Below are 124,109 nucleotides of genomic sequence, written 5' to 3' on the forward strand. Positions count from 1 at the left end.
TTGCCTTTCAAATTCAGCTGGTGTCTCGTGACAAGTATGGAGTCTTTCCAGAAATCTTTTCATATACAGAAGGGCAATCTGATATTCAGCCTGGCTCAAGTGAATCCTGATTTAGATTCAGATGATATGTGATTTTCTTTCTTTCTTTTTTCTTTTTCTTAATGGCCATAGCTATGAACAAATGGACTACTACTGGATCTAGCTAAAGTCATGGAGACCCATAATCAGTGGTGGGATTCAGCCGGTTCGCACCTATTTGGGAGAACCGGTTGTTAACTTTCTAAGCAGTCCGGAGAACCGGTTGTTGGAAGAGATCATTTTGTTTTTTTCCACTTTACAGGGCTAATCCTGTAAGGAAGGCAGGAAGGAAGCATTCTGGTGTTGTTTCTAGCCTAATCTTTATTGCCCTACAGAAACTGCCTCTCTGATTAACCCTTATTACATTGTAACAGTAAGGTGAAGGGCCCATCAACGTGAGTGACACTGAGTTGACCACACCCACACAGTCACATGACCACTGAGCCACGCCTACCCAGCTGGTCATTAGGGCAGAGAACCGGTTGTTAAATTATTTGAATCCCACCCCTGCCCATAATCTCTGCAGATTAACCATTCTGTATGTGGAGATAGATTTATTTCCAAAATTCCAAGCAGGATAGATAGGCTCTCCCCTCTCTTGCGCGCTTACGTTTGGAATGAAAGATCCTAGGTTTTGTTGTAGCTATTCTTCAATACTCCATATACATTGCTGTTGAGGTTTCTCTTCCTTTTTTGAGGAGCTCTGGGTAATAACATTACAAAGCAGCCAGCTGGAGTTCTAGCAGCAGAAGAGAGATGCCAAATCCAACCAAGCATAGCTTAAAGCCTTAGTGGCAGTAATGCTGGAAACTGTAGGTCTGTAACACTAGAGAACTAGCCAAGTATTGTCTAGCAAAATTATTTCAGATGCTTATGGGGATTGCTGCATATTCTCCTGCTGTTGGATACTGTGTGGGCTGTTGCAGTGAATTTGCAGAATGGATAAAATTGCCTTGGATCCAGAATGACAGCTACTGCTATTGGTATATGGTTGTTTGAACTATCTCCTGCGTGAATTCCGGCTTTAATTGCCATGCATTGAAAACACGAGTATGAATTGGGAGAATTTTGTGACTGAATATTTGCACACATGGCTTTTGACTTATTTTTTTTTTGGTGCTCTGATTGACACTTGAGCAAAGGGGCTAGAAATCTTTCATTTTCGTTAGACACTAACAGTTCCAAGGGACAAAGCAGTGAAGTTATTGAGTGGGTCATTCTGGAGTTCTGGGATTTGCTGGGATTATTTCAATGCGACAAGCCTTTCCATTGGGGGAAAGCACACAATTTCTAGACTCTGCAACAGTAAAGGCATTGGTAGCTCATGAGCATATCATCCCCGCTGTAAAGATTTCGGAATGTGCTTCAACGATCAATCATCCGGGAGCTTCATTTTCTCTTTCCTTGGGATATTTTCAAACCAAGGGGGACAGACTATTTTTGTAAGAAAAAAAATATCTGAGTGGGATTCACACAAGACGTTGACAATACAGTCCTAGCAATTAGTTTTATGAACCATCTAGTTGACCATAAATCTCCTAAATTTTCCCTGTCTTCTGCTACTGGGAATCGGCAGAAACAGTAGCCATTATTTCCATAAATAGTTCACAGAAATATTTTTATGACTTACCTATTTTCTTTCTCCTTTGGGCCAAGAAAACAGACCTGAAAAACAGATTTTTCTTTTCAGCAAAGCTATGTTCTTCCTCCCTACAATGTTTTCTTTGGTTTACTGTTTTATTGAACTGTCATAGCTGTTGACTTCTTCACCTCTATTTAATACATTTTGCATTGCACTTTTTTTTTCTTTTATAGCATTTTGGTCCCCCCCTCTTTCTAATTATGATACAAATATTGCAAAAGCTAATAGTACACATTCTCTGTTCAAGAATTATGCACAGATCCATGCCAAAGCCCTACAATTTTGTCATAGGTTTCTCTATGAAATACAGGTAGTCCTCAATTTATGACCACAAATTGAGCCCAAAATTTATGTTGCTAAGTGAGAAATTTAAGTGAGTTTTGCCCCATTTTACCACTTTTCTCCCCACATTTGTTAAGTGAATCACTGCAGTTGTTAAGTTAGTAACATGGTTGTTAAGTGAATCCAGCTTCCGCTTTGACTTTGCTTGTCAGAAGGTTGCAAAAGGGGATCATGTGACCCAGGGACATTGCAATCGTCATAAATGTGAGTCGGATATCAAGCATCTGAATGTAAATCACATAACCATGGGGATGCTGCAGAACTCATAAGTGTGAAAAATGGTCATAAATCACTTTTTCAATGTTGTTGTAACTTTGAATGATTTCTAAGTGATCACTAAGCAAACTTTGTAAATCGAGGACTACCTGTAGATGGCTTGGTTGAATGATTGAGCCTAAAATTATAGGACTGCTGCACAGTACAATATATAATAGACATGCACAGCCAGCAGCCCAGGGCTGAATATGGCCCTTAATCTGGTTCCCCTAGTTCTTCCAAAAATGATTATCATGCTTTTGAATATGAAAAAAGGGATAATTCTTCATTCCCCCCCCCTTGTCAATAAGTTAAAGTTCTCATTTTTGTGGAATTTATGCCTTTGTAGCAAACCTCTACTATCAGGGCAATTTCAGAGTTCAATGTGTAACCAATGGTACAATTTTAAAAGTACTTACAAAGAAGTCCCATTGAATTCCATATAAAGTTCTTCAAAAGTACATAATATTAATTGCCACTTCTTCAGTGATAACCAGAGCATGAATGGGGCTATGTTGAAATAATCCCTTTTTCTGTTAGAGTGCTCAGAAATCCATTATATGTGATTAACCAGGGAAGCAATAGATAATTCTGCAGAATTGTAGGAGAATGTATTGGAAAGGTAATGACTTATTAAAAAAATGCTAAAGATATTGGTTGCATTTTCAAGAATTCAAAGATTTTCACTTATGTTAATGTTTTCAAGGATTTGGAATTTTTGACCTCAGGACATTGTTGAATTACAGCTTCTTCAGTCCCAGACTGCCTAGCTAATAGGTGTGTTGGAACTTATGGTTCAGTAAGGCACTGTCATTCATCCCTATTCTAATAGTAGACATATCAGATTTATAAAAATGCAGATGATCATTATATGACAGCCAGCGAATACTGAAGAATCCAAATTTCTCATTTTATTTAGTGGTGATTCGGATCAGAGATTTATCTAATTGCAATCAAAAAGTAGCTTTTGGACAGATCACAAAATTGCAAATGGAAGAAGGAATAGAAATTGGGGCTCAAAGAGAGTGGCCCATCTAAGGTCACCTAGTGAATTCATGGCAGAGTCAAGATTCCCCATTCATCTTACAATATAGTTACCGAAACAGTGTGCATATTACTCAACAAATGCACATTGTACTCTACCCAATTTTCCCCCCAAAACGGCTCTGTGGTTGAGAAAAAGTTTTGTGAGGGCTTGCAATAAGCGGTCATTAGATAATCCTTCCTTGCTGAGGGAGACTCTGTTTTCATTGCCAGCCTCCAAACCAGCTGCCTCATTGCAGTCTTGGCTTTCCAAAAATCTCCATGGAGGAACTCCACCCTCTTCTTCTGACTCTGCATTTGTGTCCCCATGCATTTGCCTCTTCTGCTGTTCCAATCTTCCCTTTCTCCAACTCAGACCCTCCCCTCAGTTGTGTTCTTTCACTTAGGTTGCATCATCTATCGGGAACTGAATGAGTGAGTCACTTCCACATGCAAAATCTCACATAAAAACCAATTTTCTCTCATGGAAAGCATCTGAGACGAAGATTGGATGGATATTTTTGCAGGCTGATTTGGAACATGTTCTCTTGGAAGCAATAGCTGCTGAGTTCAGGCTTAGATTGGAAAAAACTCTATCTGGTTTTTTTGTTTGATGGGCAGCGTTATTAATTGTTCAACAACATTAATATTTTCCATTCCCAACGCAAGCACTGCTATTTCTTATAATTCTTCAATGTGTAGCCAATGGTGCAAATCTTTAAAATATTTACAAAGAAGTACCACTATTATCCATATGATGTTCTTCCAGGTGAGGGAATATAGGATTTCTTCACCTTTAGCAGATCGTTGGTTGAGGGATCCTTGCTGCTTTCTGAATATGGTTGTTTTCTTGCAGATACTTCAATACCCAAACCAGGTAACATCATCAGCACTGATGATGATGCCTAGTTCGAGTATTGAAATGTCTACCAGAAAACAACCAAGCTCAAAGAGCACCAAGGACTTTTTCAACCCTGAGCTACATATATTCTCCTTTATTAGATCTTTGGTTCTCTGCTAAGTATATAGTAGCAAAGCTAAGTTTTCAGCAGACAACTAAGACATTTCATTACTATTAGTTTCATTAGGATAAGAAGACTTCATACAGTACAAGGCAACAACCATATTTTTGTCACTGCCATACACTTAGCAGATTATAGCTACTCCAGGCTAATATACAATAGTTCCAAGTTTTAAAAAAGAAATGTGCTGAAATACTTTTTCTTGGATAAATGACCCAGGGTAAATGGGTCAGACACCAAACATCTGGACCATTGCTGGAGACCGAAAAATTAAAGAAGTTTGCTTGTTTACTTTTAATGCAACCTATTAATATAGTTGCAGAGATATGATGAAGTAGGTCACCAAGATCTGAATTGAATTTTATGTGCCACAGATTTTTAAATTAGTTCATATAGTTGTTACGGAGAGTCAGGTTGGTGTAGTGGTTATGGAATCAGGGTAGAAACTGGGAAACCATGAGCTCTAGCCCCATTTTAGGCAAACAGTCAGCTGGGTGATCTTGGGCCAGTCACTTTTTCTCAGCTTTTGGAATGAGGTAATGGCAAACCACTTCTGCAAAACTTTGCCAAGAAAACTGAATATTGAACACAATTGAATGGATTTTTAAAAAATGTTGCAGCTTTAATTATCTCTACAAAACTTTGGAAAATGAAACATTTTAGATTTGATGTGAGCCACACTGGCAAATTAGAAAATGTGAACAGGATCTGTTTGAAAAGAACTGAACAATTTTTGCTTTAAACTGACCTGTGTGTCGTGGGTGATGTAGTACGACGGGGTACTACATTTTTTTACTTCCAAAGGTGTAATAAATTTAGTGTCTTCAACTTCGAAGAACTATTTGGAATAGAAGGCTGCCAATAAATGTATAACTGACATATTTGATCCCTTTTGATCATATTAACAAAACTTTTTCTGGAAGAGATTTAGATGTATGAACCTTCTTCACATTAAATAACTTAATCCGTCTCCAGTAAGATATCCCATAAATTATTTTGTGGGAATCTTTTTGTTTAGTTTTGTTTTGAATAACCACTGCAACTTTAATACATTCTTTGGGTTAAGTAATGGCCTTGGAAAGAAGTGCCAATTTTGAATTAGTCATTACAAGAAATGTAGACTACAATCAATCCACAGTAATAATATGTAAAACCAAAAGGTGCCAGCTTCTCATACATTGTTATTAATGATTAAAAATGTTCATCCAAACTTAATATTTTTTCAGATATTTTCATTCACTTTGAATGTAAGATAGAACTTTAGTGCGCATGTGTGTGTTTAAAACCACATATATTAATTCAAATTATTATGGAAGGGTATGCATTTACTCCTAGCCAAAGAGGGAAGGCGATGGAAGGGCTTTAATATCATAAAAGAAATATAACTTGTATTCTATCAGACAAATCTTTCTTTTTTAGCTCCAAAATTTGACTGACAATTTTATAAGAGGATGTGAATTTTAGTGTAATGATTCATGGATTTTGCCATTGGGGGGTTAATTTTTATTGCAACTTCTATTATACAAGCAAACTTGTTAAATTATGTGTTACATTCAAGATTATAAGACCGGACTCCTGTTTGTATAGCACAATTTCATTTTGCTCTTCCCTCTGAACCTCCACAATCACACTCACAAAGAAAGAGAAACTCACATATACACACACAACTCCCATATCTGCCCTGGGTGGTCCTCCAACCTTTTAGAGATCTGAGGGACAAGAGGAAGATAATTTAATATCCCCACCTCTAGAGAAACACAGCATGGGTTTAAAAATATCTTGAAACAGCTGCCTTGACTCTGGGTGGAAATTCACTATTGTGTTTGGTGTAATATAAAGTTTTCTGTGTGAAGGTTGCTACCAAAAAAGAGCATCTCTGAACGATGCCGCAAACTTGGATTACTGATTCAATGTATTGCCTTTCCAAGCTGTCCTGGGGAAAATACAGTAATGCAACATTCCACTAAGGAAAATTTCAGGCAAAAGAGAGCTGATAATTTGCTGACAAAGCACTTTAATTAGCTGTCCAAGCCAGAATGGTTTCCCAAGGCAAGTTTTTCTTTTTACGAAAAGCATAATAGTCAGTTACGACAAACAGAATCCAGGTTTCCAAATTATAATTCAAAAGCTGGGCTCTCTTTGCTGCAGAGCCTGTAATTACCTTGGTGCCTGCTGGTACTGTCATAGCAGAATCTGACCCCGTTTACATTACATTGGTCATTTTAAAAGAAATTTATGATATAATTGTTTTTAAAAAGCAAGCTTGAGAAAGGAAATGAAGGAAATGTATGGACTCGGTATATCATAACCTTGAAGAAAACAGATGAATTTCAGTGTAAGGAAATACTTTAAGTAGCAAAGGTAGCAAAATTATTTAATAAGAGCCCCCCAGCTTTCAATGACAGCAACTAGACACAGAACAACTACAGGTAGTCCTCGACCTATGGCCACAATTGAGCTCAAAATTTCCATTGTTAAGCAGAACACTTGTTTAATGAATTTAACCCCGTTTTACGACCTTTCTTGCCACAGTTAAGTTAGTAACTTGGTTGTTAAGTGAACAGCCATGTTACTAACTGGCTTCCCATTGATTTTGCGTGTCAGAAGATCACAAGAGATGTTCACATGACCCTAGGACAGTGTAACTGTCAGACATACATGCCAGTTGCCAAGCATCCAAATTTTAATCAAGCGACCAAGCGAATGCTGCAAAGGTCATAAGTGTGAAAAACGGTCATAAGTCACTTTTTTCAGTGTCATAACTTCGGACAGTCACCAAACAAATGGTTGTAAGTCAAGAATTACCAGTAGTTGCTCTGAACAGTGCAGGGAAAAATGAAACATACATATAGCCTGTTAAGTGGGGCCTAGATTAGCCTCACTGTAAGATGCCATCCTGTATGTATTCCAGTTCTCATTGGCTTGACTGGAACAAATCTGTTTTAGAGGTTTTATGCGGCACCGATCAAGGTCACATTTAACAAAAAGTACTTGCTCTCATTTATGAATTTCATACTCCCCCACTTGTAAAATCACTGTAAAAGATATACTGTTATAAATTGGTTGCACTTTTTTTTGATTAGCTCTACACTGCATTAGATCGTAGATTTTATTACTGTATTTTAAACTGTGCACAGAAGTATGAGAATGTATTCAATCAAAACACATTTACAACACACTCTACAAACAGCTAACCATAAACACACATACATGCAAAAAGAAGACTACCCACTCTCTTAATAGTTTAATTCTATCCTTGAGTTGTTGTTTCTCATGTTGGACAAAATCCTCAATTTATCTCCATGCGGGATAAATGTTTATTTCACTGAGTTTTTGGCTCCAATCCGGGCCTAATCATGGCACCTGCAGTTAGCATGGACAAAAATACCCAGTTGAAATGAAAATGCTATAAATAGTAGTTCTCACTCAAGATAATAAGTTGTGCTGATGCAGTGGTTTGTGTGCACGAATGGATGCTGAATTATTCAAAGCAGGAGAATACCTTGTGCAGTGATCATGCCTATTTATTGCACAAGACAATTAAATAATTAAGACGTTTTGTGCAAAATTCAATGAACAGCTCCAATGTTTTCATTCTCTGTTGCCTGCATGCATACCACATTAAAGCCTCGACCTGATCAGAAAACCAGGGAATGACTCTTTGAAACATAAATCAAGACAGCAACAGATCAAATTGATATGGCTAAATAGAAACAGCACTGCTACAAAATAATGAGTTTCACAGGTACTGTTTTGTTCTTGGGAGCTCAGTGAAATGCTTTATTGGCTACAGCAACTATTGACATTTAAGAGACTGACTTACAACGGTCTTCTGCAGCCAAATGTTTTACATTTGCCACTGTGTGATTCCTGTGCTAATCAGAGCCTTATTGTAGACCAAGACGGATTACGGAAATCTCTTCAGGTAGACAGACTTGCAAATCACAGTGATATGATGGATTGTGCCCTTAATTGCAAGAGACCGGGGTGGGGAGGGTGGAAAGAAATGTAATAAGGAATAAAAAAGAAAAAGCCTTGTTACTTTTTTTCTCTCTCCAAGATTTATTACATCTCGGAAAACAATGTTCTCTGTGAACAAAGGAAGGTGATTTCCCCCGCCCCCCCTCTGCAGTAGTTTTATCTAGAGACGTGGTGGCTCAGGGGCTAAGACAGCTGAGATTGTCGATCTTAATGGGCTACACCAGAAGCTGGCTATTTAGCACTGCAGACAGATGGAAGCGATGGTGGGATCAATGTGTTCATTTCCTACCTGTTTTCTGGTCATTGTGATTCTTGCTTTGCTTTGGATTGACACCTTGACTTGTGCCTTGTGAGCCCTCTTGTATTGCAGATTTAATTTTGCTTGGTGGGTTTATTTTGCTTGGAAACTTTCAAGTGCCTCGTGGACTCATTGGCCATTGCTCTGTGGACTAGCATTGGTCTGCTCATGGCTGGACTTAATTGTGACAGTTCTTGCAGGGTTTTTGGTGAAGGGAGTTGTGGGGAGGTATTAATAAACATACTAAACCACAGGTGTAGGTGTGTGTGTGTGTGTGTGTGTGTGTGCAGGGCGGCACACAGGCAAACTGCCCACAGAGTTTGCAGTTTGGAGTTTGATCCTGATGGGAGTCAAAGTTGATTCAACACTCCATTCTTCTGAGGTTGGTAAAATGAGGACCCAGATTGTTGGGGGCAATATACAAATAATGCTTCAACATTGTAAACTGCCCAGAGAGTGCTGTAAAATGTCATGGGGCAGTATATAAGCCTAAATGCTTATTGCATTTTGGGGTCTGTTCAAAGTGTTATAGGATCTAGGAGGAGGAAGGGGACATTTTCTTCCATTGTATTGGATGCAGCCCACCAACTCCATTCAATTAAACTATTTTTAAAAAACTGAGGTTGGTATCTACCTGAATGAATGACATCCGCAGGTAGTCCTCACTTAACAATGGCAATTGTAATCAGAATTACTCTTGCTAGGAAATGGAGTAGTAAAGTGCAATATTGTAATGCTCTCTACATGGGGCTCCCCTTGAGGTGCACTCGGAGGCTTCAGTTAGTCCAGAATGCAGGTGCGCGGGTGATAGAGGGAGCTACTGGCTACCTGTGGCCTTTCGAGTGCACTTTAAGGTTTTGGTCACTACCTTTAAAGCGCTCCATGGCTTAGGGCCTGGGTTCTTACGGGACCGCCTGCTGTTACCGCATGCCTCCCACCGACCCGTACGCTCTCACAGAGAGGGACTTCTTAGGGTGCCGTCCGCCAAGCAATGTCGGCTGGCGGCCCCCAGGGGAAGGTCCTTCTCTGTGGGGGCTCCCACACTCTGGAACGAGCTTCCCCCGGGTTTACGCCAAATACCTGACCTTCGGACCTTCCGCCGCGAACTGAAGACACATCTTTTCATTCACGCGGGGCTGTCTTAAATTTTATTGATTTTAAATTATCTATTATTAATTTTAATGGGGTTTTAGTTTTATATATTTTAAAGTTTTTTAGGCCAATTATAAAATAAGTTTTTTAATTTGTATTTTAAATTGTATATTGTATTGTTTGTTTTTATTTTTGGCTGTACACTGCCCTGAGTCCTTCGGGAGAAGGGCGGTATAAAAATCGAATAAATAAATAAATAAATAAATAAATATAAATAAATAAATATCATGTGATCATGCCACGACATCAATTCTGTCAGCTCCCGGTTACTGTCATGAGAGAATGATTGAAGCTTTTTACGAGAGAATGTCACATGACTGCACCTTTCAACTTCCTGGTGGCTTCCCCGTGGACTTTGCTTGGGGGTAAAGCTAACAAGGAAGCCAACAAATTGCAATCACGTGATTGTGGGATGCTATATGATGGTTGGAAATCCAGACTACTTACTGAGCACCTGGATCATGATCACATGACTGCAGGGAAACTGTGATAGACAGAATTTCGAGTACTGGTCGTAAGGACCACTCATCCAGGGCAGTGAATGGTCACTGAAAGAATGGTTGATCACCAAGGATCCAGGGGTGAAATCCAGCAGATTCTGACAGGTTCTGGAGAACCGGTAGTGGAAATTTTGAGCAGTTTGGAGAACTAGTAGCAGAAATTTTGAGTAATTCGGAGAATCGGCAAATACCACCTCTGGCTGGTGGGAATGGAGATTTTGTAATATTCTTCCCCCAGGAGTGGGGAGGAAATGGGGATTTTGCAGTATCCTTCCCCTGCCACACCCACCAAGCCACGTCCACCAGCCCATACCATGCCCACCAAGCCACGCCCACAGAACCGGTAGTAAAAAAATATGGATTTCACCACTGCAATGACCACCTGTATTCTGATTTGGAATTTGCTTTTCTATCCAAGAAAAACAGACATTTTCACTGTGATTCTTCAGTGGAATAAAGAATGAGAAGTCTTTGTTTCTTTAGATTTATGGGTACCCACCAGACTAAGGCACATTCTTAGATTTCAGAAGAGTATTGCAGTTGTGTGAGTCTGTTACAACAACCCAAAGTCTCAAAGGTTGTTTCCAGTTTATTGCAGCACGTGCCTGTAAGTGCAAGCCATCGCCTCACTTAGGAGCCTGATAAAGTGGACTGGAGCTCATAGAAACGTATGTTCAATTTCTTCATCTTTATGAATTTGTAACCTTTGTTGCATATTTTTCTTTATGAGGAGTTCAGTTCTCTCAGAAAACTGCTTTCACATCAATTTTTGCCTGAATAGAGCAAGGTTGATCCCCCTGGCTCAATACAACTTTTCTCTGTGCTGCCTCAAAACTCTGGAAATGTTTATTCCTGGTGTGCTCTTGTTTTTGTCTCTAAAGAGTTGTCATTTCACTGAAAATGGCCTTTCTTTGTGATCTTTCTCAAAAAACAAGGCGGCAACAGAGCATTTGCAGAAAGCAAGCCTTTTACCCTTTGAAGAATGCCAAAAAATAAAAATTTCTGAGCCACTGATGTATCTAATTGTCTGGGTCTGCTTTAATTCTTTTCTGTCTTACACAGCTGGAATAATTTTGATAAGCATTGAAATCAGGACAATTTTATTAATATGCAAGTCTGGTTTAAATCAGTGAGACCTGTTTCCAAATGAATTGGACTGAATGGAAGATTTTTTTAGCTGTTTTAATGCACCCGAGTCCCTATTTGCTGCATTGAAGTATCTTTTATTATTTATAGCACGATTTTCTTGGATAATTCATAGCAATTTATATCACACCTGAAATGTTGCTCATTAATGGGCTGATCTAGTCTACAGAGGTGTAATTTAGAACCTTAGCATTGACAGGAGTGTTCTTTTAAGGCCATATGTATACTGCTCTCTGGATTTGTTGGTTGCCAATTCCCACAGGGGCCAGCCATTATAATGACTCAGAATGATGGAACAGCATCTGGAAATACATAGGTTCCTTAACCATGCCATATGATACTCAGGTCTCTTTGAAGGAAATGTAATTGGATCTGAGAAGAATCCAACTAGATTTCAGAAGTATTCTATTAGGCTATAATGAGAGAATATGGATGATGATAGCAAACAGTTTGTGTAAATAATGTACCAGATATATTGTTCAGGAGTAGTCCATAATTTTTCTCCTGGTACCTGCAAAGTCAATAAAACAACAAAGATTAAGTTAAGTGAAACTAACTGGATGAAAATTGATTTTTTTCTAAATGTCAAATAATTGAATTAGTCCCTTCAGACTATTTCTTGTTCTGGGTTGCTATATTTGTCTTCTCTTACTTGGCCATGGTAGCTAAATGGAAAATCCCTTAAACCAAATTTTGAATTTGTCCCATCTATGAACATCTCAGAAACTCTTTATTGTTGGAATCGTTGGAAGAAAGGCTCTGGGATGGATGTAGTTCTAGGTCCAATCCAGCAGGATTATTCTTATGCTTTGATCAATGTGTTGGCACCCGTCCAGATCTGGCCTTAATGTGACTCTACTGGACAGGTGAAAGTATAAATGCATAAGCAAACAAGTAACAACAACAGAGTTGGAAGGGACCTTGGAGGCCTTCTAGTCCAACCCCCTGCCCAGGCAGGAAACCCTACATCATCTCAGACAGATGGTTATCCAACATTTTCTTAAAAATTTCCAGTGTTGGAGCATTCACAACTTCTGCAGGCAAGTCGTTCCACTTATTAATTGTTCTAACTGTCAGGAAATTTCTCCTCAGTTCTAAGTTGTTTCTTTTCTTGATCAGTTTCCACCCATTGCTTCTTGTTCTACCTTCAGGTGCTTTGGAGAACAGCCCGACTCCCACTTCTCTGTGACAGCCCCTGAGATATTGGAACACTGCTATCATGTCTCCCCTAGTCCTTCTTTTCATTAAACTAGACATACCCAGTTCCTGCAACCGTTCTTCATATGTTTTAGCCTCCAGTCCCCTAATCATCTTTGTTGCTCTTCTCTGCACTCTTTCTAGAGTCTCAACATGTTTTTACATCGTGGTGACCAAAACTGAATGCAGTATTCCAAGTGTGGCCTTACCAAGGCATTATAAAGTGGCACTAACACTTCACGTGATCTTGATTCTATCCCTCTGTTTATGCAGCCCAGAACTGTGTTGGCTTTTTTAGCAGCAGCTGCACACTGCTGGCTCATATCTAAATGGTTGTCCACTAGGACTCCAAGATCCCACTCGCAGGTACTACTATTGAGCATGGTACCACATATATGGTACCTGTGCATTTTGTTTTTTTTTTGCCAAAATGTAGAACCTTACATTTTCGCTGTTGAATTTCATTTTGTTAGATAGCGCCCAATGTTCAAGTCTGTCAAGATCTTTCTGTAATTTGAGCCTATCTTCTGGAGTGTTGGCTATTCCTGCCAGCTTGGTGTCATCTGCAAATTTGATGAGTTCCCCATCTATCCCCTCGTCCAAGTCATTGATGAAGATGTTGAAGAGTACTGGACCTAAAACAGAGCCTTGGGGTATTCCACTGCATACTTCCCTCCATGTGGATGTAGTTCTACTTTATCAAATGCTTTACTGAAGTCCAAGTAAATTATATCGACAGTATTCCTCTGGTCTACTAATTTTGTCACTTTGTCAAAGAATGCAATAAGATTAGTCTGGCATGATCTGTTTTTGACAAACCCATGTTGGCTTTTGGTCATTACTTTGTTTCTAGGTGTTCGGTGATTCGTTGCTTGATTATCTTTTCCAGAATCTTCCCCGGTATTGAGGTCAGGCTGATAGGTCTGTAGTTTCCTGGATCTGTTTTTTTCCCTTTTTTGAAGATGGGAACTACATCAGCTCTTTTCCAGTCCTCTGGCAGCTCCCCTGTGCTCCAGGATCTTTGAAAGATATAGTTCAGTGGTTCTGAGATCACGTCTGCCAGTTCCTTCAGAACCTTGGGGTGTAATTCATCCGGTCCTGGTGATTTGAACTCGTCTAGGGTAGACAAGTGTTCATTTTCTTCCCTATTTTAACTTGTGTTTCTAATCTGTTTTTTGTGGTGCTGTTTTTGATAGGTTGGATTGTTTTTTCCTTTTTTGTAAAGACAGATGCAAAAAATGAGTTAAGTAGATCTGTTTTCTCCCTGTTGCTTGTCACCTTGCCACTTTCTCCTAGCAATGGACCAATTGTTTCCTTGACTTTTTTCTTATTTTTTAACATGTTGGAAGAAGCTTTTTTGTTATTTTTTACTTTTGTCACAAGCTCATTGTGAGCCTTAGCTTTCCCCACTTCATCTTTATAGGCTTAGGCTATTTGCTGATATTCTGCCTTAGTTATTTGCCCCTCTTTCCACTTTTTATATCTGTCCTTTTTGTCTTTCAATTTGTCAGATAGTTCTTTATGCATCCATGCTGGTTTCTTTTGAGATCTATTATTTTTCTTCTTCATTGGTATTGTGCTAGACTGCGCTTTTATAATCTCACTTTTCAAAATTTCCCAAGCTTCTTGAGTTGTTTTCCCTCTGAGGATTCTCATCCATGGAATCCTTCTCAAGCTCTCTCTAATTATCTCTGTAGATAATCTCTGAGTTTTGTTAAATTTTGTTATGCTTATTTTCAAAGGTTGGTATGAGTGTCTCAATAAGGGGGGTGGGGGGCTTTTTATTATAAGTATCTTGAATTGTAAATCTCAACTATTAGAAACCAGGCACATTTCCTTGAATCTACTTAGGAGCTTGATGACTTAGTAGGCCTTTGCGTTTCTCATTATCACCTGGGATTGGGTGGGTGAGTTCATGACACATATTATCTGTTTCCGTTGTAGTTTTCAAATAATGATACCACCTTAGCTCTTTCTTTAGTATGCTACAGATGTGACTCCTTTATCCAAAAAACTATGTTATAGTTATTTTTAGTTTGTTCTGGCCCGGTTTTGTTTCCTTGTCTGTTAATATTACCCCTCTTACTTGTCTATTGGCCAGTAGAGTCATTTTAAAGTAATAATAAATAAAATCCAAGTATAAAGATACCATTTAAATGGTTGGAGTGAGAAGAAATGAATTCACTGAGAATCTATTGCCTATATACAGCAATGTCCTCATTTAATCAATCACTAATGCCCCTTTGGTATGTCCTATTTGATAAAACAAAGAATGTACTTTTGTGTTGAAGGTATGGTGAAAAGAGAAATGTAAAATGAAAAACTGAATTCACAAGTGAAAATTCATAACTTGATTACTGAAATATTGAGTCATAATTTCCATTTGATTAGTGCAGCAATATTTTTTTTAACAAACTATGTAATAAACAAGCACTAAAACAAACAAGCCCCATCTCTTTTCAATACAACCATCTTATTCACTTAGCTGACATGTCAATGGATCTCTGTGATCTCCCTACTGTGGTGTCAGTTGGGCCTGCTATTTTTCATTTTATCAAATGAAGTGCTTATCCAATTCAAAAGGTTTGCATTCCTCTCAGGAGGCTGAGATCAATTGCCCTGGCAGTGGCTCAGGACTGCCTTGAAAGAAAAAAAAAATGAACCAAAATATATTGGGAAAATCTTCAGGTTTGCTTTTTTTCAATCAATCCCCACAACAGACCAATAGTTAGTAACTGTAACGTATCAAGAAAAGCAAACAGGAAGTAGAGAAAAGAAAGTATTATAAGTGAAAAATCCATCACATCACTTCTACTATTTTGTAAATAAATGCTGCTTTCAGTCTAGATTTGGGTGATAAATAGGTGAAAAGCAGCATTCACGCTTGTAGTATAGAAACACCCAGTCCGTTTCAACTGCATCTACTTTAGGCAGTTGGCTCCAAAACTGTATCCTCGATCATGCTCCTTTAACTGGAGAGATAAGCCTGTTTTTTAGGTCTCTGCTCGAAACTGTGCGACTCTGAAGTGCTTCACTGCAGTTAGATGGGACCCTTCCAAATTCAGGAGCATGTCCAAAACCTCCAGGCCTCACATGCTGATCTCAGTGGAATGTTAAATTATTTAACCTGGGCTGCAAGTGATTACATTTAAAAAACGAATAGAGCTGAATATGTTTTGCAAACTAGTATAATTCAAACAAGCCCTATGTTCTTTCGACTCGGCAAGTAGTCAGGTGAATTGCATGCTAAATTTTAAGATCGATCTGTTGACACAGTTCTTTTTGGAGAGGTCATTACTCCCATCCTGTTAGAGAACTCTATACTGGCTGGTTGGGGAGGGGGAGTAACTTTGTGGCAGTAGAAGGGTTAATTCATTCCTCCCCCCCCCACCTCACTTTGCCAGTTTCAAATTACAATGAGAAGCCTCTTCTCTCCCAGCAGGATTGTGCTTACATTAGCTTTCAGATCTCTTGAAGGGAGCTGCTCTATTTTTGCCTGGTAGAGGTGAAAATCACTTTTAAGGAACTGCAAAAGATTGGATGGATATTGAGAAGGGGAGGGGTCCTTTTTTTTTTTTTTTTTTTTACATCACTGGGTGAATTCAGAGGAAGATGTTTTCAAGCCTGTGATGCATGTTTCAGATGGGCTGGACATTACAAATGTTAATAGGCTCAGCTGGGTGCTGAAAAAAAAAACACCAAAGGGAAATTACACCATCACCAAGCTGTAGTTGAAGACAGAAAGCTGGCATTTAGGAAAGGACAGCAAGGTGGAAAAAGAGTTATCTGGTTGGGGATTAGGAATCAGAGCATGAGGGGACTCTGCTGATTATGGCAGTTTGACAAGATGATCTGTTGTTTCATTCAAAACTATCTCCAAGTCTGATCATCTCAAGGTTTTGACTAGGAATGCCTGCATCAAATGATCAGCTTCTGGGAACCTGCTCCACCAGTGAAGGAGAATCAGTAACAGCAGTAGAAAACTGGACGTCTGAATTTCAGCTTTCATAGAACTGCAGGCAGCCGGCCACGGCCCATCATATTCAAGAAGTGGAAAAAGATGATCAAAATGAGGGGTGCGGTAATGGCAACGCTGACATGAGGCATAGGTAATTCATTGTTCATCGTTCATCTTTTTTTTATTTTAACCTTCTTTGGTCCTGGGAACACCAGACTTCGTACGAGACCAAAAAAAGGAAAATACAACATTATTTCAAAGTTATTTGCGCATTTTGTTTTGTTTTATTTTATTTTAAAATGGACCAAACTCTGTTCAAAGTTCTATTGAGCTTACTCTGGAATTATTGGCTTTTAATGGATTATGCTAAGGCGGGCATGGGGGACAACCATGTCCACTCCAGTTTTATTTATCGGAGATTGCGGAACCACGAGAGGCGAGAGATCCAAAGAGAAATTCTTTCCATCCTGGGTTTACCACATAGACCCAGGCCATTTTCAGCTGGAAAACAAGCTTCCTCAGCACCCCTCTTCATGCTAGATCTCTACAATGCAATGGCAAATGAACAGGATCCCGAAGAGTTGGAATATTTGGTGAGGGGATCATCCCCAAGTGGAGAGGGCAAAGGGCTACGGAAAGGCTACTTGGCGTCTCCAAATGGATACTCCCGAAGAATATACATATCACGGACAAGTTCACTGCCTACACAAAGTCCCACCTTAGCTAGCCTGCACGACACCAACTTTCTGAATGATGCAGATATGGTCATGAGCTTTGTCAATTTAGGTATGTTGCCAGTTTCATTTTGTTTTCCTTTGTTTGAAATCTGCTCTGGGATGGACAAAATAGGTGAGCAAGAGCCTTTACTTTTAAAGGCAAAAATTGGCCCCTGGAAGAGATACTACAACTACAAAATGGAATTGGGCAAATGGTAAACCAGCTATTAAGTAGGTAGCCCTGGATAGGGGGAGGTTTCTCTTACCTTTAATAAAAGTCAATTTCAATAACTTTTTCTTCTTTCACTGATGTAATTAAAATGATTACATTAGCCCAAGAATAATTTTTAAAAATTAGACCAAAAAAAAAATCATGCAAACATATTGGTATATGCTTTGCAAATCAGAACAAGATTATAGAAGATAACTAGTAACTGTCTGTACTTCAAGGATGATAGAATTAGACATTCGAACACCTGGGGGTGGGGGAAATGTTTCATATTTGACAAGTTTCTCACAGGTGATTCTTGTTTGCAAGAAGAATCACTTGGGGAGAGCGCTTGTGGAATTCGCGAACCTGCATGCAGAATTTGTGGCCTTTAAAGGATTTCAAATGTTTCAGGTATGGTGGCGTTTCCTTTCTGAAATTAAGTTTCCAAATCATGTGTTGTTGTCTCTTTGCTATTTTATATTTGCAATTTTTATTTTGGCAAAGATTCTATTCTGGATCACTGGGTTTTTATTTTATTTAGCTTTAAAAAAATCTTTCTCTTTCCCACATGCTTTTAAAAATGTGAAATTAAACTCTAGGATAGAAACTTTCTATTTATTTTAAACTACAATGATTTAGAGAGGAATAATTATTTCATAATGCAAGAAGGTGTGAAAAGTGGTAATATTATGGATGTTATCAAAATATTTCCGCACCTATGAATTATGAATTTCACATTGTAGAGAAAAATCCATAAACGGTGCTGGATTGAAAGTCTTTTCAACATTTTAACACATATTTGCCAAAGATTTCAATGAAAAGTAAACCGTCATATAAAGGAAGATTAATTCATCTCCTTCCTCCTTTCCTAGAAATATTTTCTATAAGAGCTTTAAACAGCAGCATGAAACTCTAAAATACCTTTAAATGACATGCTCCATTTAAGCTGGTTCTAATTATAGTAGGTTAGCACAATTTTTAGTTGATAATTATTTAGAAACAACATTCATCAGAAGTTTAGCAATCAGAAATAAAACAATATTTGCGAATAATAATTTAGGGCAAAAGTATTTTGAAAAGTACTTTTCAAAACTTAGTGAAAAGTATCCACAAATGCAGTGCGATTTAGGGGCACTGTATTTTTTTTAAAAAACAGAACAACTGCAAATATTCCCCTTTTCTCTTACCTTTACATTTGAAATTATTTAATGTGTTCTACAGCCACAACTAAATTGAAATGTCTATATAAAGAATTGGTCATATTGAATGCATACTTTGTATAAGCATTTTAATAAGAGATTTAAGGTACATTGACCCCTCATTTATCAGTTAGCTTTAATTCTTAAACTGTCTTCTATTGGTCTAAAAACAGATTCTGTAAATGCATTATTAAGCAGATGACTGCTATTTTTTCTCTTCAGATTGTGGTTGTTGGGCTTTTATAAACAAATAGGATTCCTGTTCATGTGCATTCAACATTATCTGTGATGACAATTCAATTTACTATAAGGTCATTCCCCTCCCCCAGACTACTAAGCTTTCATAAATTGTATTATTAGATAACAGTAGCTGTTGTGTTAAGAAACATCCCAGTGCATGGTCTATACTGAAACCTGATTTTTCTAACTCTTGAAATGTATAGATATCATTAAAATGAAAAGCTTGCGAAGATAAATCCTTATCTGGTTTATATGGCCTATTAAACTGATATTTAACCTTTCAAAGTAGATTAACGTTAGGTCACTTCTTGCTCTCTTTGTAGTTTGGCAGAATTTCAATGCATTAAGCACCCTCTTCATTAAGGCTAGATAAATAATTTTGGTGAAACTAAGAGAAATCTTAATGCAATTAAAGTGCATAAAATATCATGCCAAAGAGCAACCCTTCGTATTCTGTATCTGACAATCAATGACAATTATAATTAAAAGCACTACAAAGAAAAATGGTAATGATAAATGAATCTTTGGTCATATAGTGGAAATCGGTGGAGGTTTACACTATCCATCATCTGCAATCAAGTTGCTTTCTTCTGGAAGTAGTCCTGACTCTTAAAGTGGAGGGCCATTATCAAATTACAGTACATTAATCCCCCACGAGATGATAAAGAATTTACATAAATCATTGCATCTGCCAAACTCTAACGATTTAAAAACTTCTACACTAAAAATAACAAATGGGAGGTGTTAAGACCTAGAAATGCTGTTTGCTGGGAGCTTGAGGTAATAAAATTTCATCCTTGAGGGACATCTGAATTTAAGGCAGAAAAAAGAAAAATCCTCTGGGGGAAGAAAGATGGTTTCTGTCATAATAATTACGCTGGTGGAATAACTGCTGATAATGTTTGCTTGCTTTGCTAATAAAATTTAAAATGCCTGAGAGGGTATTAAAAATAGATCCACTGGTAAAAAAAGTAAAATGAAGTCATTTAAAGTTAAAGGTTTGGTTTGTTTTCAATATTCTCTTTCTTTTTCCTTCCAAAATGTGAAGCTGAAGCGTTTTGCCATTTTCTCCACCATTAGCATTCTATATAACCCCATCTTCTTTTCCTTTCCCACCGGCATTCTAATCTTGATGAAAAACATTACTGAGAGATAGTTCTTAGTGCCTTGCTTTTTCCCCCTGTCCTGCTCTGCTCATGTCCTCTTCCAAATTTTTTTGTTTCTGCCTTTTCCACCTGGTTCCCCCGTTCCCTAATTTGCAAAGTTTTACTTTTTAACTGTAGCTTTTAACTGGTTTTTATTTACTTTTAATGGTTGACAGTTGTAGTGGTTAATTGTGTTTTAATTGTGTACGCTGCCAAGAGCCACATGCGTGAGATGGGCAGCTATATAAATTCAACAGGTAAATAGATACTGTAGGTAGATAGGTAAACAGACAAACTGACTTAAATAGTAGGCATATATTTTTCATTTTTTTAAAAACAGATAGCCAGGTTATTCTAGAAAGATGGATACATGCATAACATTGTCTTGGCGGCTTTCATTCAACGGTGAATCAGAGCTTCAGAAAAAATTGGTCTGAAATGCTCCAGTCAACAGATATATAGAAATCCATCAGCAATTTGAACCAACCACAATATTTTCAAACACCTACTTTAATTTTAACAGGAACTTACATCAATTACTAATTCTCAGTGTTTTTTGTTTTTTGTTTTGCTTGATTGAAGGAAACGGAACTGTTTGACAAATCCTGTTTAGATAGACAGATTATTTGTTTAAGTATGTACTGGTGTATACTTGCTTTTTAACTTGAACTACAGAAGTGGCACACCAAGTCTCTGTTGTTGTTAGTAATCAGCTGTTATTGGATAGGAATATATTTTAATCTATGCTACTGAGACTATTCAAATCTGACTGAATTTATTATTAAAAGCAATCCTCTAGCTTCGCTAAGATTCAAGCTACCGGTACTTAGATAAACCTGAACTGAGATGTGGGTGGATGATGGGAGATTCAGATTTTTTTCCCCCGTGAAAAAGCAATGAAATAACATATGATTGTTCAATTATTTAGAGAATATAAGGATGACCAATTATTTATTTTCATTTAGTACATCAGCAAGAGAGTGGCATACTCAGTTTTGAAAGCAGTACACAGTTTTTCGCTTAAGCTTTAGTAATTTCAGCAGGACTCACACAGATCTCCAGCAACTATGAACAGTGTTGAAATAATTACAGGTTACCACACCACAAATGTTTAGTACATTATTCTGGCAGTTGATGTTAGCCTTTATAGAATGGAGTATGAAATAATTAAAAAATACAGACGTATTCCTTTTTGGTTAGCAAATCCAATAACATGGATGTACATTTTCCTTACAGAAATAGAACAGCTAAATCCATCTTGGTTTCATTTAAAGTGAGGGACATTTCCTAGGCCTTGCGGATCTAGTGACCACTTTTTAGAAGAACAGAGTATTTTTACTATCTAAATCCTTGATTTCCAGCAGGGCCCTTTGAGGGTCACAATGTACTTCTTGATAAACTTCTTACTATCCATGCAGCTTTCTGTGTTGCCTACTTTTATTTTATTTTATTTTAATTTTTAATAGTTCACTTTAAATGAAAGCATGAATGGGAAGCTATCACAAAGTAATAACTTTGAATATCACCCATACAGGTATTTCTATTATTGACTCTAGGGCCAGAGGTTTATAATACATTATTTATCAATATTTCAAAAGCAGTTATTTGCACTTTTTATCTCCTGGATTTGAAATAACCTCAACATCTATTTTTCTCAAAAAAAGACAGGAAAAAGAAACTAAACCCTGACATAAATGAGCAATAATCTGAGAGAATCTGATTGAAACTGATCATTAGGAGTGGATGTGAGGGGGACCTAAATGTGTTTTTGTGTGTGTGCATACATATAAAAAATTCACTGTTAATAATTTTGCCTCTGGGAGGTAGACAGATAAAACTCTGCTTGTTGTTTCCTTTCAAAGTTGCCTTTTCAGACTAAACACAGTCTTTGGGTGGGAAGCTGTGGGTTACATACTATACATACTTTACGAGGAAAACAAAACCTCATAGCAACCCTGGATAGCAATTAAAGTAATCTGAAATGATCCTTTGATTGATGCGACTTTTTGTTTCCTGGAGACCCTTGTGGTGCACAATATTCCCAAGCAGCACGGCTATTCCGAAATAAAGACTACTGTGACAGCCATCTCTGGCCTTTACGAACAAGAAGGCTGGCTGCTGGTTATTGCCTATTGTTGAAGGGAAAATAAAACATGAAAAATAGTTCTTCATTGTGGAGGTGTAATTTTCTTTCTTGCTCCCCTGGTGATTCTTCCAACTTCAAAGCCAGAAGTTGCAATACAAACTCTGAACTCTTTGAGCCTTAGGAAATGCTTGTCTGCATACAGCAACCATCATCATTATCATTGCGTCCCATGACTAGCATTAGAAAGAGGCATTGGTGGACTCCTGCAAAGGGTAAAGCCATGGTATGGCTCTCCTGTTGTGGTCTGGAACTTCTAGTCTTATATTTCCTTCTTTCTATTTCCTAGTCTCTCTTCTCCAAGGGTTTGAACTATAGCAAGAGTGAGGTGAGAGAAAAGCAAAGGAAAAGATAGAGGTAGTCCTTGACTTATGACCATGGCTGAGCCCAAAATTTCTGTTGCTAAGCAAGACAAGCTATTCAGTGATTTTTGCCCCATTTGATGACCTTTCTTGCCACGGTTGTTAAGCGAATCACTGAAGTTGTAAAGTTAGTTACACGGTTGTTAACTGAATCTGGCTTTTCAATTCACTTTGCTGAATTGAAAGTCGCAAAAAACAAAACAAAACACATGACCCTGGGACCCCACAACCATCAAAAATACATGCCAGTTGCTAAACATCTGAAAGTTTAGATCACAGGGATGCTGCAACGGTCGTAAGTGTGAAAAATAATCCTACGTCACTTTTTTCAGTGCCATTGTAACTCTGAATGGTCACTAAACAAATTGTTATAAGTGGAGGACTACCTACAGGACCCTCCAAAACCTTGATGTACTGTCACTGCTTTCAAACATCTGAAAGTGTGAGATTGCATGATTGGTATTTCTTGCTTGATGAAGATGAATGCATTTTTGAATCAACTTAAATTGTTCCAACCAAACTTAAAAACAGGAACACAATATATTCTAACCAAACCTGAATAGTGTCACCAGTTAAGACAATTATCAATTATGCAAAATGATACAAAAATTCAGAAAGAATCTGCGTTGTCTTGAGAAATGTTGTACTGAGGAATGATTGTTTATATAAAAAATAAACATAAACCATCTGTCCACAAATGAGTTCCAATTGTGTTCATCTGTCAGATATGCATAACTGTTAAAGTAATTTTTTGCAATGAGTTCAAGGGCAGAATTTATCCTTGCGGTCATTAACCACCCTGTTTCTTTTGTCTACCTGCTGGCATTCCAAGATTTTGGGGGGAGTGGAAGGAATATGTTGGGGAGAAATATGGGAGGTCTTGGCCTTGCAAAAAGTCCCCTTGTTTCTGAAAGACAACCAGCAATCGAAAAGAAATCAGGTGATGTGAAAGAAAGAAGCCAACACTCATGTCTAATGTCGTGGCTGATATGAACTCAGCCAATCGTAAATGTGGCCATTCTTCTATCACAAACTGTCTCACCCAAATTTCATTGAATGCTGTTTCTTTGTACTTTCATTCAGTGGTGGGCTGCAAATAATTTAACAACCAGTTCTGGGTGGGCATGGCTGCTAGGTGGGCATGCTGGGTGGGCGTGGCTGGGTGGGTGTCATGTGAATGAGTGGGCATGGCCTACTCTACATCACTCACATGGGTGGTGTCTGTATGGGATTGGCAGGGTTGGGGAGGGAATCCAGGGGTCTCCGGTGGGGGTGGGTGGGAGTAAAGAAAGACCCAAAGTGTGTGTGTGTGTGTGTGTGTGTGCAATCTTTCACAGGGGAAGCTGGAAGCTGGAATAGAGCAGGCTAGGCTGCGGGGAAGGCAGGCAAGCATGGCTGGACTGCGGGGAAGGCAGGCAAGCAGGCTAGGCTGTGGGGAAGCCAGCAGGAAAGGCAGGCAAACATGGTGGGGGCAATGTGGGAGGTAGTTAGGCAACAAGCAAAGGAAGACTCACCAGGCAGAGATCAGCTGGGCCGCATAGTCGAAGCAAGCGAGGGAACCAGAGAGCAGCAGCAGCTATGCCACGGGGATGACTCCAGCCATCACCCAAGGCAGGCAAGGCACGACAAGGAGTGAGTGGGAGGGGCAGGGAGGAAAGGGGCAGGGCCAGCCAGTGGTGGCATTTGCCGGTTCGGCGAACTGCACATAATCTTAACTATCGGTTCGCCCGGACCAGCAGCAGCCCACCTCTGCTTACATTGATGAGCAAATAAAACATTATTTCTCCATCTATGGAAACCAATGGTAGTCAACAACAATACAAGTGTTCAATTTATTCCTCCAAAATAATGTTAGCAATATATGGAAAATATGTCCCCAATTTTCCAGATCTGATGTGTTTGAAATATCATGGCTAGTAATTTTAAATTCATTTCTCCCCTCAAAAAGAAAAAAAACCTTAATCACATGACAAATCTTAATCAACATTTTAAATCCAATTACTGGTAATGTAGGAATGGTTTGGTGAGCTTAGACTAGTCAGCTAGTTACCTCTGGAAAGTATTGGAAAATCAAAGTTAGAAGTTAGTGATCATCCTTGTTTATATTTCCAATATTTAGACATATTTTCTTTAAAAATTGTGATTTATTTCATCCCTTCTTGATATATCTACAGAGCAGAACCAGGCACAGTTCCCAAAATATAGACAGAATATAATAACCGTTCAGGAAGACTGCTTATGTCTAACAAGTTTGAAATATTGAAATTGAAAAACCAGTTAAACTAATGATGTGTTGCGATGAGGATGGGGGTCCCAACATATTAATAATAGTCTTTTGTGTGAAGAAGCACTTATTTTGTCCATCCTGAATCTGCTAGAGATCAATTTTCTTGACTTACCAATTTTTCTTTTACCAGCAGTTATCTACTTACAACCATTTGTAAAAGCTTCAATTAGACCTGTAAATCATTCTTAAAGGAGAAAATTGAAAACAACTTGCATACAAAGAAGTACAGCTGAGAAATAACTGAACAGATAAACATAGGAATGTATCAAGTTAGGTATACTCTTATACCTTGGCAGCTAGGTGGTGCCTTCCAAATAGGTTGACCTATAATTCCTTTCATCTTAACCATGATGGACTGTGGTGATAGTAGCCATGATACAACATACCTGGAAGATATCATGTTAGGGAGGGTAGATTTTTTAAGCAATGGCTTTTCCAGTTTGGGAGAACCAGTTTGATGTAGTGGTTAAGGCACTAGACTAGATTCTAAGAGAGTATGGCTATCAGATCTAGATTGCAACAATCAAGAGAATCATGAGTTGGCAGCAAATAATCACATTTTGTCTTTATCGTCATCTAGTGGAGAAATTTGCAGGCCATGTTTGGTTGTTCCAATTGTCATTCATTTTTTAAAATGAATTAAGAAGTTTCAGGTTGGTTGGCACTTGAGATATATTTATATGGAGGTACTGCAGATGACACCTGGAAGCTGTTGTTAAGGTCTAGAATTTTTTTTTTTGCCAGACCTGTCAACTCATTTCAGAGTCTAACCTTTAGAACAAAAGCTACTGCTGATTGATTGTCTGTAGGGAATTACACTAGTTTTAAATATTTTCATTACCATCATTTTTGGAATTAAAATAATTACAACGCAACACAACTCTCATTTTTTCCCCTAACATCAAAGTTCCACATTCCTCAATGTTATAGAAGATCTGGATTTAAGACTTCATGGGTATTGATAAAGAATCAGTTTCAACTGACTGGCTTTCTTATTAGTATGAAAAGCATAATGCTTTATGCCTGCTAATGAAATCATTCAAGGTGGCAAACTAGAGAAGTAATGTCTTTTTAGTGTTGGCCTCATAGTTCAGTGATATCTTCAATGCAAACCTTAATTATGATGGCACAAATTCTTTCTGTGATTGCATTTGAAATGGGATAATGTGAAAGTAGAGTACATGTTGTTTGATCTATATTATTCCCTTCACATCTACAAGAAACTAGCTGATGGTGTATTGAGGAATCTAGTTCATCTGTAATAGTAAGCCAAGATTTTTAAAGAATAATTGAACAAAAGATAAAAGGTAAAGGCTCTGTTGAGTTGATGCCAATTTTTGATGAGTTCATAGATGCTTCTTTGTAGTCTTGTCAATAGTACTGCAGTGATTTGCCACTGAAGCTCCCAGATTTCCTGCTGGTCTCATGTATTAACATGTATTAAGCAGGATGAATCTTGCTTAGTGTCCCAAAATCAAATCAAGGCTAGTTAAACATTGCCCCTTTTATGGCCTTACTGAAATCACACAAGCAAATCCATTGCAGTTTAGGATTATATATGAATTAGGAAATAGAGTGATAATACTTATGTGGTTATCACTTACACTTTTTATAAGTTTAACTCTGACAAGCTTATCTCAGATCAGCCAATAAAGTTAATTTTCTAATTTTTAAAAATATATAATCCTTCTGTCTTCATTCATGTTAAGTGTTCTTCTCTCCTTCCCCTTTGTAAATTACAGTCTCACAAAGAGTTTTAGTAGGTTGTAGTAGCATCTGTCCTTAATTAGTGAGCTTGTGGAATTCTTATAATCACTAATTATTATTTGATCCTTAAGTACACAAAAAATTGGATTCAGATTTAGATAGTTTTAGGATTGAACTTAATGGAACACTCTAGTCATGACTAAAGTAAGATGGTTGTTTCACTGGCTTGCACCAGGAATCTACAACTTTTGAGAGCTGTTGCACATCAGGAGTTGGGAGAACCTGTTGTGAGCATTCTTTAAAAAATCAGAAGACACTCTCAGTTTACAGAATGCTAGTGATGTCATTCCTTCTGCAGGGCACCCTCTCAGTTTCTCAAATGTTTGTTTTCTACCAAAATTTATAGGGGCCATTTGGCACCCAGAGGCATTTTTAGAAAGATATATGAGATTTCTACTTAAGTGTTGCCTCACTCCAGCTATCTTCCCATCCCCCATCTTCTTACTAAAACAATTTAAAAAAGATATGAAAAGTATTGGAGCGAGTGCCCTACTAGAGTTCCATAGGCATATCCTTTCATTCCAGCCAGTGAAGCTGAGAGCAATAGCCTTTCCTATCCCAAGGCATGGATGTGCAGGGAGAACACAACGCAGCTATAATGTACTTGGCCATCAAGGACTTGCTCTTTGGAACCCACAGGTTAAGGGATGAGGGTTGCTGTGATGTACAAAGAGAAGCTGAGATCAGAAGAGATGGAAAAAGGGGGTCACTTTCAACAACGAAGGTCCTTGTTCAGAGTCCAATTTGTGAGAGCTACCTTGCCTTTCAAAGTTGATATTTGGTTCAGCAAAGCAGTGGGGTTCCCCGTTTGCTCATCTCTTGAAACAACAGTCCGTGCTGAAGAATTTGATAAACCACCAGCAGGCAAAATCAGCAGGCAGAGTGACAACTGTTTTGTTTGTTTTGGTGGAGTGTTGGTTATGGGGCCAAGTTTGGTTTTGGCTGATGATCAAAATCATTTCTGGGCAAAGCTGACACAAGAACCTTTCAGCCATAGCTGTGGTTGGCCCTCATGCCAAGTCAGAGGTTTCTTAAAATGTCACTGCTAGTCTTGTGTTTAACTTTGTAACCTTCCCAAATGTGTATGTAGGTTCATGTCTATCTGTGTGTCTTGGGTTTGTTTTTTCCCCTAATGTAAGTGGACGGTTGTATGGGCAATACATGTATAAATAAAAGGCATTGGCGCTTCCATCATTAGCAAGTAAAGCATTGCTTGGGGAAATCAGTATTGATCCAAATTTCTATCTTGATTTACATCTTTGGAAGCAAACTGTTTCTCTATACCATTTTCTTAAAGAGTAACTTTCAATAATTAGTCTCTTTGGGTTTTGGCAATCAATACTTTGCATTCATTAAAATCCTGATCCCATTTTAAATCTATTTTTATCTCCTGACCATCTGACTTCTACTGTTAATTTAGTTGCATTGTCTTCTGCCGTTCTTAAATGAGAGATTTTTTTAAAAAAGAAAATATTCATGGTGGAGAAAGTGAAAGTTAATAATAAGAATTACAGAGACTGAGGTCCTTGTCTTGAGGATTTCTTTAGCTTTGAACCTTGGGTTTTTCAGTGAAAAGTGAAATAGTCAATTAAGTGGTTTTCAATTTTGTTGTTGAAAAGGAGAAGTGCTTTCCTAGGGTGATAAAGGGGTTTCCTGTTTGTTTTGGAAGAAAGGTGCAATGGTTTCCAAAAGCATTAATCAAGAAATATAAATCACTCTGTAGTAAAATTATAATTCTTCTAAGGGGCATACATCTGGAATGAGAATTCTTGTTTTTTGTTAGGACAGGCTGTTGAGCTACATACCATACTCCTCTATTGCCTACTCAAGCTGGACAGCAGCGTTTCAAGGTTTCAGGAGCATAGCTATTGGCACTATGTACCTGTGCTGTTATATATCTGTGCTGCTGCTGATGTCACCATTGGTGATGGGCAGTTAGAACACTGATGGGCCCTTTTCAGTGGTGAAATTCATTTTTTTTACTACTGGTTCTGTGGGTGTGGCTTGATGGGTGTGATGTGGTTTGGTGGGTGTGGCTTAGTGGCAGGGGAAGGATGCTGCAACATGTCTATTCTCACCCCACTCCAGGGGAAGAATACTGCAAAATCCTCATTCCGTCCCCACTCCTGAAGGAAAGATATTGCAAAAATCTCCATTTCCACCCTGCACTTGGGCCAGCCAGAGGTGGTATTTGCCGGTTCTCTGAACTACTCCAAATTTCCGCTACCAGTTCTCCAGAACCTGTCAGAACCTGCTGGATTTCACCCTGGCCCTTTTCCTTCTCTGTCCTAAATGATGGGGTAGGTTCAGGTTTTCACTAACAAAAGTCAATTCACATTTCCAAATGTCTGGATCTTCAAGAAAACAAAACCAGAAAAACTAGAGAGGACAGGATACAGGAATCTTCTGTATATACAAACTGTTATATATACTGAGCTGAATGTAAAACTCCAAATTCAAGTAACCACAATGTATTCAATTTTATATCACAATGAGGATAAGATCTCTATTCTCTCAACACACATGCACATTCTTTTTTTTTTCTCTAAGAGTATTTTTCAGTATTTTATACTCTGAATGCTGAGGATATGCTATATATGGAATACTCCATCCAATACTGTATAAAAAGGCCACCTTTATTTGGTAGTTATAAAGATACATTTACATCAATGAAAGTGAGGCATCATTTCTCAGGAAGATATTCAGATGCTTGAGCTCAGAAGTGGGTTTCAGCAAGTTCTGACCATTTCTGGAGAACCAGTAGTGGAAATTTTGAGTAGGTCGGAGAACCGGTAGTAAAAATTCTGACTGGCCCTGCCCCCATCTATTCTCTGCCTCCCAAGTCCCAGCTGATCAGGAGGAAATGGGGATTTTGCAGTAACCTTCCCCTGCCATATGCACTAACCCACCAAGCCATGCCACGCCCACCAAGCCACACCCACAGAACCGGTTGTAAAAAAATTGAAACCCACCACTGCTTGAACTGTATACTTTTATAATGAGCTAGCTTTCCAACAACTCCCCAAATATTTATGGGAAAGTATTTCATTTCTTAAATAAAAAATTTCCCGTGCTTTTGCTTTTTATTATGTTTATACAATGTATAAATGAGGCAGTTCTCAAGAGGGCAAGGGTCGCGTCCATGTTGTATCTACCCAAAATAAACTGAAACCAAGTGAATGGGACATTCCTGGAACAATCACCAAACAGCATTAACCCTATAACTTCAAATATGGGTATTAGGATACTTAGGTATTCTCAAGATCAGAATCTTAAAAAGAATTAAACTAACTTCGTAGCCTCATGAAAAAAAAATGTCCTGTAAGGTTGTCTCATACTTATAGCTAGCTTTGCACTGCTGAGGATTTGGCTAATCAGGAAGATAGAAAAGGGCATCAGTTTTCACGAAATACTCTTGTCATGAGCCATCTATTTATTTTAATAGTATGCCATGAAGGTAGAGCAGTAATGCAGGACAAGGGTTATCTTCTGAGCCTGCAGTTTCACCAATTGCCATGTATAATATTAGTTTTAAGAATATAGGAGACATTTCCTCAACGTAAATCCTGCAAAACCCACTCCTATCATGTATACTAGAATGCATTCTTTTTCTCGATTACATCTTTTATACCCCAATCATCCAACTTATTTTCCCCATGAGAAACTACAACTGGTTCCCCACTTTCACAAGGTGAGGGAGATTGTGGTTCTCACTGTGGGCACCAATTCTATGGAAGTTTTGGCTTTTAAAACCTCCCAAAGTGGAGCATAGCATTTAATTAAAAATGCATAGAACTATAGATATTCTATTATTTCATTTGCTGCTGAATTACTATTATGGACTGCTGAGAATTTGCTGATTGTAGTAGGTATAGATCTGATGAATAAATAAAGAAAATGTGCCAGATTGTGAAAATACAAATAAATGGCCTTTGTGACCTTGAAAAAAATGAATTCTTGTTGCCCCCATATTTGGAACTCTCCATAGAAAGTGATTGTTGTTAACAATCTAAAGGAGACTAGAGTTCAGTTGACTGCAGTCTATTAATCTCAGTTCCCATTGATCCTACATAATATGCCCAAAGATGAGGAATTATATGAACTGCATCCCAACAGGAATTATAAATGCCCCATTCAAATAATTGCTTCCATTCTGTATCTAATTTGTTGGCAATAATGATATTTTTAGCCTCTTTTACAAATTGTAGCATAGAACAAGCTGCCCTGAGTCATCTTATAGGGAAGATGAGGGAAAATTAATTAATTAAATGATAGATAAATAGACAGACAGACAGATAGATAGATGGATGTACTCTACTGTATTCTGCTGACTGTTTATTTTATGTAGCCATGATTCAACTTAAATATTTCTGTCTCATTCTTTAGAATAAAAAGCCTGTTAATCAAGCATGAAATCCTTATCCCAAGCTTGTAGCAAAAAAGGCAGCATATAAAAGGAATAACGCATGGGGCTGGGGGTGGGGGAGAGGAAAATAAACAGCAGTTATCATGTTGAAGAGTATTTCTTCCAATAATGAGTTGGAACAAATTGGAAATCATTTAGAGATGACAGAAGCCCATCGGTAGCTGGTTGCAGCAAAGCTGATAGGTCTAATCATATTTAGCACTTACAATTTAGATTTATATGCCACTTCATAGTGCTTTACAGACCTCTCTAAGCAGTTTTACAGAGTAGGCATATTGCCCCCAACAATTTGGGTCCTCATATTATCTACCTCGGAAGGATGGAAGCCTGAGTCAACCTTCAGCCTGGTGGGATTTGAACTGCCAAATTGCAGGCAGCAGCAGTCAGCAGAAATAACCTGCAGTACAGCACTCTAACCACTGTGCCACCATGGTTCTTCGTGGCTTTTGGTTGCAAACTGGAAATAATGGGCTATAAGCTGGAGACCGAGACTATGATGATTTTAAAGACTAATTTTCAACGCAATTCACATCTGAGTCATAACTTGCACACTGTTTTGAATGGGTGTCAAAAGTTCCAGTGAGGAAATGTGTAAGTCAAAGCAGATTTTGGCTCTCAGAAGCTCAAAGGGCAGAGTTAGGAGTATAATTAGAACTGGTATTTCCAAAAAAGAATTTCACATTGTTAAAAACTGAATATTTCACAGCTTACATTGTATGTAGTCATTTTTCCAGGCAAAATTTTCAGGGAGCATCAGGAGCAGTTTACTAATCTCCAACCTCTTTGAATCATTTTCCTCTACCACTTTTTTAAATGGTTTCTTTTCATTGCACCCCATTTCCTGTCAACATAACTAAAGTCAAGTACAGCTGTGCCCCAAGCAATGTAATATAGCTTGATTTTCCTCTTGTTTTTCACTCTTAACTAGGCGGAACAATTTATTTGAACCTATGGACAATTATGGACTCACCTTATACTCCCACTAATCAGAACCTAGAGAAAAGGACTGCCTTTCTAACAGGATATGAAGCAAATGTGGAAAATTTGTCTTTCCAGTTTGAAACAGACCTCTTACTGTATTCTGTATTCTATACCTGTATGGTATTAATTTCCCAAAGTTTCCATGACTGAAAAGGTAGTGTTAGCTCAATTCTTTAGAGGACTTTCCATTTTGAAGGTGGAAAATAGGTCTTGTGGGCTACACGTCCCATACATCTGTGTGCATTTAGGACCTAAGAAACTAGCAGGAAATCAAAGGGCTTCTATTTAATTTGACATCCAATGCAAAATTAACTCAGGCCCCATAGCCAGAGAGCTGAACTCTGACTTCTGAAAAGGTCTAGCTACAAGATTCTAAATATGAGCCAACTAGCAAAGTTATTTGCTATTTTTAAGAAAATGTTGGATAACCATCTGTCTGAGATGGTGTAGGGTTTCCTGCCTGGGCAGGGGGTTGGACTAGAAGGCCTCCAAGGTCCCTTCCAACTCTGTTGTTGTTGTTGTTATTATTATTATTTCAAATTTCAACAAATAATAAAGTAAGAACATATAAAACTTGGGTCTATATCGGGGTGAAATTCAGCTGGTTCTATCCAGCTCGGGCAAACCAATGGTGGCAGTTGCGGGAGACTCCGCCCACCCACATGGACGTCATGATGTTGCTTTTTGGTGACATTTTAAGCCTCTGTGCATGCGCAGAAGGCTTTGTGCATGCACATTTGTGAACCGGTAGGGAAGGTAAGTGAATTTCATCCCTGGTCTGATTACAATATCCTTTCCCCATGTGATGCTTCTTGGTATTTTGAAGCATGATGACCTCCAAATTTCCCATCAAACTCATCTAGTGTACCCCCTTTTGGGGAGAGTGGACTGGTGTTCATTTTCATATAGGAGAGAATGAACGATAATCATGTAACTATTTAAATAAGGTTATTATTATTCTCTTGGTCCCTAGAAGTTTCACTTGGTGAATCATTTCACAGTCAAATTTTTACAGAGCTCTTTAAGACCATGCATTGTTAAACTGGTCTCTTAAACTAGTCAAGACCATAAAGTTAAAGCATTTCTAGTCATGTCTGCTGAGTGGCCCAGTGATGTTGAATGACTATTTGTATGTGCTACTGTAACTTCCCTTTAGGATCATGGTCAGTAACCTATCACCTGTGGGCTAGATGAGGTCTGTTACCTGAACTCATTGGGTTCATTGTTTCTACATAGAATATATTTGCACAGCCACGCAAGAGAGAAAGAGGGTGCGCTCATTCTCTCTTTAGGTAACCATATGGGTGACCAGTTCTCTGCCTAGCACTAACAAGAACATAGAATCATAGGGCTGGGAGGAGGAACCTCAGAGATTTTCTAGTCCAACCCCCTGCTTAAGGAAGAAGACCTTATACCATCCCGCACAAATGGTTGGCCAGTCTATTTTTGAAAACCTCCAGTGATGGAGCACTCACAACAACAGGAGGCAAAAAAGCAAGCTATAAGATGGTAAAATAGTGGCGGTGATGAAATGGCCTCTGGAAAATGTTACTGATCCTACAGTGACATTAGGGCGACAAACCAGGATTTGGAGGGGTTTACTTATTATATTTTTATCCTACCTTTATTATTTCATAAGTAACTCAAGTCAGTGAACATACCTAATTCTCCTTCCTCTTCCTATTTGCCTCATAAGAACAACACTGTGAGGTAGGTTGGGCTGACTAAGAGGGACTGGCCCATGGTTACCCAGCTGGCTTTCAGGCCTAAGATGAACTCCCAGTCTCCTGGTTTCTAGGCCAGTACCTTCATCACTGCACCATAACTGGCTTTCATCAAAAGTGATGGTTCCCTGCATCATTCTGAAATGGCCAATAAGCACAGTTTTGATCCCACCTACTGCTGGTCACATGACTTTGCCACTGCTGTACTGTATGGCAAAGCATTAACAGATTTTACACACCTGTGGGTTGCTTTGGGAAGCTGCTGGCTTTCGGGGAAAAAAGACAGCTTTATTATTGGTACACCTAAGGATAGCTCAAGATTGTCACTGAGGGTCTAGAGCACGGGTGTGAAACTTGCAGCGTCACGTTGACATCACGTGACATATCGTGACTTTTTTCCCTTTGCGGAGCTGGGATGGGTGTGGCCTGCATGTGACGCATCCGGCCAATGGGTTGCCAGTTTGACACCCCTGATCTAGAGACAAGTTGGAGGCGGGGTCATGAGGGCAGGAAAAAAGATGCTGCCAGGACATGTTTTGATGCAAGAGGGGAGAGGACCAGTTTAGTAGCAAGAATGAAGCTTTCTTTCAAAGATAGTTAACCAATGAGTGGCTACAAAGTTATGTTTGTTTTGACATCCACAACACTGGTTGGATTTGGAAAATATAAAGATTTATAAATAAAATGAATAGTACATGTTTACAAATACGGTTGTCAGAATTACTTTGTGGGCTGAAATGGTTTTCTTATTTTAAACACACACACACACACACACACACATTTTCATGAAAGAATGATCAGGAGAGATTCTTCTTTGGTCTCTGAATTTCTTTAGGTTTCCCCCCCCCTTTTAATGAATAAAGAAAGAAAGAAAAAAATCTACCCAGAATTGCTTGATAGTGAGATGGTTGGCATATAAATTTAATTAGTAAATAAAATGCAATAAAAAGTACATTAAAATAAAGGCAACACCAGCATAAGCTATTATCAGAAAATACTAAGAATAAGATAGTTTGTAAAAAACAAACAAACTTCATGATGCTCAGGGTGTAGATAAGTCTCTGTCAAAGATTATTTGAAAGAGGAAGCACATGCACACAGTTGGTTGGGTTTTAAGTAGCTGAACAAGCATACAATGAAGTTACATGAACTGAGAGTTCAAAGGGTCATTTTGCTTACCAGCTATTTATCTAACATGTCTTGGGGTATTTGAAAACAGTAGGAACTATTCTCTGTCTTTAAGTTCTTTGGAGAAGTATAAATTCTGACTAAGATGAAAAAAAAAATGTAAATGCTTTAGTAGCCCAATTTCTCAAAGGCATGCATGTAACAAAATACATTTACTTTTCAGCAGTAATAATCTTGGAAAGCAAACAGCTAAAACATTTAATATCCATATAAAAATATTATGGAAGTTTTTAAACCTCTTGAATGTAAAACAGCTTATGGTGGTTGATTTTACTAATAGGTCCTCTTAGTTTCATTTTAGCAACCAACTAATAATCATTTTAAAATACGGATTCAGCCGAGTTCTATATATGTTTATTTTGAAGAGTGTTCCAAGCAAAAGTTTTACTAGGGATGGAGACGTAGGAAGCTTTTTGGTTTACTCAGTTTCTTATTTTTCCATCGCTGTAGCCGCTAGAGCCTCCCAAGATTGCACAACTGTGGCATGCAGCCAGACATGAGCAGTGTAATTTCCTGCTGATATTTTGTGAGTAAACACACTGAAATGGTTGTGTCCAGCTGCAGGTAGCATTAAAACACCAAAGGAGCAAGAGAAAAAAGACAGACTAGGTTCCAAGATTCTGCTTCAATTCCTCCACTGATGTAATTATGATCTTGTCCTGCCTGTTTTGGCACTTGTCTGTTCAAATAATAAAAAGTTTTTGGTCAATGATCAGCTGCCCTCCCAGGACAGAATATTTTTCCAGTATTGTTAGGAATGCATGTGGTAGAGTGAAGAATCACTTGGTGGCATGCTACAAGAGTAGAGAGGACTACAACCTTGTCCGGTTGACCTAGATGTGGATTTTTGATAGTTGCAACTGTACCAAACAATAAAACTATGTCAAACTGACCTCAAGAGTTTTAAAGAATTGATATCTGAGGCCTTAAACTCACAATCTCATAATCATTGTCCAAAAGTCTGCAGTGGTGCTTTGGAGCAGGGGTCTCCAACCTTGGCAACTTTAAGCCTGGAGGACTTCAACTCCCAGAATTCCCCAGAGTGCTGTAAGCAACCTTCGCACACCTTCTTACAGAGGAAGGGTGACCAATGAAGGGAGAAGATAGCTTGCCAATCTCAGGTGGACACTTTAGGTCCTCCATTGAATTAGGAGAAAGGTAGGATTCAGAACCAAAGCAAAGTAGGACAGAGGGTGGCTGTGCATCAGGGTGCCATTGTGACTGGAACCACTGCTGTGGTCTGCCCACTTTGGTGATTGGAAGAAAGGAGGCTGCCTCAATGGATGAGGCTAGGGTGGCTATGTTCCTGCCCTGCGTCTGAGTGAGTGAAGGATCTGTCGGCCAACAGATAGAGCCGGTGTGTAATATTGTTATCAGCATCAAATACAGTTGATGAGTGGAGTTCTCTGGAGATATAGGGACCACTTTGAGGTTGGAATGGGATGTTGCCTTGATTTTTTTGCAATGGTTTTTTAAAAATAAATTTATATTTGGAGGCATCCTGGGTTATTCTATTTTCTCACTGCTGACTTTAATACCAGCATTCATAGCTATTAGAGGTGGAGACCTTTGGTTTACATTGTGCTTAACAAAATGCCCAATTGCTTTAAAAGCCTTTTGGTATTACTTTTAATGGATCATGCACTTATTTTTAAGCATTTTTTATCCCGCCTTTATTATTTTTTTTCTAAATAATTCAAGGTGTTTATTTGGAACCTAAAAATGTGATTAAACAGCAAACTCCATATCCTAAAACGATAATTCAAACACTGCTTCCCCGTCTATGTTCCTTCAGAGATTGTTGGATTCAAAGCAGGTATATGAGGACAGGTTTTTATTGTTTCTCCTAATCCTGTTAATTCAGTATAGTTCAAATTAACGTAAGTTAAATGTCTGACTTGGGGAAAGTTAGGAAATGGATGATTTCTATGTGCCGTGACTGATTTGCACTGCAAGTAACTGCAGTCAGTATGAAGGACATTGTGGCATTCAGGATCAGAGGATTAATAAAATAATTCTGATCTCAAATGGGATTCGGTCTGGTGGCCTGTAGTTCCTTTATTAGTTTGCAGATTATTGTAGTGTTATGGATAATACTCAGAGCTCCTACTTTTTGGAACTATCCATACTGAACGAAATAGATATCTCTCTGTTTCATTCCGATGAGTTCCTATTTTTAACCCTCTATAGAAGTTCACATTTTCTTCTGTATCCTTGGAGGATGCCTGAAGAACCAAGAGAGCAGGGAAGAGCCGGAGTTGGATAATGATAGAAGATAAAGATAGGAATGGGTACCATGACTCATGCCTCGGTCTGTTCCCAGTAACACAACAGGGAATTCCTGGAGCCTCTGCCCTTTGAGGGCATAAGAACTAGAGTCTTTCCCTTTATCTGTGACTTATCTATCACCTACCTCCTTTGATATTTCTAGCTTCTGCTTTCAATTATCAGCCAGCCCAAAGAGCACTTAGTAATTTCAAGACAAAACTCTTGGAACCTCTGACCTCTGCTTGTCAGATAACCTAAGTATTTAGTGAAAATACACCATCATTTCATTGGTTTGAAGCCGTAAACGTGTGCTTTGTTCTCTGTCAGCTTACAGTAACCTCCAGCACCTAGAAGTGATTGGTTTACTTTCCTGCTTCTGCAGGGGATGTAGAGACTTAAGTAAGCCGCACCAAGACCTTGTATCTCTCTTAATAGGAAGCAGTGACATTTGTGAAGTGTTATGTGTATGGATTAATTAGGCGTTGCTTTCACAATCCCAGATCCATTAATACCCAGGGTGTTAGCAACAGGGATTTAATTCTTGGCGAGAGAAAGAGTAGAGCCAGGATCCGGAGCAGAGTGGGTAGAATGTGTGTGTTTCTTTTTTTAATTTTAAAACTATATTATGTATTTTGCACCTCACAATGATCGGAAACCAAGCTTCTAATTTCCAGCAATTGTGGTCAGTGGTCAGTACTGGGAGCTGCAGAAAAGAGACTTTAGTGGCCCCAGATGGCTTGGGGACCTCAGGTTAACCACTCCTCCTATAAGTGAGTCACCAGTCCTGCCATTATGATGAGCAACAGATGCAGCAAGAATGATTTCTTCAAAACAATTCAGAGGGTTCGTGACTAATATTTTTGTCTAATGAGCATCCTGCTGTAGATAGAAGTAGCTATCCAAACAAGGTTTTCAATATGGTTTCATTTGCAGAGCAAATATAGCTGGGAATATGAATACTACCACATGAGAATGAAACAAGCATCCATGTAATATATTACAACTTCAGCCAAGGCCTGGCCAGCTTCGTTTCCTCAAATGCTGTCCAGTATCCAACCATTCATGCCAAGATCATCTGCTAGCAATTCCTGCTCATATAGAAAGATGAACCAATCCACTTTCATAATTCTTTTCTAACATGTGGAGATTTTCTTTTGCCCACAACTTTATTACTTTTAAATATATAGTCTATTTTTTGTTCTTTTTGCCAAATGATTTCCTTTCCGAGTTATTGCAGGCACTAACCCCTTTGACCTTGTGACTTTTGGCTTGTTGAATGTCTCCTATAGTTTAAATTAAAACCTGTAATGAATGTTGAATTAACACGGCATGGGTTTTTTTTAACCTTTTCATTTCATTTTATTTTCATAGTGGAAAGAGACAAGGATTTTTCTCACCAACGACGGCACTACAAAGAATTCCGATTTGATTTGACTCAGATCCCTCATGGAGAAGCAGTGACAGCAGCAGAATTTCGGATTTACAAGGATCGAAGTTACAGTCGATTTGAGAATGAAACAATTAAGATTAGCATTTATCAGATCATCAAGGAATATCCAAACAGGTCACTTTTCCTTCCAGTTGTACTTTAAATTAATTCTTCAGATTTAGGAACAAGAGGTTGTTTTCTTTCTGTTAAGGAATTAAACAGAAGTGAAAATCCAACAAAAGTGGCTTGGAAGTTAAAAAAAAAAACAATAGTTGAAGGTGATTTGAAAAGTTTTGCTTGAGCTGACTGATCAAGAAATAACTTGGTAGCCAGCTGAATTGTTGGCAGTATTCTTGCAGATTATACTACCAAATGTAGATTTTGGATTTTGTTTGGCTTTCCAGTGCTGTGATTTGTGATATTGTGTTTTTTAGGTAAAGGAGCATACATGATTTAAGTCTCTGCAAGGTTTACCATAATTGCTGCAGAGTATTTCATTGGCAAGCCCCCTTGGAATGTGCCACATGTTTCGTTGCACTGACTTGGGTGTTGCCATGTAACTGCTATGCTCTTTGTAACCCTTGAAGGACAACTAGCACTGCCAAGGAAGGGTTGGCTGGAAGCAGGAAAAAGTCCATGATGGACCTCGACTGAGAGTATTTCATTCAGTCAACAAGAGCTGTGGTTAGAATGCAGTATTGCTGGCTACTTTTGCTGACTGCTGGCTGCCAGCAATTTGGCAGTTTGATTCTCACCAGCTCAAAGTTGACTCAGCCTTCCATCCTTCCAGGGTTGGTAAAATGAGGACCCAGATTGTTGGGGGCAATAGGCTGACTCTTTAAACTGCTTAGAGAGGGCTGTAAAGCATTGTGAAGCAGTTAATAAGTCTAAGTGTTATTGCTATTCCCCAGGCACTCAGATTCTGGTCCTTGACCAAGGATGTCAGGTGTCGATGTCAGCCCAAACTTCTGACCAAAAGATACTCAGCATTTGCTTATCATATCAACCAAAACTGTCAAGGAGAGAAGCATGCTTCTGAAATTCTGAAACCACAAAATATTTGTATCATAATTTAAAAGGCTACAGTCCTTTTGCAGATTCCCCACTCCCCATCCCCTATGAACTCTGTCTAGAAAAAATAATTAAAGAGATAAAACACATGCCACTATATTCCTTGGATAATTTTTTTTTTTGGGTGGTATTTCTTTGCCTGGAAACTGTGTTTTGTCTTCCATTCTTATATCCTTCATTTTTAAATTTAGTATGTTGGATTTTGTGCATGCTCCTCTTGACATATTTCTATTAGGAAAAATGAAAAAGCTTTACATGGCATAATGTAATGTTTGGGAAGCAACCAATGAAAAATTTTGGAGAAGATTATCATGTAGGTGCATGGAAGCAACGGTAAATATGCATTTTCAAACAGCTGATGATGTTGATCTTATAACCATCTAGGTAGGCAAAAAACCAGTTAAGAGTAGACTGAAACAAAATGAAATATAGAAAGAAAATGCTAATTCAGTGCTCAGTCTCATATAGATAAGAACGGCCATTCTATCTCTAATGGATGTGAACCATTATCAGTATGAACATTGTTTCACTCTGAAACTCATAGCTCTGATTCTCCACCAAGAGTCCATGCCATAAAAATGTTTACCTTCTATATCAAAGATGCTTTAAGACAGGGGTCTCCAACCTTGGTCCCTTTAAGACTTGTGGCTTCAACTCCCAGAGTTCCTCAGCCAGCTTTGCTGGCTGAGGGACTCTGGGAGTTGAAGTCCACAAATCTTAAAGGGACCAAGGTTGGAGACTCCTGCTTTAAGATGAAGGAAAAAAATGGTTTTACCTGTGAATTTTCCTTTAAGATCTCTGAAGTAGAAAGAAGTCCATCCTATTCATTTAGCTATTGGTGATGTTTTCCTGTGAATTGTATACAGCCTTTGCCTATTTGTGTGTTAGGAATCCACTCTTTACACATGCAAGTACTTTCATTTGTCTTTTGGCAATATCTAGTCCTTGTTGGATGAGAGCTTTTTCCCTTCCTTCATATGGAAGAGCAAGAAAAAATCCCAGTATGAAATCAAATGGCAGGTTTTAGATTGGTGGCTGAGAATATCAGGTCATAAAGATGCTCATTTTTCAAGGAAAAAAATAGCTTCTGAATGGGGTAGAATTTAGTGCAGCAACTTGTAGGCATTTTATTTACTTACAGCTAGAGTAGATACGGTAATAACCATAGTAGCTATTTAAAGGGCTTATTTTGGCTAAGCACTTCCTATAAACAAAACACAAAAACACTTTTTTAAAATTGCCAGAGTAGGTTTACTATAGATGTAGATGGTCTACTTAGAATTTGAAGGGCCTTTTAGACTTTTCAGTGTGGTTTGTGGGTTGCTACATCACGTCATATTCTGGGCTTGCATGCATCTGACTCTCAGCTATTACTCACCTTTAATTATTGTCCCCCTCTCAATCATGTTGGTATCCTAGCTTTGGTTTTTGCTTGTTCCATGTGTTTGTGATGTAGAACTGGGTAGCTGCTAATGAGATATTCCCTTTCTCCACCTCAGGTGCTTTGTTGCATTTTCTCCACTTCAAAGAGTTTCTGCATGTTTTCTTTTTTTCTTTCTTTTTTTCATTTAGAGGTTTATGTCTGGGTGCAGGTGGTGTTAGAAACTTGCTTCTCCCTCACCCATTTTCTCTCATAAAGGTAAAGGTAAAGGTTCCCCTCGCACATACGTGCTAGTCGTTGCTGACTCTAGGGGGCGGTGCTCATCTCCGTTTCAAAGCCAAAGAGCCAGCGCTGTCCGAAGACGTCTCCGTGGTCATGTGGCCGGCATGACTTAACACCAAAGGCACACGGAACGCTGTTCTCATAGCAGTTGTCTATGAGAGACAACCCTGTCTCTCATAGAAACATCTAAATCTGTAGGGTAAAATTGCTCAAAAAATAGTAAACAGATAGTAAACATCACCCACAGGAAAGCTATTAAGTTCCCCTTACAAGCATCACAGGAGTCCTCGACTTACAACCACAATTGAGCAGAACATTTCCATTCCTAAAGCAAGACAGCTGTTAAGTGAGCCATGCCCTATTTTACTTTACACATCTTTGTCATGCCACCAACCGTAAAAACTAGCCAGAATTAATAACATTAAATGCAGCTGCTAGATTTTTAACAGCCCAGTTTACTTGTCCTCAGAAAAAGATGCTGTATAACTAACTGGTGACATGGCTAGAAAATAGAATTGATTGAATTGGGTTCATATTAGAAGCTCCTTTAAATTGAAGAAAATAGAGGCAGTTGGACTTTCTTGCTTTTCTTTGAAGCTGTTTCATTTCTCACCCAAGAAGCTTCTTCAGCTCTGACTGGATGGTGGGGAACGGGGGGGAGGGGATGGTGACCTTCCAGTCAGAGCTGAAAAAGCTTCTTGGATGAGAAGCAAAATGTCTTCAAAGAAAAACAAGGAAGTCCAATTGCCTCTTGAAAAAGCACCTTTGGGACAACCATTACCTGGATGACTGAGAATCTCCATAGGAAGAAAATATAGTTCTCAGCCATACGTAATGGTGTAGTCCAGACACAGAGCCAGGCCTCCAGTAGCATAATTCATTGCACATGTCCTTAAATCACAGTTCCTGATGCTTTTCATGTTGTGAGACCATTTAAAATTCTGAGAAAATACCAAAGACACACTCACACAATGTTTACTTTGGGGGACATAACAAATCACAATATCCAGTTACCATAGGTAATGGGATATGTGAGGTTCTTATTTTCCCTAAACCTGCAGGATGCCTTAAGTGGAAGTAATATCCACCTATCCAGCCTACGTATATCATTTTTCTGGGCAGGTGGACATACTTAGTTACCTTGTGGTAAGATGGGCAACCAATAAATTTTATAAATAAATACCTCCGAATGAAGCACTGAGCTGTAACCCTTTGTAATCTTTATTTTCTGAAAATGCCTTTGGGATGTATTGATTTGTCAATTTGAGACTTCTGTAATCCACTCCAATTTAATGATTATGGGTGATCTATGACAAAGCATGATATACAAACAATATAATTAAACTAAGTAAACCCCCGCTTCAAATGTCCACTCATAATTAATTAGAATCAAAGCATTGATGGAATAAAGTTTGAACTGCTTTGCAGAATGCCAAGGAGAAGGTGACGCATCTTAAGGACTATTATAGAAAACGCCTACCATGTGGCTCACACCTTGAGGAGGGGAGATCCTTAGAAAGTCTTCACAGGCATCTATATATCTGATATATAGAAGAACAATACTATATAGGGCTCTGCGGGTAATAATCTCTTTGAAATGGACCCAGAACCTTATTGTTAAAAATGCATTAATTTCAAAATGATTATTATTTTCCAACAGGCTAGGTACTACATTCTGGTCCAGTTGTAGTTTTTGAGTCATTTCCATAGACCAGTGATGGCTAACCTTTTCCAGACCAAGTGCCCAATGTGCGGGTGCCCCCTGCGCATGCCCCCTGACCCTCGCATGGCCCCTGTGCATGCCCCCACCCCTCTGCGCATATGCTCACAGCCCCCTGCATGAGCCCCGCGACCATGCATGTGTGCACATGCCCACCCCTCCGGCTGTGCATGCGCACTCGTCCCCTGCACATGGCCCGCTCCCCATGCATATGTGGCAGAGACCCGAAGACCAGCTGGCCAGTGGCAGGCACGCACGCATGTGCAGCAGAGCTGAACTGGGGCAACAGCTTGTGTGCCATCAGAGAGGGTGCTGCGTGCCACCTCTGGCACACATGCCATAGGTTTGCCATCACGGCCATAGACTATCCCACACAGAACATATTACAACAACCCAACTACATGATGATACATGCAATAAATTCCTTTTATTTGTTTTTCTTTACAATAGGTAATCAAGTGGAACATAAAAGAGGTAGAGAGACCAAGGGCAATACTTGTGGGTACCATGATGGGAACCCAGGGCTTAAAGGGGCATGCTCAGCAGTAGAACTAGCTCATGAGCCTGCTCATTCTGGTTAAAAAGTCTGGTTAAAAAGTCAGTGCTATGGCAATGTTTTGCTGATTAGATAAGACTCTGGTGATGCTGTATCATTGTCCAAAAAAGGGATACATCATTAATAGAAATACAAAAGGGAGATGGATTTGCAAAAAACAAAAACAAAACCATTCATGTGCAGAGATGCAAATTTAGAAAGATTCTATTTAAGTTGAACAAAATATGTGCTATCAGAGTAAGGGAGATTGTGCTGAGGGTCCTTTTTGTGTGCCTATTCTTTCAGCCATTCATGGTTGATGAATAACTTCAGCTCCTGCTTCGTTCTTCCTTAGCGTAGCTCTTTATCTTTACAAAGTTTAGTCTGGACAGCTGTTTAAATAGGAGGTGCTGTTAAAGACAGTATTGTAAAAGACAGTGCGTGGCTTAGCTTGCCTCCTCCATAAGGGAATGATCCAACTGACATGGAACATTTATTCTTCTAAACATCTACATAGTGTGTAAATTCAGGTCAGCCCTGATCAAAGCCTCTATCACCTCTGCAACTATCTTGGCCACTCTATCCACCCAACCCCACAAGTCTGGAAAAAGAAAATAGGATATTGGTTTGGACTGAGAACAGAGCGGTGGTTCCTAATACCGGCATGTCTGTTTTCAGCCTCTACCCGGAGTCTTTTTCTCCTAGTGGTTGGAAGGTTGAACAACTCATCTCTTGTACTCAAGCTGTCCAGTGAGGTTGCCAGAAGGAAAATTCACAGGTATCCAATTTTCCAATTTCATCATGTAAATGATTAGTTCAGTTAATCACTATAGAGGAGCAAATGCAAGAATTACATGCACAATTTACAGGACTAGTTTTGAAAAAATACTTGCTGCCCTGAACCATGAATAAAGGAAGCCAAGTTTAATTTAGCTGCAACAAGGGGTATACTATACGGCTCGGCTGTATTTATTTTTAGAGAACCAAGAGCTACATTTACTTTCTTAATCTATATGCAGTATATAGGACCTCCTGTGTTTTGAGTTGGGATATGAAGCCATGAATGAACTTTATGATGAGATTTGCTACATCTATGTTCCTCACCATAAGTAATTTTTAATGCAAATATTCCAGTAGGAAAAAATGGGTAAAATCATAACCTTGGACTTGGTTTCCAGAAAGAACTATGAACTACATACCCTGTTTCCCCTAAAATAAGACATCCCCTGATAATAAGCCCAATTGGGCTTTTGAGTGCATGCGCTAAAATAACACACACACCCCAAAATAAGTCCTCCCTGAAAATATTTAAATGCATGCGCAGCCGGTCCCCGCCATTTCCTCTGGTTAGGGTTAGGGAGATAGAGCTGGAAATCAGGTAAGATGGCAAGAGAAGCCCCGTCTTGTTCCACGTGACCCAAAATAATAAGACATCCCCCAAAATAAAGCCAAGCACTTATTTTGGGGTGCCCCTCGCATGCCCCTGACCCTCGCATGGCCCCTGTGCATGCCCCCACCCCTCTGCGCATATGCTCACAGCCCCTGCATGAGCCCGCGACCACGCATGTGCAGCAGAGCTGAACTGGGGCAACAGCTTGTGTGCCATCAGAGGGTGCTGCGTGCCACCTCTGGCGCACATGCCATAGGTTTGCCATAGCTGGTGATATTTTTAAGAGTTTTCCACATGTTTGCACATGTCCTTAAATCACAGTTCCTGACGCTTTTCATGTTGTGAAACCATTTAAAATTCTGAGAAAATACCAAAGACACACTCACACAATGTTTACTTTGGGGGACATAACAAATCACAATATCCAGTTACCATAGGTAATGGGATATGTGAAGTTCTTATTTTCCCTAAACCTGCAGGATGCCTTAAGTGGAAGTAATATCCACCTATCCAGCCTACGTGTATCATTTTTCTGGGCAGGTGGACATACTTAGTTACCTTGTGGTAAGATGGGCAACCAATAAATTTTATAAATAAATACCTCTGAATGAAGCACTGAGCTGTAACCCTTTGTAATCTTTATTTTCTGAAAATGCCTTTGGGATGTATTGATTTGTCAATTTGAGATTTCTGTAATCCACTCCAATTTAATGATTATGGGTGATCTATGACAAAGCATGATATACAAACAATATAATTAAACTAAGTAACCCCCCCCTTCAAATGTCCACTCATAATTAATTAGAATCAAAGCATTGATGGAATAAAGTTTGAACTGCTTTGCAGAATGCCAAGGAGAAGGTGATGCATCTTCAGGACTATTATAGAAAACGCCTACCATGTGGCTCACACCTTGAGGAGGGGAGATCCTTAGAAAGTCTTCACAGGCATCTATATATCTGATATATAGAAGAACAATAGTATATAGGGCTCTGCGGGTAATAATCTCTTTGAAATGGACCCAGAACCTTATTGTTAAAAATGCATTAATTTCAAAATGATTATTATTTTCCAACAGGCTAGGTACTACATTCTGGTCCAGTTGTAGTTTTTGAGTCATTTCCATAGACCAGTGATGGCTAACCTTTTCCAGACCAAGTGCCCAATGTGCGGGTGCCCCCTGCGCATGCCCCCTGACCCTCGCATGGCCCCTGTGCATGCCCCCACCCCGCTGCGCATATGCTCACAGCCCCCTGCATGAGCCCGCGACCACGCATGTGCAGCAGAGCTGAACTGGGCAACAGCTTGTGTGCCATCGGAGAGGGTGCTGCGTGCCACCTCTGGCACATATGCCATAGGTTTGCCATCACGGCCATAGACTATCCCACACAGAACATATTACAACAACCCAACTACATGATGATACATGCAATAAATTCCTTTTATTTGTTTTTCTTTACAATAGGTAATCAAGTGGAACATAAAAGAGGTAGAGAGACCAAGGGCAATACTTGTGGGTACCATGATGGGAACCCAGGGCTTAAAGGGGCATGCTCAGCAGTAGAACTAGCTCATGAGCCTGCTCATTCTGGTTAAAAAGTCTGGTTAAAAAGTCTGGTTAAAAAGTCTGGTTAAAAAGTCTGGTTAAAAAGTCTGGTTAAAAAGTCTGGTTAAAAAGTCTGGTTAAAAAGTCTGGTTAAAAAGTCTGGTTAAAAAGTCTGGTTAAAAAGTCTGGTTAAAAAGTCTGGTTAAAAAGTCTGGTTAAAAAGTCAGTGCTATGGCAATGTTTTGCTGATTAGATAAGACTCTGGTGATGCTGTATCATTGTCCAAAAAGGGATACATCATTAATAGAAATACAAAAGGGAGATGGATTTGCAAAAACAAAACCATTCATGTGCAGAGATGCAAATTTAGAAAGATTCTATTTAAGTTGAACAAAATATGTGCTATCAGAGTAAGGAGATTGTGCTGAGGGTCCTTTTGTGTGCCTATTCTTTCAGCCATTCATGGTTGATGAATAACTTCAGCTCCTGCTTCGTTCTTCCTTAGCGTAGCTCTTTATCTTTACAAAGTTTAGTCTGGACAGCTGTTCAAATAGGAGGTGCTGTTAAAGACAGTATTGTAAAGACAGTGCGTGGCTTAGCTTGCCTCCTCCATAAGGGAATGATCCAACTGACATGGAACATTTATTCTTCTAAACATCTACATAGTGTGTAAATTCAGGTCAGCCCTGATCAAAGCCTCTATCACCTCTGCAACTATCTTGGCCACTCTATCCACCCAACCCCACAAGTCTGGAAAAAGAAAATAGGATATTGGTTTGGACTGAGAACAGAGCGGTGGTTCCTAATACCGGCATGTCTGTTTTCAGCCTCTACCCGGAGTCTTTTTCTCCTAGTGGTTGGAAGGTTGAACAACTCATCTCTTGTACTCAAGCTGTCCAGTGAGGTTGCCAGAAGGAAAATTCACAGGTATCCAATTTTCCAATTTCATCATGTAAATGATTAGTTCAGTTAATCACTATAGAGGAGCAAATGCAAGAATTACATGCACAATTTACAGGAAAAAATACTTGCTGCCCTGAACCATGAATAAAGGAAGCCAAGTTTAATTTAGCTGCAACAAGGGGTATACTATACGGCTCGGCTGTATTTATTTTTAGAGAACCAAGAGCTACATTTACTTTCTTAATCTATATGCAGTATATAGGACCTCCTGTGTTTTGAGTTGGGATATGAAGCCATGAATGAACTTTATGATGAGATTTGCTACATCTATGTTCCTCACCATAAGTAATTTTTAATGCAAATATTCCAGTAGGAAAAAATGGGTAAAATCATAACCTTGGACTTGGTTTCCAGAAAGAACTATGAACTACATACCCTGTTTCCTAAAATAAGACATCCCCCAAAATAAAGCCAAGCACTTATTTTGGGGGTTCAAAAAAATATAAGACAGGGTCTTATTTTCTGGGAAACACAGTATCTAACATATTTGGAAAATACAGGTAATCCTCGATTTACAACTGTTTTCTTAGCAACTGTTCAAAGTTGCAAGGGCATTAAAACAAAAGTAACTTATGATCATTTTTCACACTTATGACCATAGCAGCATGCCCATGGTCATAAGCCCTGATTTACATTTGGATGCTTCAAATTGACTCACGTTCATGACGGTTGCAGTGTCCCGGGGTTATGTGATCACCTTTTGCAACCTTCTGACAAGCAAAGTCAATGGAGAAAGCAGATTCACTTAACAACCATGTTACTAATTTATTTACTGCAATGATTCACTTAGCAAATGTGGCAAGAAAAGTTGTAAAATGGGGCAAACTCACTTAATAAATTTCTCACTTTAGCAACTGTTCAAAGTTGCAAGGGCATTAAAAAAAAAGTAACTTATGATCATTTTTCACACTTATGACCATAGCAGCATGCCCATGGTCATAAGCCCTGATTTACATTTGGATGCTTCAAATTGACTCACGTTCATGACGGTTGCAGTGTCCCGGGGTTATGTGATACTTTGCATGCAACTCTTAGAATTTCTGTTACATCTGCAATACTTACATGGTCATAGAATTGAACTGTGGGAGATGAAATCACTTAGTATATCAAATCTATAGAAATAAAAAAATAAAAATTATAAAGGTTTGGGTTTATTAATGCCAACACAAAATTATTTTGGAGAAATTAATTTGAAGCGCTGAAATTTAATTAGTTTGTGGATCACTGCCTTTCATTTCCAACATGTGAAGTCATATGTATGTAGATTGTCTGCCTTGCTGTGCCATAGTCAGAATCAGTGTTTACTGGTAACGTTAATTCCAATGACATAAGTATTATGCATTTTTATTTCCTCTTTCTTTCTATACTAGGGATGCGGACCTGTTCCTATTAGATTCAAAACGAGCTCAAGCTCCTCATATTGGCTGGCTTGTGTTTGATATCACTGTGACCAGCAACCACTGGGTGATTGACCCACAGAATAATTTAGGGTTGCAACTCTGTGCAGAGATGCAAATTTAGAAAGATTCTATTTAAGTTGAACAAAATATGTGCTATCAGAGTAAGGGAGATTGTGCTGAGGGTCCTTTTTGTGTGCCTATTCTTTCAGCCATTCATGGTTGATGAATAACTTCAGCTCCTGCTTCGTTCTTCCTTAGCGTAGCTCTTTATCTTTACAAAGTTTAGTCTGGACAGCTGTTTAAATAGGAGGTGCTGTTAAAGACAGTATTGTAAAAGACAGTGCGTGGCTTAGCTTGCCTCCTCCATAAGGGAATGATCCAACTGACATGGAACATTTATTCTTCTAAACATCTACATAGTGTGTAAATTCAGGTCAGCCCTGATCAAAGCCTCTATCACCTCTGCAACTATCTTGGCCACTCTATCCACCCAACCCCACAAGTCTGGAAAAAGAAAATAGGATATTGGTTTGGACTGAGAACAGAGCGGTGGTTCCTAATACCGGCATGTCTGTTTTCAGCCTCTACCCGGAGTCTTTTTCTCCTAGTGGTTGGAAGGTTGAACAACTCATCTCTTGTACTCAAGCTGTCCAGTGAGGTTGCCAGAAGGAAAATTCACAGGTATCCAATTTTCCAATTTCATCATGTAAATGATTAGTTCAGTTAATCACTATAGAGGAGCAAATGCAAGAATTACATGCACAATTTACAGGAAAAAATACTTGCTGCCCTGAACCATGAATAAAGGAAGCCAAGTTTAATTTAGCTGCAACAAGGGGTATACTATACGGCTCGGCTGTATTTATTTTTAGAGAACCAAGAGCTACATTTACTTTTTTAATCTATATGCAGTATATAGGACCTCCTCTGTTTTGAGTTAGGATATGAAGCCATGAATGAACTTTATGATGAGATTTGCTACATCTATGTTCCTCACCATAAGTAATTTTTAATGCAAATATTCCAGTAGGAAAAAATGGGTAAAATCATAACCTTGGACTTGGTTTCCAGAAAGAACTATGAACTACATACCCTGTTTCCCCTAAAATAAGACATCCCCCAAAATAAAGCCAAGCACTTATTTCGGGGGTTCAAAAAAATATAAGACAGGGTCTTATTTTCTGGGAAACACAGTATCTAACATATTTGGAAAATACAGGTAATCCTCGATTTACAACTGTTTTCTTAGCAACTGTTCAAAGTTGCAAGGGCATTAAAAAAAAAGTAACTTATGATCATTTTTCACACTTATGACCATAGCAGCATGCCCATGGTCATAAGCCCTGATTTACATTTGGATGCTTCAAATTGACTCACGTTCATGACGGTTGCAGTGTCCCGGGGTTATGTGATACTTTGCATGCAACTCTTAGAATTTCTGTTACATCTGCAATACTTACATGGTCATAGAATTGAACTGTGGGAGATGAAATCACTTAGTATATCAAATCTATAGAAATAAAAAATAAATAAATAAATAAATAAATAAATAAATAAATAAATAAATAGTCAGGTTAGCTGAAGTAGAAAATTTCAGAATGGTCCTTTTGGAGAATTTAACGTGCATGCTAAGTTTAGGGGTTCCCAGCTTCCATGATTGCCAAGATGCTGCCTCATTTTATCATGGATGCCGGCATCCCGGTATAATCAGTTGATTCCATCACTGACTGTGGGGGGTGAGTTGTTGGCCCCCACGGGGAAGGTCCGCAATCTTGGCATCCTCCTGGATACACGGCTGTCGTTAGAAGACCATATGACGGCCGTCGCCAGAGGGGCTTTTTATCAGGTTCACCTGATACGCCAGTTGCGTCCCTTCCTGGACCGGGATGCTCTGTGCATGGTCACTCATGCCCTCGTCACTTCCTGTCTGGACTACTGCAACGCTCTCTACATGGGGCTCCCTTGAAGGGTACCCGGAGGCTTCAACTGGTCCAGAATGCAGCCGCATGGGTGATAGTGGGAGCGGCTTGAGGCTCCCATATAACACCTATCCTGTGCGGGCTGCACTGGCTTCCAGTTGTCTTCCGGGTGCAATTTAAGGTGTTAGTGACCATCTTTAAAGCGCTCCATGGCTTAGGACCAGGATACTTACGGGACCTCCTGCTGCCACCGGTGGCCTCCCATCGACCAGTGCGCTCCGATAGAGAGGGTCTCCTCAGGGTGCCGTCGGCCATACAATGTCGGCTGGCGACCCCCAGGGGGAGGGCCTTCTCTGTGGGGGCCCCAGCCCTCTGGAATGAACTACCTCCAATGTTGCGCCAACTCTCTGACCTCCGAGCCTTCCGACGTGAGCTGAAGACTCTTTTATTTCAGCGAGCAGGACTGGCCTAATAGTTTTTAATAGTTTTAATTAGTTTTTAATGGGTTTTAGCAAATTTTTACATTTTGGCCAATTTAAAATTAGTTTTTTAAAATTGCTCTTAACTTTTTTATTATTGCTTTTACTTGGCTGTAAACCGCCCTGAGTCCTTCGGGAGAAGGGCGGTATAAAAGTTGAAATAATAAATAAATAAATAAATAAATCATTGGCTTGACACATGTGGGCTTTGATCAGAGATGTCCAACTTCGCAACTTTAAGACCAGTGGACTTCAACTCCCAGAATTCCCCAGCCAGCCATTCTGAGGAATTCTGGGAATTGAAGTCTACAAGTTTTAAAGTTGCCAAAGATGGACACCCCTGGCTATGGTAGTGCTATGGGTAGAAGGAATCATAGCACATAGATAGTGCTATGGGCAGAAGGAAGAGAATCCAGATTTATGGAGAGAGTCATTTATTTCATTAACATGGGCAGACCACTTGTGTTGTGCTACTGATGGAAGGAAGGTGTTAAATTTCCCTGGTTTTTAGCATCAGGGAAATACTTGGTTTTACTCAAGCATTCAGTATTGAGAGACATTGGTCCTCCCAAAATTGTCTAGTATTGTATTACGGCTATTGCTCTTTAATCTTTTAAGCGATCATTTATTTTTATTTTATGTGAGCGTTTTATCCTCTGTGATTTATGGATTAAAGCAGATCCTGAGATCTGTAGGATAATAAGTAGGTGTAAATGTTTAAGAAAAATGAATAGATAATCTTTGAACAAATTTTCTATTAGTGATTAAAATAACATAAGAAATGCAGAACCAGATTCTACTGAGATACTGCATATCTAATGTATGCAGAATTAAATAGTGCTGATTTTCACAAGCATGTCCTCAGGCTCCATACAATGTAATCTGCACCTTTGTTTGTCATACTAGTATAATTCTGATTAACTTGCAATGTGTCAGCAACAAAACCCAGGAACTATTTCTCTTAGCTTTAGTGCTTCCAACACCCTAGACCTTCTTTTATTTAGTTGATTATGAGGCTGGATTGAATCCTCTTGTTGAATTAAAATATGTTCCTTTTGGATTTTAATTGGGTCTGTGATTTTTAATTTTAAAACAGATAAAAGGGATAAAAAGATTGTTTGAAATTGCAGTATATTGGAAAAGATGTAGAAAATAAAACTAGAGTATGAAAAACATACCTGCTCATCATAGTTTTGCATTTCCTTCTTGGTGAAAACAAAAAAAAAAAGTCAACATAATATTGAAATCCATTATTTTTCCTTTGAAAATGGAATTTGGTATCAGAGTCATCATTTCTGCATGAAATATGGCTGATTTTCTGCTAAAAACACATTTTATATTGAATTGTAGGTCTAAAGAGCAACATAACACATACGGAGTCTGTCAACATATAACTTATTGTTTCCCTAGGGCTGTGCTAAATTAAGAAAGGATCATGCTTTTTCTAATTCTCTTTTCTAAATGTCTGCATATATCTTTGTAGTGGTCCACTGGGTTCTGTTATAGTGTACATTTTAGGCTAGAGGGAGTTGTGATTTTACAGGAGAAACCATCACTTCCAACTGATACAGAAGGTGAGAGGTCAGCTGATGAATGGAAGTGTTAAAATATATGCAGATGTAGAAACCATCTGAAAAAGCCTCTTTTATTATTTTTTCCTTGTGTAGCTTTTGATATAGCCCCATTGTTTTAGCACCCATGCTGCAATGTATGATTTAAAAAGAAAAAGAAATAAATCTGATTTTTATGTTACATTTTCTATGTTTCCATCTCATCCTAAATTGTAGGTTAAACACATTCAAATGTTAGATTAATTTGTAACAGTTAATAATGGATTTATTTCTTCTAATATCTGTAGGCACCAGATTTAATTTGTATAGCCAGGGCCCAAAGAAAATTAGACTGTGAGAAATGTACACATTTTTCTAAAAACACATTTTATATTGAATTGTAGGTCTAAAGAGCAACATAACACATACGGAGTCTGTCAACATATAACTTATTGTTTCCCTAGGGCTGTGCTAAATTAAGAAAGGATCATGCTTTTTCTAATTCTCTTTTCTAAATGTCTGCATATATCTTTGTAGTGGTCCACTGGGTTCTGTTATAGTGTACATTTTAGGCTAGAGGGAGTTGTGATTTTACAGGAGAAACCATCACTTCCAACTGATACAGAAGGTGAGAGGTCAGCTGATGAATGGAAGTGTTAAAATATATGCAGATGTAGAAACCATCTGAAAAAGCCTCTTTTATTATTTTTTCCTTGTGTAGCTTTTGATATAGCCCCATTGTTTTAGCACCCATGCTGCAATGTATGATTTAAAAAGAAAAAGAAATAAATCTGATTTTTATGTTACATTTTCTATGTTTCCATCTCATCCTAAATTGTAGGTTAAACACATTCAAATGTTAGATTAATTTGTAACAGTTAATAATGGATTTATTTCTTCTAATATCTGTAGGCACCAGATTTAATTTGTATAGCCAGGGCCCAAAGAAAATTAGACTGTGAGAAATGTACACATTTTTCTAAAAGGAGGCAAGGAATAGACTGGAACCTGATTATGAGCTTGATAGTGGTTGAGGAAATAGGCTTTCTCTATTATTTTCTTATAAAAATAATATGAAAAAAGTGAGGTTCTACATTTAGGCCAAAAAAACAAAATGCACAGGTACCGGATATGTGGTACCTTGCTCAATAGTAGTAACTGTGAGTCTTGGAGTCCTAGTGGACAACCATTTAGATATGAGCCATCAGTGTGCAGCAGCTGCCAAAAAAGCCAACACAGTTCTGGGCTGCATAAACAGAGGGATAGAATCAAGATCACGTGTTAATACCACTTTATAATGCCTTGGTAAGGCCACACTTGGAATATTGCATTCAGTTTTGGTTGCCACAATGTAAAAAAGATGCTGAGACTCTAGAAAGAGTGCAGAGAAGAGCAACAAAGATGATTAGGGGACTGGAGGTTAAAACATATGAAGAACGGTTGCAAGAATTCGGTATGCCTAGTTTAATGAAAAGAAGGACTAGGGGAGACATGATAGCAGTGTTCCAATATCTCAGAGGTTGCCACAAAGAAGAGGGAGTCAAACTATTCTCCAAAGCACCTGAGGGTAGAACAAGAAGCAATGGGTGGAAACTAATCAAGGAGAGATGCAACTTAGAACTAAGGAGAAATTTCCAATTAATCAGTGGAACAACTTGCCTACAGAAGTTGTAAATGCTCCAACACTGGATTTTTTTAAGAAAATGTCGGATAACCATTTGTCTGAAATGGTGTAGGGTTTCCTGCCTAAGGGGGTTGGACTAGAAGACCTCCAAAGTCCCTTCCAACTCTGTTATTATTATTGTTATTATAAATCACTACTGTCTGGTTTTTATAATGAGAATCTGACATGCATCGGTATGATTTTCCTGGGTGTGAAAGCAATTCTATCTGTCTGTCTGTCTGTCTGTCTGTCTGTCTGTCTGTCTGTCTGTCTATCTATCTATCTATCTATCTATCTATCTATCTATCTATCTATCTATCTATCTATCTATCGCCCATCTCACCACAAAGATGCTATGGGTAGATACGAAAGGTAGGGCATTTATTGGGAAAATGGGATTTGGAAGAAGGAGTAATTCTTCCTAGAGATCCAGTCTGAATTCTCCTTCTCTTGGTCCATCCCCCCCATTAATCCTTCACCTTAAAACAAACAATAAAAGAAAAACTACATCTAATTATAGATTATTAGCGTGCCAGATCAGATTTGGCTCTGAGTTTCAAAGTACATGAACTGTATCTATGGCATAAGCATTTAAGATTGTCTGGATGGTCATTTCTCACAAGTGACTTATGGTATCTTCTATCCGTGTTTCCCCCCAAAAAAGACTGTCTTATATTTTTTTGAACCCTGAATTAAGCGCTTGGCCTTATTACCATGCACTCAAAAGCCCGGTTGGCCTTATTATCAGGGGATGTCTTATTTTGGGGGAAACAGGGTACATTCTTCCAATTTCTATCTGTCAAAGTAACATCCATGAGGACAGACTTTATATCACTTCAGTGATGGCTAAGTGATGAAAATAGTATACTGTAAGTCACTAGGGGGAAAATAGCTAAAATTGTATCAGTTTCCCCAGGGAATGCTCTTACTATGAGATTTTAGTTTTCCCTTTGGCCTCTCACCCTGTAGTGATTTACGTAAAAGGCACCACCTTAAGACATTTGTGGATTGTTAAATCTGACAGCTGTGGCTTGTTGTTTGTTTTATTTGGCTTACAGCTTTCTATTTCTGCATACTGTATTGTCCCTACTAATAATTAATCTTAGGTACTTAAAAAAAACAACTACCAGTGTGTGTATTCTTCCATTTTGAGTCTATTTACCATAGCCGACCAAGTTGGCATTCTATCTTTCTCATTTATTATATTTAGCAATGGGGGATAGTAGAGGACAGGAAGGCCTGGAGGAAAGTTGTCCATGGAACCGCAATGGGTCGGACATGACTTCGCAACTAACAACAACAACAACAATACACATAGCAAATTATTCTCCATCCCTGTCAAATATATTTCTGACTCTCTATAGGCCGTCCTCATTTAGCAACCACTCATTCAGTTTGAACTTGCAACCAAGCTGAAAAAGTGATACTTCGAACAATCTTCAAAATTCTGGCTATCGCAGCATCCCCACAATCACGTGATTAGCCCAGATTTCCAGTTCCTGTGGTCATGCGATTGCAATTTGCAGCCTTCTCTCTGCCAGCTTCCCAGAAGCAAAGTCAATAGGGAAGTCAGCTGGTAGTTGGAAATTTGTAAGTATGTGCTTAACAACTCATGGTGATTCACTTAATGACAATAACTGGGACTGCTGGAATTACCATTGTTAAGCAGCATAGCATCTACTTCACAACGTCATCACTTAGCAATGGAAATTCCAATCCTAAGTACTTTTTTAAAGCAAGAACTACTTATATATGAAATCATGTTTAAACATTCAGAGATGTAGTCCAAAACATTCTTAATATAGAGGCCAGAATACAAATACTGTAGTCCATATAAGAACTAATTATGGGGATATGAGACCTAACTTGATATCATACACCAGAAAGTTTAGTGTGTTTGGTAAAAGACCACACTGAGATAGAACACTTCTAATACAGAAGGCAGCAACATTTCAACTTTGAAAAGACGTCTATCTGTTTCAAAGAGTTGTACCTCTTTTTTTTCTGTGACCCAAAATAATTATGAAGGGATCATATTTATTCCCTGTGCCGTCATATCTTTATGATTATTACAATGAAGTCCAGTTGGAATCAAAAGAAACCTTACAACACTTCATTCATAGTGGAAGTATATTGTATTGAAAAGTTGGTTCTAGTATTTCAAGAGTACATTTTGTGACACGATTGCATCGTTTTTACGTTTTGAACAATATATCCTGCTGTACTGAAGGAATGTGTACAGTAAAACATTCTGAAATGTTCATAAATCTTTCAGAAGGATTACATTACATAGCTTTTGAAATATCATTGTCAACATGTACGGATAAAACCGCAAAACAACTCTGTCACATTAATGTAATGTAATTCTGGCTTCAGAGAGGAAAAATACCTATTTTTTTAAAATAGTTTTTTTGGCAATAGTTATGATTAGCTTTTCTTTTTTTCTTTTAATCCAAAGTGAATTAATTCTCAGTATGGGTTCATGTGTGAGACTTTGAGGCAGGCATAGAAATGAAGTATGGTTTCACGCAGTTCTCATTTCATATGGAAATTTGGGCTATGCAAAGGTATAAAGGTACAATGTCCAATCCATACAATCTGTCCCTCCACCCACTTTGGGTGGACAAGTGGCCCTTTATATTTTACTCTATTTACTTAGGCACGTGGATGTCTGTATATTTGGAAATAAATCCCAACAGCTGTAGATGAAAGTAAATTCAGACTTATATAACTTGGAGTGATAAACCTTTACAGCGAAACTACTACAGTATTTAAACTAGAATTATTCCATTGATCTCAAAGTCCTCCAAAATCTTCCCACTCCTCCTTCCCACTCATCTACATTTTTACACAGTGCTAACAATAATAATACAATTACATATACATCGTTTTAATCTTCCAACTTCTAACCTTAACGTGCTCATTATAATTATATTATTTTATGTATCAATATGTATAATACTTTCCCCCCAATTTGTACTTATCCCCCACAAACAGTACTATTCTCTCTTTATAATTTTTTATTGCTTTCTTTAAAAATATATTTCAACATCCATTACATTTCTTCATACAATCTGTTTGTTGATTCCTGTTAAGTCACCAATATATTAATATTTTAAATATTGGTCAAATTCCACCATATTTCCAATATCTCAGTTTTCTATAAAGACCAATAAAACCATTTATCAATAAAATTTAATCGGTCCTGGGATTATATCTCTGAGTCCCCTGAATTTATAGTCTTTAAATGCTATAAATTCTATTATATTTTTGCACACTGTTAATCATAATAATACAATTACTTATACATAGTTTTTATCTTCCAACTTCTAACCTTAATATGCTCATAACATATTATTTTATGTATCGATATGTATAATACTTTCCCCCCAACTTGTACTTATCCCCCACAAACAGTACTATTCTCTCTTTATAATTTTTTATTGCTTTCTTTAAAAATATATTTCAACATCCATTACATTTCTTCATACAATCTGTTTGTTGATTCCTGTTAAGTCACCAATATATTAATACTTTAAGTATTACTCAACTTCCATCATATTTCCAATATCTCAGTTTTCTATAAAGACCAATAAAACCATTTATCAATAAAATTTAATCGGTCCTGGGATTATATCTCTGAGTCCCCTGAATTTATAGTCTTTAAATGCTATAAATTCTATTATATTTTTGCACACTGTGCCTAATGCCTAATGCCTAATCACAATCTTCCACCTCCTAATCTTAGTATATTTATGGTTATAATAAATTCTATTATATATCTATATATATGTTACTATTTCCCTAGTTTATACTTTTTATTTGTTTCTGTTAGTTTTTAATACAATCACAGTATTGCAAGATATTCTGTCTCTATCCGTCATCTCTCAGCCTTTTTAGAATTTCATCATTTTTTGACTTTTTGGTGATTCTTTTATATTTTACTCTATTTACTTAGGCACGTGGATGTCTGTATATTTGGAAATAAATCCCAACAGCTGTAGATGAAAGTAAATTCAGACTTATATAACTTGGAGTGATAAACCTTTACAGCGAAACTACTACAGTATTTAAACTAGAATTATTCCATTGATCTCAAAGTCCTCCAAAATCTTCCCACTCCTCCTTCCCACTCATCTACATTTTTTTAGCTTTTACTATCTGGAGAGCTTTTCAGTCATGGGAAACCATACTAGCTCCTGTTCTTCTGGACTCCATTTCAAGTATGCAAGAAGTAACCTTTTTTTTTTTTTGTATATGTTTTATTTACGGGTTTCCTTTAACAGCCAACATATTTTGTGGACAGTGTAATGACTGGGTCAATACATTTTTTACACAGTGCTAACAATAATAATACAATTACATATACATAGTTTTTATCTTCCAACTTCTAACCTTAACATGCTGATTATAATTATAATATATTCTTTTATGTATCAATATGTATAATACTTTCCCCCCAATTTGTACTTATCCCCCCCACAAACAGTACTGTTCTCTCTTTATAATTCTTTATCGCTTTCTCAAAAAATATATTTCAACATCCATTACATTTCTTCATATAATGTATTTGTTGACCCCTGTTAAGTCCCCAATATTTTAATATTTTAAATATTGGTCAAATTCCACCATATTTCCAATATCTCCATTTTCTACAAACACCAATAAAACTATTTATTAATAAAATTTAATCAGTCCTGGGATTATATCTCTGAGTCCCCTGAATTTGAAGTCTTTAAAAGCTATAAATTCCATTATATGTTTTGCTCACTGTTAATCATAATAATACATTTAAATATGCCTAATCACAATCTTCCACCTGCTAACCTTAGTATATATATGGTTATAATAAATTCTATTATATATCTATATATATGTTACTATTTCCCCAGTTTATACTTTCTATTTGTTTCTATTAGTTTTAATACAATCACATTATTACAAGATATTACAGTATGTCTCTATCCGTCATCTCTCAGCCTTTTTAGAATGTCATCATTTATTGACTTTTTGGTGATTCCTTTATATTTCTCTTTTGGGATCCTATATTTCTTTCTAATATTTTTATATAGAGTGAATGTTCTCTCTGCCTTACCCTTTATCTCCTTCTGCTGCATCATTTGGATGCTCATCCATAACCCTTTCATTATTTTTGGGAAGTCTTCTTTTTTCCCCTCTGTGCTAATATAAGCTCTTAAGGAATTATCTATTTGATTCTTAGATTTTATTGTTATTGTCTTTTTATTGTTTTTGTTTTTGTGTAGCTTATTTTGATTTGTCTCCTCCACCACTCCTTCTGATTTCTCATCTATCTTCTGACTGTTTTGTTCCTCTTCTCCTACCAATTGTTGAGGGTCTTCTATACTCACTTCTTTATCTTTAGACAATCCCATCATCTCATTATGATTCTTTGTCACACTTTCATAAAAACTTTTAGCTAATCATTAACATTTCTTCATAGAACTCTATTGTCTCCTGCTGAGTCATTTTGTACCAAATTAATATATTACAAATTACTCAATATATCTCTAATATTCCAGTGTCCCAATATCTAAAAACTTCCAAAAATAAAACAATTATTAATATTTTTTTCAATCCCAGAATTATTCCTCCAAATCCCCTAGCTTTCTAGTCCTTAAAAGCTATAAATATATACTTTATAGTCTTTATAGTTTCTAACTTATACCTTCCCAATTTTCCAAATTTTAGTGTCTTATTTGTCTTTTCTTCTTTCTCTCTCCCTCAACCCCGCTTTTCTTCTTTTGCCTTGTAGGATGATCTATCAAATGATTTTAGTGAATCAAATCCAGCTTAACCCACCAGGTTTCCTCAAATCTTTCAAATCTACCTTTCAATGAACAGTTCAATAATGTTTTGGTATTTATGTTCAGTTGCTTTAAGAATCTTCAAACAGCTCAATAGATATTTCCAAGCCTCCAAATCGTCTTCTAAGATAAAGTCAAGGTCAAATAGCCTTCCAGGTGTTGTTTATTTTCCCTCCTTTCACCACTTTCAGTCAAATTTCCACCGTTGCAGTAATCTTCTTCCTCCAATAGATGGCTCCCCCGCTCCCAATTCCAGCATTCAATAGAGTGTAAAAGTTAAAACAGCTGACTGTCAGCTATTCGGGATGGGGGGGTGAAAATAGAGTTTAGAAAAGCAATTTCTCCCAATAATCACGTTTCACTTTTTCCAGGTTTTCTGTGTTTTAAAACAACCTTTAAATATTTCTTTTGTGTCTGAGTCTTTAATTTTTAGTATTTCTCTTTAATTTTTAGTCTTTAATCCTCCATAAATCCAATAGCTGTTTTCTTACTATTTGGAGATTGTTTTTAAAATTTTTAACTTGGGTTAAATCTTTGGGGTAAAAGTTGGAAGTTATCTCACCCAGGTTCACTGCTCTGTCCACACATCGCTCCACCACAAGATCTTAGTGTTCCGGTTGTCACAGTTTGTGACGGACCAAGATGTCCGTCGTCCCTGCTGCTATTTGGGAGAGCTCTTTTTGGATCAATGAGGAAATTGCCGTTTCTTTACCACCCCTCCAGGGCAGATTAACCCCATATGGTCTCCCGGCAAACAGTTGCTGGCTGCATTTCATGGAGCCCGGCTGAGCTCCACTATTTTCCAGCTGTTCCTGCCAAGACGTCAACCGAAAGTCTCAAGAAGTAACCATTTTTGTTGTGCTAATTCTTTGTAATGGAGAATCCCAACCATATATACAGATGGTTGCAGTGTTCCTGTCCTAAATTCAGGACCTATTGGTGAAGAGTGCTTTAATTTGGGTTCTTGTACGAAACAGGGGCTCAGATTCTCAGCCATAAGTAGTCTCTTCCAACTGAGGAATACACTTTAAAAAGTGGACTAATAAATCACAATAACATGTGTATTGATCAGACTATGTAAAGTGAGATTGGAATCCCTACAATAGTTATGTCCAAGGACTTGCTCTTGGTTAGAAGGAAATTGAACTTTCTGAATATCAGTCTCCTAATCACAAATGCTTCTGAATGAAACCCTGGATTCAAAGATATTTGGTATGCAAGAGTCTATCCTTTGGAACAGGGGTCACCAATCTTTTGGACCTCAGGGACCACTAAATTCATCATTTTAAATCCTGCGGACCACTAATATGATTTTTTTAAAAAAAAAGATAAATAGTATTTAGTGCAATATAAAAAAATGCAAATAATTTTTCTGCGGGCCACCAAAAATTTATCACGGACCACCAGTGGTCCCTCGACCACCGGTTGGTGACCACTGCTTTGGAACACAAGAAGAACTCTCTCTCGGGCACATGGTACTAGTTGCCCAGCTCTTTGGAAAATGCTCTTAATCAATAAGTAAAGGCTTCAGTTATGAAATAGCCAACTTTGGAGAAGTTTTGAGATCTTTGGAATAATTCTGAATTAAATTCTTCAGTAGTTTTGCTGTAAGATTTATAATTCTAAGTTGTGTGATTCTGAATGTACTCTCAACTACAGCAGGGGTGGGCTCTTTTATGACCTGTGGATTTCAACTCCCAGAATTCCTGAACCAGCCATGCTTAGTTGTGAAGTCCACAGGTCGTAAAGGGGCCATAGTTGCCCCCCCCCATCTGTAGTTATACTCTGGTTTCTCTTTAGATTGTTTAAATCTTTCACCTTTAGATCATATCTACAGTTGTCGGGATTTCTTCCCACATTCATAGAAATGTACACTCAAAATTAAAATTGGATATAACTGTAAAGCAAGAAATTTTTTAAAAAATCTCTGACTACCTTGGCTTTTCAAAAGACCAAGTAAACACAAGATAGAGAGCCACATAAATTGCTTTATGGCTGTTTAAGAGTACCTCTACGTATCTCAAGGATTTATATAAACTATTACTTGTCGGATCTTTGTTGTTATCTTATTACTAACCTGGTATTATTTTAAAGGGCGTTTGCATTACATTAAAGGCTTTATATTCCTTGTTTTTGCTTATCGCACAATATATACATTAATACATTTAGAGTACTTAACATTGTTAATATATTTACTCTATTTTCTAAGAACTCTTTTGGGAAAATGTTGATTTTTTTAAAATAGCAGTGTTAGACAACCCCTCATCTGTGGCTTCCTAGAACTCAAAATTGTTTTACTAATAAGAATGCCACTGAGTAATCACAGTGTTCTTTTCTACTGGTTTGCTGTATGGAAAAGTGTACAAATTATGACTTTTTAAAACTGAACCTGCACCAAAAGAAAACAAAAATGGAGGGAAGGAGCCAAAAATGAATGCAATTATTCAGTGTCAGAGCATCTAGCACACAGTCCCACACCAACCTTTATCTTCCATCCTTTGCAGAATTTCCCTTGTTCCCTCAAATTAACAATTGTCTGAATATGTGCTCGGTTATTCTGCTCCTAAGTTTAATTTTCATTTTTTTAAAAAAATCCTTTCCCAGTTATCTGTCATTAGATACATCTTAACCCAATTTAAAGTGCTACATCTGAATAAACACACTGTAAAAGTGTTTATATACTGAAGTGGGTCAATTCAAGGTATGGTATTTGGCTGAGACTTCTAATCTCTCCCTGTCTCGCTGCGAAAGGACTGCCAGGAAAGAGCTGAATTAATGCATTTGTTACACTGGAAGTAGAATGGAAACTGCTTTAACCGCAAATCAAACTGCCGCTTCTTTCATTGATGCCCATGATAGATGTTTCTCTCAAAAATGCAAGCCCTGGCAAAGAGCCACCGTAAGTCTGCCTTTAAAAGGAGAAAGCGTTGGGCTAACTTGAGTAAGGCTTGCTCCTAGGACTGTTATTAAGTTCTTTCTGTAGTGAGAACAAAACAAAACAAAACAACAGAATAACAGAACAAAATAACAGAATAATAGAATAATAGAGTTGGAAGGGACCTTGGAGGTCTTCTAGTCCAACCTCCTGCTCAAGCAGGAAACCCTATACCATGTCAAACAAATGGTTGTCTGATCTCTTCTTAAAAACCTCCAGTGTTGGAGCACTCACAATTTCTGGAGGCACATTGTTCCACTGATAAACTGTTCTCACTGTCGGGAAATTTCTCCTTAGTTTTAGGTTGGTTCTCTCCTTGATTATGTTCCATCCATTGCTTCTTATCTTGCCTTCAGGTGCTTTGGAGAATAGCTTGTGCCTCTTCTTTGTGGTGGTTCCTTAGATACTGAAACACTGCTATCATGTCACCCCTAGTTCTTCTTTTCATTAAACTAGACATGCCCAATTAAGAACAAGCTTGAGAGCATGACATAGTTGAAAAGATATAGGCTTTTTCATCCAAAGTTGTTCTTTAGTTGATCCAACAATTGTTCAGAAGAATTCTACTGAGAGTTGCTGCTCCTAGAACTCAGTTCAGCATTTCTTTACTAACACACTACTATTTAAAGGCTGGGCCATGATAATTCTTCTCCCTGTACAGCTGCCTAGCTTCATATGGTACTGTCTCACTTTCTGAAGGTTCTGCATAATATTGGGAGACACACAATTCTTTAAGATGCCAAAATAAATTTTATTAAGAGCCTGGGGGTTGTTTATTCAACATTCAGATGGATACAACTTCAACGTCTACATTCGGACTTTCCCTTTTCAACTTTTTCTTTCTTTTTCCGCACTTCCACCCCTCCCCCTCTGCCCCACACACATGCCCGGGAGGGGAGTCTCTAATCTGACAAAGTGACTATTCAGTCTCAACTAAACAAATATAATAAAGAAATACGCAGATCCCTCGAGATTAAAATCAGAGTCGATCATGTCATATTTCACCCTCGATTATATATTATTCCTTGAAAGACTGAAGCCTCAGCTGTACCTGAACTTCAGAGTCCTGACAAAAAAATGAGTAATGCCTGGGAAATATTTATGTCTTGAAATGTAAACATATACACACTACCTCCATTTCTTATTTCTCTTGTGGGCAATTTGGGCATACAGGATTCTCAATTTATTTTTCCCAGTTTGTAAAAACAGGATGATCTGAGCTTTTTGCTCAGCTAACGCCTTTGTCACCATTATGTGGAACTATAGCAGAAACATTACATATTTCTGGTACTGTAATAGCCACAAAATATGCTATTCTATAGACCCATACCTTATCTAGAATATTATTCACCTGTTATATGAATTTTGTTTAATGGTAACTTATTTCATATCTCTTTCTTTTGTAGGTCGTAGTATCAGTGTGAAAGCAGCTGGTCTCATAGGCAGGCATGGTCCTCAGTCAAAGCAACCATTCATGGTTGCCTTCTTTAAAGCAAGTGAAGTCCTTTTTCGATCTGTCCGAGCTGCCAACCCTAAGAAAAAAAATCAGAATCGCAGCAAGTCCAGCAACTCACAAAATACTTCAAGAATGTCAGGTGTTGCAGGTAAGAGTGACAAGGTACCCTGTTTTATGGAACACTGTCCTATTTAAGAGGCAATCAGAGTAATTTTCTTCGGAGAGGCTCTAATTCTAGGTGATTAGCTCAGAGTTGGTTTAATTAATAGTTCAGACGCCTAGCATCAACTGATCTCATCTTTGTGGACCAAGTTACATTTCCCATCTATGTTATTCCAATTCATCCGGTAGAATTGAACATATGATAAAAATTTAAGTATTGCATTATGTAACAAAAGTCGCCCACATCCTTCTTGATTTCTGCATATATTGTTTGTATGTGTTGGCTCTTCAATAGATTGGATGACTGGCATGCAGCAGAAAAAAATTCGTAAGAAATTTAATTTAATTTCTGGCAGCTGCCATGATTAAATACCCCTCCATGAAAACAAATGATTTTTTCCAAAAAGAAAGCTAGAGTGTCAGGAGAATTTCTGTCCTAGCTTTCTCTATGGTGTTTTTATTTCTGGGAACTAGGACTTCATTTATCTGCAGGACAACACACACTGTAACTTTTTACCTGCAATAACATAGGCCCCATCCTAAATCACCTTTCTGGTGAGGCTTTCATTGCAGAAGTTATTTTTGAAAGAATGTACCTAGGTGGCATCTTCCCGCGATGCCTTAAGGCACACAATTCAGGTAAAATGCATAGACATGTTCTAGCAGCATATCTTACATATATTTCTCAAATGGCTTGAATACTTTAGGGCTTTCTGATTGCTTCTGGAAAAATTCTAGACATGTTAGTAAAAGTTGGGTATTTAAAAATCCCACTGATTTATGTTGAAGAGATGGAAAAATGACTTATTTTATACAGTAGGTAACAATGTTTCAAGGTCACGTTTCTCATTCTTCGTATTTATGTTCTACCTTTCCTCAAGTGGCAAACATAAAAGATTTTCTTAATTTTATATTTGCAATAAACAGCACCATGGGATGCTTTGGGGTGAAACAGAGAGCCTGGTCCAAAGTCACTCAGTAAGCTGCATGTTTGAGCATGGAAATCTCCAGTCCAATGAACACTACATCACGTCAGGTCTCTGCAGAGGAGAAACACTGTGTCTGGTGTTTATTTTCAAAGAAAAGAACATACACAAGAATTTCAAATATCCTGTTTAGTTAATGATACTGGCATATATGAGAAGTTTATATGAGAGTCATTCTTGTAGATAACATTAGTTCACAAAAAAATAAGAAAGGATAAGCTGTTTGTTTAGTGATGGCACCACATAATTGGTGGCTCCATGTCAGTAGGATCAATGCTGACATAGTGTCCAGCCCTCTCAGATATAAAAACCATACTCATTTCTATTATATGGAGACACAAACATCCTTACCACAGCTTGTATGCCATCAATATTACTAATGCTGTAATAGAACATACACCACTATAAGTCCATTAGGAAACATCTGACAAATACGTTCTAATCACACATTCCATCATACAGTACACAATATTCAACAACCATTGTCCTAAGAGCATCTTCCAGGTGAAGTCTAAATCATGAGGGGTCAAGGGGTCCTTGAGTGGCTCAGGCTGTAAGATAGCCTGTTATTAAAACACAGCTGCCTGCAATTACTGCAGGTTCTAGTCCCACCAGGCCCAAGGTTGACTCAGCCTTCCATCCTTTATAAGATAGGTAAAATGAGGACCCAGATTGTTGGGGGGGCAATAAGTTGACTTTGTAAATATACAAATAGAATGAGACTATTGCCTTACACACTGTAAGCCGCCCTGAGTCTTCGGAGAAGGGCGGGATATAAATGTAAATTTAAAAAAAAATGTACAGATCATAGCCATACCTTCAGGTGATGGGGGATGGACATATTGCTCAGAGGTAGACTGTACTGCTTAAATATAAAAAAAACCCACATCAGATTTTAAACAAATCAGTAGAATTTCATTAGAGGCTAGAAGCAGACATTATATTAGTTACTCTCTTGTGGCTGCTAGTCTATTTCTCTTCTCTTGTAATATCCTACAAAGGATAACAGCTAACAATGCCATGCTTCTTTCCAAATTGCATTGTTGCCAGAATTGCAGCCAATTTCATTACATAACCGCACCTTTCTCCAGATTTCTTCAGTAATAAATGAAGCACAAATCACATCTGTATTGAAATGGTATAATTCAATGTAATTTCCGCCCAGTGTGTGTTCATGATGGAAGCCCAACAGTATAATCATTATTAAATCTGTGCATATTTTGTTGATATTATATTTAAACTTGTCTTTTTTTTATTAACCCTCTTTTCTCCTGGTCAATCTCAAATAGGCTTTGCTTGTCTATGGGTATTTTGACAAGTTTCAAATTAGATTTCTTTCTCTTCCCCTCAAAGAGTACCCCCCTCCCTCTTTCTGCTCCATAAAGATTTATGTAAAGGGCTGGAGGGCAGTTGCCAACTCCAGTTTTTAAATTATTTGGGGACAAACTTTATTCATCCGTAATATCCCATGGTTTTGATTCCTAGCAGATTCCTAAGCAAATGCAGCACTGAAGGCCCAGTCAGTGAAATTGGAACTTTCACACCAGATCCTATAAAGTAAATGTCACCCTAGCCATTTACATGAAATGTAATATAATGTCCCACACTTCCCTCATCTGAAATGTAGAAAGGCAAGGAGGAGTATGGATTTCAGTTTAGTAATTTGGCATTCAGAATAACCCTGCAGTCTAAATGCATTTCATTTTTTCTTGAGATGGAATACTAGCTCTATATTAAGTATGCTGGAATCTGTATTTTTTTTTTCACAGCTAGACAACACTCATTTCTTTTCAAATTGTATTTAGTCTTTTTGGGACTGTGGAGAAATACAAAGTGATATGTTGGGCCATTTCAGGAAACTTTTATTGGGGGGAGGAGAGAATGCCTAAAGGATTTGTGGGGAGACCGGGGTTTTTGAAGACCTTCTGGATAAGCAGTGTGTGTAGAACAATGTTATTTCACTGCTATCAATATAATTCAGTTTTTCCAAAAAGAATAGAATAGAATAGAATAGAATTTTTATTGGCCAAGCGTGATTGGACACACAAGGAATTTGTCTTGGTGCATATGCTCTCAGTGTACATAAAAAAAAAAAAGATACGTTCATCAAGGTACAACATTTACAACACAATTGATGGTCAATATATCAATAAAAATCATAAGGATTGCCAGCAACAAGTTATAGTCATACAGTCAAAGTGAAATCAAGTGAAATTATTGAAAAATGGCCACTCATTAAATGCTGAAAATATGCACCATTCTACACTCTATAGAACATGTTTCTCAATCTTGGGCACTTTAAGATGTGCAGACTTCAATTCCCAGAATTCCTCAGCCAGCAAAGTTGAAGTCCACTCATCTTAAAGTAGCTAAAATGGAGAATCGTTGCTAGAATGTTTATATCATCTGCACCAGCTATAATTCCTATGAAAGGACCAGGAAAGGAATGGGTGGGATTGGTATGACGTAGTAGATACCCCCCCTCACAGAGAGGGACTCCTCAGGGTGCCGTCGGCGCGACAGTGTCGTCTGGCGGCGCCCAGGGGAAGGGCCTTCTCTGTGGGGGCTCCCGCCCTCTGGAACGAACTCCCCCCAGGACTTCGTCAACTTCCGGACCTCCGAACCTTTCGCCGCGAGCTTAAAACTTACTTATTTATCTGCGCTGGACTGGGTTAGTTTTTTTAAGTTATGGGTTTTTAATGGGTTTTATCTCCAAATTTTAATTGTGGCCAATTTAATAAGTTTTTTAATTGTATTTTAATTGTATTTATAGTGTATTGTGTATTTTTACTTGGCTGTGAACCGCCCTGAGTCCTTCGGGAGAAGGGCGGTATACAAATTTAAATAATAAATAAATAAATAAATAAATAAATAGATCATAGATCCAATCCAAAAGTTGTTCAAAAGAAACCAGACAGGACAATACTCTTATGAATCAATTCCAGCACTGAGCAGAATGGCACAAAGCATGCTTTACACAAGACAGTAACATCTCCTGAAGGAATGAGTGAATGTTTAAAACCTGAACAAATAACATAGGCTTAATGAATGCTTACAATAAGCAATTGTGCTATGTGCTTTCTCTCCCCACCCCTTGCAGATTATAACACAAGTGAACAGAAGCAGGCCTGCAGAAAACATGAACTCTACGTGAGCTTTCGAGACCTTGGGTGGCAGGTAGAGATGATATTCCATTTTCTGTTCTCCTCCTTTTCCTTCTCTTCATCTATAAATCTACCCTTTGGCTCAGGCAAGTTTATGCAAAGAGCAGGAAAAGATAAGAAGGAGGAAGAAAAGTAAGAGAAAACTAACGATGTCTAGTTCGTATTTCCTTCCTGTCTTTTTACCTCATATACTTACCGTACACACCTCATTCTCACTACACGTTATGGTTCTCCTGACAAATCCAGTTCTCATTTCGAAAGACCAAATGATAATCTGGGGATTATCATACAGTTTAGACATTATCATGTTAAAAGAGGACAAGAGACTTTCTGCTCTTTGGGTGCTGAGTCTGTAGCTTACTCTGTGCTCCACAGCAATTGAGCAATACTTAGCTTTCATAGGCACAGGGCGTTCATCACATTATTTATCTGCTTACATTTCATATTTCTAAACCACCCATCTCCCTCAAAGAGGAGCTCTGGGCGGTATTTTTGTCCTTGTTCAGTCGCTAAATCGTGTCTGACTCTTTGTGACCCCATGAATCACAGCCCACCCTGTCCACCGATTCCTGGAGTTTTCCCAAATTCATGTTCATTATCTAACCATCTCATCCTCTGCCATCTCCTTCTCCTTTTGCCTTCAGTCTACAATGCCATATAATTGATAAATAAAGCAACGTGTGAAAATTAACATTAAAATTAGATTAGGATTAAATTTGTTAAAATTATAAACTAATGACAATTAAACATCAAAAGGATAAAAATCCTAAAATGTCTATTTAACATTGGTTATTACAAGGCGGGGGGATTGGGTTTTGCACTCTTATAGATCTAGCCATCCTCATGGTTGTATGGTCCTCTGTGCCCCTTACGGATGGCCACAAAGCCAAGATTTATTATGCTACTTGGCTTATAGCGATGGGCGAGTCCAGACTGCTTAACATACTCAGGTTTATGGTTTGAATTATCTTTAAGCCAAACAATTGAAGTTTGTAGTTTGAAGTTAGTAACAAACTACAGTAAAAACGTTTCCTAACATACTGAAATTTAACATATGAGGTCAACTACTGACTCTTAACTATTGCCGAATGTGTACCTTAACACTGAAACAGTTCTGACTGGGCTGGGCTGATCTTGAAAAAGCAAAACAGGTTCAGATCTGGTTGGATGGGGAGCCATCTGAAATTATGAAGGCTTTAAGCTAGGCTGGGATATTGACTAAATACCCCAGATGAAGGCAATGAAAAGTCACTTTCTTACTATTGCCAAGAAAACCACATGGACAGATGGCTGAGAGATTTCACATATATGCATATGACATATGTACATATTACATATGTCAGGTCTTGCACAGTAGCTCTTCTTGAGGATACAGTCCTGAAAATTATAGGTCTGAAAGTATGTGGAATTTCAACTTTCAGGCATTTTTCAGGTATTTTTTTTTTTTTAACCAAAACTGAGGGATGACTGAGATGGAAAATTTGCATTTAAACATTTCATTTTTATTTTATAGGATTGGATTATAGCTCCAGAGGGTTATGCTGCATTTTATTGTGACGGAGAATGTTCATTTCCTCTCAATGCTCACATGAATGCCACAAATCATGCCATAGTACAGACACTGGTATGTTTTCATCTGTTTTTATAAATAATAAACATATAATATTTAGAAATATTTTATAAATAATAAATACAAATATTTATTTATCAGTCAATCAGTCAACAGATTCAGTGGAGCTTCATTTTCAGGCAATTTAAATATCTATTTGGTCCTATTTTTAAAATGTTTTTTTCTTCCTCAGGGAGCTTTAAAGAAAAAGAAGTAATATGGCATGCTGTGCTAACATTTCATTTCAAACAGAAACCAAGAACAGTGTTGTATTTCTGAAAGACCACCTGTAAGCAGTGATGCTTTGGGAAGCTCCTATGGATTTTACAATTGTATTTTTATACTTTCCACTTTTTCCCCCTATAATATTTTAGGACCAAGCTACTCCAGACTCCATTTTCTTTATCCTGCACAGTCTTTGGATAGATTCTCCCTTTAGCTATGGGAAAAAAATGTTTTTCTGAGGGAGAAGGTCAGTTTAGAAATACAAATATAAAAAAAATAAAATAAGTAAATTATTCCTCCTTCTCCTCCTTTAAATCAACCCATTACCAGAGGCTTGGGAGGGGAGAGAGGGACAGGAAGTATGCAGCTGCAGCCAGTCAGTGGTGAGGAAGAGGAATTGCCTTCTGCACCTGATACAAGAATACATAGGGTCAGAGATGGGTTTCAGCAGGTTCTGACCAGTTCTGGAAAACCGGTAGCAGGAATTTTGAGTAGTTCAGAGAACCAGTAGTAAAAATTCTCACTGGCCCCGCCCACATTTATTCTCTGCCTCCTGAGTCCCAGCTGATTGGGAGGAAATGGGGATTCTCCATAAAATCTCCATTCCCTCCACAATCCAGGGGAAATCCCCATTTCCTCCCGATCAGCTGGGACTCAGGAGGCAGAGAATAGATGGGGGTGGGGCCAGTCAGAATTTTTACTATTTACGGTTCTCCAAACTACTCAAAATTTCTGCTACCGGTTCTCCAGAACTGGCTGAACCTGCTGAAACCCACCTCTGGAGGGAGGGAGGGAGAGAGAGAGAGAGAGAGAGAGAAGACATGGCTGGCAGGGGAATTCTGGGAATTGTTGTCAACATGTCTTAAAGTTGCCAAGGTTGGATACCCCTGCTCTAAACCTTCAAGCAGCCACAGGGCAAACTTTGGGGTTCATTGATATTCTTATTAAAAGCAGGATATACTTTTCACTGCAAAGTATTAAAATCAGAAACATTTTAACAATATGACTGTGACTCTCCCAGTAAAACAACAACAACAACAACAAAAACCCAGTGTGTGTTATTGCTCATTATAGGAGTCATTACAACAGATTGTTGAATGAGTAAAATGATTGTATCTTGTTGTCTTTGACTTTCAGGTCCATCTGATGTTTCCTGATCATGTCCCAAAGCCTTGTTGTGCTCCAACCAAACTGAATGCTATCTCTGTCCTCTATTTTGATGACAGTTCCAATGTTATTTTGAAAAAGTACAGGAACATGGTGGTACGATCGTGCGGCTGCCACTAGGATTCAATTGCAAAACAGAGTGTCATAAAGTGGAAATTATACAGTTATTTTTGCATGTTTCTTTTTTGATGGTAGAGGAATTGGAGTGACCATTTCACAATATTTCTCCCAGAAGAAGATCAGTTCATTCCGACAGTATCCTGGAGCGGAAGTTCTTCCTATATGGAGTCCGTCACACCACCAACTGGACTGCAACCAGGCACTTGCCACCCCCCTCCCCATCCTCTAGGTACGGCTTCGTTTGTAAGCATCTGGGGAAGGAAATGTGGCTGTCACAAAGAGCAAGAAAATCATAACTAACATTAAGATAAACCTCTCCAAAGGGGATTTATTTAGGGAGATAAGAAAATTAAAAGACAAAAAAAAAGATAGAAAAAATTCTAGCTGTATAATGTTGAGTAAGGCCAAGAATTTCCTTTTTGTTTTTTTAATGGAGAAAATAAGGATATTAGGTAACTTAATCCCACTGATGTCACATCTCTTTTCGTGTACAGTATAATGTACATAGTAGCTTTTATTTATTTAAAGGTATATCCTTTCTTTTATATGAATGTCGTTTCAAATGCTTTATTATATAGGTTTATATATAAGTAGTAGAACATTGAAGGCAAATTTTTGGTACCCGTACTGAGATTTATTTCATTTTATAAAATAAAGCTTTTGTATACTCTCTTTCCACTCTCCCTCCCTCACCTCCTTCCTCTCAAGGTAAAAAATCCAGAACTCCTGTGACTATTTTATATTGTTAAAGGAAATTGAATACATTTGGCTACATTGTGCCAATGAAAACTTTGGTGGGCTATTTATTTAGAGTAAGCACTGAGAACATTTTTTTAAAAATGCTTAGCTAAACACAATTTTCCTTTTAGAAGTTCTGCCCCATTAGGTAAAGTAAGTTGAACTGTGTTTAAATAAACAAATGGTAGCTAAATGCAGTGGGCTGAAAGATTGCGCACAATTGTTGGGGCTATTTTCCCTAGAATAATAGTGTAACCGTAGGAACCATAATCTCCTTCCCTTTGCTTGTGGGTTGCAGCCCTTCCTGGAGGCATGAAACTTTGGGCATTCTGCCAGTTGCCCGTGCCCAAAATTTAGGTCTGACTTTGTGCGATGGGAGAGGGAGGGGGGGAAATAGAGTACAACCTTTTTACCTCAGGTAGATGTGATTGGTCCATCATCTCTAACACGTCTGCAAAATGTGTGGTTCTTAGTATATGAACCAGCCTCCTCTCTAAGCCACAGATCATGAGACAGAAATGCATTCAATTTCCACTGGGCATTATGGAATTTAAGCAAACATTCCGTTAATCTATTCCATGAACATTACTACTCTATCCATATCTTCTCAGAAGTAAGTCCCATAGAGTTCCAGGGGATCTGCTGCTGGATAGAGCTGAGCTTGGTTGAAAACAGACGGCACAGTTACTTGGACTTACACTGTATTTCTCTCCTTTAAGCAATATTTAATAAGACCAGGGGTCCTCAAACTTGACAGCTTTAAGACTTGTGGACTTCAACTCCCAGCTATGCTGGCTGAAGAATTCTGGGAGTTGAAGTCCACAAGTCTTAAAGATGCCAAGTTTGAAGACCTCTGAATAAGACTGTTATGGTATAAGGGAAGCATAGAATAATGGGCTCAGCTGTTTATCACATTTAATAAGATTCCGATGGTATGGAATAGGGAAATACAGAATAATGTGCTCAGGTGTTATGCACACTTTAGAGAAATGAATTTATCTCTTTTTTAACAGGGTTAAAACCTTGATATAGATTCTTAATTTTGTTACCTTAAATCCGTTGAAATACTCTTGTGCTGTAGAGAGACATAAGGCATGTATTGCCTTTGACTCTGTTTTGACTCTGCCCATGAAGTTGCCAAAAGCAGAGTTTGATGTGAGGACACTTTTATCCTAATTTATCACAGTTTTAATTAAACTGTAGTGCACATATTCCTGCGGTACATGTAGCCACTCAATGTCATCTCGAACCCCAAGATGAGTGGCTTATAAATTTGATAAGTAAGTAAATAAATCCCTACTGGTATCTCCTCCAAATTGCTGTTTTGTCAGCCCTCCCAAATAAATTAGATAGGAAACTAGACTAGATTCTACTCTATTGTAAGTCTACTTTAACAGAATCTTGCAAGTCTGACAGTATAAACTTTCCACTGCCCCTTTTAATTGCTTGATCCATTAGAACTGGTCCTTCCTAAGTTTCTTTCTCAGACCATTAAGCCACTGGAGGCTCCTGCCTCTCTTAACTAATTGTTTCCTAGGCAGCGTCTCTTCCCCTCTTATGTCATTTACACATCCCATTACATGCTTTAAGAAATGGTTAAAAATAATTTGGGAATTGTTTAGAAAGAAAACGAATTTGTTTAGGACTTAAATAGAAGATTATGGTATTTGGAGCTGAATTTATGTTAAATAAAGGTTGAAGTGTATTTGGGGGGGTACATTAAATAATATATTTTGGAATAAAGGTGTACCATTTTAAGTACATGAAATGGAAGATTATATTATGTCCTGTTGAAATACAAGTCTATATTTTATAACCTAATAAACCTGAAATACTAGCTGGTTTGCTGTGCCTTTTCTCTTGGATTACATTATCTTGATTTAGAAGTATTGTGCTCACTCAAAACAGCCCTTTATAGGACTTCCGGGTGGCTCCGCTGCGCTAAATGGCGGGCAATCTCAGTCCGCCCGTTCTTTGTGATTCTGTGAGAGCTGTTTAGACAGCGTTAATCTGCTGTCAACAGCTCGTAAATCTCTACCCTCGGGCAAGGAGGGGGATGATGAGCATTTGAGCTGAAGTTGAGCCCCCAAGAAAAGCCCCAGAATGATTTCTGGTGGTTTGATGGGAACGCTCCTTCTATAGCTCAAAAAAAGCTCCAGAATCCAGAACGCCTCTGCAAAAGCAGAGCAAAACGCAGCGTCCATCTCCGTGACTGAAGAGGATTATTGATAAATTGTCAACACGGAAAGAGCCGAAAGCAGGAGGGCTGGCATTTGTTTGTAAGATGATTTTAACTCCCTGACAGAGAAGTTATTTGTATTTAAGAGTGGAGATGAAGAAAGATGGCGTTTTGTGTTTTGAAAGTGAAAGCTAAGGAAATGCTGATTACAATTGCTGGCGTGGAACCTTTAAGAAGAAAATAACAAGATTTTTTTTTTAAATGGAATTCTTTTTTTAAAAATCTATTCTTTTTTTTTATTATCTTTTTCTTACAGTGTTTAAGAAGAAAAATTTATTGGTTTTTTTTTTCTTTTTATTCCCCCCCCCCTTTTTTTTTTCTTCTTCTTGATATTACTTAGTTTAAAAATGGCTTTTAAGCAAAGAGATTTAACCACTTCTAAAATATTGGAAATTTCTTCACTTCAGGTACGGAAATTGAGAGAGGATATTAAAGAAAGTCTAAGGAATTTTTTACAGGAGCTTATGGAGGCTCATCTTTCAGAAATAGATCAAAAATTTAATGAAATGGAGAAAGAAATACTGGATTTTAAAGATTTGGTGGAAGAGCAGAGTAGGAGATGAAAAATTAAAGGAATCAATTACCCCATTATTGTTATCTAGTACACAGACAGAAGAAAGACTGAATGAATTTAACCAAATTAATTCAGATTTGCAAAGGAAAATAGATGAAGTTCAAATTAATTTGAATTTAGAAAATAAAATAGATGATATTCAGGTTAAGGCTGATAAGGCAGAGGAAGAAAGGGTTATATTACAATATAAATTAATGGAATATGCTATAAGGGTGAGAGGAATAAGAGAGTGTAAGGAAGAAAATTTGAAAGAGATTTTTATTCAGGCCTTTGCTCAGATAGAGGGAGTGGAACCAGAAGATTTTGAAGTTAATATTGAAAAAATTTATCGTGTTAATTCTTGGTGGGCAAGGCAGAAGTGTCTACCGAGAGATGTGGTTATTTATTTTACAAATAAGAGGATTAGGTATGGAATTTTGCGAGCATTTTATAAAAATAAATTTCAAATATTAGGACAAGATATAATAATGATGAAGGAAATTCCTCCTAAAATGTTAAGAAAGAGAAAAGAATTTGCCTTTCTGGTGGATGAGCTTAAGAAACATCAGATATATTTTAGATGGGAGGTTCCAGCTGGTTTAACACTGAATTATAAAGGAAGAAAGTATTTTCTCAACACAATTTGTAAAGCACGAGATTTTTATACTAATGTATTAAAGATTGGGAATTCTTTGTTAACAGATGTTAAGTTGAATGGTGAATAGATGGTCGAAAATGTGTAAGATAGAAGAAGGGGAGGGAGAATGTTTAACTTTATTATATATGATTATGGTTAATTTTTGTAAATGATTTATTGTGGATATAAATGTGTAATTTTAGGGGTACTATTTGATATATTTAAGGTATAAAGGAATAGGAAGATGGAATATTGTTTAATTTTGGAGGATAGATAGTAAAATTTAGGAATTTGGATTAAATATTATATTTAAGAGATGGATGTAATGTTAATTAGAATGTAATTGTTATAATAGATATATTTTGGATAAGTTATAGGTGTAATTTTAATAATGTTATTTGATATAAGTAAGGTAAAGTGAAGATTTTAACTACTACAATTGATACTTTGGATATTTGTAATATTATTTGTTGTATATATAAATGTTAAAGATGTGAAAAGATGGACTATTGCTTACCCTTGAAGGTTGGACAGAAAAATTAAAGAAACTAAGTTGGAAATATGAACTATTTTTGAGAGACTGCTTAGGGAAGAAAGACATTTTAGAAGAACCCTTGGTGAATATTGGAAGATGGAACGTTGTTTTGATATTGATTGATGAAGGTTGGATATTAAAAACTATGTACTTTATTCAAGAATAAACACTAACTCAATCGGAAACTTCTGAGAACTCTAGGAGTGGAATGGTCTGATATATAATGGATTGGAAGAAAAGTATCTTCTTTGTCTTTGGAAGGGGAGTGGAGGTTTTAAGGAATGACTATGGATTATGATTTGTGCTAGATTTTAATTCTTGTTGTTAGTTTTATACCCTGTATTCAGTTCTCGGAAGTCCTGGGGGGAGGGAGGAGGGGGAGGGGGGGGGGAGGGGGCAGAAAATGGATTGATAGTTAATGTACAAAGATGATTGAAGATGTATAATTAATGTAAGATCGGACCTGCCTGGCTACTACTTTAGAATGATGGGAAAGAAGGAAGTAGAAGAGAGAAGGAGGAAAGAGAAGAGGAGGAGGAGGAAAGGAAGGAAGAGGGGAAGAGGGAGAAGAAAGGAGTAGGGAGGAAAGAGGAGAGGATGTAGATAAGAGAGGGGGAGGATGGTTATGGAAAGTAGAAGAAGGTAGAGAAGGAGAGTAAAAGGAAAAGGAAGGGGGTGGTGACCGGGCAGATCCGATTAATTGTATATGATGGTACATTAAATATGTTATTGGATATGTTATTGGATAAGAATGTCAAAATAAAACTTTTTTGAACAAAAAAAAAAAACCAGCCCTTTATTAAAAATACAGAGCTGTAGCCTAAGATCTGCTTTCTGTTGTAAAAGGAGATTGCATTGAAGAAAGCTTGCTCAGAAAGAATACAGATAGGTTATATACCTGCATGCACTGAAGTTTAGCTTAAGACACACACACACTCCACAAAAATTGACAGTTCTAACCAATTATAACAAAGGTTAAACAAGAAAAGAGGAAGAGAGAACACTCCTTTGGTGTACTGCTACCATTGTTCCATTGCAAAGGAGAGAACATTGGCACAGATATTTTTACATGCTCCACTGTTGGGAGTGGAGTTGCATGCTGCATGTGTCCAAGCATGCTTCTTACAGCAATTGATAAAACATGCTTCATGGGTCTTTCCATTTTGACAAAAAAATTGCTTCTTACAGTAATTGATAAAACATGCTTCAGGGGTCTTTCCATTTTGACAAAAAAAATTAATCATGTAAAAAAAAACACCATGTTGCAAGTCAATGCCTAAGATCAGTGCACCCAATCTAGTTTTAATTAGTTTAAAGTTTCCAACAACTTCTCATTAACCACTGGAGCTACTTAGTACATTCCCCAAAGACATGTAGTGAATTAAGGGCAAGCATGTAGCACTATTTCGAAGCTAATTGTTTTTAAGGGGTAACTCCCAATTGACTTGAGTCGGTTTAGACTGCCAGCTTATCTGGGGAAAGAGAGACCTTCGACATGACCTGAGTTTAACTCATAAAATCATCTATTACAATGTCCTTCCTGTCGAAGACTACTTCAGCTTCAATTGCAACAATACAGGAGCACACAATAGATTTAAGCTTAATGTTAACCGCTCCAATCTTGATTGCAGAAAATATGACTTCAGTAACAGAGTTGTTAATGCTTGGAATAAACTACCTGACTCTGTGGTCTCTTCCCAAAATCCCCAAAGCTTCAACCAAAAACTGTCTACTATTGACCTCACCCCATTTCTAAGAGGTCTATAAGGGGCGTGCATAAGAGCACAAGCGTGCCTACCGTTCCTGTCCTATTGTTTCCTTTTGTTATATCCAATTAATATAGTTATTACATACTCATACTTATATATATGCTTATATATTGTATAGTTATTACATGCTTATGCTTATATATACTGTGTGATAAAAATAAATAAATAAATAATAAATAAATAAATAAACCATTAGGAAAGTATTGGATACAAAGGAAGGGGAAGAGAAGAGAAGAGAAGAGAAGAGAAGAGAAGACAAGAGAAGACAAGAGAAGACAAGAGTGGAGAAGAGTGGAGAGGGGAGAATATATGATTTTACAGTTTTGTACAACCCATAATTACTGCAACATTGGACTTGGAAAGATGGCATATTTTTCCAGGATCTTAAGTAGAGGAAACATCCAGTTCAGAATTTCCTATTCCCCAAAATCCTGGATATCTTTTAGTATTCTCCTCAGCTCTTAGATTACATTTCTTAGTATGTAAGGGATAAAAAGATTTCCTATTTTTTAATTCTTAGGTTTCTTGGATAAATTGCTAAAATAGGCAAGCGCTAGTCAGTAAAATAATCTTGAAACATTTTTCATAGATGAAAGATAACACCAGAATGGACCATTTCATCTATAAAATTCTACCCTAAGAAGCAGAATTAAATGTCAGGATTTCCCCCCCCCCTTTCCTGCTTTTATCTCCCTCTGCTTCTGCAGAGTCATTATTTCTTGAAATTCACAGAATATATCATGCATTTGGAGAACAACATATGGAAGCTGATAAACTCACAACAAGGGTGATATAAATAATAGTGCAAGCCTCTCTAGAGTTTAGCAATGGAGACATGAACATCTGTCTCCAGCTGTGCGGCTATTTCTGAATTACATAGATCAAGCCAGGTTGGACAGAAATGGTAATTATTTTTGTTACTGACTGGAAGATCAAAGGTTAGTCTCAGAAAGTAAGGACAAGGAGACTGGTATCCTGGTATCTAATGGAAAGATTTATACAGTATGTAATTTAATGTACGGTTTTCACATGAACCTCATGCTAATGTATATAAACGACAGCGAAAACAAACACTTTGATACAAGATTAATTATCACTGATGAAAAGTACATTTTTGACTCTCTCGATAATCCTCAGCAGCTGTAATATTCCAATATTACCCTTGCAAAGAATCTAGTTATAGAAAGACTCTCTTGTTCTGGCTGTATCATTGAACAAATTATTTCATTCCAAAAATAAAATGAATAAATCTGTTTTGCTGAAATTGGCAGTTGGGACACACACACCATTTCTGTATGATGATCTCCTGCACCTTTTAATGCAAGAGCTGGTATTCTGTAGGGATAATTAATCCCTTTTTCTAATAAACCTCAGCATCAGTAGAAGAGAGGTAGAGTTCAGTTGTTTTCTGAACCAACCGGGATTCGATCAAATGCTTCCTTTGTATTGTCAGACACTTGTGTTTTGTTTTTTTAAAAAAAATAGCATTAAGGGTCTTTAATATGAGATTAAAGCACATTGGGGAAACAACGTGAAATAATATCATAAAAGAGGAATCATAATACTAATGATTTAGGTGCTGAAATACAAGACAAAATATTCAGGCCCTCTCCTGCTCCCAAAAATTAATTTAATTTAATTTAATTTAATTTAATTTAATTTAATTTAATTTAATTTAATTTAATTTAATTTAATTAAACTTTTATACCGCCCTTCTCCCGAAGGACTCAGGGCGGTGTACAGCCTGCATTAAAACAATTTATATACACACTAAAATAACAATTAAAAAACTTATTCCATAAAGGCCGAAATTAAAACCGTCCAAATTGACCATATAAAATACCCAATAAAATACAATTAAAATTTAAAATTTAGGAATTAAAAAATTTAGCAATTAAAAAATCAGGCCAGTCCCGCCTGAATGAATAAATAAGTTTTCAGTTCCCGGCGAAAGGTCCGAAGGTCAGGTAATTGGCGTAAACTGGGGGGAAGTTCGTTCCAGAAAGTAGGTGCTCCCACAGAGAAGGCCCTTCCCCTGGGGGCCGCCAGCCAACACTGCCTGGCGGACGGCACCCTGAGAAGACCCTCTCTGTGAGAGCGCACGGGTCGGTGGGAGGCTTGTGGTAAAATGAGAGTAAACTTACTCTCATTTTAATGTCTAGTCAATGAAATCGCAGGCAAGGCTGATAATGTGTCCAGTGCTATCCACAGAAATAAAGGAAGAAGGGTTTTTCTTGGGAATTCTGATTTTTATGTAGTCTGCTTTGCTGTTTATTAGTGCTGGTAAGGTATTTTTCCTTTATATGTGAAGAAGTCTATTAATGAGTCTTGCCTGCATAAATTAATGGATTGGCAGGTTAGTGGAGAATCCAGGGGAAAAGAACAAAACAACTCAGTGCTGAATAAATCCTGCTTCACAATCCAAGCATCCTCATCTTATTCCATAGGTGGCCAAACAACTCGGATAGACAAATACTCACTTTGTTTGATTTTGTGACAACTCTCATTGACGTACCAACCTGCTGCTCTTTTGAGCTTGGATTCACTTTATTATATATGAAGTAGATCCCACTGATAAAATTGAACAGAATTGCAATATTGGAAAAAGTGTACTCTTTCCAAAACAAAGAAAAAGAACACATGGCTGTTATCACTCTGCTCAAAGTGTTTCAGTTTTGGAGCATCTTTTGCTGGATATGAATTATTAAGTTATGCGGATGCACCAAGTGCAGAATCCAATTAATCTACCAACAAAGTTTATTTTTCCATTCCCTGTAACTATGTGAAAACGTCAAGTTTTGAAATATTTTTCTTCATGCAGCTGTCAAGGGGGGGTCTGTTAACGAAGACTATCATTATTCAGGAATGTTTACGGTCACTGGCCTTTAAGGAAGGTTCCTCAAAGGGCAGGATGTGAATGGTTTTGGGGGAAAGAAAACACAACTCACTCATTTGCACAGGAAGATCCCCCCCCAAATTTACAGTTAAGAAGTTTCTGGATTTTATCTATTTATGCTTTAACCAGTAGTACTAGCTAGTCACTGATTTTTATACTTAATATATTCTATCAGATTAAAGCATTTGAAACTGAAATTTGTTTCCAGATTTGTTTTGATTTTCTTCTAAGTTTTCTTACTTTATGAAATATGCTTAGCAGAATAGAATAGAATAGAATAGAATAGAATAGAATTTTTTATTGGCCAAGTGTGATTGGACACATAAGGAATTTGTCGTGACACATATGTTCTCAGTGTACATAATATACATTAGACCTTTTCTACGAGGTGAACTAAGGCATCCAGCTAAATATGTTTGACATTTCTTGTTGACCTAGTCATATATGTTCCTTGAAGCAGCAAAAGGAGCACTGTTGTCTGTCTTTTAACATTATTTCAAAATAATTCAAAATTTACACAGGAAAAACACATCTTCCTTCATTGCCTAGCTGAGGTATTGCTTCAAAATGGATTCCGCACCCCCCCCCCAGGTTTTGTTCTGCCTGCTGACATATCTTATTTATGATGATGATTATGAATAGTGAAGATCTTTGTCTATTTTCCTTGTTCTGCAGACTTCACCATCACAGAACTCCTGTAATATCTCTCTCTATCCCATTTCAGCTTCTGTGTCATAATTTGAAGCCTCCTCAGGCAGCAAACAACATATGAAAACCAATTTAACTACATGTTAGAGGTTGAATCAAGATCTAATCATTCTCTGAACAGCCCCACTAAAATGAATGGGTGTTTACTTACCATATATGCAGTGGTGAAATTAATTTTTTTTTTAACTATTGGTTTTGTGGGCGTGGCTTGGTGGGCATGGTGTGGTGTGGATTGGTGGGCATGACAGTGGAAAAATATTGCAAAATCTCCATTCCCACCCCACTCTGGGGCCAGCCAGAGGTGGTATTTGCCGGTTCTCAAAAATTTCCACTACCAGTTCTCCAGAACCTGTCAGAACCTGCTGGGTTTCACCCCTGCATACATGCTACTGATTTCAGTGATCCCATTTTAAGCGTGACTAAATTTTGACCTCAACAATAACAATATAGCATCAACAATGGCACAAACAATATCAGAGGGTGAGTATAATAAAATACAAGCAAATCTTTTTAATCTTTGCTTATATATAGCCTATGTGTTGTATCATTAAGTGTTAAATTTGTACCCTATGATTATCATTAAAGTGTTGTAAGTGTTGTACCTTGATGAAGCTATCTTTTCTTTTCTGTACACTGAGAGTGTTAAATTCGGGCAATAACGAGGCAGGAGACCAGATGAATAACAACAGCTCTTTAGTTTATAGTGAACCCAGCAACCAACAACAGAAAAACCCCTCTTTATATACAGTTCAGTCGGAGGCAGCGGCCAATCAGCAACGTGCTATTTCCCGCTCTAATTTCCCTCCAAAACTCTTAAAGATACATTACACTCCTTCCCTCCCAGAAAACATTTTACCCCTATTTGCATCAAATTAGCATCTTATTTCTCTACGTAGTCACGCAAGTAGACTAGGCGTCTCCTAACTCTTTCGGACCTGCGCAATTCATTCTCGGGGAGTGAGTCAAGCTGGCCGGAGGGACTGTTTGTTCCTCTCAGCTCCTCCTCTAGGCCATCCGGCCCTGGATTATTTGCAGAATCGTTCCTGCTTTCTTCAGGAGGGACCGGTTGGTGTCGCTGGACCTCATCGAACTCAGATAAGTCCCGCGTTTGCCCCGGGTTTGAGTTAGCTGTGGATTCAAACATTGGATAGTCAGGGCCTGTTTCTGGATTTTTGGTTGTTCTTTTCCTTAATTGGTCTATGTGGCGCTTCCAAACCCGGCCATCCTCTTGCACCCAACCAATTACAGTTCTTATTGTAATGTCCTTGTAAGAAGCCCGAGCCACCTCCTTGGAAGTGACTGGACCAGAGTCCAAAGAGTCAATTAGCAGGACGGTGTGCCCGGAGTGGGGTCTTCGATAGTCTCTGGTAATGGGCATCTGCTCAAAGCGTCTGCATGCCCTAACTCTTTCGGACCTGCGCAATTCATTCTCTGGGAGTGAGTCGAGCTGGCCGGAGGGACTGTTTGTTCCTCTCAGCTCCTCCTCTAGGCCATCCGGCCCTGGATTATTGCAGAATCGTCCTGCTTTCTTCAGGAGGGACCGGTTGGTGTCGCTGGACCTCATCGAACTCAGATAAGTCCCGCGTTTGCCCCGGGTTTGAGTCAGCTGTGGATTCAAACATTGGATAGTCAGGGCCTGTTTCTGGATTTTTGGTTGTTCTTTTCTTAATTGGTCTATGTGGCGCTTCCAAACCCGGCCATCCTCTATCTCTACCAGATACGATTTGGGTCCGGTTGTTTCAAGGATTGTCCCTTTACCCAATTTGGGCCTTCTCCGTAATTGTGTGCCCATACTGGACTTCCACTGTCATTTCTCTTGTTTTACCGTTTGTCCCTTTGTACCCGTCTGGGGTGTAGTTTGGGTTTAACCGGTCTAATGGGCACCTAAGCTTCCTGCCCATCAGTAGCTCTGCTGGGCTGCGGCCAGTTGCTACACAGGGGGTTCTGTGTTGTACTGCTAGGAAGGTGTCATTTTTTAATTGCCAATCGCCTGGCCTGATTCTGGACAATGCTTCCTTTGCACTCCGAACGAAACGTTCTGCAAGGCCATTCGTCGCAGGGTGGAAAGGCGCCGAGAGGACATGCGGATGCCCTCTTCCGCCAAGTACCCTCAAACAGGGTCGCTGTGAATTGAGGGCCGTTGTCGGAAACTAGGTGTCGGGTAACCCGTGGGTTACAAATAGGCGCCAAGGACTGAGATTACGGCCTCGGCTGTCATGGATCTCATAAGAATGATTTCCAGCCATTTGGAATAGGCATCGACTACCACTAGGAATGTTTGCCCATGGAAGGGGCGGCAAAATCGATGTGGATCCTAGACCATGGGCCCTGGGGTCTCTCCCACTCGAGTTGGGGCCGTTGGTGGTAGTGGTCTGGACTCCTGGCAGGCTTGGCATTTTCCTACCCTGTCACTAATCTCCGTGTCCATCAAGGGCCACCACACATAGCTCCTTGCTAAACCCTTCATTCTCACGATCCCAGGGTGGCCCTCGTGCAGGAGTTCCAAAACTTTTTTCCGTAATTTCTCCGGGATCACCACTCTATCCCCCCAGAGCAAACACCCTCCTTGAGCCGACAACTCCCCGCGTTTCTTTACATATTCCTTAAACCGCTCGCCCGGTGCAGCGGGCCATCCTCTTTGCACCCAACCAATTACAGTTCTTATTGTAATGTCCTTGTAAGAAGCCCGAGCCACCTCCTTGGAAGTGACTGGACCAGAGTCCAAAGAGTCAATTAGCAGGACGGGTGTGCCCGGAGTGGGGTCTTCGATAGTCTCTGGTAATGGGCATCTGCTCAAAGCGTCCGCATGCCCTAACTCTTTTCCTGGCCGATGCAGCAATTTGTAAGAATATGCAGCCAGAAAGATAGTCCATCGGGTCAGTCTAGATGAAAGTGCCACGGGCGTTGGGCGGTCGCCTGCCAGCAGACCTAGTAGGGGTCTATGGTCTGTGACGATTTCGAAGTCACGGCCAAATACATATTCATGGAACTTCTTTACCCCGGAGACTATGGCCAAGGCTTCTCTATCTAGCTGACTATAGTTTCTTTCAGCCGATGACATTGTTCGGGAGTAAAATGCTATAGGGGCTTCTGTGCCATTTGGCAACCTGTGGCTGAGCACAGCCCCCACCCCGTAGGGAGATGCATCACAAACTAACACCAATGGCAGCGTGCCATTGTATTGAATCAGTAGGCTATCGCTAGACAGAAGGTTTTTTACTGCTTCGAATGCCCTAGCTTCCGCCTTTCCCCAAGACCACACAGCTGTCTTCGTTAGTAATTTGTGTAGCGGTTCGGCTATGGTCGCCTTATTTTTTAAAAATACCGCGTAAAAGTTGACCAGACCTAAGAATGCCTGTAACTCCGTTTTGTTTTGGGGAGCTGGGGCCTTCCTGATTGCCCTAACCTTGCTCTCAGTGGGGTGGATTCCTTCCTTGTCTATCCGATAGCCCAGGAATTCCACGGATCCTACCCCGATCTGGCATTTATTCAGTTTGACTTTGAGACCGGCGGACCGGAAAATGCCCAAAACTTTTCTCAGCCGTACCCCTAAGTCTTCTAGATTGTCGGCGGATACCAGTACGTCATCAAAGTACGGTACCACCCCGGGGAGTCCCTGCAATAGCCGCTCCATTAGGTTCTGAAATAACCCTGGAGCCACACTAACCCCAAACTGTAACCGGGTGCATTTAAAAGCACCCCTGTGCGTTACGATCGTTTGTGCTTCGGCTGTGTTGCTATCTACGGGTAACTGCTGATAGGCTTGGGCCAAATCTAGCTTGGCGAAGACCTGGCCTTGCCCCAAAGAGTGCAGTAAGTGTTGTACTAATGGGACGGGGTAGGCACTCTTCTGCAATGCTTTATTAAGCGTTGCCTTGTAGTCAGCACAAATCCGGACCGACCCGTCCGGTTTGATTGGGGTGACTATGGGTGTCTCCCACTTTGCATGGTCAACTGGCACTAGTATTCCCTGGCTTACTAGTTTGTCCAGCTCCCGGTCAATTTTGGGCTTTAGGGCGAACGGAACCCTCCTAGCCTTTAACCGGATAGGGGCAACCTGTGGGTCAAGGTTAAAGGAGATCGGGGTCCCCTCGTACTTGCCCAAACAGTCTTTGAAGACGTCACCGAACTCCTTCATTAGTTCGTCTTTTAGGTCGACGTCGTTTCGGAAGACTCCGGTCACTCCCATGCCCAATGCCCGGAACCAGTCCAGTCCCAACAAGCTCGGCAAGGTTCCGTCGACCACGGTGATGGGCAGGGTCTTGTTGTGCTGTCCATACTTGACTTGGACAGACGTTACCCCTCAGACGGGGATGCGATTTCCTTGGTAATCTTGTACCCTTAGTTTCTGTGGTTGCAGCTTGCGCTTCGTGATGGCTGGCAAGCGTTTCACGACAGTGTCCCAGGACATGATCGTGATCGATGAACCGGTGTCCACTTCCATTCGGCACGGCACCCCTTCAATGTGTGTTTTAGTAAAAATCTTTTTTTCAAGGCGCGTGGCTGCTTGGCCTACTCTCACGGCAGTCTGATTAAGCTTTGCGCCTTTTTGAATCGACCAATCACGGGCCGCCGCGTTCCGCGCTCTGATTGGTCGGTTTGAATTTTTGGCGGGAAGGTTGGGGCGCTCGACAGGCCTGCGCTATGTGCCCCTTCCTTTCGCACCGCCGACAAGTCGCATCCTTAAACTTGCAGTATTGTCGTTGGTGTTGTCCCCTGCAACTCGCGCATTCGCCCCGGTCTTCTTTCTCTGGCCTCCCGGTGTGGAAGACTTCTTCCTCTTCCTCGCCTTCCTCCTCGGCCTGGACTTCCTCATTGTGGACCGGGGTTGTTTTCACCCCAGTCCCTGGCGCGATCGGCGTTTGCAGGGTTTCTGCCACTTGGGTAGACATCTCATGAGCCCTGGCCTCGTCCAAGGTGACTGCCAGTGTTAGGTTGCTTCTGGACAGCAGCCGCCGTCGCAATCGGATGTCTCTGACCCCGCAAATGAGTTGGTCGAGTAATGCGTCTTCCAAGTCTCGATATTCGCAATGGTTGGTGGCTTTTCTCAGCGCTGCCATGTACACACGAATCGATTCGCCCTCTCGTTGCATCCGTTGCCGTAATTCAAACCTTTGAACGAATTTTGAGGGCGTCGGTGCGTAGTGAGCCCGAAGGGCGGTCTGCAGGGTTTGCCACGGTACCGACTGTACCGGCGTTGGCTCCGAAAGCGACTCTGCGGTGTCGAAAACTTCCGAACCGCAGTGGCTTAGGAAGTACGCTCTCTTCCTGTTGTCGGAGACCCCCTGGAGTTCGTTCGCTTCGAGGAAGCACTCGAAACGAGCCATGTATGACCCCCATTTTTCTTTAGCTGGGTCGAATGGCGCTGGCGGTGTGTAGCTAGACATCGCTGCTATCCGCCCTTATTTTGCTGGGTTCGCGTATTCCTGGTTAGCTTAGCTCTTTCCTGGCGCTCTTTTGCCTCGAAATCCCATCCTCGTCGCCAGTGTTAAATTCGGGCAATAACGAGGCAGGAGACCAGATGAGTAACAACAGCTCTTTAGTTTATAGTGAACCCAGCAACCAACAACAGAAAAACCCCTCTTTATATACAGTTCAGTCGGAGGCAGCGGCCAATCAGCAACGTGCTATTTCCCGCTCTAATTTCCCTCCAAAACTCTTAAAGATACATTACAGAGAGCATATTCACCAAGACAAATTCCTTGTGTGTCCAATCACACTTGGCCAATAAAAAATTCTATTCTATTCTATTCTATTCTATTCTATTCTATTCTATTCTATTCTATTCTATTCTATTCTATTCTATTCTATTCTATTCTATTCTATCTTTTTAATCTGAAGGCAACAACCAGTAACTTTGAATCAAAAGTCTACATGGCAGTCTTGAGGCTGTACAAAAACCTCCCATTGTTCAGTTACCACTAATTTTTGATAAGTTAATTCAACTTAGAGGGTTGGCTTTTTTTTTTGTGAAGTGGGAGCAAAGGGATGTTTGGAAAAACCCAAAAGGTTTGGAAAAATACAGTATTAGCCACGGACTCCAGTTGTTGCAGTCACTATCTGCTTTGACTTCATTTACTTCCATTTCTCCCATTTATATACACACATCCTACACACCCAACACACTTGTGTAGCTAGATCTTTTCAAAACACTGATCTTCCATCTATTTCAAGTAATGATTTGCACTCTCACAACTGAAGAGAAACCCAATGTTCATCTAGAATGCTTCATGGCTAGCAGAAGTAGAAAAACCTTTAAAAAAAATTGGTTATGTGCATTTATATATGTGGATCCGTGATGCTGAGCTCATATTGCGCTTCCTGGACCCAGATCAAACATGATTGGGTAATGTCTACTGATATTTCTGTTTATTGCCACATTGCCATGTGATGATGTCATTTTATGGTTCTTCCTTCTATGAGAAACCAATTCCAGGACCTTTTTTGAATCGAACAGACCCTTCCCCAACAGCACCAAAAAAGCTCATTGCAGATCTTTACAATTAATAAAGTCATGGAACTTTATTGATCCCATTCTCATCCTGGTCTCATGTTTTTATCCTGGGTAGATGGGCAGGCATTAAAAATTGTGGGATATTGTTCCCTCACAGGAAAAGAACAATCTCATTTATGATGCTAGGATATAAGCACAGACCCACCAAACTTTACATTCCAAAGCCTTCTCCCCATTTTTAAACAGTCTTCCTAATATGATTAAGTAGCAGCGAATAGCAAGAATTAGGGCTGCCATGCTGATTTTCTGTGTACATCCTTCCTTGTTTCCAAAATGATAAATGGATAAACGACATAAAGCAAGACTGGTGATGTGGATGATACATTGCCCTAGCAGTAAAGATTGAAACCCTGGAACCTAGAAGAGATTTGCAAAACTTACAGTTGTCTCTGTTTTCAGAGAAAACAACCCCTTTTTTCTCCCCTTGTAACTCTCATGGCTGTGGGGAAAGATTTGACAAACAGAGCCCCCGTTTATTTTTAATGCACGCTTAGAGTATCTTGGATTGCAAAGAAAACAAATGATGCGGGTTTTATATGAGGCACAGCTAGATGGTTTATGAGCACGATAAGAAAGGGGCAATTGTAATTTGTCAGGCGCGCAACCAGGGAAGGGAAACATAAGGCCAGAGAGTTTGCAGAAGGTAAAAGGGGACATGTTTAAATAATCATCTTTTGAAAGTTATGTTGATATACAAGGAACTGGGAGGAAACTAGGAACCAGTTCATGACTCCTAATGACAAATCAGACTCTAGGCCAAGCATGAAGTGTCATATACATCCCGGATGACCTAACAATGTATGGGCCTTCAAGTCCTTCTTTTAGTGACCCCAGAGCCTCCCATCATAAATATGGTGGGGAAAAATGTACACACAAAAATACAGAATGCAGTATAACAGAGTTGGAAGGGACCTTGGAGGTCTTCTAGTCCAACCCCCTGCTCAAGCAGGAGACCCTCTACCAGTTCAGACAAATAGCTGTCCAATCTCTTCTTAAAAACCTCCAGTGATGGAACAACCACAGATTTTGGAGACAAATCATTCCACTGATTTATTGTTGAATTAAATTAAATGAAATCAGTTGTTCCCCTTAAGTGTTGTAAAGGAAGCAAAAGAGAATTATTAAAGTGAAAAAGCGTCCCTAAATTTTCACTAAAAATGGAGGAAAAATCCCTATTTGCTTTACATTACCATCACATCTGCTGTGGCCCTTGTTTCCATATTCTTAAGTGTGAGCCTGTCCCAGAATCTAGAAAGATTTAGGTATGACAGAGTTAGTTAGGAAGAACTTGGGGGACTGCTTGTATAGGCCAATAGTGGAAGCAAATGTGAGAAAGAAACTCAGAAAGGACCCACTTTGATTTTGTTAATATAAGAGGGGGAAGAGAGACACAGACTTACAAGAGTCTGTTATTACCCTTTAGTAATATCCGTTTGATTCTGGACTCCGTGTGGCTTTGCCAATTAGGTCTTTGGCAGCGTGTCAAGGGAGATAAAGGTGGGTGGTTATCAGCCTTATCCCGAAGGACTCTTTACAACTATTTGGGACTCATCTGTGAATGAACAGAATTCACAGCTGTTGCAATAAAAAGGGTTTTTGGGACTATTTGTGTGTTTTACTGATTCAGGAAGCCTAGGTCAGAACAGTAGGCTTTGACTTATGACCAATTGCTTAAATTCAAATCTACGATGGACCTCTCCAGGGGTGCTTACAACCTGTTCCAAAGCCCTGATGGCACCCCCCTCCCCATGATCACATTACTGTGTCAGGGTTCTGACTGATGCCCTAATTAAATCATGAGCCTCACCCCAAGCTTCAAAATAAATCAAGTTACTTATTAGGAGCTTCATGTCAACACGGACCAAATAAAGCCAACTCTGACCTAACTTAATTTACATCCAGGCTCTGACCCTGTTTCCTCCCTCCCCCCAAGGTGTGTCATCAGTCACATTCTCCAACAAAGCAATTTTGTGGGTTGTAGAGATCATTTCCCTCCGACCACTGTAGGTTTCTGTGGAAATGACCTCCGCGTATCAGTTGGCATGTGCCTTGTTTTGACTGAGATACCAGCTCCTTGAGGCAGCTGTGAAGTTAGTTTTCCCATCACCTTTGCCTATGGCAATTCGAGAGCAGGCCAGGGATGTTGACAGACTGATTTCAAGCGCTCAGAAACCAGCATGCGGTTATGGCTATTTGCAGTATCCCACAATCATGTGACCGTGTGTGAAGACTATTTTGCTAAAAACCGGAATTTACTTCCAGTTTTCAGCAAAATCAGCCAATAATGAATCACAGCTTGGCTTAACAACCATACTGTTCGCTTAGCAACCGCTGCAAAAAAGATAATAAAATCAGCTTGGTCACAAAAATTACCTAAGTTATGACTGCCATGACTTAAGAGCATGAAGGGCATGCTCCATTACAGTTGTAAGTTGAGGACTCCCTGTGCAACATTTTGAATAGATGCCCCATAGAACCAAGCCTCTGAAATTTCCAAAACTAGGAACAAAACCGGCAAACCAAGCAGGTCTATGTACAGCCTTGGCCAATTCTGGTGTTGTGTCTTGTCCGCTCTCACAGCAGCCGGGGCCTTCTTATCTGCTCCCGAACACGGAGGAATGTATGCCTCCCGGCCCCAGTCCTGGCTCCATGCCCAGACAAGCTGAAGAGGAGGGGGCACCTCCCGGTCCCAGCCCTGGCTCCATGCCCAAGCAGGCTGCAGAGGAGGGAGCATCCCCCGGCCCCAGCCCTGGCTCCATGCCCAGGCAAACGGAGCAGCTAGACCCCTCCCCCTCCTCCACAGCATGTGAGCCTGAGGAAAGTTTATTTCCAACAGCTGCTGATTGGAGTGACCCTCGCATCAGAAGACTGGATAGGCGGAGGCAACAGAAGGAAGGGCCTTAATGAGTGCTGAGTCATGGAGCCACACCCCATGGCCTATATAAAGGATCTGCTTTCTGGCAGTCTCTGAGTCAGGCAAAGTTGAACTTATCTTGCTGAAGTCACTTTCTGGTCTCCTGCCTGCTCTGAGGACTTTGCTAGGACTTTGGGCAGAGCTGCAGAGGCAAGCCTGATTTGGATTTCCCTGACCCGGCCGTCAGCGGAGGAGTGGGACATGACATCTGGCCAAAATGGCTTTACAATGTCGCTCAGTGTCTTGCCATTTTGAGGGAGGCAATTTAGGAGAACTGCAGTGTAAGCCCTAAAATTGGTTTCTCATAGACTAACGAATAGGTAGTCTTCAACTTACAATCACAACCGAGTACAAAAAAAAATCTGTTGGTAAGCAAGACAGTGATTGAGTTTTGTCCCATTTTATGACTTTTGTTGCCACAGTTGTTAAATGACCCACTGCCGTTGTAAGGCTGTCCACATGGTTGTTAAGTGAATCTGGCTTCCCCATTGACTTTGCTTGTCAGAAGTTTGCAAAAGGTGGTCACATGACCCTGGGACACGGCAACACTTAGAAAGATGAACCAAGCACTCTAATTTTGTTCGTGCGACCATGGGGATGTTGCGGTGGTCATATGTGTGAAAAATGGTCATAAGTCACTTTTTTCAGTGCTATTGTAATGGTTACTAAATAAATGTTGTAAGTTGAGGAACAACTTCCTTTTCCCAAACTGCCCTTCCAATCTAGAAATTTTGGCTTCACCAGCACATCTTCTTTTAGGACTTCCCACCGGGCATCACTGCCTCTTACTCTTGCCCTTCCTCCAAAACGTTGGCACCTTTTCCCCAGCCTTCCAATGATTGTTCCTTCTTCTTTGTTCTGAGCATGAAAAGTTCCCTTTAGCAAGGGGATTCAGAGAAAAGTGCCATTCATCCCGCCACAGCAGAAGCTGGTGGGCCATGTGCTCCATCTCTTTGGAAAATGAAGAGAGTTCAAAGGAAATCTGAAAGAGGTGGCACAAGGCCCTCCTGTTCAAAGAGAAGGAAAACAGCCCAAATTTCCTAGACAAACATCCACCCTTGTGAAAACCTACAAGTATTTGGACTTTGGCCAAGATCTCTTTTGAACAGCGGCCCTGGGTGGAGTGTTTCTGTGAGAAACAATCCCACTGAGTGATGCCTCTGGTGGCAACATGTCAGTGATGCCATTTGTAATACCATCAGTTTTCCATGTGTGATCAAATTCCTTCTGTTTGCTTATCTGAATCTCGAAATGTTCCCTTCAGCTCTCAGGGGTCTCTCAAGCCAGAATCAAGTTTAGTATCATGCTATGTATTTCCTAAAACCCAAAGTTAAATACTGAAAAGTAAAAACTATTTATTTATTTATTTATTTATTTATTTATTTATTTATTTATTTATTTATTTATTTATTTATTTATTTATTTTCATCAAGCATGTATTTTATGACAGATATAAGTGTAAACATAATTATAAACACATGTAAAGGGTATGAATAAAAGAAAACATTAGGACAGGGACAGTAGGCATGCTGGTACGCTTATGCACGCCCCTTACACACCTCTTAGGAATGGGGTGAGGTCTACAGTATACAGTCTAAGGTAAAAGTTTTGGGGATTTGGGGAAGAAACCACAGAGTCAGGTAGTGTATTCCAGGCGTTGACAACTCTACGACTGCGACAACTCTGAAGTCGTATTTTCTGCAGTCTAGTTTGGATCGGTTTACCATGAGTTTGTATCTATTGTGTGCTCTTGTATTGTTTTGGCTGAAACTAAAGTATTCACTGGCTGGTAGGACATTGTAGCAGATGATTTTATGTACTATGCTTTGGTCAGACTGATGACTGCAAAGTTCTAAATTGTCTAAGCCCAAAATTTTGAGTCTGGTGGCATAAGATATTTTGTTACGAGCAGAGGAGTAGAGGACTCTTCTTGTGAAATATCTCTGGACTCATTTGATTGTATTAATGTCCAATATGCAGTGTGGGTTCCAGACAGATGAGCTATATTCAAGAGTTAGTCTGGCAAAAGTTTTGTGTGCCCTAGTTTGCAGTTCAATATTACCAGAGAAGAAACTACGCAAGATTAGGTTAACAACTCTTAATGCTTTTTTAGCAATGCTGTGACAGTGAGCTCTGGCACTTAATTCATTTGAGATGTGTACTTCAAGGTTTTTGACAGAATGAGGGTCATCTGTTAGGTCATATCCGTCCAGCTTGTATTTTGTGTTCTGATTTTTTTTGCCAATGTATAACTAGAAAGTTACACATTGTAACTTTCCAGTTACCAATGTGTAACTAGAAAGCACATTCTAGCTAGTAAATTCACAAAAAAAGGGGTGGCAATGGACACAAACAAAACAGGCTGAGAGTGGTTTCAGAGATGCATCCTGTAATCTTCCATTCATACATTCATTCTTAGACCCAGACCTCATTTAAATTTGAGATATTGTTATTTTGTTGATATTAATAGTTTTAGATACTATTATTTTGTTTTAATTTAAAATGTCATATTTAACATGATTTTAGTTTTTACATTATAATTTAATATCTTCTTGTGCCATATCCATCATTGGATGGTGGCGATCATGTTGGCAATCCAATGTGTTAATTTAATATCGGCTATATCCTGGAACTTTCTTATAGATTTTGGATAGATTATTTTGCAAATGTATTTTAATTTTTCTGAAATGTTATTTTGTTTCTCATCCGTACTGGTCTATGACTACAGTACACTGAATTGAAACCGACGCAGAACTGATCTGTACAGGTAGTCCTTGACTTACGACCATAATTGAGCCCAAAATTTCTGTTGCTCAGCAAGACAGTTAAATGAGTTTTTACAACCTTTCTTGCCTCAGCTGTTAAGTGAATTATTGCAATTGTTAAGTTAGTAACTTGATTGTTAAGTGGTTCTGGCTTTGCCATTGACTTTGCTTGTCAAAAGGTCACAAAAAGTGATCACGCGGCCCAGGAACATTGCAACTGTCAAAAATACAGGCCAGTTGTCAAATAGCCGAATTTTGACCACGTGACAATGGGGATGTTGCAACAGTCGTGCACAAAACAAATGGTTGTAAGTCGAGGACTACCTGAAATTCATTGGCCAGCTTCATGTTGACTTTGCTTCGCTTGCTAGTTTGCCTACATTACTTTTCTGTTAAAATGATAGGACAGGCTTGGTTCTTTTTTTGGCTTTGTTTTGTTTTTTCTTCTTTTTTTCTTTGCTTTTTTCCAACCCTCTTGGATCAAATGTCGAGAACGGCACTTAATAAATGTAGCAATTGCCTTTGAAAAGAAGCATTCCTGGGCCGGCTGACTGCTGACAAGCTTTCTCAGCTTCCGACTTCCAGTTCTTAAGAGGCAGCACTGAGTGTTCCCTTAAAAGCTACAAAGGCGGTGCTGACAGGCAGTGAAGAGGGCATTGCCAGGAAACCAACTCTAATTTCGTGGTATTAATTAGACCAAAAGGAAAATTAGTTCAAGTTCGGAGATTGCTTATTGCAATTTGTAAAAAAGCTCTCTGCCGCACAGATATGTAAAACAATGCCTCTGCCAGGCATTCAGTGGGAGACAAAGGTTCTTCAGTGGGCTAATTTTACGTCGGCGGCAAAGCTCAGTTTCAGTCTATTCTTGCTAGCTGCCCTCCCACTTGCCTTTCCTTCATCACCTCAGATCGAAAGATAGAAGGTTCCAGTTACAGCTTTTTGTTTCTGGCCCCTCAGATCTCGTTCTCTTCTTGAAATTATGCACTTTCCTTCATTGTGTGCCGTTCAAGGTTGGAGAGGCCTTCCTTTAAAGCAAGCCTTTGTGTTCCTCAAGTTGCTTCCTCTTTTTAGTAAATTTGATCAACTTTGGGCTGAAGGTTTCTCCGAACGGCAAATCACCACACACCTGCAGGAGAAACGGATATGTACTTTATCTGCCCTCAAAGCCCAGGATCAGATGGGCAGAAACATTCTCCTACTTTACCCCATCCACCCCACCTACCCCCTACTGCTTCTCACTCGGTTGGTTCAAAGAATTTGGTTGAGGATGTTTTCAGAGGATGGAATTCCAGGAAAAGTCTTGCAAGCACACTTAATATGAAAATGGGCAAAAGCTGCACAAGTAATGCTCGACTTACGACCGCAATTGAGCCCAAAATTTCTGTGGCTAAGCAAAACAGTTGCTAAGTGAGTTTTGTCCTATCTTATGACCTTTCTTGATACAGTTGTTAAGTGAATCACGGCAACTGTTAAGTTAGTAGCACGGTCGTTAAGTGAATCTGGCTTCCCCATCGACTTTGCTTGTCAGAAAGTCACAAAAGATGATCACGTGACCCCAGGACACTGTAACCGTCATAAATACTGTACCTGCCCTATCCAAATTTTGATCACATGAGCATGCAGGTGCTGCAATGGTCATGTGTGAAAAAGGTCGTAAGTCACTTTTTTCGATGCTGTTATAACTTTGAACGGTCACTAATGAATGGTCATAGGTCCAGGATTACCTGTATAGCTTAGGTCTCCATGGGGTCCCTCAGCATCCCTTTGATGCAGCCCCATCAAAATAGGTGGGCCTAAAAATCGGGTCTTTTATATATTTTGGGCAGGGGTGAAATCTACTTACCTTTCTTACCGGTGTTCAAAAGTGCACATGCTATGTGTGTGCGTCACATGCGCAAAAGGTAAAAAAACACATTACTTCCTGGTTAAAAGCAAGAAGTGACACCCGGGTGGGTGGGCGGAGCTTCGCTCTGCCATCACTACTGGATCGCCGAACCACCGGCTACAATTGCTACTGGATCACAAGATGCGGTCAGAACCGAGAGCATTTCACAGCTGATTTTGGGTGAATAACAGGGTGAATCCTGTCCTTCATAAATGATTTTTTTCTCTTCAGGAGAAATTCAGAAAAACTTTATTTTATTTTAATCAAATACTTGATAATGAATATTAAAAATTGGTTTGGCCTGTCTCAAAGTTGAATCAAGGTTCAAACAAAACAATACACAAGAAAATGTAACTTGACACAATCAAACCACAATGCCTTCCAGGCATTCAGCACCCATATAGAAGTGGACCAGCCTTATTCAGGTCCCTTCTCTTCAATGAACGTCTGCCGATAGCCTTGAATTCTTTAGATTTAAATATAACAGAATGATATGATTGCAAAAACTTTCACTTAGATATCAAATGTACGATTTAAGATGAGGGGTATTTCACAAGGCACTAATCCTTGTGAAAACAGACTTTGAAATAATAATACAAACTGAAAATGTACCCATGGAAGAGAGTAACTGTAGCTCAGGGTTGAATCCTACTCCTACCCTCAAAATGACACTGCACACCAGAACAACTAGACACAAGAACAGTTTTTCCCCGAACGCCATCATTCTGCTAAACAAATAATTCCCTCAACACTGTCAAAGTATTTATTAAATCTGCACTACTATTAATCTTCTCATCATTCCCATCACATATCTCCTTCCACTTATGACCGTATGACTGTTACTTTGTTGCTTGTATCCTTATGATTTATATTGATATTGTTTCCTGATTGCTTATTTGTACCCTATGACTATCATTAAGTGTTGTACCTTATGATTCTTCACGAATATATCTTTTCTTTTATGTACACTGAGAGCATATGCACCAAGACTAATTCTGTGTGTGTCCAATCACACTTGGCCAATAAAAAATTCTATTCTATTCTATTCTATTCTATTCTATTCTATTCTATTCTATTCTATTCTATTCTAACTGTAGGGTCCTTGGTGCTCTCTAAGTTTGGTGGTTTTTCAGATGTTTCATTACCCAACTGGATAATGTTGGCTGAGAGAGCACTAAGGCCCCACAAACCGAATATGACTCAACAGCATGGAATGGTTTTGAAAAAGGGAAATGCGATGTTAGGCTTCTTTGAGGAAGGGAAAATAGTGATTCACTTTATTTGGCATTCATCAGTTTTGGCACTATGTATTAAGAGCCAACCCATGTTCAGAAGAGGCAAGCAGAAATGATCTGGACTCTTGGAAGTTGAAGGCCATGGGGCACCTCAGCCTTAGGGAGGAAAGCCTGACATTGGGGAAAGAAATAAAATGTAATAACTTTCATTACATATTGGAAAGGATAGAAGACAGTCAGGTACAGCTATCATTCCACACTATAAGACCAAAGATGGGATTCAGCTGGTTCGGACCGGTCCGGGCAAACTGGTAGCAGCAACCTGTGGGTGGGCACCCACCCAGGTGGGCGCCCACCCACCGGAGCACAATCCCATCCTATATTGCTGTGTTTCTGATGCCGCACGCATGTGTGGATGGCACGCGTGAGCGAATTGCCCTGTTGTTTGACACTGCATGCATATGTGGACGGCGTGCACGAGCAAATTGCTGTATTTTGGGATGCCGCACGCATGTGTGGATGGCGCACGCTCACATTTCCGGTGCTGGGCGAATTGGCAGCTACAGTATGTGAAGCCCATCTCTGCATAAAACACACCGTACAGTATAGCAGATTTAAATTATAGGAAAGCAGGCATTATTTTTTTTAAGGCTTAGGAAAAAAGTGGAAGCAGTTAGACGGGCTATTTTTCACTTTTTCACTTTGGGAGGAGGCTAGATGGCTCTCTGTCTAGAACAAGGGTGTCCGATCTTGGCAACTTTAAGACTTGTGGACTTCAGCTCCCATAATTCTGGGTGTTGAAGTCCACAGATCTTGGACACTCCTGGTCTAGGGTTATTTGCTCTGAAGATTGGCATGGAGCAAGGGAATGGACTTAGTGGCTTAAATGACACCTTCCATCTCTAGTATTTTATCATTAAACAAAAACCTCCCATTTCCTCCCCCCTCCCATCACTGCGATGCATCCCATCGAGCAATAAATACTGTGTTCCTCATTCTTGCGGTGCCTCTGCTAGCAAAGCTTTATCAAAGGAATAAAATGAAAACAATTCACAGCAGCGTTAGAGGAAACAACCTATGAGATAGCCAGTTTGGTGTAGTGTTTAAGGCTGCAGGCTAAAAACTGGGACGGCATGAGTTCTAATCCTGCCTTAACCAGAAAACCAGCTGAGTGATGCTGGATCAGTCCCCCTCTCTCAGCCCTAGGAAGGAGTCAATGGCAAACTACTCTGAAAACCCTTGTAAGAAAATGCAAAGAATTAGTCATTAGAATCAAAATCTGACTTTTAGTCATGTACACACACAGTAGTATTTTGCATTCCTCTTTCCTGCTCCTAGCTTGCCCCTGGATGCAGTATATTGCTTCAAGGGTGGTGGGAGGCTGCATTTTTTTAGTCCTGCCATATAATCAAAGCAAAGGCAGTGCATTGATGTAAACAATCATTAAAAACCTCATTAGGTTGGTATTTGCCTTGGGCTTAGTCTTAAAGAGCTGTGCAAAAGGGACTTGCCTGCTTTTAGAATGGCCACTTGTCCTAATGTTCAAAGAGCGATTCCCCCTGAACTCAGTTTTAAAAAGCACAAAGATAACATAAGAAAAAATGGAAATCATCTACCAACAGTTAGAACCTGAACCACAGTCCATGCAAATGGACTAGTTACTTAGTGGCACTTCTTCTTTGCCATGGGGGAGATTGAATCAGAATCTGGGTCAAGAACTGAAGGGGCTTCTTGGATGAGAAGCAAAACGCTTTCCAGAGAAAAACCAAGAAAAACCAAGAAAGTTCAGTTGCCTTTTGAAAAGTCCCTTTGGGACAATCATAACGTGGATGATTGAGAATCTCCATAGACCTCGTGTTACAATATTATTATTTAAATTGTGGAATTTCTCAATGTGCATCAATATCTATAAATTAGCACATGGATCTTATGAAACACAGGAGAAGTTTTGGGTTTTTTCCCCCCAATAAAGTTAAGGTTTTTCTTTCCACCTAGGGGCTAGAAGTCAGGCATGTGAGTGGAAGATAGGCTGCTCTTTTCTTCTTTTTTTGGGTGAATATAGAGAGCCCTGTTTTTCTTAGGGGAAAGGAAGAGAGGCACAGCCAAGGAGGAAAATGAAGATGTGCTCCACAAAGTTTAAGAGGTTGGGGAAAACTGCTCTTGGAGAGAAGAGGGATTGAAGCTAAGCTATAAACAGATAGGTATATTTATATGTGGGCTTGTAACACTGTCCAAGTCACTATGATTTATTGAAATAGCAGAGTTTTGCTTCAGGCCCTGGTTAAAAAAAATTCTCTGTGTGTTTTCAAGTCAATATCAATTCCTGGTGGTTACCTGATCAAGCTCCTGCACTCCGGAAGCAGTTTGCCCTTGCCTTCTTCCTAAGCACTGAGAGCGTGTGTCTGGCCCAAGGCCACTCAGTTGGTTTTGTGTCTAAGCAGAGGTGGGTTTCAGCAGGTTCTGACCAGTTCTGGAGAACTGGTAGCAGAAATTTTGAGTAGTCCGGAGAACCGGTAGTAAAAATTCTGTCTGGCCCCGCCCCCATCTATTCTCTGCCTCCCAAGTCCCACCTGATTGGGACGAAATGGAGATTTTGCAGTAACCTTCCCCTGCCACGCCCCCCAACCACGCCCACAGAACCAGTAGTAAAAAATTTTGAAACCCACCACTGTGTCTAAGGTAGGACTTGAACTCACAGTCTCCTGGTTTCTAGCCTGGTGCTTGAAGCACTACACCAAACTGGCTCTTTCTGAGATAGAAAAACAAATTTGAATCCTGTTTTGGGGCAGCTGCATATGGTATTTATTTGGGGGTGCTATGGGGTTAGCAAAATTTGTGTGGTAGGCCAGACATGCCAACCTCTGACTTAAAAGCCACCTTGTTGGCTCTTCTGTTACATTGGAGGATGATAGATTAGACATTAATCCAGCCTCTTCCTCTAGAAAATCAAGGGGTTTTCTTGTTTTAGAATCTAGACCATCCCTTAAATTGTAGCATATAGGGTATATAACTGTAGAATAATTTGCTGGGCTGTTCCATCTCCTTTTAAAAAAAATGGGTACTAAAATTGCTAGCTCCAGTTCCTTTATCTATTTATAATTGTAAACAAAATGTGTTATTTTTAATTAACCACAGGAATTAATTAACTGCCGGGGCCTTCGCTGATATTAACAGATTGATTAAATCTTTGGTCTCTTCAACCATTACCAGTGGATAGGCATATGAAGGGCCTTTGGCTGTGGGTTGCCAATCCCTGCTTCATTTTTATTCCATTTGCTTCCTTAAGTGCTTTTCTCAAATCTTCAATGGCATACAGCTATCCAGCCACAGCCACATCTAGGCATTAAGATATTCTCCTGTAATACACCCAAAAGGGGCAATGTCTTTATTCTCTTGACTTAAGGCATAATGAAGATTCTTTCATAGTGATTTTTTTCTTGTGTTGAACAAACTATTTCTACAGCTTGTTTTGATCTATATATTAAAGGTTACATAGTAAACCTCCATGATTACACTTTGAGTAGCTGTTTGATCTCAAGTTGTCTATCTTTAAGTTAAACATTGACTCTCTAAACTTAGTTCCATTCATTATGTGCTGTTATTGTGGTACAGACAAGTCTTTAAGTCCTCTGGGGCAAAAGCAAATCTTCTTATGCTTAGGAAAAGACAATGGCGATTCACTATATTAAAATGGAAATCAACCTCTCTTTCTAAGTTTTGGGGCACTCTTGGTTTTTGAGTGGCATGCCAGAGCCACTGAAGAGATTATTCAAAGAAATCAAGCCAGGCTGATTACTTTAAATAACATTTATTTCATTTCATTCTATTAAATTATTTATGCCACCCATCCCCTCTATAAAATGACTTTAGGCGGCTTACAGATTGTAAAAAAATAAATAGAAAAGTAATTAAAATATTAAAACTATACTGAAACTAGAACTAAGAGATGGATAGTATATGAATGAGAACTTCTTACCCCATCAGTCATCTCCAGAAGTCAGTGCCCTCCTTGGACCAAGCCAACTGTCAAAGCCAAGTTTTAATATCCTTCCAGAAGGCAAAAGAATGGGAGTAGTTCTCACCTCCAGTGGTAGAGTGCGCCACAGTGGAAAAGGCTCCTCTCTTTGACCCTGTCCTCTGGTATTCCTTATCAGAGAGGATTCGTAGCAAACCTCTTCTTCTGGCGTGAGTGGGGCAGGCTAGTTCCATAGGGGCAGGAAGGCTCCTCAGATACCTTAGATATGATTATTCTTTAGTCTTCTTTTTATTACAATCCGGTAATAGTAACACCTTCCTGGATAAAGTTCTCTGAAGGCAGCATCTAAAGCTCCCCAAGATTTCATGCAGCCTACATTGCTAGTTGTACTGTTAGAGTTGGCTCTCTAAATAATATATTTAACTATATTATATCATATTTGCCCTTCACATGTATTTTTAATAAAAAAAATTATCCTAAATTTTATAAAGAATGCTATGTGTGCTTTTTGGTGTGTTGTAATTTTCTCACAAAATGTCTCAGGGATGGACAACATCAGTGTGATAAACATTCCTCACTGAACTGTTGTTTTCCTCATAGTCTTTCCATGGTCTTTGAATAAGTCAATTTTCCCATTCCTAAAAGCTCTGCTGTAGTTATTGCACATGCTTCTGGACAAAAAAGCTTAGCTTGGATTGAACGTGTCACTCTAACAGTAATTAGTTTCTGAGTTAAATAGCGTGAGCAATACGCTGCATTGTAATAACCCACCCGACTTCTTTGTGTAAATATTTATCATTAACTGTATGATGAATTCGCTTCTTGTCTTTGAGTGTTTTCATTAGAGCAGAGTCTGAAATGCCGACAGTTCGATGGCTTGGGTTTGTTTGCACAGCCTACCTGCACAGGAAATGTCTTACATGTAATGATTTCCTTCGTTCAGTGTATTTTAGTTAGCTGAAAATGTAGATGTTGTGATAAGGGGGCAGGAGTGTCTGTAGGAGGTCAATAATTAGTTTTGGAAATGTTTATAATTATGTCACCCGTTGAACTCAAGCTTGGCTTGTTAATGACTTAAAGTTGATCTGAGAGCATGGCTGAACTGCTCTATTAAAAACATGGTATTAGAAGAGCATCCCCCCCATCCCCGGATTCGCACAGGCAACCCATTTGAGTGAAATGCTCTACAATAGAAAACGGTTTCTAGAAAGGCAGCTATATTGGTTCCTTGAGGAAAAATATCATGAATAGTTTTAGTTTGAAGCCATAAAACTGATCAGTTAAAATATGATTCAAAATTTATTTCCTTCTTTGGAGTCTTCTAACCCAGGGGTGTCAAACTCGTGGCCCATGAGCTGGATGTGTCACGTGCTGGCCACGCCCACCTCATTTTAGCGAAGGGAAAAATGTCACGATACGTCACGTGATGACACCGTGATGATGCGTTTGACATCCCTGTTCTAATCTAATTCTATTTACTGAACCATTGATATAGGTTGGAACATTTCAAAAGTAGTAGGAGAGCTCAAATGGACAGACTTTTTGTCTTGAAAATACCTCTGCCTACATTTTCTGCATAAGATTATACTTGCTATTTACTACCCTGTTTCCTCAAAAATAAGACATCCCCTGATAATAAGCCCAATGGGGCTTTTGAGCGCATGCACTAAAATAAAAGTAAGCCCAAAAATAAGCCCCCCCCAAATAAGCCCTCCTTGAAAATATTTAAACGGATGTGCAGCTGGTCCCCGCCATTTCTTCTGGTTAGCGTTAGGAAGCTGGAAATCAGGTAAGATGACAAGAGGAACCCCTTCATACTCCAAAATAATAAGACATCCCTGAAAATAAGGCCAAGCGCTTATTTCGGGGTTCAAAAAAATATAAGACAGGGTCTTATTTTTGGGGAAACACGGTAGTATTTTAAATGCTGAATTTCACCTATGGAACAGGTCAGCGATGGGTTTCAAATTTTTTTTACTACCGGTTCTGTGGGCATGGCTTGGTGGGCATGGCATGGCTTGGTGGGTGTGGCAGGGGAAGGATACTGTAAAATCTCCATTCCCACCCCAATCCAGGGGAAGGTTACTGAAAAATCCCCATTTCCTCCCAATCAGCTGGAACTTCGGAGGCAGAGAATAGATTGGGGTGGGACCAGTCAGAATTTTTGCTACTGGTTCTCCAGAACTGGTCAGAACCTGCTGAAACCCACCTCTGGAACAGGTAGTACTGATTGTGGAGTGTGTACCCTCTAAAAGCATTATTCCACTAGATCAGACTGTTTTCCTGTTTCCCTTTATGGACTTTGGGAGCTTGAGTTAGCTCAGTTACTACAAGTATCTTATATTCCTGCCTTGATGCAATATTGTGTCAGAATTAGATAGTGGAAGTAAGGTTGTGCCATCTTTTCTACTTGTTGCTTATAGTTCATAGCTTATAAGACTAAAAGAAACCAAAACATGCAACTTTAAGTGCTGTCAATATATAGTTTAATGTGGGGAAGGGGAAGAGAAGAGAGAGTTACTAGGAATCTGAGTGACAGATGAAGGGGTGTGGGTGGGACATTGCTGGTGGGAGTGCTGAGTAGAAGAGGGGGAGAGACAGAGAAGCCAAGAGGCCTGAATCAACATTTTCAGAAATGTAATAAAGGAGCCCTGTTTTAATAACATGCAGGGCTTTGTTTATTTCTCAGAGCTTTGTCCACTCCTGACAGTCTCCATTTTGTTCCCAGGACAGCTTAGGAAAAAGTCTGAGGGGTACATTTGCCAAGGAATTAACATTTTCCCTTACTCTGAGTAAGCACCCTAAAGAAAGATGATTCAATGCATTGTGATTCTGGCTAACCGACGCAGAAGCTTGACTTTGGTTATTTGTTTTACCAATGGCTTTTGGTTAAGACATAATGTTCCACATTTCTTGTGTAACCTAAGACCAACAAGAGGCCCACTGCCCCTGTTTGGGACTGTAAATGGCTCTTCAGTTTTTGTGTCTGGGTATGCTAGAAATGAAGTTTACAGTCCAAGCCAATGGACTTCTAATCAGAAGTAAATTTTATGTAGTTCATGAATGCAAAGAATCATAATCATATACTCTTTTACAGATTAACAGAGTTGGAAGGGATTTTGGAGGTCATCTAGTCCATTTCCCTTCCCAAGCAAGAGACCGTACACCCTTTCTGACAAATGGCAGTCCAATCTCTTCTTGAAAGTCTCAAGTGAAGAATCTCCCACAACTTCTGATGGCAAGCTGTTCCAATGGTTGATTGTTCACACTGTCAGAAAATTTCTCCTTATTTCCAGGTTAAATCTCTTCTTGTTCAGTTTCCATCCATTATTCCTTGACTGGCCTTCAAATGCTTTGGAAAATAGTTTGACCCGCTCCTCTCTGTGGCAGCCCCTCAAATGTTGAAAGACTGCTATCATGTCTCCCTGGGTCCTTCTCTTCACTAGACTAGCCATGCCCAGTTCTTGTAACCGTTCTTCATATGTTTTAGTCTCCAGTCCCCTAATTATCCTGGTTGCTGTTTTCTGCACTTTTTCTAGAGTCTCAACATCTTTTTTATAGTGTGGTGACCAAAACAGGATGCAGTACTCTTGGTTTGGTCTTACTAAGGCTTTATAGAGTGGTATTAGTACTTGATCTTCTCCACATATTCTATCTTCTTCCTCTTCCTCTCCTCCTCCCCATTCTCTTCCTTCCACCCTCCTCCTCCTTTTTAAGAGAAACTATCACTTTTCCCATCCCATTACAGTCTTAACTGTTAAGGCTCTCTTTGCAAACAGCAACTTTCTTTGAGAACAGTTGCAAACCTTCTTTGTAAAGTTCACCATTGCAGCTAAGAACTGACCGGGATTCAAGGGAACCAGTAAGAGTCATCTCCTTTTCCTTTCTTTGGGGTAGGATAAAGCTATGCCACACTTGATATTCTCCCCATAGTTATAGAAAAGTTACACATGGAACTCTATGGATTATTTCCCTGAGAAATTATGTCTTTCTCACCTATACTATCACACAGTTCTGCCACCTTCCTCCCAGACTGATTTTTGAATGGGCTGTAGAAGAGCTGTCTTGGCATGGTAGGATGAGCCCAGCATCTCTTCTCCGATTGCTATGTTGCTTAGAAAGGCAACATAGTCAAAAATTAATTTCATATTTTTACTTCTGAATTATATATATATATATATATATATATATATATATATATATATATATATATATATATATATATATATATATATATATATATATATAAGTCTTTGGTTGTTCGGGTTTTCTCCCGTGTAAAATTGGAAGTGTCTTGGCGACGTTTCGACGAAGTCTCATTCGTCATCTTCAGGCTTCAGCTTCGTGCTTCTGGGAGCAATGTGTGATCGCAGCTGTTTCTTCCTTTTAACTGCTAGTGGGGGTTTGAACTGATTGGGTGGGAGCTTGGCTGTGCTCTGATTGGATGGGGTTTTTCTGTGCTCTGATTGGCTGGGGGTGTGTCCTGTGTTGGTGGGGGCTTGGTTGTGCTCAGTCTAGTCTGTGCTGCAGGGGGATTTGAGCTGGTGAGCTGCATAGCTGTTGTTTGGCTTTGTGGTCGTGCTACATCTTCATAGTGGGTGTCAGTCTGCTGCATGAATGGATTGGAGGGGTTTGAAATGGCTAATGTTGCAGCTGCGGTCTGGCTTCTGGTCCTTGGTCGTGCTTCATGATCAGTGTGGGTTTGGGTCTGCTTTCTGGGTGGATGTGCGGTGGTGACATCCTGTGTGGACCTTGTGAGTGTGGGTCTGGTGTCATTCCTCGTGTTAGGGACTCGTTTGTCAATAAGAGCGGGTTTCCAAATGGCTGGTAGGCGGGAGGTGTCATCTCGTTTGTTCATGCTGTGTGGGCGTATCTCTCTATCTCAATGGCTTCTCTGATTATTCTGTTGTTAAAGTGTTCAGTTTTGGCGATAGTTCTGGTCTTTTTAAAGTCAATATCATGTCCTGTGACTTTAAAGTGTTGGACCAGGGAAGAAGTTGGTTCCTCTTTTTTGAATGAGTTCTTGTGTTCTTCAATGCGTGCACTTATTCTTCTGTTGGTTTGTCCAATGTATGTGGTGGGGCAGGCGGTGCATGGGATTTCATATACTCCTTGATTTTCTAACTCAATTTTGTCTTTGGGGTTTCTTAGGATGGTGGATATTTTTCTGTTTGTGCAGAATGCTGTCTTGATGTTGTGTTTGTGGAGGATCTTGCTGATTCTGTCTGTGGTGCCTTTTATATATGGGAGGAGGGCTGTGCCGTTTTCTTGTTCTCTGTCTTGGATTTTAGTGGGGGGTTCTTATATATTTATTTGTTTTCTGAGGTTTTCACGGGTGTTTGTATGTAGGTCTTTGGTTGTTCGGGTTTTCTCCCGTGTAAAATTGGAAATGTCTTGGCAACGTTTCGACGAAGTCTCATTCGTCATCTTCAGGCTTCAGCTTCGTGCTTCGTGCTTCTGGGAGCAATCTCCCAGAAGCTCCCAGAAGCACGGCTGAAGCCTGAAGATGACGAATGAGACTTCTATACATACATATATATATATATATAGATAGATAGATAGATAGATAGATAGATAGATAGATAGATAGATAGATAGATATATCTAGATAGATATAGATAGATAGATATAGATATAGATATATATAAAATTCAGAAGTAAAAATACGAAATTTATTTAAAATAAATTAATTTGGCCTAGCACAACTGTCTGCAACTGACATCCAGAAATTAAGTGGATAAGAATGGGTCAAGAGCTTTATTTATCCTAAACCTAGGAGATTCCAAATAAAAGATTACAGCACATTAGCATGACATTTTCTAACATGAGTTCTTCAGCTCAATCCATTTCCCAAAGGTTAGTTTATTAAGAAGACAAGTAAGGAAAGGTTATTGCCTAGGATCTTCAAAATTATTTTCAGTCCTGATTCCTGGCTAAGGCTATGAATGTCTTCAATATTTAAAAATGTTTCTGTGTTTGTTAAAGCACATTCCCCCTCCCCCCCTATGAGTTTGGCTGTTCTCTAGGAGTATTAGAGAAGGCAATCTTTCTCTTCTCCATCAGCATCTGGTTGGGATAAGGGAAAGATTCTTTTTTTTTTTCAGGAGTGGTCTTAAATTCCAGGACTAAGTGCCTGAGAAAATTTGCCTTTTTTTCCTCCTCTCTGGACAGATTTCCATGGCTGTTTTTTACGAAAGGTATTTGGCCAGCAGGCATGTTGACTTTAATTTTCTCTGGCATGCTCAAGGCTTCAATTAGCTAGCATTAATTGATTGTATCTGCTTTTGTGTTTCTGCTGTTATCACTTGACTGAGTTCATTCTTTTAGTTCTGCTTGTATAAGCTGCACTGAACTTTGCTGGGGAAAGGCAGAACATTATATTTTGTTGAAGTAATGTGATAATGCCTGTCCTCCCCCTCCCCCCTCCGCCGTTTACAAACTAAAGGACATGACATCAAAGGAAAAAGAAATAGGAGGGAAAATAAAAAATTCAGTCACAACTTCTATTAGTTATACAAGGCTCATGAAATGCTTTCCCCCCCTCCCCTCAGAGACAAAATGAAGCCAGTATCCAGAGATGCTCCTTTATAGCTAATGCATAAGGTTGAGTTTATCACGAAAGGAGCAGCCTCACATTTCTCCTTGAATTTCAGTTGATAATAGAGACCAGACATCCTTTAGCTCAGCAATTGTAGGACAACTGATTATTGAAACAATATATTCGTTTTAGCAGGAATAGGAGTACCGTTTGTGGACTCCGGAAATCTGAAGGACACTCGATGTTAGTAAGGAGATAAAGAACACTCTCATTCTACCCCATTGTAGCTTTTTGGATACATGTAATCCACTTAGTCAGGAATGGTATAGCAAACTGTTCCAGGTGTTGATCTGTTTATAGCAAAGATGTATTCCTTGACCGTAGACAGGTAGACATTTTAAGGAAGTGAATTTTGGATAAAAGGTCTGTTTGGCAATAAAATAGAGTGCATTTGGATGTGTGATGAGATCCCATCTCTTCAGGCATTTAAGCAAAACTAGGAAATAATCTCTTAATTTATTATTATTATTTTTTAACAGTTGGCTTTTAAGATTTTTAGCCCTCTGTGAGCCACCCAGAATTTTTGGAATAAATGATGGAATAATTAAATAAATAAATACTGCATGGAATTACACTATAAGATGTCCTCAGTCCTTATGATTTAGTATCCTACAGTAAGTTTGGATGTTGGCCCAGGGACTGGGACTCAGTCCATGGCCTGTCTCAAAATAACTACTACCCTGTTGTCCCTCACCACTGTTGGCACACTTCCTTTCTCCTGTCAGAGCAATAAAGTCCGAGTAGAGTCAAACACAGATATTTCCGAGCATCTGGAAGCATGTATACATGTTTCAATCTCCCCTTTGGAGGCTGATCTAATCCCTTTTTTATAATATTCCTAGAGCCTTCGGAATTCCTTCCAAGGGATCACTGAATTTCAGCCCAAGTATATTTAGAAATTCAGCCTTAGAATCACTCCCATCATATTTATGTAGCCAAAAGATAGGCTACACATGATTTTTACAAGAGAAGGATAATGGATGCAGTGATTCTCAAATAGAGGTGCCCATCTAAAACATATAGATAGGGCCAGAAGAATTAATTTTTCTTCCAGATTTAGGAGATTTGGATTTGGTTTTTTCTTTCTTTTTAAAAGTCTATTTGCCATTTTTCAGAATAATTTTTTATGTGTTTCATGTGTTTCTAGAATGTCAAGAACCTCACCACTGATTTTCAACAATTATATTGTTAAATTTCAGAGAGGGAATGGAAAATAAGGAAGGGAGAGAAGAACATGCAGTTTTAATGCTGCAGATGGCTCATCCCTGATATAACATATCACTTTAGAAATCTAGAGAGGTGTAAATTTTTACATTAAGAATATATAGTGATATGGTTTATTTTGGATCATGGTCTTCATGAGGTTTCCCCCTCCCCCAATGGATATTGTACAACAGAGAATTAGCTCACATTAAAAATGCAATAAGATCTTTAAAAGACTGTCTAAAAGATGTTGCTTCTGAAACTTACATTATTACTTTCTTGTTATTTATTATTACTGCATTATTATATTGAAAGAATAGTTTTGTGGTACATTTGAAAAATAAGTTTCTTTTTTAACTTGTCAAAAGGATGGGATAATAGATATGTTTTATGACATTTGTTACCCACCGCTGGACAGATTCAATTATGACTTTTGGAGCCATAATCTTACAACTGCAGATATTTATTGCTACTGATTGGCATGCAAAAAAAAAAAAAGTTGGATATGATAATCATTTCTGTGACTTTTATGGACTGAACTCTGAGAAAAACTCCTCCAGGACAAATGCTTCTATTCAAACGCTGTATGCTTTTCAGAAGCAATATTTCAAATGTTATTTAAAAAAAATAATTACAACTCCCCTCCAAAGAAAATAAAACATTTTCCAGAGGAACAGAGTTGGCTACTGTAGTGCCAAGGAATTGTTCTACTGAAAAAATAAAATAATATATGTATGTACACACACACACACACACACACACACACACACACACACGTAAATTTTTAAGTTGGTGGGGATAATTCTACCTAACATGACTGATTGCACATAGTTGCAAACACATGCACATGTATAATGGCCATTCTCCATGAACAGAAAAAAAAATCTTTAGTATAATAATACGGTCATATTATGGTCATTTAGAATGACTGCATTTATCTTTAATTAAAGGCCACGGTGGCCCACGCAAAGTCCAAAGGGCCTTTCTCTGAACTGTATGTTGACATCCGATGAATCAGACAGGCCACCTGCTAGCTCCACTCTTGGCATTTGGGATGATTTGCATTCCTGTGGCCTGTGGCTCAGCAGGATGACTCTCGGCACTTTTGCTGTCCTTCAAACTGTTTAATATCATGGATCCCCGCCAGTCATGTAGGCTATCTCTTGGAGGCTCTTCAGGCCAAATAAGAAAAGCCGGTCACGTTTTGGTGACTAAAGGGCAGTCTTTTCCCTTACCTCCTCCTGCATTTGGACAGAAGGGAATTCTTTAGTAAAATGCTGGGTTGGGATGAAGGCAAATTCATTTTTGCCTAAGAGCATCAAAATGAGGCCGTTCCCCCCGCCCCCGCTATCTCTCAATCCCTAAAAAGAGTTACTAGTGGAAGCCCTAGTTATGATAAAGTCAAAATTACACTGAAAAGTAGCCTTTGTGCACTGCTCCAAACACAAGGCATCCAAGTTTAACATCTGTAATGAGCTATTTAAAAATTGTTTATAAATTCATTTCTATGTTTAAAAGGGGGTGAGATTTGTTTGAGTATAGCATGCAGGTCAGAGGTGAAATGTGAAATTTGTTACTACCGGTTCTGTGGGCGTGGCTTGGTGGGGGGAGTAATGTGACTGGGTGGGCGTGACCAACTTTTTATTTTTACTTTTAAAAGCATTTTTTCTACAACCTCTTTGGCCGAAGATGTTGTAAAAAAAATGCTTTTAAAAGCCCGGTGGTGATCAGGCAACTCAGCTGGGATCGCCAGAGGAAAAAAAGCTTTTAAAGGGTTCTGACGATTCCACCTGAGTTGCCTAATCGCCAGAACCTTTTAAAAACATTTTTTCTACAACCTCTTTGGCCAAAGAGCTCGTAGAAAACATGCTTTTAAAAGCCTCTGATGATCAGGCAACTCAGCTGGGATCGCCAGAAGAGCCTTTGAAACTTTTTTTTTTACAACTTCTTTGGCCGAAGAGGTTGTAGAAAAAATGCTTTTAAAGGGTTCTGATGATCTCAGCTGAGCCGCACGATCATCAGAGGCTTTTTTTTTACTTTTAAAAGCATTTTTTCAGCCGAAGAAAAAATGCTTTTAAAAGTTAAAAACCTCTGATGATCGCACAGCTCAGCAGGGGTGGGGGTGGGGGCAGAGATTTTTGCTACCGGTTCTCCGAACCACCCGCCGCCATCGCTACCAGATCGGGTGATCCAGTCCGAACCGGGAGCATTTCACCCCTGATGCAGGTGCAACAATGAAATCAGGTTTGTAAGAAATGGCCTTTTACACATTGGATCATCAAGCTATCTAGCTTATTACTTATCTATCACAGGTTTTTTTAAAGTAGGTGCATTCTAAATATGTGGGATTGCATTTCCAGACTCAACCATCAATCTGCTGCTCTCCAGGGGTGTTGGGACTATATAATTCCTAATGTGAAAGCTATACTGGTTAGGAATTCTGGTAGTATGTTCCCATCTCAACGGGTGGGATTGCAGAAGTGTAGTCCCTCCTAACTGTCAAACACTCTAGAGCAGGGATGTCAAACTTGCATCGTCACATTGTCATCACGTGACGTATCACAACTTTTCCCCCTTCGCTAAAACTGGGGTGGGTGTGGCCAGAGTGTGACGCATTCAGCCTGCAGGCCGTGAGTTTGACACCCCTGCTCTACATGATTTCATTGTAGGGTATTTCTCAGACCTACTAGAAATACTGGATTTGAGCCTGGGATGAATACATGCTCTTGAACTTGAGCAGAGACTCTGTGTTAAGTTTGGGACATTTGGCCTCAAGACTCCATTGATGCAGGTGCTGCTAATTTATTGCCTGAATGTTGGTCCAGAATGAACAAGCCTCCTTCCCCTCCCCTTTTCTTTTGGGAAAAGTGCAAAAAGTAAATCCATTGGACAAAATAGATGAGGGATTAGCTCAATTTAGTTCTGATCAGAAAAGAGGTCCACATAGAGATTAAAACTGCACAAAAAATGAAATCCCCTCTGTGTTCAGAATTTTTTTAATATGTGCAAATTTCCATTAGCAGACCAGTTTCTGTCTATAGATTTCTGGTGTTAGATTGGGGCAATTTTTGCAGATTCTCTGAATTCTAGGGATGAGTTAAGATGTATAATTCTTGGTAGGCTAACAATAACTTTATGGGAAGGAGCGATAGCTATCAGGATGCAACAAAGGTGAGTTGCGGTAGTTAGAATGGATCTGTAGTCAACTTATATTCTTGCTCTGTGTGCTTCTTTAATTAATTGCGAGAAATCCTCAGGATGGGCACAGCAGTGTCAATCTAGTCTATGTAAAAATGTATCTATGAATATATATGTGCCATCTACTCTATCCAACTTCTCATGATATCATTTTGGTAAAAGCCCAGGAAATTTGCAGTTGCTATTATATGGATTTTAACAAGTATTGTGTATTAACACAATCGGTCTCTTTTTCCATCAGTTTACAATTCCCAATATACCTCTACCACCAGCAGCCCTGCAACTTCTCCTAATGCTTGCTTTTTTTCTTTATGCAATTTCCTTTGCACTCCTTTTATTTAAACTCTAGCTGGCCTGCCTGAAACACATTTTTAACACACTGTCTCCATGAATATTCTGGGATTTATGCAACTTTCCTTAATGCTGCTTAATCCTCATGGTGCTGTATATAATCGAGACGATTCCTTGTACTGTAGAGAGCAGGAGGGCATCACTAATACAATTGGGAGAAAAAAAATGAGTGAAGCTTCTATAAAAAGAAAACATGTTTAAAGTGCTGTCAATTCAGCAAAAATTAAAAAAAACCAATATTACAGCTATAAGGCTGATTTCACGCCTCTATGGGGTCAGGCTGCCTCAAGATATTAGATTATTTTTTAGAACAATAACAAAAGGGAGATTTCTCAGCTCCTCTCCTTTATTTGGCTTCAGTAAAAGCAATAACTTAGAATGGAGTTAATTTGTGTTCTTTAAAGCCACGGGGATTTTGAATTTGTGGATTTCCCCCTTCTCTTGCTCTGCAGATATGAGATAGACTACGGATGAAAAAATGGAGAGAAGAACGTCAATCTGATTTTTTGCCTCCTCTTTTGAGGAACGGAGCAACGTGATTAATAACAGGAGACACTATGATCTACTGCTAAAATGCTTCCAGATGAAGTCATAACAGTCAGTGAGAAATGTTGGCTTGGAGTTGGGGGGTGAGGAAGGACAACTGGAATGCAAATATGCCCGGTTGCTCATCTAAGGGGCTGAAAAAGAGCCGGAATGGAGAGAGGCTCAAAGGAAGGAAACAGAGGTGTGGGAGAACTGAGGGAAATTTGGAGACTTTTTCCTACTTATAAAAATTCTGCACACCAGCTGGGCTTTCAAGTTCGATGCCAACCTAAGAGGTGTTTTCCTGCCTCCAAGTCTCCTGCAATTTTCCTTCAATTTCAATGGTATACTGTTACATAGCACAGAAGTCTATAACAGTTTGAGACAGGGCATTCTTTCTGGGTTCTGCAAATTTATCCGGGAGCATGCAAAAAGGGAGGCATGTCCCCAGAGCAATGTTTTGCTTTTCTAATGCCTTCATCCTCCCCTCTGTATTGACTGAGGTGGTGAATATTCATGGAAATCAGGAACAGAAATAGAAATGTGAGGTTTTTATCATTTGATCAAACTAACACAAACCAAGCCACCGATGTTATTTTAAATCATTTTCAGCACACAGTGTGCAACAGATTTTTGAACAATTTTAATACTTTCCCTATTTAATTTAGATAAGCAGGATCTGCTCCCAAGTATTAGATCTAGCACTACACATTTGACATAGCTTTAAAAATGAAGAATAAACCTACACCCAGGGAGTGAAGAGCCACCAATGGCTATTAGTTGTATACAATTTGTGTGCATTTTCCTCTAAATCTGTACATGCCTAGATTCAAAAGAAGTGCATTAAATATCACTTCTTGCACAATCATCTTTGCTTTTTATTCAGTCTTCTAGGGCAGTTCATGAATGTATCCCTTCATTTGCTATGTGAAAATTATGCCAGCCTTGGGCATAGGCCAAACTCCTCCATCAACTTCCTGATATGGCATCTATTTAATCCAGATCTTTGATTCTAACTATTCAAGATAATAAATAGCCAACTTCCAGATGTGCTATAGATACAGATTGGTAATGTGTACCACAATTCAACACTGAAGCAAATTTCATTGGGGTTGATAGGCTTCATTCTTAGAAAAATAACTTCAAGATTTTAACATAGTTTTTCTCTAGCCAACATGCCCTATTGTCCCTGGAATACCTTGTCCAGTTAATAAGGTATAAAATAAAGCCATTTTTTAAGCCACGACTTAAAATGACAGCATAGATGTTTTGTCAATAGACAGCATGAATGGGAACGTTAATTGCCTCAGTATGCAAATATTCATCTTAACATGGTACAGTTCAGTGGCGGGTTTCAAAATTTTTTACTACCGCTTCTATGGGCATGGCATGGCATGGCTTGGTGGGTGGGGCAGGGGAGAATACTGCAAAATCCCCATTTCCTCCTGATCAGCCGGGACTCGGGAGGCAGAGAATAGATGGCCGCGTGGCCAGTCAGAAGTAGTATTTACCGGTTCTCCAAACTACTTAAAATTTCCACTACCTGTTCTCCAGAACTGGTCAGAACCTGCTGAAACCCACCTCTGGTAAAGTTAACCAATATTGCTCAACACAAACTTTTTCTATTCAATCGTTTCTTTAGCTCTTGACTGAGGCCCTTTAAATCTACCTCCAAAATTCAGACAGGACCAGGAAGAGAAAATAGTCAGGACCACTGTGTTCATCCAATTATACCATGATTATCCCCCACGGTTCATAAATTTCCACTTCTGTGTCAGTCAAATGTACAATTTTCAAGCAGAAAATGGAGAACTGGAAAGGGGAGAAGCTTCTTACTTCCTTCACAATATTTGAACTTGGGGGCCTGATTAATATTAATTTGGGGAGTTTTGTGCCTGAACTATTTTTTTTTAAAGAATACAGTTAAACAGTGGAATTGGTTGTGATAAAAAAGACATGATGGTGTTTGCCTGGTGTGGTGGAAAGCTAAGGTCTAATGCTTGGAAGGGGGAAAAGCAAAGATGATAGCTATTCGTTCAGATTTGTTTCTTGACCACAGTAAAATATGTGGGTAAATCCCATTGAAATGAAAATTAAATTAGAGTTACGGTTAGGAGGTTCCCTTGGAATCAGGACCAAACATATATGTTATGGTTAGATTCTTGGAAATTTTCTAAGAAAAATTATGGTGACAGCTTTTTGTTTGGACTTATTTGTGAACCACAATAAAATGCATGAGAAAAAAAAACTTTGCAAATGAAATTTAAACTAGGGTGAGTTATTGGCATTAGTGCTAGTGTGTTAGGTCACCTTAGAGTTAGGGCCAAAAACTTATCTGAGTGACAGATTCTTAGAGATTCTCTAATGAAAGCAGAGGAGACAATTTTTCATTCAGGCTTGGAAAATACATGGGAAAATCTCAGTGACAGTGAAAATTAAAGTAGGGTTAGTGTTAGGATTGGCATTAGGTCTTCTTGGAGTTCTTTTCCTTGCAGAAATGGTTTTTCTCATGGAGGTTTCTACTAATGGAAACGGGGAAGAAGTTATTTTACTTAGCAATGTTCTGAGTTGCTTGAATGCGTCTCTGAGCATTCTGTTGAATGCTTGTTTTCTTTCTTGTCTTTCTCTTATTTTTCACCAAATGGAAATAAGAAGAGAACATGGGGCATAGATACCATAACAGTCACTGATCTTTCTTTTTTAGGAAGATTATGATTTGCTAAGCTACCATATATGTACTATAGATACCCTTGGCTCTCAGGAACTTGAAGTCTCAAGGTATTTTAGTTTGCTGTAGCCTCCACAGTTCACTCCATGCTATTGTTGCTTTGTTTCGAGATAGGTCATTTGGTGCGTTCCAGGAATTTTGGAGTGCATTTATTGCCATTGGCCATGCCAGAGGTGGCATTCAGCAGGTTCTGACCAGTTCTGAAGAACTGGTAGCAGAAATTTTCAGTAGTTCAGAGAACCAGTGTGAGAAGTGGAATTATTCCTGTAAAAAACATAGCCGAAGTAACACCATATTGTACTTCTATAACCTTGAATAACCTGCACTATTTTAGCAGCATAAGACATTTATGAGGGGAAGTTTTATGTCATACCTGTTTTATGGAAATAAACTAGAAAAATATCTCTGTACCCTTTACTCAGGACAAACTGATTCAAGCAAAAGCATTGTTTTTGTTTAAGGGGAGATAAGGGGAAGTATGGAATTTGGGGGACTTTCCAGAGGAAGAAGACGCAGCTGAATAAACCATTACATAAAATGTTATGTAATGTATGGAAAACAATGATGGGTGGGGGCGTTGTCATTGCCCAGTTGATTATTGATAAATACATGGTATTTAAACCATGTATTCGGAGCTGTCAGACATTCTCTCCCTTACAGAGAACCCTTTTGCAAAAGCTTTTTAATATATATATCTTTCGGGATATATATATTTATATTTTTATGTATGTCTGTTGTGACTCCGGCCCCCAAGCCTGTCCTCATGGAGGAGGATGACTCTCAGAGTGATGGGGAGGAGCCGAAAAGGCCTCCCTCTCCAGGACCCTCCTCCTCCCTGGCAATGCCTCAGGTTCCAGTTGCTGAAGATCAATCCTGGATTGACCCGAGGCAGTGACGAAAAGATAAGCGTGCGCAGCAAAGGAAGAGGTGTGGCAGGCCCAGAGATTGCTGAGTCACTGAGCCACACCCCACAGGGGATAAAAGCAGGTGGAGTTGCCATCTGGCCCTTGTGACGGACAAAAAGCTACCAAGTGTGAACTGCAGATCGGTTGTTTGGGAGTTAAAAGGCCTGGACTGTGCAAAGGATTTTTCTGTGAGCTCTTGGCAACGGATTTTGGACACGTGGGCTTCTGTCTCTGTAAGAGATAAGGAACTCGGAACTTGGCAGGCCTTTGCACTGTCGCTACCAAGTCTGTCATCCACTACAGAAAGTCAGGTCTTGTCGTGTCCCACTCCCCCTCCGACGGCCGGGTCTGGGAAGTCTGTATCAAGCGTGGCCACGAAGCCTCTGCAGCTTTCCCAAATTCCTGTCAGAGTTCTCAGGGCAGGCAGGAATCCAAGATGTGACTTCAGCAAACCAGATGAGACTTTGCTTGACTCAAATTGCGTGACTCAAGCTGGTCTTTTATATAGGCCATGGGATGTGGCTCCATGACTCAGCACTTATCCAGGCCTGTCCCTCCCTTCCTTTTGCTGACGTCGCCTCTCCATTCTCCGGAAGCGGGGATCTGTCCACTGTGACTTTCCGTCCTCCTAATCTGCTGCCGGCAATTCTAGCACGTGGCTGGCTTTGTGCTCACACGCTGTAGGAGGGAGGTTTGTTTGCTCATTCCTGACATTCTGTCCAGGCATGGTGTCAGGGCTGGGGGCTAGAGGCATGCCAGGCCGTTCCTCTTCATTATCAGACTCTGACTCAGATAGCAGGAGATGGGAGGGGCCCGGCTGAGGAGAGGAGGGTGGGTGAGGCACAACAGGTCTGTTGTAAATATAAAGGACTGAGGGACACGCGTCTCTGTGTCTTCTCTGTGAGGTGGGGAGGGGGACAGAACAATGTCTTTCTTCAATAAATCTGTTGTACACTTGTTCATGGTTTTCGTTGCTTTTTATGGGATTTACTTTTAGTCTGTTTCTGATAAACAGATCGCCCACCAGGGGCTTGGAGACTCCATCTGGAGGGGCGGTTTACCTGCGGACGGAGGTACCAGTGCTGATTTCAGTGTTCCGGGCAGGGAACCTTTTTTCTTCCAGGTGGATTGCTCTCTTTCTAACCTGTTGTGACAGAAGCCTGAACAACTGGGTAGGAAAGCCGGTGTCGTGTAAATAAACCTGCTTTACACTTGTTCATGGTTGCCATTATCTTTTTATGGGATTTACCATTATTGTATTTCTCACAACCGGTAAATACCACCTCTGACTTCCTGCCCCCCATCTATTCTCTGCCTCCCGAGTCCCAGCTGATCGAAGTAAATGGGGATTTTGTAGTAACCTTCCCCTGCTACACCCACCAAGCTACGCCCACCAAGCCATGCCATGCCATGCCATGCCACGCCCACCAAGCCATGCTCACAGAACAACTAGTAAAAAATTTTGAATCCCACCACTGGATCATGCTGCCTATGCTGGATAGTAGTTGAAGTTTTAAATACTGTGCTGGAAGACACCAGGAAAAAGGTGCAGTTCTAGGTGAAACAAACCCTCCGTTGAAATTTAATCAACATTAAATAATTTATTAAATAAATGAGATTCCTATCCTAAACATATACATTTAGTCTATAGTATGCATTTATAATAGGCTTATCCCACTTTCCTTCAGCAAAAATGATCCCCGAACAATGAGTGTAAAATTGCAAATAATCTGTGCATCGTTGCTGGTATTTTAACACAAGCCGCAGGATTTTGGTCCTGGGGCCAGCGTTATTTCAACACGGAGAGATCCTGCTGGACGGGTCTTTCAAAGTTTACTTCTCTGCAGGGAAGTTCCTTGTATCTTCTTTTCCAGGAGGTGGTTTCTTTTTTTATTAAATTGACTAAACGGTTCATCAAGTTGCTTCCCAAGCTTTTCTTTGTTATTCATTGATTCCCACTCACCCCCTTTCTTAGGATTACTGTTATGTCTGCAAGAAGCATGAGAAAAATGCTTTGGGACCTAACAGGGATCTTTGGCTCCAGTTTGGCTTGCAATCCCAGGAGATGGATTAGTCATGTGTTGTTTTAAAAACCATCCCTGCAGACAACATCCCTGTTGCTTCAGGCTTGCAAATATAAATTCTCATACCAGGCAATAACATACAGTACTTGGTTTCCAATTGAATTGAACAATTTCAGTCTGCAGATCTGCTGGGGAAAATGTCTTTACTTTTACCATGATGTATATACTGCTGAGGTTATGCTAGGTGATGTTAATGAAAGCTGAGAGCTTTTTAAAGTTTTTCCTGTGACTTAACATGTAATGCTAACTATGAATTTATTACATGTTAATAAAAAAAATATTCAACTAAACGTAATTGAAATAACCTTTGTAAACAGCATTGAATCCCTGTCCCAAAGGATTAGCAAAATATTTAGTGTGCAAGGGCTCAGTAATCCCAGTATGAAAAGATTAGAGTGGCTTTTATTAAGCTCTGTGTATCTAGTAACATTAAGTAAGCAAAAGCAATTCAGTAAGGTATCTTTAACACTAGTCTGGGGTGAAGGCAGAATCTTGAAAAAATGTAAGAAGAATTTCCTAGTTAGAATTGCAGTTCCTCTTAGCATTTGTCCCACTTAGTTGCAGGATCTGCTTGTTTTGAACTGTGCTTCCTTAATCCTTATAATTATGAGTTTGAATCTAATAAAGGAGAATATTTGTAGCTCAGAAGTGAAATAAAGAGTCTTTGGTGCTCTTGGAGCTTGGTTGTTTTCTGGCAGACATTTCATTACCCAAACTAGGAAACATCATCGTTTGAATCTTATGATGACTCTTTTTTCACACTTACAATCATTGCAGCATCCCCATGGTCACATGATCAAAATTGGCAATTGATTCGTATTTATGACGGTTGCAGTATCCTGGGTTCATGTGGTCACCTTTCGCAACCTCCTAGCAAGCAAAGTCAATCCACTTAACAACCGTGTTACTACCGCTGTGATTCACTTAACAACAGTGGCAGAAAAGGTCATAAAATGGGGCAAAACTCAATAATTGTCTCGTTTAGCAACAGAAAGTTAAAGAATAACAGAGTTGGAAGGGAGTTGAAGGTAGTCCAGAGGTGGTATTCAGCAGTTTCTGACCAGTTCTGGAGAACCGGTAGCGGAAATTTTGAGTAGTTTGGAGAACCAGTAAATACCACCTCTGACTGGCTCCACCCCCATCTATTCTCTGCCTCCCGAGTCCCAGCTGATCAGGAGGAAATGGGGATTTTGCAGTATCCTTCCCCTGCCACGCCCACCAAGCCATGCCCACAGAACCAGTAGTAAAAATTTTGAATCCCACCACTGCTCTAGTCCAACCCTTTGCTGCAACCATTGTAAATACATGCCAGTTGACAAACGTCTGAATTCTGATCACATAACTGTGGGGCTGCTGCAATGATTGTTAAATGTGAGGACCGGGCATAAGTCACTTTGTTCAGTGCTACTATAATTTCAAACAGTTGCTAAATTAATGGTTTGTAGATTGAGGACTACCTGTAGTGGGACTACCTATAGTGTGACATACATTCTCTCTTGTGCTTTGTGATTTTTTACATTTTAATAATAGTTTCTATATATTTATTGTTTTAAATTAATTGTTGTACATTGCCCAATGTTACTTTTTGTGAGATGGGCAGAAAGAAAGCAAGAAGGAAGGAAGGAAGGAAGGAAGGAAGGAAGGAAAGAAAGAAAGAAAGAAAGAAAGAAAGAAAGAAAGAAAGAAAGAAAGAAAGAAAGAAAGAAGACACATGTTTAGGACTGATTTTGGATGAATGATCTGTGACTTTTAAACAAAGGCACTGAACTTTGTGGCCACAGGGGTTTACTTGTGATAGAATGTTAATCACAAAAGGTTCTCGCAAGTCATTCCCACGATTAAATTCCAAATTTTGGAAGGATTGATTTGCATGCCTCGCCATGAGTCAGATATAGTTATGCCAAGAATTTGAGAATGATTCAGAATATTCACTAAACATGTATAAATCCTTCTCACATTATTTCTGCCATGGGAATAAATTGTCTGACTGTAGAACTCAAAATAAGTAAGCTTGAATCCAATATAGGAGTTAATGAGTATACTATATATGATCATGTGTTATAGGAGATGTGAATGAACACTTAGAAAAAGTTGTAGATAATGGGATCATGCGCAAATAAGAATTATTGATAACTCTGCTTGGGAAACAAAGATGGAAACCAGAATACTAAATGATTCACTTAACAACTGTGGCAAAAAAAGGTCACTAAGACTATGCAAATGTTGTTCAATCTGTGCACTGTGCACTGATGATGTTACCTAATTTCATAATGAAAGGTCTGCAAGAAAACAGCCAAGCTCAGAGAGCACCATGGATCTCTTGATGTTCAATCTGCTTGATGAAGCTCTTCGATGCAGCAAAGTATCGCACAGAAGCTCTGCCATAAAGTGTTGACATGGAGCCCATTTGCACTTGTCCACTGCAAAGAAATGGCTTCTATACATGTGCAGGTATAACTTATGATAAATGAAGCACTGCAACTGCCCCGCCAGCTAGAAGCATTCCAAACGTAGAGGATGCACTTTGAAGGGATCTCCTTGGCTCAGTGGCTAAGATGCTGAGCTTGTCGATCGAAAGGTCAGCCGGTCAGCGGTTCGAATCCCTAGTGCCGTGTAATGGGATGAGTTCCCGTTACTTGTCCCAGCTTCTGCCAACCTAGCAATCTGAAAGCACGTAAAAAATGCAAGTAGAAAAATAGGAACCACCTTTGGTGGGAAGGCAACAGTGTTTCGTGTGCCTTTGGCGTTTAGTCATTTCAGCCACATGACAACGGAGACGTCTTCGGACAGTGCTGGCTCTTTGGCTTTCAAACAGAGATGAGCAACGCCCCCTAGAGTCAGGAACAACTAGCACATATGTGCGAGGGGAACCTTTATCTTTTTAACAAACTGAAGAAGAAATGCTATCTAAAACTTATATTTAACTTAACAAAGCACTGTAGGAAAAATTTGTTAACATACCTATGACATCCGATATCAAATCCTAAACTGTATAATAATAAGATGATAATAAGGTATGTGAGTTTACAGTACAATCCTGTGTAAATATACTGACATTTAAATCCTTCTAATTTTAGTAGGACTCTAGTATGTGTGTTTGTTTTAGACAGCAATTGTTTGTATACACTTGCCTGGTGTTAAATGAAGTTACTCAAACTTCCTTCTCCTGACATATATAAGAATGTACTATTTGTCAGTAAATAAAACAACTAACTGTTTATCTTCAACTCCAACAACCTAAACATGCTAATTAAACTCCTGCCAGTAAAAACAATTTCCTTCAATATGTCTTATGGAACACAGAAATGCATTTAAGACTTAAATAGGAACTCTAAAAATGAATTGAATTCATAATTATTCTTTTAACATTTTAGAATAATTTGTAAATGTTAATTTTAACTTTGTTCTGTAACTCTTTGCTATTCAATACACATATGCAAATCAACCAATCAACCAATCTTGCCTTTAGGCAAAATGAAATAGTTTCTCATAGCATCATTCCCTTTCTAATCTCAGCTGGCCAGTGTATGGTTTATTTCATTAACCACGGACATTCACAGTCATTCTGTTTATTTTAAATTCTATACAATATACCTCTGGATATGTCCATATATAATAGACGGCTAGTCTGTCATTCCTACATTGCTATAATCATGCAGACCTTCCTGCCTCTAACCATTTTCAGGTGAAACGTCCATTGTGCACAACAAATTAAATTAAGTACACTTACATACTGTAATTTGGATAGTATTTTTTCTTTAAAAACCACATACACATATTTTATGTATTTGTCATAACTCCATGTGCTAGGAATCAAAGGAATTATTTGCTTTGTTAACTGTACGGGAATATAATTTGCAGTTTGTTTTCAAAAGTGGAACCACTGTTTTCAGATACCATTCCTTAGGAAATGTGTTTTCAATTATCTCCCACCCTGTTAGTCTCAGATGAACCATACAACTTATTTTAACAAGTTACACTAATTTGCTCATGAAGATGCTGTCTCAACAGCCCCCTAGTTTCCATTTCCTGGACAATGGCTGACCTGTATTATAATGGATTATTCATTTCAGTAGGCGCTGTATGTAAAAGTACTCCATTTATAAATTCAGTATTTTTAAATTCACAAATTCAACTGTACTACCTTTCAAGGATTCTATACCTTTAACTTCTTTATTTCACTAGGTTTATTCCAGAGTCCATACAATATATTCTGATTTAGGGATAATTTGCTGCAAACTGACTTGAACTAATCAGTTTAGCAATCCCCACCTCCCTAATTTTAGAAACAAAGAATTATAAGATAACTGGCCTATCCAGTCCAGGACTATTGTCAGCAAGGGTGGGAAACAAAATCCATTCCAAGGTCCAATTCTCCTTCTGTCCAAATCTCATCCACACCAAGAGATGTTGGAAAGAAAGGTTTCTCTTATCTTCTAACAGATTCTCCTTCTGCTTAAATAGATTTGCATACATTGTATAAGCAGAGTGGAGAGAATAAAGCATTGCCATGGAAGAGGTTTTATTTGAGGTCCTTTTTTTAAGGATCCTGGATGGACATTATTCACCACTAGGTTGGTTATTGCTGGCCTAGGATTCATAAAAGAACCTCGGTCCTATCTGACGATGCCAGGGAATGCAGATCCATCTTCTCTCCTAAACTCTTGAACAGAAAATGTCCAGTCCTTCTAGATGATACCATGAACTTCTTACGAACAATAAAGAATGAAGTGGCTTTTAAGTTGAGTGGAAAATTACTTACTTATACAAATAAATTCCATCTCTCTTACGTTCTCGGTAGGAAAAACCATGATGTCTACTTGAATAAGTTTTATTAATTGCCAAAGTTGCCAAAATCCAGTGCAAAGGCAAGGAAGGAAATGGAACCTTCTTTTGGATAGAAAACTAAAATGCAAGGACAAAGA

General features: G+C 39.1%; 1 protein-coding gene across 2 annotated transcripts; it reads left to right on the plus strand.

The window, feature by feature from the left end:
- The first annotated feature begins 16,160 nt into the window (after positions 1–16,160).
- BMP5 (bone morphogenetic protein 5) lies at positions 16,161–75,278 on the plus strand. Of its 2 annotated transcripts, XM_058176901.1 has the most exons (7): positions 16,165–17,380; positions 38,623–38,815; positions 48,939–49,078; positions 64,737–64,943; positions 69,044–69,120; positions 70,621–70,731; positions 72,079–75,278. In XM_058176901.1, exons 1-7 carry the CDS (start codon positions 16,894–16,896, stop codon positions 72,226–72,228), a joined length of 1,365 nt encoding a protein of 454 aa, XP_058032884.1. In that variant the 5' UTR covers positions 16,165–16,893; the 3' UTR covers positions 72,229–75,278. The 2 variants fall into 2 exon arrangements, with proteins under 2 accessions (XP_058032894.1, XP_058032884.1); XM_058176911.1 differs by lacking the exon at positions 70,621–70,731 and having other exon boundaries at positions 16,161–17,380.
- Positions 75,279–124,109: the final 48,831 nt, after the last annotated feature.

The sequence above is a fragment of the Ahaetulla prasina genome, chromosome 1 (genome assembly GCF_028640845.1).
Source record: "Ahaetulla prasina isolate Xishuangbanna chromosome 1, ASM2864084v1, whole genome shotgun sequence".
Lineage (NCBI taxonomy): Eukaryota > Metazoa > Chordata > Lepidosauria > Squamata > Colubridae > Ahaetulla > Ahaetulla prasina.

What these genes read in the sequence shown, in the direction of transcription:
- BMP5 (XM_058176901.1), top strand. Translation starts at nt 16,894, where the DNA reads ATGGACCAAACTCTGTTCAAAGTTCTATTGAGCTTACTCTGGAATTAT. An exon ending in CATGAGCTTTGTCAATTTAG is followed by an intron (nt 17,381 to 38,622) that starts GTATGTTGCCAG and finishes TTATTTTCATAG; the next exon opens with TGGAAAGAGACAAGGATTTT. An exon ending in AAGAATGTCAGGTGTTGCAG is followed by an intron (nt 64,944 to 69,043) that starts GTAAGAGTGACA and finishes CACCCCTTGCAG; the next exon opens with ATTATAACACAAGTGAACAG.